General features: G+C 56.0%; 3 protein-coding genes across 21 annotated transcripts; 1 reads left to right on the plus strand and 2 right to left on the minus strand.

Moving 5' to 3' along the window:
• Window positions 1–972: 972 nt before the first annotated feature.
• Window positions 973–4,354, minus strand: P2RX2 (purinergic receptor P2X 2). 4 transcript variants are annotated; one of them, XM_049866681.1, is made up of 12 exons: window positions 4,176–4,354; window positions 3,820–3,955; window positions 3,628–3,699; window positions 3,467–3,542; window positions 3,300–3,396; window positions 3,060–3,140; window positions 2,751–2,889; window positions 2,287–2,417; window positions 2,025–2,115; window positions 1,847–1,912; window positions 1,700–1,777; window positions 973–1,570 (listed from the first exon to the last, which is right to left on the minus strand). In XM_049866681.1, the coding sequence occupies exons 1-12, from the start codon at window positions 4,349–4,351 to the stop codon at window positions 1,466–1,468; spliced, it is 1,248 nt and encodes a 415-aa protein (XP_049722638.1). In that variant the 5' UTR covers window positions 4,352–4,354; the 3' UTR covers window positions 973–1,465. The 4 variants fall into 4 exon arrangements, with proteins under 4 accessions (XP_049722638.1, XP_049722636.1, XP_049722637.1 ...); XM_049866679.1 differs by having other exon boundaries at window positions 973–1,777; XM_049866680.1 differs by having other exon boundaries at window positions 1,700–1,912.
• A 1,664-nt stretch (window positions 4,355–6,018) lies between these two features.
• On the plus strand, window positions 6,019–16,920 carry LRCOL1 (leucine rich colipase like 1). 6 transcript variants are annotated; one of them, XR_007514975.1, is made up of 6 exons: window positions 6,019–7,859; window positions 11,870–11,991; window positions 13,509–13,851; window positions 13,930–14,052; window positions 15,190–15,406; window positions 16,743–16,920. XR_007514975.1 is itself a non-coding variant. In XM_049866719.1 (6 exons), the coding sequence occupies exons 2-6, from the start codon at window positions 11,881–11,883 to the stop codon at window positions 15,196–15,198; spliced, it is 495 nt and encodes a 164-aa protein (XP_049722676.1). In that variant the 5' UTR covers window positions 6,019–7,859; window positions 11,870–11,880; the 3' UTR covers window positions 15,199–15,954. The 6 variants fall into 6 exon arrangements, 4 of the variants coding, with proteins under 4 accessions (XP_049722676.1, XP_049722673.1, XP_049722672.1 ...); XR_007514974.1 differs by lacking the exon at window positions 16,743–16,920 and adding an exon at window positions 15,484–15,954; XM_049866719.1 differs by lacking the exon at window positions 16,743–16,920 and having other exon boundaries at window positions 13,509–13,634; window positions 13,726–13,851; window positions 15,190–15,954.
• Window positions 16,921–17,394: 474 nt separating this feature from the next.
• Window positions 17,395–87,792, minus strand: FBRSL1 (fibrosin like 1). Of its 11 annotated transcripts, none has more exons than XM_049865762.1 (20): window positions 87,287–87,792; window positions 72,727–72,927; window positions 61,189–61,293; window positions 58,942–58,977; window positions 42,697–42,726; window positions 32,390–32,435; window positions 31,129–31,492; window positions 30,809–31,047; window positions 30,048–30,116; window positions 29,673–29,878; window positions 28,983–29,033; window positions 28,635–28,730; window positions 28,076–28,144; window positions 27,871–27,900; window positions 27,285–27,359; window positions 26,879–27,011; window positions 22,579–22,656; window positions 22,288–22,371; window positions 21,826–22,027; window positions 17,395–19,918 (listed from the first exon to the last, which is right to left on the minus strand). In XM_049865762.1, exons 1-20 carry the CDS (start codon window positions 87,584–87,586, stop codon window positions 19,033–19,035), a joined length of 3,300 nt encoding a protein of 1,099 aa, XP_049721719.1. In that variant the 5' UTR covers window positions 87,587–87,792; the 3' UTR covers window positions 17,395–19,032. The 11 variants fall into 11 exon arrangements, with proteins under 11 accessions (XP_049721719.1, XP_049721716.1, XP_049721717.1 ...); XM_049865759.1 differs by having other exon boundaries at window positions 17,396–19,918; window positions 27,285–27,356; window positions 28,977–29,033; XM_049865760.1 differs by having other exon boundaries at window positions 17,396–19,918; window positions 26,879–27,008; window positions 28,977–29,033.
• Window positions 87,793–140,008: the final 52,216 nt, after the last annotated feature.

Below are 140,008 nucleotides of genomic sequence, written 5' to 3' on the forward strand. Positions count from 1 at the left end.
GAGCCTGGCTTGGCTCTTGACTGCATCAAGGGCTTGACTGGAAAAGCCAGTTCCTCCAAAACTAAAGCTGGACATCTTGTGAGCCAAAGGCACTGGAGGTCACCCACTCTGGTGACCTGCGACACCGTATCCAAGGATGGAGGAGCCAGCTGGCTTGGCTCTGCTGGGGCAGAGTAAATAGCTGTCAGCTGAAGAGAAGTGTTTGGGCTCATCCTGAGCAGGAGCAGGACTAACCTCTGACCCCTTGGTTCCCAGTGACCACCAGAGAATGTCATGTGGGACGTGAACTCAGGAGGGTCCGCCTGGTCTGGACCCACTGCCTCATTTCAGTGGTCCTCGGGGGGTGGCTGCACTCAGCACAGCGCCCTGCTCAGCCAGGCTCGCTCAGTGCAGGGGAGGACCCAGAGCCAAATTCCATCCCCTGGGTAGGCCGGGACGGGCAGGCGCCAGCTTGAGAGGCTGGGATGTAACGACCCTTCCCGCAGCATCCGAGGGTGTTGTAACAAGATTACACTGGCCTGATCCAGTCAGCGCCAGCCCCCAAGCTCCAGCTCCTTCCTGAGCCTTCCTCCGCCCCTTACCCGTTGCCTCAGCCCCACTGGCCCCTACCAAGCTGTGGTTTGAATAGAGTTCTGAGTGTGGGCCATGGGACCCAGCTTTGTTTTCCACATCCCACCCTCATCCCTCCCTGTTCTCAGCAGTTCACTCCATTCTTCCTCCCCACGTTGGAGGACAGGCTATGGGTCTGGGGCGCCTCCTGCAGAAGCAACAGGGCTGGGATGACTAGGGGCAGCGCCACGTGGTCTCAGTGCCCCCAGCCTCGGCCCCTCACTGCCACTGGTCCCCCTGGTCAGATGGACACAGATGTGGTGATAAGCTGACTGTACACGTGCACCCAGGCTGACCCCCACCCACATGACGGTACTGGCACTTGTGCATTGTCCCCCCAAGATAACGAGGCTGATGGTCTGATCACAAGTTTAATGAACTTTGGGTGTGCTGTGACCTCCTGGCTACAAGGTTCATGAAGGGTCTAAGCAGACAGGCTGTGAAGCTATGAATGGAGCGGGGTGGGATCCTCCCCCTTGCGTAGGAGCAGGGGCAGCCCTCAGCTCAGCTCCAAGGGGCGGGGGTCCTGGGGCTGTGTGAGAGGGAGCAGGGTGGGTGCAGAGCTCTGCAGGGAGGGGTCAGTGGGGAGAGGATGGCAGGAACTTGCCTCTCCCCACTAGAGACCCGCCCAGGTGGAGGGCTGGAGCAAGGCCCTCCCACAGAGGGGCCTTAGGGTCCTGGTGTTGATGGGTGGGTAGCAGTCATGGTGCATGGCAAGGCCCAGCCGTTGGTGCTGGGGTCCCTGGCTGTGACGGGGGAGCGGGGCTCCATCTCTGGAGCCGAGACTTGAGGGGGCCAGCCTTCACAGGGCCCAGGTCTGTGGCGCAGCATGCTGGCAAGGTGGTGTGTCGTTGGCTCAGAGTTGAGCCAGACCTTTCTGGTCTGTGGGCACGGAGTCCTGCTGGGGAGGCTCGGAGGTGGAAAGGCCTTGTCCCACAGTCGGGTCAGGACCGTCCACCATCTGCTCAGGCCGGGCAGAGAGGCAGTATGGGCTGGCCGGTCCTGGGGGAGGGCATGGGGGAGGGGCCTGGCCCAGAACTAGGGCTAGGGTCACAGGCCAGCTCGCCTGGGCCTGCCTCGGAGCACACACCTTGTCAAACTTCTTGTGGCTGTAGACCTTGTTCTTGTTCATGAACGTGAGCAGGATCCAGTCACACAGGAAGGAGCCCTGGGCCGGCAGAGACCCATGCTCAGGGTCTGACCGACCCCCACCCACCCTGGCCCCAGGGGTCCTTACCACCCCAATCGACGTCAGCGCCGTGGCCACGTTGATGATGGTGGGGATCAGGCTGAACTTTCCTGCCTGGGAGAACCACCCATAAGAATCTAGCATCCGGCCCTGGCTGGCCTCCAGCTGGTCACTCAGGCTGTGTGCGTGTGTCAGTGAGTGTGGGGTGCAGCCAGGCCCTGCCTACCTGTCCGTGCACGATTACATCGATGCGGATCCCGTAGGCCTTGGTGAGCGTGCGGACAGTGGTGCCGTTCACCTTGTAGTACTTGGCAAACCTGATGGAAAGACCTGGAAACAGTCAGGAGGCCGTGGCGCCTGTGCCCGCCCTCCAGACCTGTGGGGAGTGCCGTGGGTAGGTGGGCTGCTGGGCGATCCTCCTGGGAGGGGCCACCTTTGAGCTGCCACAGCTGGGCAGCTGAGCCCATTTGCCTCACGGCTGAGGGCACCTGAAGTTGTAGCCTGAGGAGGCAGGGACATGCTTGGGGTCGAGCCGCCGGAAGGAGTACTTGGGGTTGCACTGGGATGCAGACAGGTCCAGGTCACAGTGCCAGTTGATGATGACCCCGATGACTCCGCCCTGCAGAGGAGGGAGCCAGGGTCTAGGTCTGGGGTGGACACTTGGCCCACAAGCCCTCCAAGGGCACAAAGTGGCTTGTGGGAGTGGGGGACAGCACAGGTCTAGACGCAAGGGAGCGTGAGGGGACGCTGGCTGCTGGCTGGGAGTGCCAGGTGTAAATAATTCAGCAGGTGCCACCCACGTCCAAGTGGTTCAGGCTGATTGTGTTTCTCTCCTCTGCCCCAGCGGGGCCAGACTGGCCAGGGCTGAAAGGGGCCTTTTCTGCTGTAACAGAGCCTGCCCTCCCCGGCCGAGCCACTGAAATGAGCCTGGGCGCCCTGCCCACCCACTTGCCTTGTGTGCCAGCTCTGTGAAGTTCTCCCCAGCCTGCTCTACGATGAAGCCCAACTTGAAGATGGGGCAGTAGAGGTTGGAAACCTCATCAAAGGTGCAGTGCCTTAGGTAGTCATCCTTCTTGCTGGCAATGTTGCTCCTGAGAAGTGGACCGGGAGGGGTGGGGGGTGGGCAGATGGCAGGAGCCACGTACAAGGTCAGACTGTGAGGGAGGTGCCCCAGCACCCATCCCCAAACATGCATTTCCAGTAAGCAGTGTCCCTCAGCAGCCCCCCAAACTGGCTGCTCCCCGGGAACCATGGCTCTTACTTGGAGAACTGGAACTTGGGGTAGTGGATACTGTTCTTGATGAGGACGGTGAAGTTAGGGGCCATCTTGCCCAGGAATTGGCTGCAGACACGGACAGCCTGTGTTCAGTCGCTCTCACCCAGTACAGGCCCCTCTGGTCACCGGCCCTGCCCGAGGCTGGTCTGGATGGCCAGGGGGCAGAGAGAGAAGCATCTCTGTCCCTACAGACAGCTGTGGCGTCAAGGATCGGGGGCTGCACACCTGACAGAGGCTCCATCCTCCACCGGGCACCAGCCAGAAACCTCACATGTCTTTGAGGATCCATAGTAATAGGGCACGCAGCGCCCGGTCCGCAGCCCTGCGGCAGACACCACAAGTGGTGACCACAGGACGCTCCCGCTGCCCCACCCCAGGTGACACCCACTGACCGTTCCCCAGCATGTCCAGCTCCCCGGCCACGCAGTCCTTGTCTGAGTTGCAGCTGGAGTTGCTGACCCTTATGCTCTGGGGGGAGAGGGGCTAGTTCGGCCTCCAATCCTACAGGCTCCCCTTCCCTCCCCTGGGCTGCCCCTCCAGGCCTCACCCTCACCTCAGGGCAGGTTCCCAGGGCCTGGGAGGGGGTGACCTCAATCCGTGTGATGATGCTGAACACGCTGCCCCCCTGGTCAGAGAGAGGGGACATCCGTGGAGCACAGCCCTGGTGCCTGCAGTGCCCACCCTCAGGTCGACCGGCTGGGTGAGGACAAAGGTGTCCCGGAGGCCTGGGGTGGGATGGCCGTACCTCGGGGGGCCTGACATACTCCTCCACGTCCCACACTTTGTGCTCCGAAGTGCTGATGCCCTTGACCTTGGTGATGATGGAGCTCTCTGGGCCCGACTCAGTGTCCTGGTAGCTCTTCTGCACAATGAACACGTACCTGTGGGAACGGGGCAGGGTGAGGCTCCAGGAACTCAGACCCACGACCCAGCCCACGGACTAGGGATTCAGACCCAGGAGTCCGGAGCCAGTCCCCGGGACCCCGTTTTCCACCCAGGTCAGCTGGGCTTGGCGCCCACGGCTGCGTCACCGCCCGTGGAGCCCCCGCTCGCCCGGGGTGGAGCCCCCGCTCGCCCGGGGAGCCGCCCCCGCGTCCGCACCACACGAAGTAGAGCAGGATGAGCAGCTGCACCGCGCGGTAGACGACGCCCAGGTGCCGGTTCTTCACCACGATCACCTTGGGCGTCTCGTAGTCCCAGAACGCCGACCAGCAGCCCCGGGCCAGGCGCCGCGCCGCGCCCGTGCGCGCAGGGGGCTCCGGCTCCGCGGAGGCCATGGCGGCCCCTGTGCGCCCCGCGCCCCGCGCTCCGCCCCGCGCCCTCGGCTGGCGCTGGCTCCGCCCCGAGCGCTCGGACCGCCCCGGCTCCGTCTGCGCCCCGGACCCGCCCGGCCACTCCCGACCCGGAGCGCGTGGCAGGTGTGCCCAGGTGTGCCGCCCTCCCTCACCAGCCCCCCAGCAGCCCAGGTCGCCGCCGGCCGAGGAACTGACATCCACTGGAATGGGAACTAGTTTTTAAAAACCGGCAAGAAGAAACGGAGGAGCAGCCCGGGGCCTCCTGGCATCTCCACGTGGATGCTAAGGGCACCACACACTTAAATCCGAAGTGGACCCTGGAGTCCCGCCCCGAATTTTCTCGTGTCAGTAAAGGCATCGCCAGCCACCCAGCGGTTCAGGACAGAAACCGTGAGTCCTTTCTTTGCCCAAAAGTGCGCTTGGTTTACTACGGATGCGGGTCCAAGCCGTCCAGTTCCCCATTCCTCCATCCACCTATCCCAGGCCCTGGTCACTGCTCCCGGAGTTGTTGCAACGGCTTCAAACTCCGGGCTTTTATCCATTCCCAATCTTTTTTTTTTTTTCCTCAGAAACCAAAGTTTAAAAATGTTTTTTATCCCCATTCCCACCCACATCATTTTGAAGCTCGTCCCAGAAGTCTTACTACTTCCCTGAAGCACTGAGGCACCATCGCGGGGTCTGCTGTGCAAAGCCCTGAATAGAGGGGTGCGGGTGAGGCTGCCAGCAGGGGCCCTGCCAGACCCGCATGATCCTCCCGTGACCCCCACTGTTAGTACTGGAGACCCCAGTGACCCTTCCTGACTCTCAGCATGGCTCCTGTGAGGACACCCAGGGGGCTCAGAGGTCCTGGTCTTTGGATTCTCCTGAGGAAGCAGCCCATGGTCAGGGAGGCCTCACCTCCACCCTGATCATCCCAGTGGGCCTGGAGGGCCACCCTGCCCGTGGGCCCCATGGAAGCCAGGAGCCAAGGGGTACTGCTGCTGGTGGGGAGGGTGCCCCCCGGGCCTGGCAGGGCCGTGGCCAGCCAGCTTGTTCACTGTGCTTGCAAGATCAGAAGATCTGGGACCTGCCACTGGTCCGACCACGCTGACCGCTGCCGCAAGGGGGGAGCCCAGGCTGCACATCCAGCGACGGTGACCTGTTAACAGCTCCGGGAGGAGCTTCAGCAAAGAGGCAACGAGCACCTGCAGTGGGAAGCAGTGGGGGCACTGAAACCTCCTGGGTCTACAAACATGACTTGTGTTTATCTCTGAAAGAGGGAATAACCAGTAAAAAAACAAAAAAGCGGTTGTCACTGCCATCTCATGGTGACTGCATGTGTGTCCGAGTAGAACTGTGCTCCACAGGGTTTTCAGGGGCTGAGTTTTTGGACGTAGGTCTCCAGGTCCTTCTTTTGAGGTACCTCTGAGTGGGCTCGAAACTCCAACCTTTTGGTGAGTAGCCAAGCACGTTAACTGATCACACCACCCCGGGATTCCAGTACTGATTGCCGAAATCCAAACAGTAGTCCCACAAACCAAGTGGCAGGTGTGTCACATGGCTCCACGAAGAATCCGCCATGGGAATCAGATCCAAGAGGCTGAATCACAGGGGTTTGACCAGAGAAAACAAAATACGTGAAGTAACAAATTCGAGGAAAGCTTTTCTGATTTAAAGAAAGACCCATGTCTTTGGACTGATACAATTTTATGTGTCCCAAGCAGGATAACTTAAAAGAAAAAGAAGACGACAAACACCTAAAGCCACCTGGGTGAACCATCTGAATTCCAGGGATAGAGAGAAACACCAACAGGGGCCATGTCCACACTGCAGGTGGCGCCCCTGAGGAGACGGTCGCTGAGGACGAGTCCTGGAAAGCCCAGCCTTGTGGAGACAGTGGCACCTGCCATAGTGCAAAGATGAATGGGTGACAGCACTAGACGGATGGGAGAGGAGAGAGCTCCCAGCAGAGGAAAGAGAAGGAGAGCAGAGCCTGGGGTGTGGGCAGCGGTGTGTGTGAGTTTTCTCTCAGGATATACGAAGTATCTCTCATTGTTTCTCGGAAGAAGAGGTGTGCCATGTGATCTCAGGTTTGTCAAGAGTGTAATGACTTGTTGTTTGAGACGCGTGCTCTTCCCTGGGTTGTTAGGAATATACCTCAGATGACAAAGGAGTTAAGGGGTTTCCTTTGGAAGATTGCTTTGAGTTGTGAGTCCAACTTCTTAGAAGATAGCACTCTAAAGCCTCTCAGATTCAGTGAAGAGCCCATTTTTGATCATTTTCAAGAGACCACAAAGTGCTTATAAAGTCTTAAGGCCTCCTGGGAGGAAAATGAACAAAGCAAATAGCAACTCTGAATGCAGACTCTCCGGGCCAGGAGGGATGAGGGGCTCCCCCACAGGACGTCTGTAGTGACAGCCACCCTGCCTTGCTCTGCTCAGCGACTCCAGCTGCCAGCACCCCAGGCTCTCCTCTTCCCTCTGCCAGGAACTCTCTCCCCTCCCGTCCATCCCCTGTTGGCCACTCCTCTTTCAGTGCAGCCGGTGCCCCTGTCTCCATAAAGCCAGTCTGGCCTCCTTGCTAACCTAGGTCTTGCTTCCCTGCAGCCTCCTAGTACCTCCTGTGGGTGTCTGTCACACTCCCCACAATTTGTTTATAGGTCCGTTTCCCCAACTAGATCAAAAATTCCTAATTGACAAGGGGGCACAATTAGAGAATAATTTTGGGGGGATTTGTCACGTCTTTGGCATCAGTATTTTACTCAGCAGATTGAGATACTGCGAAATCAAACCTGAAGTTGATGTCTGGGAGGAGATGCTTCCCAGAGAACGTGCAGCACACAGTAGCCATTGAAGAGATGTCTAGTGAATGAACAGCTGTGTGTGTGCAGATGAACGCAGACCGCCCAGATGAGACCAAGCGGAAGCTCCTCATTCGGAACTTGGTCTAGCAGAGGGCCAGCCCCATTACCATGTTTGGCAGAGACCCACGGGTGGGCAGGGGGCTGGGAAGGCTTCCAGTGAGTAAAGGGATGCTTCAGATGTGCCCTGCTAGAGACTGGAGGTGTGGGGACCATATTTGGCTTTCTCTGCAGGTCTTGCATTAGAAGCAGGGGCAAAAAAGAAGGCAACTGGCAGCTATGAGCCAGGTCCAGGCCACTGTGGATGGCTGCCAGGCCATGGGTCAGAGTCCTGTTGTCATACGTCATCTGGCTGAGGTCCATTTGTACATTCAGTTCTCATGGGGAGTGATCAAAGACTTTCTCATGGGGATGAACACAGAACAGGTAGAATAAAGGAAGCCGCCTTTAGAAGGAAGAGGCTCGGCTGGAGATGAACCTCACTGACGCTGTTTTGCCTTGGGCGACTTGTGGGCCTCAGGCCTGTTGAGTCTGTGCTTTGGGGGTTGGCGTCTTTTCTGAGAGCAGCAGCCTTAGGAGCCGCTCTCACGTCTATCCAGAGGAGCAGGTGGGACCTGGGACAAATAGATAGGACCACTGGAACATACACAGGTATTAACTGTTAGGGGGGCTCTTTGCAAAGGAAATCTGATCTCCTGCATCTGCTTGAGTTTTTGGTTTTTCTGGGTGTAAGTATGCAGGAGGCCCCCAGGGAGGGCTGGGGGACCAGCAGCCCTGGCTTGAACCTGAGCTCTGCCTTTCACCAGGGGCGCCCGATGCGGGGGGTAACATCACCTTATCTCATTGGTACCAGGAGGTTAAACCTCAGCTTCCTGTTTTGCTGTGAGGATTAAGAGAAATTGGGTGGGTATAGCCCAGCCTGAGGGGTGATGCTCAAAAAGAGGTAACCATGGTCTAGGGGGAGTCCTGTGCAAATGACGAACACGTTTGGCTGCTAACCAAAAGGTTGGAGGCTCGAGTCCACCCAGATGCACCTTGGAAGAAAGTTTTACTTTGAAAAAACTGGCCACTGAAAACCCCTGTGAGTAAAGTTCTTCTCTGACACACATGGGGTAGTCACGAGTCAGGGTCAACTCTCTGGCAACTGGGTTTTTGTTTGTTTGTTTGTTTTTAATCACACACACTGAAATAGGCTTTCAGGTGCATTTTTAAAGGTAAAATTAAAAAGAAGCAATGGCCGTGTACGCTGCCATGTGTAGCAGCCTCCAGCAGCATTTTCTTTCCTCCAAGCCTTTGTCGTTTCTTTGGCAGCAAATCAGAATAGCACCCTGAATCTGCACTGTCATGTTCCTTTTTGAAATTAACAACAATCGTGCACTTACAATGCCATTGTTCCTTATGACCAAACCAAAACCAAAGCCACTGCTGTCGAGTTGATTCCGATTCACAGCGACTTTATATGTTACCTATGAGCTTTGCTTTATTATAGGTGAGTTTCAGTCTATAAAACTATGTTGTTGCTGGGTGCTGTCAAGTTGATTCCGACCCATTGTGACCCTGTGCACAACAGAGCGAACCACTGCCCGGTCCTGCACCATCCTCTCAGTTGTTGCTTGTGCCCACTGTTGCAGCTGCTGTGTTAATTCATCGCATTGAGGGTCTTTCTCTTTTTTGCTGACCCTCTACTTTACCAAGCATGATATCCTTCTTCAGTGACTGATCCCTTCTCATAACATGTCCAAAGTATGTGAGATGAAGTCTCGCCATCCTTGCTTCTAAGGAGCATTCTGGTTGTACTTCTTCCAAGACAGGTTTGTTCGTTCTTCTGGTTGTCCATGTTATATTCAATATTCTTCCCCAACACCATAACTTAAAGGTGTCAATTCTTCTTTGGTCTTCCTTATTCACTGTCCAGCTTTCGAATGCGTATGAGGCGATTAAAAACACTATGGCTTGGGTCAGGCGCACCCTAGTCCTCAAGGTGGTATCTTTGCTTTTCAACACTTTAAAGAGGTCTTTTGCAGCAGATTTGCCCAATGTAGTGTGTCTTTTGATTTCTTGACTGCTGCTTCCATGGCTGTTGATTGTGGATTGAAATAAAATGAAATCCTTGACAACCTCAGTCTTTTCTCCATTCATCGTGATGTTGCTTATTGGCCCAGTTGTGAGGATTTTTGTTTTCTTCATGTTGAAGTGTAATCCATACTGAAGGCTGTGGTCTTTGATCTTCATCAGTAAGTGCTTCATGTCCTCTTGACTTTCAGCAAGCAAGGTTGTGTCATCTGCATAATGCAGGTTGTTAATGACTTTTCCTCCAATCCTGATGCCCCGTTCTTCATATAGTCCATCTTCTTGGATTACTTGCTTAGCATACAGATCGAATAGGCATGGTGAAAGGACACAAGCTTGACGCACACGTTTCCTGACTTTAAACCATGCATATCTCCTTGTTCTGTTTGAACGACTGCCTCTTGATCCATGTATAGATTCCTCATGAGCACGATTAAGTGTTCCGGAATTCCCGTTCTCCGAAATGTAATCCATAATTTGTTATGGTCCACAAGTTGAATGCCTTTGCATAGTCAATAAAACACAGGCGAACATCCAAGTGCAGCAGAGCTGTGAGCCCTGCGACTTGTCATTTTTGTTAAGAACACGGTATGTGACGTTAAGCTCCCTTGTCTTTGCTGAGGTGCTGTGTTGCTCTGTCACTAAGGGGAAGCAGCTCATACAGGCAGAAGGGCAGTGTATGGATTTTTGGGAGGGCACAAAATGAATCTTAGGTAATGACAAGTACAGAGACTGCTCTAGAGAAAACACCACTTCCTGGTGTGCAGACAGCAGCTGGGCTTGTGTGTGCCGCTGTGTGGAGTGTGACGGAGAAAGAAATGAGCCTGGCACCCCTCCATCCCTGTCAAGTCACCCAGCGGTCTGTCCCCAAGACCTGCCTCTCCCCGCCCCCTACACCTGCCAGACCCCAAGCCCCTTAGATTTGTGACTGTATGGCGCTCCCCTCCCACCCCCAACACCACCGTCAGGGCTGGTCAGACCCTCTCCTGGTCTGGGCAGTCTGACTGAGTCAGGTGGGGGGGCCTGGTGTGCCTTTGCTTTGGGCTCAGCTCAGAGGTGCCCCCATGTGCACTTTCTCCGCTATGTTCTCAGGGCCCTCGATGGTGGCCTTGCTCTACGATTGTCCGCCCCTCACCACAGCTAACTCCCTGAGCAGGGGAGGCCTCATGATGGGGGAAGGGCTGGGGAGGCCAAGGCTGCAGAGGTAGGCTGGCCACGGTTGGGGCTGTGCCATTTCAGGAAGCCCAGGGAGGTGGGCGTTTTCCTCTGTTGGTTGCTCTGAATGGCCTGGGAGGCTTAAAGAGCAGAATTCAACTCTGCTTGGCAACACAGTGACCCTGGTAATGAACAGAATTGGTGAGACTTCCCTGGAAATGTCTGAGAACCAAAGGTTCAGACAGGACGTGGAGTCGGGAGCCCCTGTCTCACAGGTGAGGAAACCAAGTCCCAGCAGGTGCAGAGATTTCCTCGGGCCACTCAGCAGACAGGTGCGCCCCAGCACTGAGCCCTGCCCTGACTGGAGGCAGGAAGGACCGGGGCAGAGGGTGGGCGCCACCACTGTGGGCCGCCAGAGGGCGCCAGAGGACGGCCAGCACGTGGGAAATGTCAACGTGGGCGTCGGCGGAGCAGGGGCCAGGGTGGAGGTGTGAGGGGCTGGCCTGCCGGTTCTTTCCACCTGGGGGGAGGCCGCGCTCGCGGACCCCAGCCCTCCCGTTCCCAAGGCGAAACTGTAGGGGATGCGACGCCAGGAGCGAGGCCGGGGGCAGGGCTTCCTTCTGGGGACGGAAATGTTTTAAAACCGACTGGGACGCCTGCACAAGTCTGCAAACACGCTAAGGCTGCTGGGCTGGGCCGTGAGGCGTGTGCACTGTCTCAGCACAGACATGGTCACACCAGAGAAAGACCCGGGCCTCGCAGTTGGCCCCATCGCTGAGATGGCCAGGTGTCACCTGAGTGTGGCTAGGGAGTGCCAGCTGAGAGCTGATGGCCACAGGCCACTCACCCTTCCACTGAGTAGGGGGACAGGAGAGGGCATCAGCCCTGCTGGGCCTGCTCCCCACATGGGAACACAGCGGGGGGGGGCCACTGGAGATGCCCCCACATCCCCTCCCCTGCATGGCTCCAAACGAGGGACCAGGAGAGATGGAGGGTGTTCGGGTGTGCTGGGCTGAGGCGGGATTGTGAGGGCAGTGGCTCCAAGAACATGTGCCTTCCTGGGAGGGGGCCCAGGAAGGTGAGCGGGAGCACAGGCTGCAGCCCGCCGGGGCTCCTCATCGCGCGGGCGGGTGCTGCCTAGACGGAGCCACTGGCTCAATGCAAAGCATTCAATGCCCTGGGGAGGAGCGGTGGGACTCCCAGTGGCCACAGGAGTCGGGTGACAGGCAGTAGTCAGGGAGGGCCTCTCGAAGGGGGACCCCGGGGAGGCTCCCAAGCTGGCGCACAGGCTGCCCGGAGCCCTGGGAGCATGTGTCCCACAGACTCACTTTGTGTGACTGGGAGGGACCTCCACATACTGGCTGAGGTCAGCTCTGGGGAGCAGCATGGAGGCAAGTGGTAGCTGCCCTGGGCTTGTGTGTCCGTCTCTCTGGCAGGAGCTGAGCAGATGGCCTGTCCTGGGGGGCCCCTCCCACCACTGATGCTGCTGCTGTTGCTGCCACCCCTGGTGCCACAGGCATCCCTGGGCCACTTAAAGAAACATTCCTACACACACAAGGTCAGTGCACGGCCAGGGCCTGTCTGTATACCTGGGCCCTCCTGGGCACACAGACTCCTCCTTCCCACAGCTGCCCATTCTTCCCTCTGGGTCCCCCAAAAGGTGCAATGTGTGCCACACCTCGGGTCCTCTGGGACAGCCAACACTCGGGGGCTGGGCCTGGGAGCGCCACCAGTGGCTCCTCTTCCCTGTAAGCCCATGAGTCCAGGTGTACCCCCAGCTTGCAGTGGGGACCCCCAAGGACAGGGGAGGCCATCACAACCTCAGAGGGACACAGGCCATTGGACCCAGTGCCCATCCATCTGTCACGGTTCAGGCATCCTTCCCAAGGGGCTGCCTCCTGGTTCCCTTCTCAGTGAAGGTCCCCCAGAAACCCAGGCGATGGCTGGAGCCCCCTGTGGTCGCTCCCCACAGCCAATGACTGGCAGAGCTTCTGGGTCTGACTCCCCAGATGCTGTCCAGTGAGTGAACCCCCTCCACTCTCCCTGGCTCATCTTCAGTTGTCCACATCCTCCCAGTCAATCAGATCTGAAACTTTCCCTGATGAACACTGGCCCCTTGTGGTCTCCAGGACCTTTGGGGCCTGTGGGGGTCCAAGCTATGTTCACACCAACACAGAGACATACTCCCTCACAAACTTGTCCATGTGATGGGTAACATCACAGACTGGCTGCAGGGAAGGAATGGGACCTGCTGGCACTTGTTAAGCCAGATGTTGAAAGATTTGCAAGAATGTAAAACATGGTGACTCTGCTCACTAATTTTTTTGTTTGTTTGGAAAGTATACCTATTTTTCATTAAGCTACATCATTTGGGTTAAGCTATAAGGAGTTTATTATTGCTACTTTCAAATTAATACAGAATAGTTGAATCTTTTCTCTAGTGTCAAATGCAGTGCAAGTCGATAGACGAACCCACATGAACAAAAGCCCTTGGGGGTCCTCACTAATTTTCTAAGATTGTAAAGGAGTTTTTGAGACCAAAAGTTTTGAGAACCTCTGTTTGAAGGGACAAAGGCCACGCTTCCCCGTGGCTTCTGTTCAGGAGGTAGCAGGCACTTGGTGCACAGTGCCAGGACATGGGACCTGGCCCGCTGCTGTTGACCCTGTGACCTCGGCAGGCCCCTCGGCAGGCCTCTCGGCCTCTGAGCCCATTTCTTTGTCTGTAAGATGCAGGGTGATGTGAGGCTACCCAGTGTCCGGTCCGTTGGTAGCTGAGTCTCCTCCCAGCCCTGTGCTCTGCTGCTCACGGGCTTCCCTCTCACTGTGCCTTAGTTTACTCTTCTGCCGGTGTGGCTCACAGCAGATGCTGGGATTGCCCACCCCTTCCCTTCCTCCCCTGGGTACCCCACCACTGAAGACATGGGTGTCCTTCTGGCAGGTTCACCAACACAGCACAGGGCTCTGGTCACATGATCCGGGCTTGAGGGACACAAATTGGGGAGCCCCTCCTGGCAGGGGCGCTGGGCCTGCGGACTGATAGCCTGGGCAGGCCTGGGAGCCTCTCTGCCTCCGCAGGGTATCAGCGAGCCCTGCCAGGAGCACCTGGAGTGCCAGAGCCGGTGCTGTGTCACCAACAGCCTGAGCCCGCAGAAGTTCTGCACCCCACAGACCATCTTCCTTCGCTGCCTGCCCTGGAGAAAGGTGCGTGTGGTCAGGGGGTGGCGGGACGAGGAGGAAGGAGGAGGTTGTCCCGGGGGCCCCGGAGGAAGGGCAGGGTTTTTGCCACCTGCAGCCCCTCGGGTACAGCTGCTTGGAGCACAAGGAGTGCCACAGCTCATGCTGTGCCATGACGGAGAACGCCATGCAGAAGGTCTGCACTTCCAGGACCATCTTCTTGCAATGTATACCTTGGCGCAAGGTGAGCCGTGCCCGGGCGAGGGGGACGCCAGCCCCGCGGGGGGAGGGCTGAGCAGCCAAGTCTGATGCGTCCCTGCAGCGAGACATGGACTTCTGCAGCCACCACGACGACTGCAACAGCAGGTGCTGCATCAGGCTGGTGGAGGGCGGCCACTACCGGTGCGTCCAGCAGAGTGGACTCATCAGACAGTGCCTTCCCTTGGTGGGTCCCGGGGGGCGTGTGGGTGAGGCTGTGCCCCGTCCCTCTCACTGACTTTGCTGTACCCTGCTGCCCAGCTTACAGTCAGGGGACCAATCCCTACAGAAATTAAGTAATTTGCCTGAGATAATGCCACTAGAAAATGAACGAGGGAGGTTTGAATACAGGTCTGCCACCTCCAGCCAGAACCTGCCATGGGCAGAGAGGGGTCAGCTTTAGGTCTCCAGTTCACAAAGGGGTGGAGCCTTGGTGGTTTGGAAAAGTAAACGGTGGATGGGCCACTGGACAGATGGGGTCCCTATCCTGTGCCCAAATCAGCCAGGGACCTGGCGCACTCCAGGAGGGGAGGATCCCAGCAAGGTGGCAGGGACCAGCAAGGGGGGTGCAGTTCCGGGGCCACAGGCATAGTCAGGGCACCGTTACTGGGACTGGTGAGCCATGAGGAGGACCCCTGTAGGAAGGGAGGGTGCTACCCCACCTCCTTTCTCCTGCCACCCTCTGAGCCCCTTCTGCCACCAGCCACTGGCTAGGTGTAACCAGAAATCCAAAAAGTAAGACAGCGTCGGTGATGTGGCCCACTGAGGCGAGCTCTAGGGGTCAGGGGTGGAGGGGGATTAAAGGGCACTGGACTGTGGGTGGGCTTCAGGGGTCCAGGGGCCACTTGAGAACACGTACAAACTGCGTGTGAGTGCTGAAGTCAATGTCTGATGCCGGGATCCACACCTCCATCTGATTATAAAGGGGAGGCCAGAAGGTTGAGAAGCATGGGTATTTCTGAGCACTAACTGTGCCTACCATCTCACAGAACCATCAGCACCCAGGAGGTGAAGCTGTCAGCTGAGATAATCTAGTTTCTGCTGGTGTCCTGACCCCGATAGGAGGCTGACATGTCATCAGGGCCAGTGAGAGAGAGATGTGTGATGGTCCCCTGACCCCATATTGTAGTCCCTCAGGTTGACCTGGAGCCTAGTTTGTGCAGTGGTTAAAAGCTATGACAAGCTATAGCCGCTAACCAAAAGGTTGGCAGTTCAAATCTACTAGCCGCTTCTTGGAAACTTTATGGGGCAGCTCTACTCTGTCCTGTACAGTCGCTATGAGTTGGAATTGACTCGATGGCAATTTTTTTTTTTTTTTTTTAAGGTTGACTAGAGAGTGCTGGTGCTACAAGGGTTGAGTGCTGGGCTGCTAACGGAAAGGTTGGTGGTTTAAACTCACCCAGCAGCTCAGGGAAGAAAGAACAGGTGATCTCTTTCCATAATGATTACAGAAAAGAAAATCCTATGGGGCAGCTCTACTCAGCCTCATACATGTGGTCACTATGAGTCAGAGTCGACTCGATGGCACCCAGCGATGACAGGTTGGTTGTAACCTCCACATCTGCTCCTCCTTTGTGGGTGCACATTCTCCCATAAACTGTCTATTTTTGGTGTGCAGCGAAGAGGCTGACCTGGACCGTAGAGATGTCAGTGCTGGATGTGGTCATGCCTGGGGCCAACTTGGGTGGAAGGTCTGCTCACGGTTCCTGCTGTCACTGGACTCTGAAATATATGGGAGTTGAACCCATCTGTGCTTGCTCTGAACTGTGGACTCCTCTAGGCCAATTAAGTAAACTGCCTGTGCTCTGTGACAAGGAAGGCAGGTATAGACAACCTAAGGACTAAACGTCAATAAAAGTCACTCCTGCTTCACCAGCGTGGATGGTCAAAGACAATTCTTTACGCTGTGAAGCCAGATTAAAGAGGTTGTTGGGGAGGGAAGGCCTTAAGGGAGGAAGACTCAGAGCCGAAGCCCCTCAGCCCTGTGAGCTCCCAGCAGCAAGAAGACGAGACTCCACCCTGAACATGCCCCAGGCCAGGGACAAGCCATGTGGGACTGACAGAGAGAGAGAGAGAAACTTCAGTCCAGACAGGGGAAAAAATAAAAGTAGTAAGGAAGAGCGAGAGGTGTTAGTTTCCTGGTGTACTGTATCTTAGGGACTGAGACCTCTCGGGCACGGCCAGTCCTGGAGGTGCCATCAGCCAGGACTTTATTGGTGTAATAACGTGGTGGTGAGGAGAGTGGGGCTTGTGGGCACGTACTATTTACGTCGAGGAAGATGAGACCTAGTAATGAGAACGGCAACCAGTTTGGGCAGCACTGCCCGGCCCGCACCCAGTTCTCACTGCAGTAGCACAGGGCTGAACACCTGCAGGGTGTGTGGCAAGCTGGGAGACCAGGCCACCCAGGCACACTGCCGGGCCCACCTTGGTGAGAGCCAGGCGGGGAGCATGGAGCCCAGCCCTGGGTCAGGACTGGGGGGGCAAGATCGCCCCCAGAGTGAGGAACGCTCTGTGTTAGAGCTGGAGGGACAGGGTTGAGGTGGAGCCTGGGCCAGCCTTTCAGATTCCTAACTGGGGTGGGAAGAGGCACACTACGTGCTTCAACAGACATTGGAGACAGAAAGAAGGGGCAGGGGGAGAGAGACAGAGAAAGAATGAAAAATACTCAGAAGTTTGTTCTTTGAAAACAGTAATGAGTCTGATGAGGGAGAGGAGCAACCAGTAAACAAATGTGAAAGGGGACAAAATCACAAAGGTTTTAAAAAATTATAGAAAAGACACATGCAACGTCTACACTAATGCATTCACAATCTTCAGAACAAAGATAATTGCCCAGGAAAATATATAAATTGCCCAAATTGTCTCTACAACTAGGTAGTAAAGCTGAAGAGACTGGCTACTTTTGAAGTTAAGAAGGTGTAAAGGTCAACAAGGACTCAGCCCAAGTTCCTGTCTCACGGAAGCGTCCGGTGAGATGGCTGGTGTGTGCTCTGTGCCACATCAAACAAGGAGCACGCAGAATCGGAGCAGTGCAGGCCAACCTCACAGCATAAATGTGATGTCCTCAAAAAGATGCCAGCAAAACAGCTCTCAAGTTGCATCTCCACGAGTCATGACTTCCCATCAGGGTTCAGAAGTGGAGTAAAACCTGATCAGGTGATGGCTGCTCCCAGGGCCCAGCAAACCTTACAAGGCCAGCCTGGGGCTGGGGTCATGGCCCCAGTCAGGGTCAGGTCCATCCTCCAGGGCTGAACAAACCTGGGCCAGGCTGGCCCACAGCCCTGTGTGTGAAGGAGGAGGGCGCAAACCTCTGCATGTCACCATGTCCCTGTGTTCACCACGGGGCACCCCAACTCTGCTAGGTGTAGGTGCACGGTGCTGGGAAGGCGGGGAGCAAAGCCCGCCTCAAGGGGATGCATCAGCAAACATGGTAAACGTGGCGAGCCCCATGCAGAAGGTTAAATGGGGCTCAAGAGGGCAGGTGGCTCTGGTGGGGGTTGATGTCAGCTGGGGTGCGGGGAGGCCGCCAGGACAAGTGACCCAAGTCAGAAGCCATCATGCCGAGGCCAGAAGGGGGACAGTGTTTCAGGAGAGGGACTATCAGGAGCAAAGGGCCTGGGGCAGAAGGGTAGGAACCTTCAAGAGAGAGGCCAGGACTAAAGCCCATGATGCCCTCTTCGGGGACAGGTTTCTAACAGGGAGGGACTCCCCCGACGCAGCTGGCAGGCCTCTTGAGGCACATCAGGGCTCCCTTCTCACACAAACGCCACACAAAACACGCAACCGCCGTTCATCCAAAACCAAAGTTGTATTTATCCTCAGTGACTGACATGGGGACAGAACGCTTAAGAGAACCGCGTCCACGGTGGGAAAGGGGCCTGAGGTCCCCAAGTGAACAGAGCCAACGGCTGCGGCTGGGAACTCCGTTGAGGCTCAGAAGCCCAGCACAGGCGCACGCCGTGGACACCAGGAGATAGAAAAGGGGCTTCACAGCCGGACGTGGTGCTCGTGGGCTCAGGAACACAAAACCGGAAACCAAAAGGGGACTGGGAGCAGGTGTGGGGGAGCAGCAGAGACACATCCGCAGACGCCTTCATGTCGGAGAGAAAATGTACAAACGTCTCTTTGTGACACACCTGTAGACTCCTGCACATCTACCATTCCACTGGTCTGCAATACTGATACCAAGAACACTGCCAGCGAGCACAGGGGTCCACAGAGCGTCCCTGGCCCCAGCCGCGCGGTGTGTAGCTGGGCCCGTCAGCTGGGTCCATCTCCACGAGGCGCTGCAGGTGCCGGGACATTCCTGCGGGTGGGCGGGTGCTCGGCGTGGAACCCGCTCCTCCAAGGTCACGGAGACCTGCCTCGGGGATTGCATAGTCGAGTCGCTGCAGTTCAACTTCAGAGTGTTGCCAACTGACAGCGGGTGGGTTTTTTGTGACCATGTTAAACAGATAACCAGAGAGATTTCTAGAAACTTCTTATAAAGTCCACTAGGTTAAGAATTTAATAACATCCTGTATTTATATTAACAGACTATTTACACTTGTTTTCTTAAAAAAAAAAAAGAAAGAAAGAAACTTCTTACACTTTTGCATAAAAGAATAAGGCAAAAGACAAACTTTTGTACATTATGGTTATTTCAATACGTATCTGTAGCTTCGTTTCCGAGTACCGGGAGGGCCAGGGCTGGCCTCACAGTGCGCTGGACTAAGGGCCCGTTTATTTCTCCATAAATAAGACAAAGGAACCCTGGGGATCTCGAGAGGGATCTGAGGCCGAAAAATTGCAAATTAAACTAAAAACAGAAAAGCAAACGCTTTTTTTTTTTTTTTGGTTGTTTCTTTAAAATGTCTAAAGAGCACAAAATTAAAAAAATTACAAATCCATTAAAAACGAGTCTTACCTTTGGGAAAAAACGTACAAACTCTAATTTTTTTTCCAACAATAGCCTATTCTCAGGCTCCGAAAACAAGAGCGCACCTCCGGGGGGGCTGCAGTTAACCCCGATCCCGCAGTAGCGGGAGAAGCGAGCGTCGCCCCGGGATTTGTGGAACTGTGCTTAAGTTCTAGAAATTTACACGTAAAAAAGTTTACAGCAGTGCATTTGTGAAAGGGTCCCTGGTGCACACCGGCCGCCCAGGGAGGGCGGCCGCCCCGGGGACTACCGCGCCTCCACCTCCTGCGGGTTGCGGGTCGGGGAGTAGTCGCGCGCCTCGCCGGGGCCGGGCCCGAGGGGCGTAGTCCTGCGCGGGGGCGGCGGCCCTGGGGCGGCGGGCGGCGTGGGGGGCGCGGCCACCAGGGGCGGCGGGGCGCCCAGAGCGGCGGAGGCGGCGGGCGGTGTCCGCGCCAGGAGCCCGTTGTGCAGCGCGGCGCCAGCGGGCGCGAGGCGCGGGTAGTGCAGGGCGCCCAGCGGCGGCGGCAGCAGCGCGGCGCCGTCCAGGGAGGGGCCGGCGGCCGGCAGGTGCGCGCCCAGGTGCGCGGGAAGGTGCGGCGCGGCTCGCGCGCGCTCCAGCTCGTCCCGGCGCGCGGCCCGCCGGCGCTCAGGGCTGTAGTCGTGCGGCTCGCGGTCGCGGTAGGCGCGCTCGGCCTGCTCGTGGGGCGCTGGCGCGGCGGAGCAGGCCCGGCGCGGCGGCTCCCACGCGAAGCCGGGGCGCTCGCGGCCGGCCGGGGGCCCCAGCGCGGGCGCGTCTGTTTCCTCGCGCCGCTCCTCCTTGACCTTCACGGGGCCCTGGGGCGGCGCGGCGGCCGCGGACTCAGGCTGGCTCTCGGGCTCGCGACCCAGCAGGCCCGCCAGGCGCAGGGTGTCCCCTAGGGCCGCCTTGCTGTAGGGAGATGGCGGGCGCGCGGCCGCCTTGGCGCTGTCCTCCTTGGCCGGCGAGCGGCTCTCCTTGACGCGAGGTTCAGCCGCCTCGCGTTCGGTGGGGACCCCGGGCCGCCCCGATTCGCCCTGGCTGCCGCCGCGGAGGAGCAGAAGGCCGCTGACGGGGTGGCCGAGCGGCGCAGCGGGTGAGGCCCGGCTCAGCAGGCGCATCTTGTCCAGGGCGTCCCTGGGGGCGGACAAGGCAGCGGTCACTGTGGGCAAGAGGCAGCCACAGGGTTTGCAGCCTCCCGGCCCTCCGGGTTTCCTCCCAAAGTCGGGTCTCAACTGGCAGGTCCCTCGGGGGATTGGTCTGTGTGTCGCTTAGCTCCCGTGGGATGGAGACCACCCAAGCCCGCACCCCACACCTGGCCCAAACCCACCTCTGCCCCTGGGGTGCTTGGACACCACGTATGGAGTAGAACCACTGGGCTCTGGACACCGAGATCGACACCTGCAGGAGACTCTGCACCCCCCTCCCCCCATAGTCCCCTTGGGCGTAACTCAGGGGTGCTAGGACTTTACAGCAAAGTGCCACTAACAAACAGGTGGCCATCGGGAGGCCTTTTTCTCCGAGGACGAGGTGCCCTGGACAGTAGACCTGCCCTACCAGACTGAACAGGCTTCCCATCCACTCTGTCCGGGAAGAACCCAAAGTCACCCAAGCACTTCTGTTTTGGGGTGCTGCCTGGCTGCTGCTTGTCACTGCCATCTCCCCAGCTCACAGCCTCAGAGGCCTGTCCTGACCCTGTTGCCAAACAATGCAGCCTCCACCCAGGGGCTAGTGAAGGGAGGGTGGGGTATGGGGGCAGTTGCTCCCCCCAGCTCAAGTCCATGGGGGCACCTGACGAGGCACAAACATTAAAGGTGCTTGACTGAGGCAGCTGGAAAGGGAGGGGAAAGTTTATGCTGATAGGTTGCTGCTATCCACGTCTGTTCATCTTGAAACTGGAGGGGTGGCGCAGTTTACAGACCGTTAAGGGTGCTCAAATGGGGGGGCTCAGCTTAGAGACTGCCCTTGGGTGCTTAAATTGAGGGTGCAACTTAGAGACTGCCCCTGGGTGCTGTTGCCCTCCCTGCTCCAGGACCACAGGCACCGCCTGCCCGTCTGAGGTTCCGGTCTGAAGTCTGCAATGAGTGGTTTTGGCTTATGGGGACTGCTACGCTGCCTCCTCCCCTCATCTTTATAAAGGCTGCAGTGGGAGAGGCTGGAATTGGGGGTCACGAAGACAAGGACCTGCTGAGGCGGCAGACCTCCCGCCAGGGCACTTGCGGGAGGGCAAGGAGGCTGCTTTGTGTTTGCAGTTGCCCAATTTCTCAAGTCGTGTTGCTGTTAGGTGCCGTCGAGTCGGTTCTGACTCATAGCAACCTCATGTACCAAAGAACGAAACACTGCTGGGTCCTGAGCCATCCTTACAATCGTTGTTATGCTTGAGCCCACTGTTGCAGCCACTGTGTCAATCCACCTCGTTGAGGGTCTTCCTCTTTTCCGCTGACCCTGTACTCTGCCAAGCATGATGTCCTTCTCCAGGCACTGATCTCTCCTGACAACATGTCCAAAGTATGTAAGACGCAGCCTCGCCATTCTTGCTTCTAAGGAGCATTCTGGTTGTATTTCTTCCAACACAGATTTGTCCATTCTTTGCCAACACCACAATTCAAAGGCAACAATTCTTCTTGGGCCTTCCTTACTCATTGTCCAGCTCTCGCACGCATATGATGTGATTGAAAATACCATGGCTTGGGTCAGATGCACCTTAGTCTCAGGCTGTATACAGACGCAAATAAGACTTCTCCTCTTTCAACTGGTGCTGGACAGCCCCAGAGAAGTGGGGTCCCTCTGCTCTCAAACGCCAGCCCACGGCCACACCCCCTGGGCCCACGACCCCGCTCCCCTCTTCCACCCTTGCCTTCCCTCGGATGGCCCCAGACATGCAGCCTGGGGAGCCCTGCGCATCTTTCTGTGACTGCTGGCCGTCCCCACCCCGGCCTGTGAGCAGCCTCCGGGCTCCTCCCACTGGGAGCCTCAGGGTGGTCCTTCCTCCCTGGTCTCCGGCCCTGCGCGTTGCCCCCATGTCCACTCCGCAGCCCACTCACCGCTCACGCTCCTCCCTGCCCTTGTCCGGCTCTCGGTCGTGGTTGGTCAGGGTGGAGACGCGCTCAGCGTCCACCGGCTTGGGCCACGAGGGCGGCGTGGGGAAGGAGGGCGGGGCCCGGTGCAGCCGGCTCCAGGCCTCTTGGGGGCTGTGCAAGCCGTGAAGTGAGGAGCCCTCCTTGTGGGCAAAGGCACCACCGGCTGCTGCAGTGGGGGCCAGGAGGGGGTGTGAGGCAGGCCACTCCACAGGACCGACCCAGCACAAACTGTGGAGGGCTGCGCCCAGGAGGCCCGGAGTGGGAGGTCCCGCCCATCTCAGGAGTCCTCTCCCAGGCGGAAGCTTAAAGTTCCAGGGGGTCCTGCGAGGGGAGGGCCTGTGCAGACAGGGCGCAGGTGTGGAGGGCTTGCACAAGGAGGGGGCGGGAAAGGGCGGGGCATGCGCCGGCGGAGGGAGGGGCCCTTACTCAGTGCGTGGCTGCCCAGGCCCCCAAAGGCATTGCTCCCCAGGCTGGCCAGGCCTCCGAAGGTGCTCGATCTGCTGAAAGGGTCTGTGGAGGTAGGGCAGGGCACGGGATCTGTATGGCCCCACGTGGCTCCGCTCCGCCCCACTCCCCACTGGCCCCACTGCAGAGGCTTTGAGCCTAGCAGGTGCTACCCAAGCACTTGCGGGGTGCCCTGGGACCTGGGGTCATCCCCGCCCCCAGTCTGCTGAGGGAGCTGGTCAGGGTGTCACAGGCCTTGGGCCGGGTACCTACCTGCCAGATGACTGGTGGGCAGGAAGCTGCTGTGATGAGCAGAGGGTCCGAATGGGCTGGCGGTGGGGTGAGCGGCACCTGGCAGAGGGAAGGGGTGGCAGATGGACCAGGGCCTCAGGCTCCACTGCAGCCACAGTCTTGGACCCGGGAGTCCCGCCGGCAGCTGACTGGGTCTGCAGTGTCGTTCATGGGGTGTGGGGCACCCCAGTTTCCCTCTGGGAGCCACTGCCTCCTATTCTCTTGTCCTCACTCTGACTTTGGGATGAAACACTTGACTAGGTTTGCCCACAGGAAGAGGTGGACTTAGACTGCTAAAAAGAGACTCCCCTCCCCCAGTCTGGGAGGATGACAATATGGGACCCCAAGGTGGAACAGGGAGGGAAGACAGGACCAAGACATGTGCAGAAACAGAGAACAGGCCCAGAGACACTGCGCTGTCATCGGGCTGGTCCTGATGCCAAGGACCTTGGAGCTGTCAGCTTTGAGGGCTGGAAATGATCCTGTTTACCTAAGACAGTGGGTTGGGTTTTCTGTCCCGATGGCACAACTGAGTCGTGAAAGCTGAAGACGGCACAGCCTCCCATCCACCCTGTGGGGCTCAGGCTGCACCGAGGTCCCCTCAGCATCTGCCCCATCACCCGTGGCTCCTCTGACACCCAGAGCCCCTCAGAGGCCCCCCTGCAGCCAAGCGCCAGACAGCAGCTGGGGGTGGGAATAAACCAGCCTTGTGAAGAGCCAGTAGGAGACACTGCTGTGGCTGTCAGGTCCCTGAGAGGGGCACACATCCTTCTTTGTTCCAGAGGCAAAAACAGGGGGTCCCCATCCTTCTGCCACTCCAACTCTCTCCAAGGCTTAATTTGGAGGAACTGCCAACAATGGCACCTCCAAATACCCTCCCAGCCCCCCACTGCAGATGGCTGGTCTCCCCTGAGCTCCCAGCTGCAACAGTCCCACTCCGTAGATGTAAATCCACACTTCCAAATAACCTGTAAATCAAAAACGCCAGATCGGAAAATAGTTTGACCCCAGTGCTACTGAAAATATAACGTATCAAAACACATGGACTGCAGTTAGGAAACAGGAATGTACAGGGTTAAACCCTACGGAGCAGTTCTACTCTGTCACCTTGAGTTGGAATCAACTGGACGGCAGTGGGATACACATTATGGGAAAACGCCAAAGACTTAATATTCTAAACCTGCAACTTGAGAAGGCAGAACAAGGCAAAGTGTACATAAAGTAGAAGGGAGAAAGCAAACACATAGGCGAGGGGATCACAAAGCTACGACTTTCTTTTTAGATGCTAAGAAAATAGATCTCTGACAAGACTGATCAGGGGAAAAGAAGGTAGAAGGTACAGCTAAGCAATCCTAAGAGTCAGCGGTAAGAGGAGATGGTGAACATGTTGACGTTAATAGATATTAAAATTTACATTGATCTCAACTAATTCCTAGAAAAGTTTGTTACAAAAACAGACTCAAAAACAGAAAACTTAAATAGTTCTATGCCCAATAAAGAAAAATACCCACGAGTATAAATCATCAAGCCAGGAAGCTTAATATGCGAGTTCTACCAAGTCTTTAAAGCAAAAATGACTTCAGTCTCAGAAAAATGCTTCCAGAGAACAGAAAAAGGGAAACTCAACACGTTTACGGGAGGCAGACACACCCTTGACAACAGAACTAGCCAGAGTCACAGCAGGAAGGGAAATACACGCCAGACCCACTCAGGAAACCAATCGCCAACAAAATGTTGGCCAGGTGATTCCAGGAAGACATAAAAATGCTTATCCATCGGGACCAGGTTGGGCTTCTCCCAGCAACGCAGTGGATTAAAGGATAAAAACAACAGGATGAACTTAACAGATGCAGAAAAAGCACGCCTTGGCACTCAGCACCCAGTCGTGACAGGAGGGGCTACTGGTGCTGGATGTACCCCATTTAGGCCCAGAAGCAGCCGTGATGCCTATGGTCACTGTTCCTACTCCACCTTGTACTGGAGGCCAGTAAGATAAGAGGAGGAAACAAAAGTTCTCTGGTTTGGATTAAAGAAACAACTATCGTCATTTGTAGAAGTGATTTTCTAAACAGGAAATGCAAAGGAATCTACAAATAATTTATGTTGATTAATAAGAACTTAACAAGATTGCTAGGTCCAGAGTCAATATATGACATACAAATCGATATTGAGAAGTCAATATGCAACAGCCCCTTAGAAAACGTAGTTTTCGAAATGCCAATCACAACATACGAAAAAACTACAAAACATCTTGGAATAATTCTAACAAGACCCATATAAATGCGAGAGATATACCATAGTTATGGACAGAGAGACATTACCATATAGATATGAATTCTCTTCAATTTAATGAACATTTTCAACCCAATTCCAATAAACTACTGCCCCCGCCCCCAACCAAGAGCTATTGGTAGAACTTGACAAGCAGATTTAAAATTTTCACAGAAGAGCAAGGCAAGGACCTAACCACCAGACGCAAAGATTGGCTGTGAGGCTGCTCGAAGGGGTTCCACACGGCCACGAGGTCACATGAGGTCACACGCGGGCACACATGTGTGAACACACAATCATGGGGTCAGTAATGTTCTGGACAGCTGGGTGTCCATGGAAGGAAAAGGCACTAGGATGGGGGCAGGGGTGGGGGACACAAAGAGGGTTGAAGGCCCAGAGCTGACACCCTAGACTGAGTGGACACCCTGGTGCTTGTGGTGCCAGCCCAGGTCAGGGGGGTCCCGTGGTGAAGCAAGGAGGCCCTGCCCCCACAGGCCACAACCAGACATATGTACTGTGTGACATGGGTGCCATGTGAACAGACTGGGGGTGGGTGCTTGCCTGGACAGGGCAGTCAGGGAGAGCGCACCAGGGAGAGGGACCATGGAACAGAGCTCTTGAGAAGCCTGCGGCAGGCTCGGGTGGCCGTCACACTAGGGCTGCTACAAAGTGGCCCCAGCCGGCGTCTGGGAGCCTGGATTCCTGCAGAGCCTCATCGCCCCCCGATGAGGTATCTGCCTATGCCTAGACTGTGTGCAAACAATGTGGGCTGTGCTGACCCCCTGCTTCCTCAGGGAGGAAGGTGCCAGGCGGAGATGCCTACTGACCAGCCCCAAAAACCCTGGGTGCAAGTCTCTAACGAGCCTCCCTGGGGGACAACACGTCACACATGCACACTCATCGCTGAGGGAATGGACTGCCCCATGTGATGCCATGAGGAAAGGACCCTGGAAGCTTGTCCTGGTGTCTCCCAACTCCACCCCACATGCCTCTTCCCTGTTTGTGCTCTCTGCCCTTGTGTCATAACGAATCACGGCCTTGCGTACAACCACATACCGTGTCCCGCAGGCCTCCTGGTGGACCTGGGGGTGTTGGGGACCCGGCGCAGAAGCGAGCTCAAGGGGAGCAGACAAGTGTGGCTGTGGTGGACAAGGGGGGCCGAACAGTTTCCTGCCCTTCTGAGAAAAGCCAAACACCCCTCCTGGGAGGGAGGCTGGGCTGGGAGACAGGAAGGGAGTCCTGCCTGGGGGATGGGCATGATGTCACAACAAGAAGTCCAGAGAAGGGTCAGGCTGGCATGTGAGGAGCTGGCATGTGAGGGGTGACAGGTATGACACGTGCATTTGGGGCAAGGACCCTGGGTGTGACAGACGTGTAAGGGGCTGGCAGTCGGGGAGAGGACCCCGGGTGTGACAGACGTGTAGGGGCAGGCAGTTGGGGAGAGGACCCTGGGCGTGACAGATGTGTAGGGGTAGGCAGTCAGGGTGTGGACCCTGGGTGTGACAGACATGTGAGGGGCAGGCAGTCAAGGAGAGGACCCCGGGTATGACAGACGTGTGAGGGGCCGGCAGTCACAGTGAGGACCCTGGGTGTGACAGGTGTGCTGGGGCCGGCAGTTGGGGAGAGGACCCCAGGTGTGACAGGTGTGCGGGGGGCCAGCAGTTACGGTGAGGACCCTGGGTGTGACAGGGCAGGCAGTCAAGTGGAGGACCTCAGCCAGGCGTGTGGGTGAGTGGGGGATCCCCAAGGCTGTGTGGAGCCTCACGGGCTCCACGCCACTGCCCCTGCCCCTTCTGGGGCTCAGACTGGCTCTGGGAAAAGGCTGGGGCGGGGGAGAACTGGAGGCTGAACTGCCTCAGCTTCACCCGGAGTTACCCTACAGAAAGCAAAAGGGACGCTGCTGTGTCCACAGCATTCTCCCACCCCAGGCACAGACGAGGGCTGGGGCTGTACCGAGGTCAGAGGGTGGGAAGCATGCTTTGCCAGATAGCACACCCTCCACAGGCCTCACCGGTGCTGGAGAAGAAGGGCCGTGTCAGGTCCTGCGGGGAGTGAAGACCAGCAAACACGCCTGGGGCCGGGGGCCGGCTAAACAGGTCCAGCTTGGTGCCCACCTCCGGCTTGTGGGGGTCCAGCTGCATCTGCTGAGGGACAGGAGGTGTCCAAGTGGCAGCCTGGCCCAAGGGGCGGCGAGGTCTGAGATCTGAGCACGTGAGCACACACACACACGCATATGCACACACACGCTTGGGCTCGCCTGGCCTCCAGAGTCCACCTCATCTCGCTGGCTCCATCCCCACCCCCTTGCACTCCCCTCCCACCTGGTCCTTGGATGCTGGGAGCCACCAGGCACTGAGCCTGTGTTGCAGGGACACCCATGCCTGGCCTGTGAACAATGACATGGTGATGTAGCCCACCTTTATCTTCTGTTGATGATGGTAGATCTGCCAGGCAATCTGCACGTGCACCGCACACCACTTCCCTGGTTTCTGCTGGGACAGAAGGGGGACAAGCTCAGGGAGGGCACAGCACCACCTCCCGCCCCCACCCCTGCCCGACATGCCCCAAGCTCCTCCCCCACCCAGGAGTGATCCCTTCCTCCCAGGGGAGGCACACGGACACACAAATACAGACATGCTCACATGCATAGACACACACTCGCATAATTTCATAGGTACACAACACGCACACACAGGTGTAAACAGACATGCACATACAGACATGCTCACACATGCACAGACATGCATGCAGACACGTTCACACAGGCACACTAACACAAACTAACACATGTACACACAGAATGCTTACACACTCATGTAGACATGATCACACACGCAGATACGTTCAGATATACTAACAGATATGCTAACACAGACATGCACAGACATGTTCATGCATGCATACTCAGACACGCTCACACATACACACAGACGTTCTCACACATCATGCAGACACGCTCACACATGCACACAGACACGCTCACACAAACACACGTATACTCACCCTGACCACTGTCCTGTAATGCTCTGACACCTGTGGTGGATACGGAGAAGAGATGTCATCTCCACCCCTGCAGGTGGCCTAGCCCTGGGAGGATGGGAGGCGACAGAACCTAGGGCTCCCGAGGCCCTTCTCCTGTGACTCCCCTAGGTGGGGGTGGCCTTTGCGGTCCGTCTGGGGAAGGGGTGGGGGAAGGGCCAGCACCTACCACGGGGGCCTTCTGAAGGAGAGCATGGACAGCACTGGCCCGGCCTGTCACTTCAATGGGGCTGGATGCCTGAGGAGAGAGGGGGGCGTGAAACCCCTGCAGGGTTGGGGGCACAGACCACCCTGCCTGTGATCCCCAGGGAGCCTGGCCCCTCACTGGGACCCCCCCGCACCTGGTTGCTGGACATTCTTTGAGGTGGGTAGGGCCTGGCTGTGGCGGGCAGGCCCAACTTTCCATGGGGTGAGGGACCCAGGTGCCCCACTCTGGGCTGCCCAGCAGACCTCACCTTGGCCCCGCCCCCAAAGAGCTCCTGCCTAAGAGGAGGGTAGCAGAACTGGGAGGGTTAGATGCTGAGCCAGGCTGGAAGGGAGGGCGGGGAGACCCCGCGGGGGCAGGGCTGCCGTGCACCTGCTTGCTCCCTACTGGGCCCACGTGTCCCCCCCGCCACAGGTACCTGTGCAGGTGGGCACCCAGACCCCACCTCACCACCCTGGACCCCGGACACACGCAGTTCCCCTAAGAGCCACCCCAGCTGTGCCCACCCGCCTGCCTGAAGTACCTTGGGCTGGAAAGCGCCCTGCAGGGACCCAAAGGGGCCGGGGTGCGGCAGCAGGGCGGGCATGCCTGGGACAGCCGGAGGGTAGGATGGGAAGAACTGCAGAGAGGCACATGGTTAGGGGCAGGAACAATCCCACAGACCCGGGCCCACCAGGTCCCCACCTCCAGAGGAAGGCAGCACTGACTCGCCCAACCGCCCCTGGAGAACAACCTCAGCCAGGTGGTAGGGGGCAGGAGAGGCCTGCCCACCCAGTGCCAGGCCCAGCAACCCTGATGCCCAGTGCCCCCCCAGCCTCAGGCCAGAGTGTGGGGGTTCTCAGGGGATGCCCTGAGGGACACTCACGCTCACACTGGAATGTCGGAAGTAGGGGCTATCCAGCTTGGGGGCGTACTTGTCAAACTGAGAGAAAAAAGAAATGGGGGTGAGGCCTCCACTGCACTGCAACGCCCTCCGCTGGGCCCAGCACCCCCACCCCCCAGTGCCCCATGCCAGCTGGGGCTTGTGCAGCTGGCAGCCAGCCATTCCCTGGACCTAGCCCTGAGCTCAGACCCACAGGCCAAGTTCAGGGACCAGGACGAGGTCCCTTCCACTAGTGTCCCTGCAGGGTCAGGACCCACAGCCTGAGCGGCAGAGCAGCCCACGATCAGAGGGGTTTGCCCAGGCCATGGCAGGCACGGGGCCTGGGCCGGCCACTGCACGAAGGAAGAGGCCATACAGCCAACACATGGGTGGCTGCCGGTGACAACCGGTGGGAGCTTGGCTCACAGGACATGGCCTTGGAAACCAGGAAGCCCGGTGGGGGAGATCCTGTGTCCCTGTGGGCCCCTCGGGCTGTGTGGGCTCACATGGCCCTAGCACCCGTCCCGTGGGCGCATGTGGACTGCACGACCCTGAGGGAGACGGGGGAGCGGGGTGGCCCCGCTGCGCTGCCCAGCAGAGGCGTGCGGCCGGGATGGGAGCGGGCCGCCCGTGGTGTGTGCGTGCGTGCAAGTGCGCCGTGCCCGCGCCCCCCGCCCCCCGCCCCCCGCCCCTACGCACCGGCGGGGGTGCGGCGGGCGGCATCGGGGGCAGCCCCGGCGGGAAGGGGGCGAATGAGTGTTGGTGCTGGTGTGTGTGCTGGTGTGTGTGTTGGTGCTGGTGGAACTCCGCCCGCAGCGGCGCCCCCGGACCCAAGGAGGCCCCGGGCCGCGCCGAGCTCTGGACCAGAAAGCGCGTGTTCAGCTCTTGCCTGAGTAGCTCGTGATCTACGAGAGAAGAAGAGAGAGAGACAGAGAGGCACGTCGGCCACGGGCTCCCGGGGGGCGAGGCGGGTAGTCACCTGGCACTCCCGGTCTTGGCAGGCCCCACCACGGCGGCCGCTCGCCAGGTGCACACTCAGGGGTGGAGGGAAGAGGGGGGCCTGTGACCAAGTACCAATCAGAATCCCCGAGGGAGGCTGGCAGTACATGATTGGTGGGCTGAGGGAGACCAACAGGCTGGCATCTGGAGGTGAGAGAGAAGACCGTCAGCCGCTGTCGGGCACCGTGGCCATGGACACCAGCCACAGGGCCACCTGAGGCACCAGTTGGACCTGGGCGCGGAGAAGCCAGGCAGGGTGTCCACCTCAGACCACATGGAATCCCTGCACGCCCAACCCAGCCGGCCTTGGCCCCGTTGACACTCGGAGCATGGGGGCAGAGAGCAGGCTCTCGGAAGCCTTGTTGCCATGGGATGCTGCTGAGCCTACCTGCTGGACGAGTGTAGGGCACAGGACAGGCAGGACAAGGCAGGGCGTGCACGTCTGTATACATATGTGCATACCTGTGTGCATGCACGTGTCTGTGTTCCTATGTAAGTACATGCGTGTACGTGCATGTGTGCCTTGTCTGAGTGTGAATGCATACGTAAGCATCTGTGCCTGTGTGCACATGGGCGCATGTATGTGTCTGTGTGCAGGTTTCTGTGTGCATGTGTATGGCGAGGACCTGTAGCTGGGCAGGGAGCCTTCTCAGCCCAGCCCATGACTGCGAGCCCCTGGGAAGGGTTGGCCTGGTGAGGCCACAGAGGGTGGGCAGAGGGGCAGCTGCAGAGCCCTGTCCCACCCTGCCCTTCGCATACTGGGGGGAAGCTCAGTGACTGGGGGGCCCTGGAGCCCTGACGCAGTGGAGTTGTGAGTGGATGGTGCAGGGACCTACCGGCTGGGTGCCCTGGGAGGACCAGGTTGTTGGTGGGGAGCGCCGGGGGAGGGGGCAGTGTCGGGGGAGCGGCGAACATTGCTGCCGCAGGGTGCTGGTGCTGGGCCTGGGACCGCAGTGCCAAGTGCGAGGTAGACAGGTTAGAGCCGGGCAGGGCCAGTGCGGGACCTGGCCCGTGAGGCGACAGGGTCACGTTCTTCGGGAGGCCAAGGCTGGGGCCGCTGCCCGCACTGCTGCTCCTGCGGGGGGGTGGGGCGGGTCACTGCAGGGCTGGCACCCCCCTCCGGCCAGCCCCCTGCCCACTGCAAGGCCGGCCCTACCTGAGGGTGTGCAGGTTGCCGTGCGTGGCCTGGCTGGGGCCCGGGTAGGTGCCCAGGGAGAGGGGCACGTGTGTGGGGAGCAGGGCCCGGGTCTGGGGGGGCGTGTGCGGCAGCAGAGGCTGCGGGGTCAGGCGGGGCAGGGCGGGGGCTTCCTTCTTCACCAAGGGGCTGGCCCGTGTGCCTGGCGGGGGCCCCGAGGGGGGCACGGTGGCGGCAGTGGCAGTGGTAGCCGCAGGGGCGGCCGCGGGGCTGGGCACAGAAGGCAGAAAGGGCGTCTCGGTGCTCAGCTCACGGCTCCGCTCCAGCCCTGAGACCCTGGGCACAGTCACGGCTGTGACCTCCAACTTTTCCCCCAGCGAGGGGCCTGCGGTAGGGAGACAGAGACCGGTGGTGTGAGCGGGTGGCCTGCCATCCTCACAGCCCAGAGCCACCTGCAGTTCAGCTCAGGGCACGGTGGGGTCACCTGCTCCAGGACAGAAAGTGGGGGCTCCCCTCGCCCTGCCTGCTGCTCAGAGAGCTGGGATTCAGACCCTCTGCCCAGAATCCAAATGTTCTCATCTTTTAATGTCCCCATTTGCGATGGTGTATCATGTTATCACCCCCCATTTCTGATGGGGGCCCTCTTACCACTGCCATTTCTCATGGGGTCCTGTTATCACACCCATTTCCGATGGGAGGCTGGCAGAGAGAGGTCTCAGCCAGGACTGGAGCCTGGTCCATCCTGACCCTACAGTGAGCCCTGGCCTTGCCCACCTGACTGCCAGGAGCACCTGAAAGGTGGCTCGTGTGCTAGGAGCTGAGTCTGAACGGACAGTGATTATCCCAGTTCTCCTCTAACCGCAGCATGCTGGGGCTGCAGGGTTGGGTGCCCGTGCAGGGGCACTCCAGCTTTAGCCTGGGGAGGGGCGAGGGGGAACCTACATTTCTCACAACTCCCAGGGGGTACAGACACTGCTGGGACTTGGGGAACCTGCTCAGGGCCGTCCACAGGGTAAGGCTGAAGCTGCATTCCAGCTGCTCGCCCTTGTTCAGTGCCTCCCGCCCTCTCTGCTCTGCGCGCCCCTAGGTGCCCGGAACCAACCCCAAGTCCTTGGTGGAGAACTGCAGGAGGGGTGGGCACATACGCACTCACGCAGCAGGCTTGCCTGCCAGCCCTGCCCTGCCCCATCCTGGCCACCCAGAGCGTGTCCTCATCGCCATGACAACGGGGAGCTACCCACCCTTCATCAAGACCGGGGCCCAGGCCCAGGGAGACACGTACCCCTGTCGGCTGCTGGGGCGAAGAGCTTCTCTGAGCCCACCGACGCCTGCAAGAAAGAGAAGAGGGTGAGATGCCAGGAGGGTAGTGAGGTGGGGTCTGCTCCCTGTGGGCACTGTAGACACAAAAGGGGCAAGAGCAGCTACCGCTAACAAGGACCTTCATGGCCACCAAGCTCTACCGTGGACGTGAAGACAGACATGAATTAAGACATAGACGCAACCCGCTCAAGAAGACGTGCTGATGTGGAGAAGCCTCTTCTCCCCATACTAGGACTTAAATGCCATACGGTATACAAGCCCTGGGTAGAGGGGGATCGAGGACCACAGCCGCCAGGGTCCTCAGTCGCAGCTGGTCGTCAGGGCGTGCATGTCTGCACCTGGACCTTGCACCCAATAAACAGGAAGGAACTACTGACACGAGGAGCATGTGTGTGTGAAGTTCTAGAACATTCTGTGGAATCAAGAAGTGGTCAGTGATTGTGGTGGAGAGCAAAGACTGACTACAGAAGCAGGAGGGAACCCTCCAGGGGAGAGGCATGTTCTGCATCTTGACGGAGGTGGTGGGCACGTAGTTATTTACATTTGTCAAAGCGGGTCAAACCATACCTACACCTGAAACAAACCACACCTACACCTGAAACAAACCACACCTATTGCCGTGGAGTAGACTCCGACTCATAGCGACTTAGGACAGAGCAGAACTGCCCCACAGGGTTTGCAAGGAGTGGCTGGTGGATTTGAACTGCTGACCTTTTGGTTAGCAACCTGAGCTCTTAGCTACTGCACCACCAGGGCTTAGACCGCGTAACGGGAGCACTTTACTGCGTGGACCTCAGAGCACAAGAAAATCTACTGGAAAAACGTGGTACTGAGGCCAGAACAGACTGACAGAGTGAGAAAACAGAAAGGAGAACCCACAACAGCTCTAAGCACAGGCCACAGCATTTCAGGTCTGTGGGGAGGACAGGTGGTTCCAGCCAAGAGGCAAAGCAGAGACCTCTCTTCCTTCCTCGCAGCCGCAGACATAAATGAGAACAAGGCCATAAATGTGCCAGGCGAGCAACGGGGTTGGGGTGGGGGGGTCCTGCTGGGAGGGGAAGCTCTTTCCAAGCCCATCACAAAAGCCTGCCAGCTAAGGAAAAGACAGGAAATGTGGCTCTGTAAACCATCACCTTCTACTTCACGGAACCCACAGGACCTGGGACAGGGTCAGCTCCAGCCAGGTGAGTGTGGCCCCAGGAGGCTTACAAACCAGCCTGGAAAGGAGGTGCCCTCTTGAGGGGCCACAGCAATTCCCACAAAACCGGACCCAAACTGGCCACAAACACAGAACAGACACCAGCCCAAGGGAAGGCATAAACAAGGCTTCCCCCCTCTGCCAGTGGCAGAGTTTAGGGCACCCGACGGGTGCCAGGGGTGGACCAGACAGTCATCTCAGGACCCACAGGCCAGAGTGCAGAGACTCAGAGACCTACCCTCAGGTGAGGGCTGACAGGTGCCTGCAGACACCTCCCCCCCTCCACAGATGATGCTCACAGTCCTCCGCTGGGGCTGGGACCTCCAGGATGGGCTGCTGCAGGGCATGGCCACGTGTGCCCACCCGCTCCTGCCAGGACCTGGAGCCGGTTCTTCTTTCTGGTTTGAAACCCCGCTGAGAATTCGTATTTCTAACAAGGTCTCAGGCAATGCTAAGGGACGAATTCTGAAAATCACTAGTAGAGCAAGATTCTCAAAACGTGTCATACACAAGAACCACCTGGGAGCCTTGTTAAAATGTAGATTCTGATTCAGTATATCTGGGCAGAAATGCAATGTACTTGTTCCAAGCTCTGGTTCCCGTGCGACTGTCACACATGGTGGGTATTTGGTAGGGGTTTGTTTGGTGGGGTATCTCTGCTGTTCACCCCAAGTCTGCTGAAGAGCAGGGCCGACTGGGGGGTACAGGGGAAATGGGAGTAGCTGCACGCATCTCAAGGGGGGGGAGCTCTTTGCACACAGCAGTCAAGAGTACCTTTTGAGCCAACCAGAACCAGACACTCCCCACTGCCCTAACAGCCCCAATTTCTTCTCGACCCCTCTGACCCCACCCCCAGCTTCTCACCCTCGGCTTGCCTGTCCATCGCCCCCCTCCGCAAGCTAGGTCTTAGGAGGCCACCTGGGGCCGCACCCCAGCACCACACCCCCTCCTCCCCAGCAACTCCCCTAGCACCGCGCCCCATGACCACACCCTCTCCAACCACGCCCCCAGCACCACGCCCCCTCCTCCACAGCAACTCCCCTAGCGCCACGCCCCCTCTCCAACAACGCCCCACCCCAAGCCACGCGCCCCTCGGTCACTATGCCCCACGACCACTTCCTCTCCAGCACCGCGCACCGAGTTTGCTTTGCTTTCCTCCGCCGCGTCTGTCTCAAACCGCCCTCCTCCTGTCACGTCTCCTCCGTGATGCCCCACAGCTCCTGAACTCTGACCAGCTGACCTCCAAACAGCGAGGTCACAGCAGCAGGGTGGGGACGGGGCGACAGATACAAGGAGGGTCCAGCGGGACACGCCCGAAAGTCCCGTTGCTCTTTCCCTCACGGGGACACAGAGACCGCATCGGCTGACCTGTTCCCAGGGGGATGATGACTTGTAGCCTCGACCCGTCCCCTGGAGCCCCATGAGGGATCGAGGATCAAGAACTTCAGCTGAGACGCCCACCCCACGGCTCCAGGGAACCCAAACACGTGGGTTCTGATTCAGTTCCACGCCGGACGGGCGCACTGGGGCCTACAGCCACCAGGCGGAGCCCTAGAACCCGGGAAAAGTCCACCAGAGCCACGCAGGAACGCTTTCCAACCCCTCCCGGACCCCCTGGGCACCAGCTCTCCTGGACCCACCCGGTCCCCAAACCTACAGCTGACCTCGGGGAAGTGGAGGCTGGGAGCCCAGGGCTGGGCGGGTGCTCAGGTCCCTGGCGCGCACCTGGCAGTCTTCCAAAGCCCAGTGCCCCGAGCGGCCACGCCCCCGAAGGCTCCGCAGCCACCTGCAGTGGGGCTCCTGCCCGCGTCCCAGCACCCAGCTCCGGGGTACTGAGTGCAGCCCCCTCCCCTGCGCCGGCAGAAGAGGCGCGCCTGCTGGGGGAGCCAAGCCCGGGCGCACAGTTCCCTCCCAGGACTAGGCGTCCTCGGGGCTGGCTCGGGGCCCGGGGTGGCAGCCCAGTGCTGCGCTAATAACTTCCCGGGGATTATCTACAGGAACTGTAGGGACGTGACGGGGTGCGCGCAGCCACATTAGTCTCCATTCCGGGCACTGAGCCCGTGTGGGTGGAGGAAAGGGGCACTCGAGGCCGAGATCTGGGTGGAAGGTCCGGGTCTGCGGGCTCGGGCCCCGGCGAAGGAGGTGCGTCCGCAGGAAGGGTGTCAGGTGTGAGGGCGACCCCCGCTGTCAGGGAGGTCACGGTTGCGCTTTGTCTGCGAGGCCCCGACCTCTGGGCAGCCAGGGCGGAGACACGCGGCGAGGCCTCCGCCAGCCGCGCCCCGCCCCGCCCCAGACAAAGAACTCCGACTCGGGGCAGGTGAGCGGGCCCCTGGGACTGGGCGCCGAGCCGGGAGGGCGCACGCCCCCCGCTCCCCCTTGCCCCGCGCAGACAAAGGCGCGCCCACCCACGACGCCCGGCGCCACTACTGCCGCCAACCTCTCCAGCGCCGGAACCCTGGGAATCCTAGGCGCGCTCACCCGCCCGCCAGCCACGTGCGCCCCGGGAGCGCTCCGGGGGACGTCGCGGTCCCCGTGCACCCCAATCCTGGGATACGTGGCTGGCGGGGGTCCGAGCTCTTCTTCACCCCTTTCCCGAGGGACCTCGGTCCCCCAAGTCCCGGTGCCCTGATCGCGCCCGCAGAGCGCACTCACCGCACGCGCCCCGGACGATCGCCACTCGTAGTCCGGCCGGAGCCAGACGACATGGACGCGGGCGGCGGAGCGCTGGGCCCGGCCGCCCCAACCCGCTCCAGCCCGTCCCGGCGGCCGGACCCTCCCGGCGCGCGCCCTGTCTAGCCTGATCCCGGGCTCGCGGCGCGCGGGCCGCACATCTCCGGCGGCGCTGGCTCTGCAGGGCTCTCGGCGGGTTAGACCCCGGGGCACTTGGGCGCGCAGAGCCGGGCCAGGGCGGCGGGCAGCAGGCGCACTGCTGGCGGGCGCGCAAGCAGCGGTGGCTGAGACGGGCGGGGGCGGGGCGGGGCGGGACAGGGGCGGGGCACAAGCAGACCCGACTAATCCAGCCCGGAGGCACGGATCTGCCCTGCGGGCCGGGGTTGGGTTCGAGGATCTGCATGGACCAGGGTCAGCCGGGTCAGGGTAGAATCGCAAGGTCCCCAACCCACTCAGTCCTCACAACAACCGGTTATACAAGGCCTCCACCACTGAGCAGAGGAGGAAACTGAGTCATAGGACAGCAAGGTCGCTGGCTCGTTGTGGGAACTGGTACCAAAGGAACCGGGCTGGAACCCCACATCTGTCCGGGTCCAGGGCGGTGAGATGCACTGCAGGTCTCCCCTCCCTGCGCCCCACTGCCTGTGAAACGCATGCACAGCCGGGGACCACAGGGCTCTCAAACAACCCCTGGGCCCAGCCAGGGTCTGCTCCGGTGTGGAGAGGAAGAGCCTGCCAGTCACAGGGAGGAAGCAGAAACCGAATTCGGCCGGGAGAAGGCCCAGTGCCTCCCCAGTGGTGAGGGGCCCATAGGCAGAGCCCAGAGCCTCCTGGGTACATCCCTGACAGACAGCAGGGTAGAGGGGTCCTGAGGTACGGGGTGGGGAGGGGTGTGGCCTTGGACAAGAGTCCCCACTGTAGGCTGCACATCCATCACCAGGAGGCCAGCTCTGATGGCGCTCCTGGGACCCAACTGTTAGAGCCAGGCAGACAGGCCACAGCAGTGCAGCCACTCCAGGCCACTGAAGCTGGGTGGGCTAGCCCCAATATGCCCAGGATAGACACACTTGCATGCCTGCTCCTCTCCCAAAGGGGGTCATTGCACAGGAACACATGGCTCAGCACATACAGAGAAAAAGCTCCTAGGATTAAGAGGAAGTTAGGGCAGCATGGTCCATGGAGGACTTGGGGACCAGGGGCCAGGTTGGGGACCACTGTCAGCCTTTTTGTTCTGTTGAGTTATCACCTCCTTCACTAGTAACAGCATTATCTTAATAACACACCGAAGTCCTGCTGTGTCCTCTGTAAGAACAGTGACCTTGGGCAGCACCAGCTGTGAACCAAGCATCACGCAAGTGCCCTGTGACCATTACATCATCCAGTCTTGCGTCCGTCCTATTGCAGTAACAAACGGGGCCCGGATGGACCCTGCAGTGGTCACTTGTGTCCTCAAGGCCCATGGAGGGGCCTGCGGGGAGCTCAGATGGGTGGTGATCCCAGCAGGACACTTGTCCCTGTTCCCCACCACACATGAGCAGCCTCATGAGTCCAGGGTCTGTGCTGGCCCTGCTACAAGTGCCTGGCTCTGCTTTGCTCCTTGATCCTTGGAGCCCCCAGAAGGTGCTTTCTGTGGTTATCTCCTACAGGTGAGTGCTGGGCAGAAAGGCAGCACCAGCTCCAGGGCAGTGGGGCTGGGGAAGCAGGACTCAGGACTGAGAGGCAGCTGCTGGGCAAAGACACCGGGAACCCGAAGGAGCAGCTGGGGTTTTAATGCCCCGGGGGGGTGAGATCTGTTCTGAGGGCCTGGTCACCGGTGTGGCCTTGTCCCAAGGCCTCCTGGGCCCTCCCACCCAGATCCCAAGCCAGAGATGAGGTCCTCAGAAAGAAGGCTGGTCGTCCATCGTAAATGCTGCTTCCACGTCAGACCCCAGTTCCTCGGCCTCCCCTTAGCACTCAGGCCCTTCAGGCTAGATCCTGGTGGGCATAAAAAGACGCCCCTCTGAGCCCCACCACCCCTTTGGTTTGGGAGTGAAATTGGACTTGAAAAACCTGGGGCTGGCCTGTCTTTGTTCTTGTTTAGGAAGGGAAGTAGCTGCGATATAGAAGATTTAATGAGGTTAGAAACCTAACAGGAAACGGGGTGGGAATTGATCATCAGGAGAAACGCAGGCGGCCGCAGGGAGGGTATAATACAAGCAGCAGGCCGGGAAACCAAATACACGTAATCTGTTTAGGGACTTAATGGTGGCTTTCAGAGACGCACTTACCCAAAGCTTATGGTTCAACAACTGATATTATAACTGCGCCTGTCATTGTTAAGGCAGGAGGGGTGAGATGTCATCGCGGGGGTCCCTGGAGGGGCGTCGCAACCACCCACAGTGTCCCTGGGGCACGGGGAGCAGGTGACAGCCTCGCTGCCCCCTGGGGATGCCCCAGAGCTGAATCCCCCCACCCTGGGGCACCCCTGCCCTATGCAGTCCCTGTGTGTCACCAGGTCACATGACAGTCACGCATGCTGGGATGCCACGTGCATGGGGAGGCCTTGGGCGGTCCCCCACCACCCTGCTCTGCAGGCTAACGCCACACGGGGGTGCAGCCTTGCCACAGGATGGAGCCGGGACCCCTCACGTGCCTGGCTCTTGGGCTAGAAAAGCTGGCAAGCCAGAGTGGGAGGGAAGGCAGGGACATGGGGAGGAGGTGTGTGCAACAGCAGCTTCCCCAGCACGGCTGGAGAAATGCAAAAGCCGGATAGACCTACACACGCTCACTAACGAATGGACCACGCGGGCAACGGACCTTCCAGGTGACCTGTAGGCACTTCAGCTGCGCCTCATTATTGCACCAGAAAACGAAAATTCGCGATGCAATCAGCCACTGGGAAAACTGCAGACCTCGCAAAACCGTGGGATTTCATGAAACAGAAGAAAACTCGCTGGAAAGCCCTGGATTGGCGGGCTCTTACCCAGAGGGGCTGGGAGCCCAAGGGGGGAAGAACTGACAGGACCTGACCCAGGAGGCTTCCACACACCTCTGCCCACACAACAGGTAGCTGAGAGGAGAGGCACGTAGCGTAGTAGCAGAATGGGGACCCCAAGACACATGTCCACCCACAGCCTGGGACTGGGACCTGATTTGGAAACAGGGTCTTTGCAGATAACATTGGTTAAGGATCTCAACACGAGGTCATCCTGGACCAGGGTGGGCCCTAAACCCAATGCAGGTCCTCCTAAAAAGGCCACAAGAACAGTCAGGGAGCCGAAGATGTGGGGACGGAGACAGAGACACAGGGAGAATGCCCTGTGATGACGGAGCAGAGACGGAGTGACATGCACAGAGGCCCAGGAATGCCAAGGGTTGCCAGCCGGCACCAGAAGCCGGGAGAGAGGCCCAGGGCAGATTCCCCTCAGAGCCCCCAGGCGGAGCCAGCCCTGCAGACACAGACATCCTGGTTTTGGACTTGTGGCCTCCAGACGGTGAGAGTGTAAATGCTGGTGTTCTCTACCCAGGAACTAACGCACCTGTGTCCACCCTGCTTTGCTGGGAACAGCGTGACCCTCAGCAGAGACCATGCCGGCTGCACTCTGCCCTGCTGCTAGGAACCGTGCACAGCAGCTGCCACGGCCTAATCTGCTATATCTTACATTACAGCACGAAGTCGCCTCCTGGTGCCCTGCCGTGCTCCTAGCCCCAGTGCCCATGGCCCACCTGCCCGCAGGCCACCCATATCCACATCACAGGTCACAGAATGGTTCGGGGGGTCTGGAAAGTGGCTCAGTGCAGGGCTGGAAGGCAGCAGTGGGCGGCCCCCGTACTGGGCCCAAGCCCAGCGGCTGACTGCTCTGCTGTGCTGTGAGAAGCAAGCCTCCTTCCAGAATGTTTAGTTTCCAATGTCAAGATTCCATCCCAACCACAATTCAGAAAAGAATTAGGAGATGTATTTAGTATCAATTAAATCATGTTAATTTAAATACCTTCATTAAAATGTATTTACCAAAAGTACCATTTCTGTGGAATTCTGGCCTGTTGTAAATGGATCTGCCCTGTGCCCTGACATGGGTGACTAGTACAGAGCTCCCTTCTGGACATCTCGGGTGGTTCCAGCAAGGAGAAGGTCCTCTCCCTGGGACAAGCTAATTCCCAAGGGCTAAGGTGCCTTCAGTGTGGCTTCCTGAGTCAGAAACGGTGCGCCATCTGGGGCCCTCGGGACGGAGGCGCTGCCCTGCATTTCAGGAGGCGGTTTGTGTATGTGTGCACGTGTGCATGAGCGTGTGTGCACCTATGTGAATACATGAGTGTGAGTGAGGGTGTGTTTGTGTGTGCAAGCCTGTGTGTGCCTGATGGCCCTGAGGACTCTCTCTCCTGTGTGTGCATGAATGTGCATGTGTGAGCGTGTGCATGCATGCATAAGTATGCATGTGTAAGCATGCATGTGTGAGTGTGCAGTGTGTGCCTGACAGCCCTGAAGATCCTTTTGTGTGTCTGTAAGCGTGTGTGTGTGTGAGCATGCATGTGTGTGTGAGCATGTGTGTGTGTGCCTGGCAGCCAAGGGCCCTCTCATGTGGGCCTGGGTGCTTAGAGACTCGTGCACAGACGTGTGCCGGCCCAGTACTCTGCTTGCTGCAGGTGCATCACCACGGCTGACACAGGTCCTCATGCCCGTGGCCGCCCCCTCAGCATAAGGTCACCACCCCTGCCCCCCATGCAACTGCCCACATTCAGGCCTCTCAGATCCTGGGTCCAAGCTGGTGAGCAGAGGTCAGCTGGGCCCAACAATCTCTAGGCCAACAGCTGGAAAATGGCACCTCTGGGCAGCCCTAGGTCAACAGCTGGTCTCATCACCCATGTGTGCACCCCAGTGGGGGGCACCACCATGGGGGGCACCCCGTGCTAGGTGTAGCCCACACCCCATAAGGGGCAGCCCTGGCTGAGAGAACAGCAGGTCTATGGGGACTCTAGGTGCCAGGCATCCTACAAAGACTCCCAGGAAGGTGCTCTCGGGGGCAGGGCCCGCGTCACTTGTGTGCTGACCCCTCTGCGCCCCACCATGGTGGGGAGGGGGGTATGAAGCCAGGAGGCCTGGGACCGGTGGGTAAACAGTTGGAGCTGCGGAGCAGGGGTGAGGCCATGGTGTTGCTGACCCTGGGGCCATGTGGCCCGTGTTTCAGCACCAGGACACCCTCCAGAGCTGTCTGCCCTCGGAAGCCCCCCTGTGTCCTCTGCAGGGCCACGCTTCATGGGTGGGGAGTGGCCGGCAGCTGTGGCACTGCTCCAGAGCCCCCACCCACTCAGAGCAGCTCTGGGCTTCAGAGACATTCTCCTGGCAAATTGGTTTTAAATTAAAGGAGGTGTTGAAGCTTGTGCACTGTGGCTTCCCCAGGTGTACCTGATCTAATTTCATTAACGAGATCAGGACGGATGATGGCTCCTGTCCATTCTAAAGAAAGCCCTTCAGTCTGTCAGGGTGGGGGCTCTTTGAGGCTGAGGAAAGGGCTGCTCCACAGAGCCCTGCACAATTCCCCAGGGGAGGCCAGGTCCCCCACCCATGTCAAGGGGCTGCCAGCTTCTGCTGGGCCCCTGGGGCCCTGTGTACATAGCAGCTCAAGCTCCTTCTTGGAGGTGCCCTTGCTGTCCAGTATCTCCTGTGTCCAGACCTGGGATACGATGGGCACTCACGCACAGCTCTGTCAGGCCCCTATGCTCCCCTAGGCCTGTGCACACCCTCCCACCACTCAGGACCCAGCCCCTCCCGTCCTCGGTCTGTGCCTCACGCTGGGTTCCTCCCATGGGGTGTCCAGCATCCAGAGAGCACCGGGGACAGCACAGCAGGTGGTCCCAGCCAGGACAGGTCCCCGCCCACCACCACTCAGACCCGCCCACCTCCTTCAAAACTTCAACAGTGGACACAGGTGGGCTGTGCGCAGTGGGGCTTGTGCCACCACCCTCCCTCCCCATGTCCCCATGCCTACACCAGCTGGCACACAGCAGGTACTCCGTGAACACTGCTGGGTTAAGGCCAGCAGTTGCCAGCTCTCCCCTACCTGCACCCAAGAGGTCAAGCCAACCGGCCACAGGGGTGGGCTTTGCCAGGACAGGAAGGGCTCTGGGGAACGGAAGCCCTGGGGGGGCTCCGCTGAGGTAGGCTTAACGTCACATGTTCACACCCGGCTACGGTCAGGGCCAAGGGGCCAGCTGCCCACACCCCCGTCCCAGTGGACAGATTGAGTAGATCCTTCCCCTGGTCCCATGGCTGGGGGGCCGCACCCCACCCCCAGGGCCACCCCCGGCCCAGCATGGGGAGCCAAGGTCAGGAAGACCCCAGAGTACAGGTCCACCCCACGCTGCTGCAGGTTAGCAGGGCCAGGGCAGGGGTGGTGAGGAATCCCAGGGGAGGGGCGGCTTACCTTGTCATCAACGTCGCTCTCGCTGTCACACTGGGGGGCAGAGAGAGACAAAGTCAGTGCCCCCACACACCTGCTACGCCACCCACCCCACGGGTTTGTGGGGTACTCCAGCGTGGGGTCTTGATGTCAGGGGTCTGGACATGAGGTGGAAGGGTATCCTGGGGGCTCAGCAGGATGTAGCCTGGGCCAGCCCAGAGACTCTTCCCCACGGTCTGACCTTGGTCAAGGCCCCGAGTGGGTACAGGGGATGTTCAGAGGGCAACAAGAGAAGGGGTCCCTGCCTCTCAAACAGGCAGCTGTGACCTCAGGTGTGGGCACGATACCCCCATCTACCCAGGAGGGGGTCATGCAGCCTGCGGGGGACTTGCCTGACCCCAGCCCCACCATGGAGCAAACATGGGGTCCCAGAGTGAGACACGGACACCCCTCACCCGGGGTCTGCCCAGAGCCCTCCTCACCACCCCTGTGGTCAGCCAAGAGCCTCCCCCCGGGGTCATCCCAGAGCCTCCACTCCAAGGTCAGCCTAGAGCATCCCCATCCCCAGAGTAACGTGGAGCAGCCCCACCCCCACCCCAGGGCAGGAGAGGCTCCACAATGAGAGAAGGAGCCACCCCACCCTGCGGACTAGCCTGGGTCAGGGGCATGAGTGCACGACCCTGACCCAGAACCTGGGAAGACCAAGGGCAGGAGGACCAGGTGGGATGGCCGATCCCAGCTCAGGCTCCTTCTCCTGGGTCCAAAACTGAGCAGAGGCCCCTGGCCCAGCAAAGTGGAAAAGCCACGCTCAGAGAACGGGCCGGAAGGGCTGGGCCTGGGACACCCTGGAGCTATGGTGGGCACTCAGGGTAGGCCCGGAGAGAGGCGTCTGGGGTGGAAGCCCTGTAGACACGCTCGGGTCCAGCCTAGCTCTGTGTCTCAGTCGGGGGCCTGCTGGCTCAGCTGGCTAATGAAAGATGGTTACAATCGGGAAAACAAATCCCCCTTCTCCACTTTCAGTAAGCAGAGCTTTAAAAAGCACAGACTGCTCTAGAAATCAAGGCAATTTCCCCTAAAAGAATAAAAATAATCCCTCCCTAGCAATGGCAATTATGATACGTTCATGACAAATGACTTATACCGCTGAGAATAAATCTCCCCAGGACGCGGACAGGGCCATCGCCCACTCGGACGCATGCACTGCTGGTTTTACATGTTGAACTCCACTTGATTAATAGAAGTAATTAAATTATACAGCCTTCCTCTGTGCCCCCAAACTGCAGGCTCTAATGTTTTCAATGACAAAGTTCACGGAGATACGTGAAAACCGCAGCGGTAAAGCACCGCTTTCCGATTTTGTGACAGGTGTTGGTAGCCTGGGCCCACAGGGTGGTGGGGACGCCTAGACCAGGACTCCCAAGGGTCACACCCGACAGGGCCAGGCCTGAGAGCTCCATGCAGTGCCTTCCCCAAGCAGCAGGACTGGTGAGCAGACAGGGCCTTCATGCTGCACTCTGCTCAGACCCTTCCTGGGGGCCCCTGTTCTGGGTCTCTATGATCAGTGTGGGGTGGTGGCTGAAGCCCAGTGGTACCAGCAATGGCCCAGAAGGGCTGGTGATTCCACACTGGGAAGATTCAGGGACCTGAGTCTGACCACAGCAGCTTTCCATCAATACTTAACACCAGAGGTGGGCCCTGGAAGTCTCCATCAGAGGGCCGCCCACCCTCACAGCTTCATAGGAGGGCCTCCTCTGGAAAAGGGGCACTTTATGGGCCATCCCCCATGGTCACTGGGTGCAGAGAGAAACTACACGTGGTCTTCAGGGAGGGCGTCTGAGGGCAGAGCCCAGGCCCCTCTCGGTGACAGCGGGGTCAGCGAGGCCGCTGCAGATGGTGGTGGGTGCGGGGAGGACAGGGGTGATGGTGGGCTGTGGTGGAGGCACGGGTGGGGAAGGGGCCAGGAGGAGGGGAGCTTTCTATGGGGTCAGGAGGAGCATGCTGGGTGGGTATCAGGGCGGAGGCAGCAGGGGAGCAGCCTTCTGTGTTTGGGGTATAGAAGGAAGGTGATGGGGGAGAGAGGGAGGGGTAAGTTTAAAGAGCTGTGGGGCCAGAACATCCCACGACGTGCCAGGACATGTGGCATCTCATCTCTGCTGTGACCTTAGACGGGAAACTCAGGGTGATGGGAAGCCACGGCCAGGCTTGAAGAAGGGCAGTGGGGGTGAGACTTCATTTAGGATGAAGGGCCCAGGGTCAACTAGGGGTTGCCTCTGAGGGAACAGCTGGCACAGAAATAGCTGGACCCAGTGCTGGGGGACCCAATCGGCTCTTTCCACTTAATTAGCGCTGTAGAGCCCGTGAGCTGGAAATGGCAATTCCCATGAGGCTTTCAGGGCACTGTGGGGCCATGGTGTACGGTCCTCCTGCTCTCGGGTGCTCCTGAGCCCCTCCTGCCACCTCCCCCCGCCCAGCCTTGGAGAGACTCAGGACCCCAGGCCCGGCTGTGACCTCCCCATGTTCTCTGCAGGCATCCATCACCTGAGGAGGGCGATGGGTGGTGTAGGATTTACCCACATGTGGGTGCCATGAGGGGCTGACAGCAAGAGCACTGAGGAGGCACGGCCCTATAATTAACCATGCAGCGCAGCTCGGGCATGCAGGTGGGCATCGACGTACCTCGTCATTAAGTTCTGCAGATTAATGTCTAACTTCAATGGGGCCGGACTGAGTGTGACCATCAATCAGGGGAGAAGGGCGAACACCTCTGTCCTTCAGCTCTGCCTGAATGGATGGCGTTCAAGGGGACACCCTGGGCCCAGGGATGCACCAGCAGGTACGTGGCCTCTGTGTCCGCTGTGCTTGGCCAGGCCTCAGCCCAGTTGTCATGTGGATAACACCTCTCCTGTGCTAGGTCCTCCCGCTGGCCCTTCCTGGGACCCGGGGGTTGTGGCCCTGCGTGCACGATAGCACTGGGGGTCCTGGGAAACATCATGCCTGGGGGCTACCAGTGACACAGTGATGAGGACCACAGCAGACCCCCGGCTCAGCCCTTCCTCCTGCTCAGGTGCTCCCCAGAGTGGGGGTGCCAGCGCAAGTATCCCCACAGGCTCAGGGCTGCACAGCGGGAGGTTCGGGCAGCGCTGGGCCTAGGGCTCCTCATTGGAAGCCCAACCACTCCACCCTGCCCGGTTAGGATGGGAAAGCTGCGGGCCAAGTCCCATCTCAGGTTCCCGGAGCTTCCATTTCTTCTTCTGTGACACATACGGTGGGGCCCTGACCACCCTGAGGGGTACTGCCGTGGGCAGCTGGTGGACACCAGTGCCCCAGGCTCCAATCATGCCTTCCCTGACCCTCATCCCAATAGCAACGGCCTGAGCAGCAAGGACCCAGCTGGGCAGAGCCACAGACAGCTCAGTTTGGCCTAATTCTTTCAAAATTAGATACCAACGTTCAGACACCTGAGTTCTCATAAACACCCATTTCTACCCATTTCTACTGAGTGGGCAGGGGCTGGTGCTGTGTAGCAGCTCTCCCAGAAGAGGCGAGTCACAGCCCAGTTCCCACCAGCCCAAAGACCCCAGCCAGGCGCTGGGCACCTCATCTCATGCTGAGAAGTAGGATCCTGGAGTTCGGAAAGTACAGGTCTCAAGGTGACCTTAGGTAAGCCACCTGATCCCCCTGAGCCTCAGTCTCCTCATCTATAGAGAGGCAAGTAGCACCTCCACTTTAGGGCTGCTTTTAGGATCGTGTGAGTCAACATGTGTAGAGTGACTAGAATGGAACCTGGCTGCTGTAAGGCTCAATAAATGTTGGCTGTCATTGTCGTTGTTGTCATCTTCATCATTTCCAGCAAGGTCGTTAAAATCATCATCCCCACCACCATCACCACCGCTGCCATCACTGCCACCATCACCATCATCGCCACCATCAGCACCATCATCACTGCCACCATCACCACCATCATCACCATCGCCACCATCACCACCTCCATCACCACTGTCACTCTCACTGCCGCCACCGCCACCACCATCGCCATAACCATCAGCAACACCATCACCACCACTGTTGCCATCACTACTACCATTATTACCACCATCACCACCATCACCACCATCATCACCACCATCAGTATCAACATCACCACCACCACCATCACTATCACCTTTAGCACCATCATCTTCATACCTGTCATCACTACCATTACCTTTGTCTTCATCATCAACCATCTTAATCACCATCACCATCTTCAGCATCATCACCACCACCATCATCTACTCCAGCCCCCTCCCCTCACGTCACCAGCCTAGCCCTTGGAGGCATCTGAAACCCTATGCCTTGTGGGGATGGGGCATGAACCGCCTCACCCAACCAGCATCACCGGGCCTCTCCCCGCCCACCAGAACCCAGGCGGCTCTGCCTGGGCTGGGAGCTGCTCATCACCCTCCACAAACTGGGAACACCAGAAACCTGCCTTTTTCTCCTCTCAGTGTGAACATTAATTACGACTTCACAGTGGAGCTAAGCGGACGGCTGCCTGTCTCCCATCTCTCAAACAAAGGCATGAAAAATTCATGAGCAGAAGACCTTGCTGCCGATCCTCGGTGCTCCCATCAAACGTCTCACTCATCTCAGCTTCCCCCGACGGGTGGTGCTGCCCCGTCCAGCTGCCCCGTGCAGGTGGAGAGAGGCAGGCCAAATCAGTGATGAGGACAGAGGGGCTTGTGGCCTGGGATGCCCCTGAGGGAGCTGCTAAGACTGCCCAGCTCTGCTCTGCCTCCCCCAGCTCCCGAAGCCACGTGGCCAAGGGGTAGCTGCACTGAGGGTGAACTGGGTGGGTGCACCTGCCCCTGCTATGGGCACATCCATGGAGGCCTTGTGTGTGTACCTGTGGCGAGGGGAGGGCCTGGCCCTGCCTTCTCAGCCCCTAGACTGTGCTGCTGCCGAGGAGCCCCGAGGAGCTTGTTACTAAGGGCAATAAAGAAACCAAAACCACAGGCCAGACTTGGGGCCGCTGAGCAAGCTGCAAGGGGGCAAGGATGTGCACTCAAGGCCACTGACACCAGACTCACCCTGGTCAGGCACAGAGACCCCCCTGGAGATGGCCATGCACAGGATCCTGGTCATGGTCCCCAAGGGAGACTGACCACCCTATCTGCCTACCAAGACTGGGGTAAGGCCACGCCCTGAGGAACTCCCATGGCAGCCCAGAAGGGTGCATCACACTCGGTTAATTGTGCGCAATAACGGGTGGCGGGTCCTGAGAACACCATTCTTGTTTATTCAGCTGATTCACTTTTTATGAGTGTTTAGGCTTTAAAGCAAAACAAAGCACTAATTACCCAATTAACAAGCAATTAAGTTACTACAGCCTAAAAGCCCGAGCTGACTGCCTTTATGAGGCTGCAGCGAGAGGCCCATTGGGCAAGGAGCAGCTGGAGCTGCTGGGACGGGTGGGCTGGAACCCCCCATATGCTCCCAGTGCTGTGCCCTGCCCTCAGGGGCTCCAGTCTGGCCCTCGGGCTCGACTCTGACCCTTCCCCAGAGTGGACACCTCTTCTGCCAGTGCTGCCCCCAGCATCTCCATGGCCACTATCTGACCTGGGAACAGCCTTCGTGGGCCGTGAATGCAGCTGCCCACACCCGCGGGCCTCGAGTCAGCCAGCACCAGGTTTAAGAGGGGTCAGCCTCTGCAGAGGACCCTGTACAGGTGGGTGTCTGCAGAGGAGGGCTGCGCCCCAGTGAGGAGAAAAGCCACCCCCTTAACTCCTCCTCAAGACAAAGTAGAACAAAATTCTTACTCCTGATCAGGCTGGGCATGGGACCCTGCTGCCTACCCACCCTCAGGCCACACCCCTGCTCGGCGGTCTCAGGCCTCTGGCCTGCTCCTCTCACGTCCACAGCACTCCACCCAGGGGTCCTCCCGCCTGGAGATCCTCCCCCCTGGGAATCCTCCCCACTGTGGATCCTCCCGCCTGGGGACCCTCCCCCTGGGGATCTTCCCCTCTGGTGATCCTCCCTGTGGGGCCCCAAGTCCTCTGTAGGGGTGCCATCACCCTGCCACCATCCGACTTTACCCACACGTGTTCATTCAGTTATTCACTGCATGGACCGCTGAGTTTATCTAATTTGTTTATCATCAGTCTGGTTACATTAAAATCAAAATTCCCTGCAAACAAGGACCTCATTCTGCAGTACACACAGACCCCGAAACACTGCCAGGTACCTATCAGGCACATTAAGAATGTTGAGTGTGTGAGTGAGTGAGCAAGTGAGTAAATGAACAAATGTATGAGCGATGAATGAATGAGTGAGAATGAGTGAATCAGAGCAATTAAATGAATGAAACAATGAGTAAATGAATGAGAATGAGTGAACGAGTCATCTTATTAGTGAATACATGAATAAATAAGTAAACGGCCAGGTGAATGAGTAAGCGAACAAATGAGTGACTGAATGAGAGAACAAGTGAGGAAATGAATAAGTGAATGAATGAACAAGTGACTAAATGAGTAATGAATGAGTAAATGAGTGACTAAATGAGTGAATGACCAAGTGACAAAATGAGTGAGAATGAATGAGTGAAGGGGTGAGTGGGTGAAGGAGTCTACAAGCGAGAGAATGAGAGGCTTCGGCTGGCCACTAATGCCTGAATTGCTTTCTCATTGCTCTGTCCAGGTGGTGGTATGGACACAGGTGTCGGGTGTCTGTGGTTGTAAGGCGACGGCCAGGAGGCAGTCCCCCAGGATGGTCATTCAGCCTGGAAGCTAACTCTGGACAAACACCAGACATGAGATCTCCCGGCTGCACTGCCGGACCTTAGGGAGTAGCCAGGCCCATCGCCCCATCATCAGGAGCTCCTGTCTGCACAGGCAGGTCAGAGACGATGGCCCCGGTCCACACTGCCGGGGCCTCTTGCCCACACCCATCCATTTAGTGATGACCGCGAGAGGTATATGTCCCCTTTCCGAGACATGGGGCGGTGATATGAGTTCCTTACCTCAGGTGGACCTCTCCTCCCAGAGACCCCTTACTAAGGGCACTGTGTTCCTTTGCTTTAATTCTGTCAGCAGGTCGTGAGGCTCATGGATTTTGGCCCCAGAGAGGGTAGCGGAGCGTGGACATTAGCTGGGTGTCTTTCCCAAGCGGCCGGGCCGCCCCACCTGACCAGCCCCTGGAGGCAGCCTCCAAGCCAGCTGCTCCTCACCCCCGCCCACCATGCCGGCCTCACCGCGACTCCACAACCTGTGCATCTGTCCTCGCTGCCCTCCCTCCCGGGTGGCCCAGGAGCCTGCTCCGGGGGCCTCCCCACCACCCCGACCCCCATGTGCCGGTGGTTCTGTGCCATCTGACATGCACACACCTACTTGCTCATCTGCTCACGGCCGGTGGCAGCTGGCAGGCCTCACCTCAGGGCGCGGTGCTGCACAAGCATCACAGAGTGGACACGGAGTGCTGAGGCCGTCGGCCAGGGGCCCTGTGCCTCCTCCCACCCGGCCCCACAAGCCAGCCCCGACCTTTGCTGACTGAGGACCCCGTGGGCAAGGACGAACCAGACCGGGCCTGGCGTCTCCCTCTACGTGGCAGGCCGGCAGACAGCAGCCCCTCAGCATGAGTGCCCGCAGCCTCGAGGGCCGAATAGTAATGAGCTGTGTCAGGAAATGAGGGAAGGCGGCCACAGCCGCGCACTGACCTTTCCAGAGCGACCCTATTAATATATTCCTGTGTTGTCAGACTCAAAGCGCTAACTGGCTCATGAATTATTTATCAACACAGAAGTCTTAACCAGAAACGGTGTTAACATTAATTTCTAACCTTCTGTGCCACGGCGGCCCTGCCTGTCCGCATAATTGAATTCCAGCTTCCTACGGCATCTTGGTGGGGGGCCCAGATGCTGCTGCCAGGGTCTCGGGATGCACCCACTGTGTCCCCGGCCCCCATCTGTCCCTTCCCCCAGGGCTGGCTGTCTGGGGGATCCAAGCCCACTGTGGAAAGGTCATGCAGGCCCTACTCACCTGGTGCTGTCTTGGAACCCTCCCCCGTTAGCCCCTGACCATCTCGTGGGGTCTCCACAGGGCTGTCCAGAGCCAACCATAGGGGTGACATAGAGCTGGTCACTTGCATGGCCAGAGTCCTCGGCTCCCACTGCTGCTGAAGGGCAGGAGCCACCTCAAAACCAGGCGTCACAGCTCTGCGGGGCCCTGCAGCCAGCATGGGGGGTGGGGGCATGGGGCAGCCAGCATGGGGGCAGGGGTGCGGGACAGCCAGCATGGAGCAGGGGTGTGGGACAGCCAGCATGGGAGGGGGGCGGGGGTGTGGGGCAGCCAGCATGGGGGTGTGTGGGTGTAGGGAAGCCAGCATGGGTGGGTAGAGTATGGTGCAGCCATCACAGGGAGCGGGGGTCTGGGGTAGCCAGCATGGGAGGCAGGGGTCTGGGGCAGCCAGCATGGAGGGTGGGCGTCTGGGGCAGCCAGTATGGGGGGCAGAGGTGTGGGCAGCCAGCATGGGGGTGGGGGGGTGGAGCAGGCAGCATGGGGGGCGGGGGTGTGGGGTTCCCTGGGGTGCGGGAAGGTGCTCTGGTAGGAGATGGATCCCCAGCCCCTCTGCAGATGCCCACCCCTGGGTCCCGGGGCTGGAAGGCTCCAGAGCTGCAGGCCACTTTGATATCACCTTCCGACTGGAGTTCCCGTGTCCAGATGCCTCGGTCCCAGATGGAGCCCTGGCCACGCCCAGTGCCCACCCTGCCCCGGCAGCTTAACCCCTGGGAACCTGGCTTGGCCTCCTGTCAAGGGGAGCTACACCCAGCAAAGGGTCTGGAGCATACCCCGACCCTAGTCCCTCATGAGTGTGTGACACACCACCGCTCCACTCAGTCCCTCAGGCCATGTCTCTTCACCCCCAGGGGCCATCTGCGGCCTGCCCTTGAGGACCGTGTCTCTCAGTGGCCCTCACTCACCACGCCCTGCCTGGCCTGCGTACAGGCTCACCTTTGCACAGATTCCTCCTGCTCCACCTTGCCTTCTGGCCTCAGGGGCTCTGCCTGCTCTGCTCACTGTTGTACCTGGGGCACATGGAGCGCAGTCAGCCCGCTCAAGACCACAGCCTCCCTGGGGCTGCCCATGCCCACGGACCTGACCATGAAGGGCTGCTCCTGATCGCCCCAGCCCCCTGCCCCCTTCCACGGGTGTCCACCCAAGGGCACACTCATCCCCATCCCAGAGGCTGGGAACATGAACCACCTACTGGGGCAAGCGCACCAATCACAAAGGATGGACACCAGCTGAGGGCCCTGGGGACCCCCACGGGGACCCCCATGAGGACCCCAAGAGGGCTTCTGGGAGAAGGGCAGGGACACAGGGGGCTCAGGCAGTGGCTCTTCACCAAGCAAACCACAGGGAAGGGTTTCGACGTGCAGGCCATGGCTGCACGAGGGCCCAGGGCAAAGGGGGGCTGAATGAATGATGGGTGAGTGGATGGGTGGATGGATGGGTGGGTGGACAGACAGACATATGGACAGGTGGATGGACAGATGGATGGATGAATGTATGAACGGATGGATGGATGGAGGCAGGTTTATTGATGGGTGGAAAGATGGGTGGATGGATGGATGGGTGGATGGACAGATGTTATGGATTGAACTGTATCCCCCCAAAATGTGTGTCAACTTGGCTAGGCCATGATTCCCAGTACTGTGTGGTTGTCCTCCATTTTGTCATCTGATGTGATTATCCTATATGTTAAATTCTACCTGTATGATGTTAATGAGGCAGGATTAGAGGCAGTTATGTTAACGAGGCAGAACTCAATCTACAAGATTAGGTTATGCCTTGAGTCGACCTCTTCTGAGATATGAAAAAGAGAATGGAGCAGAGAGGAGAGGGACCTCACTACCACCAGGCAAGAAGAGCCAGGAGAGGAGCGTGTCCTTTGGACCCAGGGTCCCTGCGTTGAGAAGCTCTTAAACCAGGGGAAGACTGACGACAAGTACCCTCCCCCACATCTGACTGAAGGAGAAAGCCTTCCCCTGGAGCTGGCTTCCTGAATTCAGACTTCCAGCCCCTTAGATTGTGAGAGAATAAATTTCTGTCTGTTAAAGCCATCCACTTGTGGTATTTCTGTTACAACAGCACCAGATGACTAAGCCAACGGTCACTGGACAGACAGATGAATAGATGGGTGGATGGACAGAGAGATGGACGGATGGACAGATGAGTGAAGGGAGGGTGAGTGGATGGGTGGACGGACAGATGAATGGATGAACAGATGGACAATTCCTCTGAAAGGAGGCAGCACAGGCCTCTGCTGGTCACAGGGAGAACGCCGGGCTGGGCCCACGCCCTGCTGTCCCTGTGGTTTCTACCAGCAGCCACCTCCCTGGCAGCCGGCCTCAGTGGCCATCCTGCCCTCAGAGGTCAGGAGGAGAATGTGCTCCCGACTCCGGGGAGGGGGATGACGGGTTTTATTGCTTTTGTACAAATTATGGCTGCTTGGAGGTGGCCCGCAGAGCAGGGTAATGAGTGTTGTAAACCTCCTTCATGAAGAAGAGCTGTAGGGGTGCAGGTGCTGAGTGGGCGCTGAGAGGCCGAGAGCTCTATGGCTAAGTTGGGGGGGCACACCACCCCACTGCGCAGGCCCAAGAGCCTATTGCACTGCCATTTTGTGGGGGCTGCTGGAACACAGGGTGCAGGGGGCAGGTTTCAGGAAAGCACAGAAGGCACCCCTGGGCACCAGGAAGGGGTTTGAAGATCTCTCCAGCCAAAACTCACTGTTCCCCTCTCTCCTCTCCCCAGGACCCCACCTCTCCCCTCCTCCTTCCTCACCCACTTCCACCCCAGCCCTGGCAAGATCCAAAGTGAGGCCTAGTTGGGAGGTCGTATGGGAGCACACTTGTGCACACATACAGGTGTGGTTGTGGCTATTTCTACGTATGTACTTGTGTGTGCTGCATGTATACTCGTGTGTATAACACAGCAGTCAGGGGCACAGTCATGGAAACTACTTCTACATAACCAAACACCTCGAGGGACTGAGATACTGGGATTTTAGGCTGAGGACCACAGTCCTGGGGGACATCTAGGTCAGCTGGCATAACACAGTTCAGGAAGGTGATGTTCTACATCCTACTGTGGTGAGCAGTGTCCACTGTGAGCAGCCATCTAAGACACAAGTATTGTCTTGTTCCGTCCGGAGCAAAGAAGAGTGAAGAAAACCAAAGACTCAAGGAAGCAATTAGTCCAAAGGACTAATTGCCCAAATAAACCACAGGCTCCACTAGACTCAGATCAGAACTAGACGGTGCCCGACTACTACTACCAACAGTTCTGACCAGGAACACAGTAGAAGGTCCCTGTCAGACTGGTAGAAAGCGTAGAACAAAATCCAAATTTACAAAACAGATCAGAAAAACTGGTCTGATAGAGATCAGAGGAACCATCATGTCTACCTACGGTCCTAAATTACTCTTCTAAAGTGGAACTGAAGCCATCCCTGGAGATCACGTCTCAGACAAAAGACAGGCCTGTAAAATAAATAATAACACCTATGAAGAAGGTGCTCCTTAGAACAGTCAACTCTATGAGACCAAAAGGGCAACATTTGCCCAAAAGCAAAGATGAGAAGGCAGGAAGAGGCAGGGAAACTGAAGAAACGGAAACAGGGAATCCAGGGTGGAAATGGGGAGAGTGCTGACACACCGCGGGGACAGCAACCAACGTCATGGATCAATCTGTGTGTGAATTATTGAATGGGAAACTAATTTGGTATGCAAACTTTCACCTAAACCACAATAAACTGTTAAAAAAAAATGAAGTTCAGAGACTTTGGGGGTCGCAGGACACTGTCAGGGGTTGCAAAGAACAGTCATGATGCCACCACTGGCCAGCTACTGAAGAATGTCCACGTGCTTCCAGAACCTTCTCAGTGCCAATCTCTAGCCGGTGGGGGCACAGCTCCCTCCAAGACAGCCTGCCTGGCTCCCCGCAGTGCCTGCTGGGTTTCTGGCAGCACGGCCCACATAGTCAGCTCTCTTTATGCAGATGTTATGCTCCATGAAGTCCCTGAAACAAGGCTTCCACCTGGTTTGTTCTGGTTGGAACCCCTGCTGAGAATGTGCATGTCTAACAAGTTCCCAGGAGAAGCTAATGCTGCTGGTTAGGGACCAATCCTGAGAACCACTGGTACAGACAAACCCGCTGCCCTCCAGCTGATTCCGACTCATAGCGACCCTATAGGACTGCCCCATAGGGTTTCCATTTCCAAGGCCTTAACCCTTTAAGGAAGCAGATTGCCACATCTTTCTCCTTTGGGGCGGCTGGTGGGTTCGAACCGCTGACCTTTGGGTTAGCAGCTGAGCACTTTAACCACTGCGCCACCAGGGCTCCTCACTAGTACAGCAGTGGTTCTCAAAACTTATTATAGATAAGAATCACCTGGGGATCTTGTCAAACTGTAGATTCTGACATCAGTATAGCTGGGATGGAAATGCAAATTCCCAGCAGGGGCTTGAACCAGAAAGAGCCAGTTGGAAGCCCTGCTGTGAACATGGGCCGCTGCTTCAGGGGATGTACAGGGTTAGGCTCCTGCGAGCCTCTGGTCAAGTGTCCATCCACAATCAACACCTCACCCTGCTTTACGTGTTCCTGTTTAAAGCTGCCTTATATAATTTCGTCTGCTACCCCTATCCAGGTTCCCAGGGAAAGAATACAACTGGGAGACCCATCAGCAATTTAAAAGCAGTTCCAACCCCGCCCCCCACAAGGCATCCAAGCCAGTCAGCTAATGGCATCCTGTGGGGGCTGCCTACCCTGCAGGGACTCCTGGGGCACATCCACCACACGGCTCTGCCGCTGACCTCTGGGCTGGGGTGTGGTGATGCCTAACCCTAATCCCCGTACTTTTCTTGACAGCAGCGACGAGGGGCCAGGGCAGGATGTGAGGTAAGGGTCCTCATGGAGAATGGGATGGGGTGGGGGGAAGGGGGTGGCTGATCGTGTCCAGAGCTGGGCCTGAGTTCCACTCCTGCCCTGCCATGTGGCAGGGGCCCACAGGCAAGTCCTGTCAAGGCTATGTGCTGCCATTTCCTCTGGTGGAGAACAGGGGGGATGGTGCCAGCACCCCCTTGGGGGCAGAGGGGCAGAGGCACCAGTGAGCCTAGACCACGGCAGCATCGCCTGGCACGTCGCGGCCAGCAGGAGACGAGCTGTCACTACGGCTGTTATGTTCACAGTGTCATCACTGCTGTTCTGCCTCCCTGGCTTCAGTCTGCAGTCACCGCCACAGCTGCTGGGCACAGGGCCACCTTCCAGAACATTCCGCTCACTCTGGGTGGGTGGAGAGAGGGTGGGGCCGGGAGTTCCCGGCTGCCTGTGGGAGTGGCTGCGGCTGCCAGTGGGTGTTCACAGATTCTCTACTCTCAGCTTTCTTCGATAGTGGAAGCCCAACCCCCTGCTTCTGGGGGAGATAGATCATTCTATCCTTGGCTGCAAGCAACCAAATTAAGACGACGACTTTTTAACTAATTTTATGGCGCTAACGAACATCTGATGGCGTGTTAGGGAGGTCATGCCGGGCTTTCTGGATAAAAGCTGCTGAGAGTGAGCAGTAACTGGGAATTTGCTAGAAATAAATCTTGGCAAAGTTAAGCCACTTTTAAACGTGGTCAATAAAACCAGGTCGAGTGACAAATGCCTGTGTCACTGAGTGCTGGGATGCTATCAGAGGACAGGCAGGGCAGACAGGCCCCGGCACTTCTCCTTGCTGTGCCTGAGGCCCCAACTGCAGGCACAGGCAGGCGGGAAGAGGGGGCACTCAGGTACACGTGGACACTCACACAAGGTGCCCACGTAGCCACAGACACACACACACACACACACATGCCCACGAGGCCAGAGGTGCACACCTGCAGTACGTATTCACAGACACACACCAACACTCACAGAGGAACACGGAGACACACGGTCACAGGCTGCCCACAGCCACCGCACGTGTCAAGGCCCCTGTGTACGTGAGGACCTGTCTGCACACGTCAGGCCCCATCTGCACACCTCAGGCCCCGTCTGCACATGTCTGCACCCGTCAGGCCCAGTCTGCACGTCAGGGCCTCGAGGCCCGCCTGCACTCGGGTGGGAACCATGGCCCCCCTGCAGCCCAGCCCCTCCCTGCCACCATCTGTCGCTCGGCAGTTGGGGGGTGGTCAGGCTTTGAGCAGCTGGCGTGTTAATTACTGCTCTTTCTCAGCAAACATTTGCTGCACTTGTCCAGGGAGAGGACCTCACGTGATGGATCGGGATCTGGCAGCAGAAGGGCTGCCCCGGGGCCTGGTGAGGCAGCTCGGCGGGGAGGTCTCGCTGCCCCAGGGCCTCAGACACAGCAGGGGCCTATGTGGGTGTTCCGGGACTGGCACGGTCAGCAGAGGAGGCAGCCTTTCGCTGGGACCAACTTCCCAGGACTGGGCCACTCAGGCCACCCCAGTGCTGCTGACACCCCAAGACGCCATGTCACACCCACACAGTGTAGGACCCTATCTATGTAGACGCGGGCCCTGCTCTGGGGCCCAGACCTCCTGCCTGCGGAGCCCCTGACTCCTGCCCAGTCTCAGGTGTGGTGACGGCTCTGCCCACAGCGCTTGCCCCCACAGCAGCCGGCTGGGGACACCCCTGAGCCGCCGAGGGGCCGACCCTACATGTGCCCACAGTCTTGCCACACAGCCCCTGCCAGGCTCCACAGGGCATCATGGAAGGAGTTCAGACTGTCTGTCCTCCCCTCCCCTGTTTGTCTGCTTCCCGAAAGCCAGGCATGTGAGTCCACGCTGTGGCCCAGGGTGCTTGGGACAGAGGTGTGGCTGAGACATGGAGCAGCACGCTCGGCTGGTGACAGACCTCCCAGGACAGGGGCGTGGGGAAGGGGAGCCACACACAGGTGAGGGGATCAAGGTGACAGTCACTCCGTGGGGGCGGGGATATGCGTGGTCCCCCATCCCACAAAGAGGGGGGATATGCATGGTCCCCCACACCACGAGAGGCGGGGATGTGCGTGGTCCCCCACACCACAAGAGATGGGGATGTGCATGGTCCCCCATCCCACAAAGAGGGGGGACGTGTGTGGTCTCCCACACCATGAGAGGTGGTGACATGCGTGGTCCCCCACAACACGAGGGGCAGGGATGTGCGTGGTCCCCCCACTCCGTGACAGGTGAGGATGTGTGTGGTCTCCCATACCACGAGGGGCACCCTGACTATCCCTAGGTGACAGAGCACCAAGGTCTGCGTGGTGCAGGAATCTGTCAGGAAGGCAGCTAGAGAGCAGGAGAGAAGCCTTCCCTCAGAGACTCTCCCCCGGGGACACCCTCCCTCCCTTTGCAAGTGCGCTGTAGCCCCAACCAAGTCCAAGGGCCCCTGGGCAGCCAGAATGCAGAGGAGAGGCCAGTGCAAAGCCTGAGGCCTTGGAGAGAGGCGGCGGCAGGGCCAGTGGGAGTGAGGGGGGAGCTGAGCAAAGGGAGTGGACAAACCGCGTCCCCCCCCCCAACAAAGAAGCATGCAGTGGACACCAGGCCTGAGGCTGCCCTTCTGGTGCCTCCTCCATTGATCAGACCACAGCAGGCAGGCTGTCACCCGGCCACACACAGCCCTCACCCGACAAAACAAGTAATTAATGGGTTAATTACCCATCCCCATAAATGTTGCTGTGATTTAGGGAGCTCCCTGAGGCCTGGGATGTGCAGTGAATCCCAGACGAGGGTGGCGGAACCAATTCCCCCCAGTGGGCCAGGTGCTGTAAATCTGCAGAAATGGGTTTTATGGAGCACTGGGTTTATGATGTCATCACCGTCCTCTCGGTACTTAGAAAACGAAGAGAAGCCCAGCGGAGGGCGGAGCCAGCACAGGGTGCATCTGAGTGGCAGGCCCAGTTGGTCATCGTCCAGCCAAGGTCAGGATGGGGCCCCAGCCCTCCCCACACAGGTCTAGAATAGGAGACAGCCATGGTGCTCTGGGAGGGTGGGTTCCAGGGGAGCCTGGCCCATCACTGCCTTCCTGTGCAGAGCCCTCCTGATGCCCGGCCCACGCGGACCCCTTCTAGCCGCGTGGCTAGAATCACCTCAAGGTCTGCACCCCAAGGTCCAGCCTGAGGTGCAAGATTCAGGAAAGTTGGTGGCGGGGGGAGGGGGGCACTCCAGAGGGGCAGAGAGGGAGTGGGGCCCTCTCCAGGTGGTGGAGCTCTGGGCAGAGGAGGGACCCTCGGCCCCAAGGTGGAGCTGTATCCAGGAGGGGCACTTACCGAGTAGCCTCTTCCAGAGACCGCCTGCGCCGAGCTCTGCAGGAGGAGGGATGGACAGTCAGAACAGCCTAGGCCTGCTGTGTGTGCCCAGCACCGCTTCCTCTGGGGACCCTGCTCCCCTCTGAGGAACTGCCCCCCAGTCCTTGACCCTCATTTGGGCCATGTGACCCAACTCTGATGGCTGAGTGCCCCTCCCCATGGTCACAGCTGGTCCAGAGACAGGCTGGGGGCCCCAGCGGGAGCCAGCCCAGTGCCTGGCATCCAAGCTTTCTACGTGGCCTCAGCCCCTGGGCCCTGCTGTACTGGAGTCTTATCTGGGACCTGCCCTACTGACCAGTCTGTTCTCCCTTTTGGTACAGCCACTTGGGGTGGGCTTCCTTGCAACAGCTTTGGGGTTGGGTTTGGGAAACTTGGATCAGTGCAGTCACGTAGCCAGGTCACTGGCCGCTGCTGAGGGCCAGGCCCAGATGAAGCAAGATCCGGGGCCAGCAGGCTGTGTCTTCCCACGAAAGATATGGCCCACACCGGGGTTTTCTGAATGTGGGAAGGTCCCTCTGCAGCAGGTTGGCCTTGCCCTACACACCCACCCCACCTGCCTGCCTGGCCTGACAGGGCCCTTGTGCCCAGCTACCCAGAGCGGCTATGGCATCCCACTGAAAGGCCTGGGAAGACACCTGCTGGAGGGGCCAGGCCAGGAGGCCATGACACCCGGATACTAGGGAAAGCCCCTGGATGGGAGGCCTGGGCAGGCGGTTTCTGGGTGGGCGGTGGCTGGGCAGAAAGAGAATTATGGCTCCGATGCCACAAGACTTATCAAGATGACGGGTCTGACCCAACTGCACCTTGAAACTGTGGACTTTTATGAGATGCCAGGCCTACTATGGGGACAGTGTGATATCCCAGCTGGCCACCCTGGTTGGAGGCTGAAGCACAATTCCTGGGGCTGCCAGGAGACAGCAGGGGCTGAGGTCTGGGGGCCAAGGGGGAAATGGGAAGATTCTGCCCCACCTCCAAGGGATGAGGGCTGGCTGAGAAGGACGTACCTCAGGTCCCAGAGGGTGGCCAAGGGGCAGGGCAGGGAGGCAGCAGACTGTGGGGATTGGCACCAAGAACTAGGGGGCTGGCATGGCCCTCCACCTGCCTCTACTTGCCTTACCTCAGACTGCAGAATTGGGGCTCAACACCCCTTCAGGGACACTGCTTCTGGGGCCTCCACAGGTCCCCGTCCCAACTGAGAAGGGGCTACAGGGTCCTCTCCCTTCCCTGGGCTGACCATCCCCAGGGCCTATGTCAGCTCCCCACCCCCCATTCCCCAGCCAACTGCATGGGTAGTGTCCTGTGGCTGCCCGCAGTACCCCCCAGGAAGGTGGTGATGTGCCCAGAGGACCCTGCCGGCCTGCCCTATGACAGAGCTCCCAGAGACCCATCCCACCAGCTGCAGCAGCTGATGCTCTGCTCCAGGGACTTGGAGCTCAGCACCACTTTTCGGGGACCCTGACCCAGGTCACTGGGGACCCTTAGCTCCAGGGATCCTGGGGGCAGCTCAGGACGAGGAGAGAATGGATGGCCCCATGGGCAGTTCCCAGGCCTGGCGCACCAGGTGCCCACACGGCCCGCGTCGTCCACCGTGGTGGGGGGAGCTGTCAGCTGCACTGCTCTCCTGGGCCAGAGCGCTTTCCTCTGCTGTTTCTAATGAAGACCTTCAGGTGCTAAACCCATCTTGGGCAACTGAGGGAGGGGGCAAGGGTGGGCTCCTACACAGGCCCAGAGTCACACAGCACAGGTGGCTCAAGGCAGAAGCTGTACCAGGCCTGAGGCTGAGCAGATCCCCAGCACGGCCCCCCAGTCCCCATCCCCCAGCGAGGCCCCCTAGTCCCCGTCCCCCAGCATGGCCCCCCAGTCCGTCCCCTACACAGCCCCCCAGCATGGCCCCCCGTCCCTGTCCTCCAGCACAGATCCCCCGGCATGGCCTCCCAGTCCTGGTTCCCCAGCACAGACCCCCCCAGCATGGCCCCCCAGTCCGTCCCCCACACAGCCCCCCAGCATAGCCTGCCCAGCAGCACACAGCTCTAATTGCTGTTCTACACTTGACCCCTGCTAACAGGAAGGCCTAATTACTAAAACACTATGTCCTCGTGACACGCAGCTGCGACACTGTCTTGGATGGACTGGAGCCACCTCCCAGGTCCCCGGAAGCTCTGGGCTGGTCCCTCCTGCCCTGAGTCCCACGGTGGCCCAGGTACTCACGTCGCTGAGCAGGTCCCGAGAGCTGCTGCGCCTGGAGCTGGTAGCCTCAAGCATGCTGTCCTCATCACTGTTCCTGTCACCCCCTCTGGGGACCGTGACCTTCATCTGGGGAAGAGACAAGAACAGGCACACTGGTTTTACTCAGCCGACTGCTGGGGCACAGGCATGCTGGGAGGGGGCCAAGGAGGGGCCAATTGCTTTTCCTGCTCCTCACGCACCCCTGCATCTTGCCCTGAGGGGGAGTGTCACCACACCCCACACTCCAACCTGGGGGTCACCACACCCCACCCCACCCCACCAAGGGCTCACCACACCCCTGGCAGGCCTTCCACCAAACTGCCTAGAGGGTTGGTCCTGGGATGTGATTTGCTGCTGTGGGTAGTGCCCTGGGTGGGAACCTTGGGAACATCCCACCTTTCCCTAAGGGTGCTTTGGTTCCCCTCCAGGGCCTGGGCGGGGACAGCACCCAGGAGGTGGTGAGCAGAGGACGAAGCCCGCGCTTGTGTCCAGAGTAGAACCTAAAGACCCAGGAAAGCGAACAGCACAAAAGACCACTGACAGGCTACAGCCCTGCCTGGAGCCAGCCTTCAGGTGCAATTGGTGCAGAATGTTTCTCGGGAACACGGGCCATCAGGAGCACAAGGCCTCTCGGTCTCTTTCCAAACACACAGCCCGAGGCTGCCATGGCCTGGCCACCCACTTCCTCCAACACCAGGGGCAGCAGGCCTCCTCGAATGCCCAACCTGCTGGACATGCCCCCGGACGTGGTTCCACCTCACGAGAAGCCCAAGGCAGTAGAGGGGGGCAGGGGCATAGCTCCGGGTGACCACGGTGGTTACGCGGCCTCTCTGTGCCTCAGCCTGTCACCTACAAGCTGGCACTGCTGTGGCTGCTTCTCCCCTGATATACTAAGATGGACGAACGTGGGCACAGGCTGCTGGGTGCCAGGCCTTGGCCTCAGAGCTTCGAGAACACCAACTAGTTTACTGTCTACAAGAGCCCTGAGTGGATACACTTTTTGCACCTGGATACACTTCTGCACCCGGAGGCTGGGAATGGAACTGGGGGGCCCCTGGACCCAATGACTGCCCTTGTCACGCTAACTTCTCATCTGAATAGTTTCAAATTCACACAGGTATGTGCAAGCCACTCGCACCCCGGCCCTTCACCCCTAAACTGTGTAAGAACACACCACCATTGACCTCACAGACCTGCCCCAGCCAGGAACGGTCCTGGCCCGGAGCAGCCGCTCCTGAGGGAAACCCTGGCCCCACCTCTTTGGATAGATGTCCCTCAAGGGTGGGGACTTGGTGCTCAGGAGGTGGAGCCCTCTGGGGTGTCCATGGGTCCTGCAGCTATGTGGTGCTGGGGGGGTCCCACCTCTCCTGTAGCCCCTGTCCCGAGGGCTAACATCCCCACTCTCCCCTGCCTGGGCTGACACCCCCACCGTCTCCTGCCTGGCTCAGGGGTGCACCCTCACCTTCTTCAGGGCTTTGCTCAAATGCCGCCTCCCAGGGACACCTCCCCGACTTCCCCATGATAACTATACCTATCCCTCCTGGCATTCGATGCCCCCTTCACTTTCCTCCTGAACGCAGCACACAGCATGTCTTTTATTCCAGGCTGTTCCCCATTCGCGGCCTGCCCGGCCAGTCCACCACCTCCAGGACCGGGCACAGACTGGGGTGCTCAAAGGTGCTGAGTGGACTTTCACCTACTACCCAACCCGGCAGAGAAAGAACACGTGCTCCGTCTGTGTTCAGCCCAGGAAGAGCTGTCTGGGGACCAGGATCCGGTCTTCAGAGAAGGGGAGGCCATACCTGGGAACCCCGACGGAGTTGCAGAGGGCAAGATCAGCTCCAGAGAAGTGGAAACCTTCATGTAGGCCAGCATACCTGTGCAGAGCAGGGGCTGGCAGAGCACTGCAGGGGGCAACTCAGCATCCTCCCACCCCAACAAGGCCCCTTGTACAGCATCTGGGGCACCTGTCTACCTGTACTTGGCACTGTAGCATTTAGAATATAGAGAACAGGGTTACCTCTAAGCACCCACAGGCTTAGCCTAAGGTGTTTTCAAGCTGGAGCTCATTCTATGCTGACAGTTGCACCTACAGGTGAAGGGTGCTACTACCGCCCAGCTTCATCAGACACTGTGGGAAAGAAAGTCCTCAGAGTTGTCGGTGGGGAGTCACAGGTTCCAAAGTGAGGTCAACTGAATTGGCAACGAGACCCTGGTGTTAGCAAAGCCTCATCTCCCCTCTCCTGTGGGCTGGCTGACTTCTACGTTTGTTAGCTGGGGTCCTACTTCTTTCAGAGATCCTTCTTGATAACTCCAGCCATTCCCTATGCCATTCCCTACACCAGCCACGCTGGATGAAGGACCCCTTCAGGTTCCCCAGCTCCTGAGCACCTCTGTGAAAGTGAAGTGGGATTGCTTGTTTGCTTGTCTATTTCCTTGCATCAAACTGGGAGCTTCCAGTGGGTAGAGCTGTCTTTTATCCCCATCTTCCCGGTACCACTCAGCCCAGGCACAGGCAGGGTTTTCGGAGGAGCAAGTGTTTCAGGCTGGCACAGTGTCAGGGAAGAGCTGCTGCCCTGCTGAGTGCTGGCCACCCCTTAAGCCACTCTCCATTCTTCTTTCGGAATCTGGATGAATGAATGGGTAGGAGAAAGGATGGAAGAAAGAAGGCAAGGAGGAAAGGAGTGGGGTGGGTAGGTGGAAGAAAGGCAGGAAGAACAGATGGTGGGTGGATAGGAGGAGGGAAGGAGGGAGGGAGGGAGGGAGGGAGGGAGGGAGGGAGGGAGGGAGGGAGGGAGGGAGGGAGGGAGGGAGGGAGGAAGGAAGGAAGGAAGGAAGGAAGGAAGGAAGGAAGGAAGGAAGGAAGGAAGGAAGGAAGGAAGGAAGGAAGGAAGGAAGGAAGGAAGGAAGGAAGGAAGGAAGGAAGGAAGGGGGGACAGATGGTGGGTGGGTGGGTGGATGGAAGGTAGGAAGGGAGGAAAGAAGAGCTGGTGGGTAGATGGCTGGACAGGGACAGAGGAGCACAACAGATTGCATAGGGATGCTGGCTGAACTAAGGTCACAGCACTAGGAGTCGCACCGCCATGTGTGCATGTGAGCTTGGTAGGCCTCGGCCTGTGCCGTGTATGGTCCCCTGCTGGGGAGACAGCAGGAGCGGCAGCTTGGGCCCTGCTCTTAGAGCAGGTAGAGAGGACTCCAGGCGGTGTGTGATCCTAGAAAAGGGACCAGACCTGGGACTCTGGGCTCCGCTGTGGCCCCACCCACTTCTGGCCACTGGCAGTGCTCTCCCCAGGGCTCCAACGTCTCCTCCACAGAGGCCCTCCAGACCTTCCGACCTCAAGGGAATCCTCCCCCAAGTGCAACCCAGCTTGCACTCAAAACCACCCGACTGGTGACTGGTTTGTATTCCCAGTCAGGATTTGAGCTTCGCAGAGGCAGGGATTTCCATCTGACTTGTTCACTGCTGGGTCCTCGGGACTCAGCACAGGGGCTGATACACAGGAGAAACTCAAAAGTACAAGCCAGTCGACCCACGTGAGGGCTGAGAGGGAATGCAAGCTGTGCAGGGGTTAGCACCACCCACCACCCAGCCCGCCTTTGCCCGCCCACCAGGTTGCCCGCCCACCCGTAGTCACCTGGCCCTTGGGGGAGTCGGGGGAGGAGGGCACAGCGCCAGGCACAATGCAGGCATCCAGGGTGAGGTGATCATCTGTTTCCTTCTCCTCCCCCAAACAGTGCCCAGACAGCAGGTGCCCCAGGCCCACCCAGGCTGTCCCCGCCCCAAGACTCCTGATTCACAGTGGGGATGTGGAGGCTCAGAGGGTCCAGCACCCGGGATCCTGCCCACTGCTCCCTGCAGACCATGGGCTCCAGGTCAGAGCCTGAGCCCTGCAGTGACCCCAATGATGGTGGCCCATGTTTGGGACCCACAGCCAGGGTCTCGAGGTGGCAGGCCCAGTAGGTGGGGGAGGGTCCTGTCAGTCAGTATAAGTGACCACAGTGACAGCCAGCACTCATAGGGTACTCAGCAACTGTCCCAGCAACCCCACAGGTTGCACTGCGGCAAACACCCCACCCCACAGTGAGGAAGCCCAGGCTCTCATGCTACATGGGGTGCACCAGGAGGGCCCTGCCCACAGTGGGTGGTCCACGGCAGGCCACTTGGGGGCTACAGCCACCACGGAGATGCCACTGACAAGGCGTGGAGGTTAAGACCTCGATCACGTCCCTGCTCCACCAGGCAAACCCCAGGGTGTGGGAACCTCTCCTAATAGCAGCAGCCAGACATTTACCTCAAAATAAAGGGGATCTCCTTCCAAAAAGTCAGACACTGAAAACCCCATAGAGCACAGCTCTACTCTGACACGCATGGGGTCACCAAGAATTGGTGCTGACTCCGCAGCCACTGGTCAGTCGTGGTCACCTACAGGCCCAGGACGGTCCTGAGAGCTCCGCCTTACGTCAACTCACTTACCCTGACAACCCCTAGGGAGAAAGTCACCATCCGCGCTACAGACGGGGAAACGGAGGCACTGAGTGGTTGAGTAATGAACCCAGGGTCACACAGCTGGGGTGCAGAACCAGAAGAGGTCCCAGACAGTCGGCTCTCCACTAGCACACTGATTTTCAGAACTGACCCAGCCCCCTGCTACACACACACAGTAACACAACAGAACAGACATGGTGAGAAATGTGGGTATCCCAGCATGGAGGCACACCCACAGTCCGCTCTTCGTGGAGGCCCTAGGCCCAGCCCTCTGCCAGGCCCTGGAGCTACAAGCCCAGCAAGGAACGCAGATGAGTCAACAGCCACCACCATGCAGAGGGGCAAGCCCAGGGCGCAGTGCAGGGCTGGAGGAGGCGGGGAGGGCTGGCTGGAGGGATGGATGGTGATGGAGCTGAAACTCGAAAGGTATGTCAGCCAGGAGGGCAGGGCCAGGCAGGAGAGGAAGGAGGGAGATTCAGGACACAGAGGGCATGTCAAGGAGTGTGGACTTTACCCTGAGGGAAGAGGGAAACTTCCAGAGAGTTTTTATAGGGGAGGGGCATCTTCCTGGAACCTCACTGTCTGCCTGTGAATCCTGGCTCAGCCACCTACTCTGCTGATTATGGGCAATTTATTTAGGTTTTTTTTTTGCTTCAATTCTCTCATCTGAAAAAAGGGAATAACAATAATATGTACCTCATGGGGTTGTGGTGAGGTTAAACAAGTTGGTACATGTTAACCGCTAAAAAGTGTCAGGAACAACTATGACAGACTACCTTCTACTAGGCCGAGTGACATGAGGGTGGCCTGGCCTGAGGTCATGGAGGGGAAGACGGGAGGCTGTGGACATCAGATAACACATTCCATTGGAGGTAAAAAGGCTATTCAGGGGGTCTACTTCATCTTGTGCCAGTTTTGGTAAGTCATATTTTTCAAAGAATGTGTTCATTCCATCTAAGTCAATGAGTCTATCAAAATAAAATTGTTCCCGTACCATACTTTCAACGTTTGTAGAATCTATAGTGACATATCTTCTTTCATTCATAATGCTGGTGATGGGATTTCTCAATTTTGTCGATGTTTTCAAGAAAACAACTTTTGGTTTGCTTTCTTCTTCTTTTTTTTTTAGCTTCATAAGGTGAAACCTTTGGTCAGAGATTTTAGCCTTTTTTGTTGTTGTTGTTGTTAATAATATACGCATTTAACGCTAGAGCTTTGGTGCATCCTGCAAGCCTGATGTTGTATTACCAGTCGTTTGCTTTGGATTATTTTCTAATTTTCCCTGTGAAATCCAGGTTAGAGGGAGATTCAGGAGGCGGAAGCAAAGGATCTGCCTGGCTGTGGTTGGGGGTGGTGGCTGGAGGGCAGAGTGAAAGGTGACCTTCTGATTTCAGACTCATCATCTGAGGAGACACTGGGTTCATTCAATAAATGGGGGCACAGATTTGGAAGCCAGTGTGTTCTGCTCTGCTCAGGAAGAGCGGACAGGGCCTGCGGCGCCTGAGTGGCAACGTTACCGGTGTAGATGCACAGATCTGGGCTCAGAGGGGTTCTAGGCTGACACACGGCGCTTCGTGGCACAGCGGCGATGATTCAAGCCACGGGTGTGGATGAGCGTGGAGTATGAGAAAACGAGCAAGGGCAGAAACTGGAAAAGCAGCAAATCTGAGATGAGAACTTGCAAATGACACGCTGTGCTTCCACTCCACGTCCCTCACTTAATGGCTGCATGCTCCAGGCCTGCACTGTCCAGGACAGCAGCCACACCACACACGAAATGTGCCCAGTCTGAGTCGCGCTGTACTCTAACTGCAACAAACACTGCTTTTCAAAAAAAAATCTCATTGGTAATTTTTGTATCGATTACACGTTGAGATGATATTTTGGATATACTGAATTAAACTTATTACTAAAATTACTTTTATCTGTTTACTTTTTAAACGTGACTATAGAACATTTATATTTCTCTACGTTGCTCACGTGCAGAGGCAACGGTGGTCCAGTGGTAGAATTCTTGCCTTCCGTTCAGGAGACCTGGGTTCAATTCCTGCCCAATGCACCTCACACAGTGGAGCTGAGCACGTTTCAGTACTGGGCCTAGGTGATCTACTTACAAAGTCAGCCCATAAAAAACTCTATGGATCACAACGGTCCAATCCAAAACTGACCAATCATGGGGATGCGGCAGGACCGGGCAGCACTTTGTTCCATCGTGCGTGGGGTCACCGTGAATCAGGGGACAACTGAATGGCAGCCAACGATAACAACATATGGCTCACGTTATACCTCCAGTGAATAGAGCTGCTCCAAGCAACTCACTGGGTGTTAGTGTGTTAGCTGTTAACTGAAAGGCTGGAGGTTTGAGTCCGCCCAGAGGCACCTCGGAAGAAAGGTTTGGCAACCTACTTCTGAAAAATCAACCACTGAAAATCTGTGGTGCACAGTTCTTCTGACACGTGGGGGGTCACCATAAGTCAGAGCCGACTCGACGGCTACTGGCTTTCTGAGCCACTCACTGCTCAGGTGTTACCACTGGCAGGGCCGTTCCAGATCTGGTGCCTCAGAGCCTCATTTCAATGGGACCTTGGGCAGGCACATGCTCATTACAGTTTGAGGAGAGCCCTTCTGCCCTCTGGAGAAACACCGTCTTGCCAGCCCACCCAGCTCCAGCCCCGCAAGAGGCTTCTTGCCAAGTCCCAAGGGAGTCCAAGGACCGCTCCCAGGATCCCCCACGGCTTGGTGAGTCGTGTGATACGTCTTGCCGTCAATTCTCTGCCTGTGGACCTCTAAGTGCCAGTGAAGTGGCCAGAGAGACCTGGGCCAGGCCACACACTCCCTCATCAAATCCCTTCCAGCAGCCTTCACTCACTCAGGAAAGCTGACACCTGCCCCTGGCCGCCTGCGAGGCCCTCAGCACCCTGCCCCCACCCCAGACCGTGATCACCATACTCCACCTCCTGGGTCACCTCAGCATGGTCCTATCTCCTGGCCTCTGCACCCACTGTCCTGCTGGGTGCCCCCTGCACCACCCTGCCCATGTTCTTCTTTTCCTCACCTTCACCCCAGCACCACACCTGTACACCTCCTCTGAGGGTCACTGTCAAACTGGTCCAACCTAGACAGCAGCCCCTGGGGGAACCAACGTCTTGGCACTCCATCCCCCTTCTAAGCTGGATTGGGGCCCAAACAGGAACCCCAGGCTTGGGCAGCAGCCACCCAGCAAAGGGGGATGCCCTCACACCCAGGAGGGGTGAAGGGGTTTGTCTACTCCCCACCTCCTTCAGCCAGAATTTAACCATCAAGACCCAAGTATAACGCATAGAAACCGCGCGCCAGAGTGAATCGCGCACTCAGGACAGGCACTCTCCAGTTTAAGGTGCAGACGCGGACGCAGTTGTGGAAAATAACGGCACGGGACTCTTTATTTTCTTTAATCAGAAAAATAAACCCGTGTTTCCGGGCGGGCTGGCGGGTGACCCTGGGTGACCACCAGGCGCCTGTAAACCTGTCCGCCGTCCTCGCTGCTGGGTCTGCGTACAGAGGCTGGGGTCCTTGAAGAAGCAGGCACAGGTAGCCCGGGGGTCAGGGATGCCTGCCCAGGCCTGAGAACCAACATGGCACTGGGGCCATTGCCTCTGTCCTGTAAACAGGGTTGACTCGGGAGGTCGCCGCCATGAAATAAGGCGACATGGGCAGCACTGGGCCCAGCGGCCATCTCCCCGGGTCCTTTCCAGAACAGGTACCTTTGCAGAGCCACCACTGCGGCCCACCTCCCTGGGCCCCCTCAGCCCCTGCCTCGAGAAGCACTGGGTGTGGGGCTGCCCTGAGACAAGGCTGGGGCTGGTGGGGCCACATCCTGAGGGTGGGCGCTCCGGGGGGGGGGCCAGGGCTCAGGGACAGCCCTGGAGTGTGAGGCCCCCGAGAGGGCAACCCAGCAGCCAGACAAAGTTGCAGAGAAGATACTCAGAGGGGCTGCTTGGAGGTACTTGCTGGCCCAGAGCAAAAGGAAGGGCAAGCTCTGGCAGCCACCCTCCAGCAGGCCCCCACTGTCTGGCGTGGAGCCAGGCCCACACGCACACGCACACAGTATCGCACACACAGACCTGTCTACTAACACACATACACACATGTGCACACTCGCACACATGCACGTGTGTACCGGGTGGCGCACCCATGAAGGTGCAGTGGAGATTCAGAGACAACAGTGTTGGCATTTAGAGGCACAGGAAGAAGCTGGGGACCCTAGATCTGAGCCCTTGGTGGCTGTCCCCTCAGGGGCAGATCTATCAGAGGCAGCACATGGTGCAGGGTGCCATGACGCCAGAGGCCGGGGCACCGGTGGGGAGGCCTGGAGGCAGCACTTGAATCCCCCCAGGCTGTCCTGTCTTCCTGCATGGTGGCCCTTGGCTAGGCCCCGCCACTCTGAGTAAAGCTCTGTTCAACAGCAGACAGCCCGGCCCATCTGGAGAGATCTTGACGCAGTTCGGTCCAGGCCCAGGGCCCTTGCGTGGCCACACGTGGAGGCGTCTGGAGAGCCATCTGGAGAGGTTCCCGCCAGGCATCAGGCTCCGGGACTCACATACGGGGCCTGGCGGGCCACCCCTGGTGTGGACGATCGGGTCCGTCGTGACCTCAGGGGCCGGCAGGGATGGCCCAGGGCCAGAAGTGAGACCTGGGGCTGACGGGCCTGACCCAAGTCCAAAAGTGATCGTCGCGGCTGACACGGATGCCCCAGGAGTGGCCGGCGGACAGGCCGCCCCAGGAGCGATGGCCGGTCTGGTATTGGCAGTAACGGCTGGGGTTTGCGAGGCTGTCCTGGGCCCAGAAGTGACCGCAGAGGCTGGCAGGGCTGTCCTGGGCCCATGAGTGGCCGCTTCCGTTGGCAGGGCTGTCCCAGGCCCATGAGTGGCCGCTTGGCTGAGTGGGGCTGTTGCAGGCCCATGAGTGGCCGTTTAGGCAGGCGGGCTTGTCCTGGGCCCAGCAGGGAAGGTTTGGGTGGGCCCAGCTGCTTGGGGGCTTTGCCTACTTGCTGGGGCTGACCAAGAGCCAGCAGTGGCCTCCGGGGATGGCTAGGCTGGCCCAGGAGGGATCTGTGGGGCTGGCAGCGTTGACACGGGGCCAGAAGCGCCCGCCGGGGGCAGCAGCATGGGCCCAGGAGGGAGCTGGGGGGCCGGTGACATGGACACAGGGCGAGGAGTGAGCGTGGGGGCTGGCACCGTGGGCAGTGGGCCAACAGTGAGCGCAGAGGCAGGCCGCGCTGTCCTGAGGATGCCCTGTTGGGCTGGTGGCAGAGACACGGGGCCACCCAGGACCGCATGGGCCAGCAGCGATGCCGCAGGGCCAAGAGCGAGCGCAGAGGCCGGCAGAGATGGCACGGGGTCAGCAGTGGCCGGCAGCGGTGGCCAGGGGCCACGAGGGACTGCAGCGGCCGGCAACGGTGCCATGGGGCCAGGAGCGAGCGCAGCGGCCGGAAGTGGTGGCACGGAGCCAGGAGGGAACGCAGGTGTCGGCAGCGGGGCCGTGGGCCTGGGAGAACCCAGTGGGGCCGGCAGGGCTGGGCCAGGAGTGACCGCTGGGGCTGGCAGAGCTGACCTGGGGCTGGCAGCAGCCGCTGGGGCTGGCAGGGCCGACCCGGGCCCAGAAGTGACCGCCGGGGCTGGCAGGGCTGTCTGAGGCCCAGAAGTGGCCGCTGGGACCAGCTGCGCTGACCCGGGAGTGACCGCTGGGGCTGGCAAGGCTGCCCGGGGTCCGGGAGTGCCCGACGGGGCTGGCAGCGCTGACACGGGGCTGGGAGTGACCCTTGGGGCTGGCTGGGCTGGAGCTGCTGCTGGCGTTGGGCCGGGCCGTTCTGGTCCCAGGGGTTGGCTGGGAGCGGCCCCCCTTCTGGGGAGCACACCTGCATGGAAGAAAGAGCACGTGTCCACCTGGGCAGGTGTGCCCACACACCCTCCCATCCAGCCCAGGCCCCTGAGACATGCTGTTCCCTCATCAGCAGCCCAATTCTCAGCAGAGTTCAAAGCGAGCCTGACACACCGAGAAGAACCCCTCTCTGAAAAGAAGGCGCAAACCAGTGAATTCCAAAAGAGGAAAGCAGCTGCTGTTATAAGCCATCGCCTAGGACAGAAACCCTACACTCTGAGGGACCAGCCTATGCACCCAACTTCCCTGAAAACCTCTTCCCAGTCTCCCCTCTGCCCCCAACCAAGCTGGACTCTGGGTGACCTCCCACTGAGGGGGCCCCACAGGGAAAAGAGGTGCTCCCACTTCCAGCATCTATAGAGAAAAGACCCACCAAGTCTGTTGAACAGAGCCTGTTTTCTGGCTGATTCTGCTACCTGGGCAATCAACCACAAGTCATGTGATCCCAGAGACTACCAGGCTGAGCACCTAAAGGTGCCACTACGAGCTCTCTCTCCCCTCACACTGTGGAGACACGGTGTCTCAGACAGGGTTAGCTGACGGTGCCCGTGAGTGTAGCAGTAGAGCACTCAGCCATGTGACGGGTCCCCCATCTTTTCACAGACACACTGGACACCCCGTACTCGGCGGAGCCTGAGAGACGCAACAGGGAAACGGGGCCAGCCTATCATCCTGGCGTTGTAGCTGCCCCATGCCAAAGAGGCATCCCCCACTCAGACTAAGCACACACCACACTCCCCAGCCAAGGACACAGCACACAGAGCACCTGCCTGTCTAGTACTCGGTAGGGGAGGCCTGGCATTGGCTCCAGCCGGCCTGGGCCTGAGTCCTGGCTTGGTTTCTACACAGTCCTAGGCAAGTCGCTACCCCTCTGTGTACCAGCAGTCCCCATCCTAACTCTGCTCTGGCCCCAGTCCTGTGTGCCCCAGATCCTGAGCCCGACAATGATGGCGTACATTGCCAAGCAGACCCAGATGCCGACGGGTGGTGTCCAGGTGCTGGTGCTGGCCCAGAAGGCACCCTGGGGGATTGTACACAGACCCTGCTGCAGAGCCCAGGTAGGGGTGGTGTGTGCACCAGGGAGGAGGGTTCTGGGTTGAAAGACTAGGGCTCACCTGCTTAGTGGGCTGCAGTGGAACCTTCTTCTTGCCCCGGTCACATGTAGGTTCTAAGTCCTGCTCAGGGCTGCCTGCCTCCAAGGGCTGCCCGTTCTCACTGGGCTCTGCTGACGGACAGTTTTCTGACTCCCGGGGCTTCTTGTTGAGACGACGTTCCCATTTCTCCTTCCGCTCATGTGGCTTTAGGGCCATGTCCTTCTGCAGGGGTGAGAAAAATACAGCAGATTAGTGTGAGAGCCTCAGGTTGGCCAGGGATACATGGATCCTGCTTGTTATCCCACTAGTGACACCAACATGGGACTCCTGTTATCCCACTAGTGACACCATTTTGAGATATCTGTTATCTCTTTAGTGACACCATCGTGGAGCTGCACCATGCTTGCCTGGGTAGCTCTGGGCCCTCTGCTTTTTTGACAGCACCTACCTGGAGGGGTTGGCCCCATCTGAGTGGGCTTCTCAGCTGGGGGGGTTTCATACCTCTGGAGAATGGGCCTCATATCTTGGGAAAGCTACCTCTGAGTGGGGGAACAGATTAAAGCTAAAGGCAGATGGTTGGGTTAGAAATGACTGGTACAGGGGTGGATCCATGGAACATAAAAATGGTGGAGATGGAGATGAGAAATTTTCCTAAGGAGCCCCAACCAGGGATAAGTGTGTGGCCCCTAGTGCTCTTCCTGGGGGCCTACCATGGCATTCCTGCTGCCTCCCAGTGGACATATATGTCCCCAGGGCCTGGATTCGTCCCCCCCATGGTCCTGAGCCCAGCACAGGGCTTTGCACAAGCCTTAGCCTGAAGCAGAGCCAAAGTAGACTGAATGGTGCTAGCCATGGCAAGGACTAGCCCTCCCTAGAATTTCTGATCTGAAACCAGGGCTTGAGGCCAGTGCCTACAATAGATGAGCTCAGGCAGAGAGGAGTCAGTCTTGGCTGGCCCCACGACCACCCCCAGGTTGCAGAGCCACCTGCAGGCCCATCTGGCCAATTCTGGGCTGCCAAGCATTCTACTTGATACCCCAGTGTAGGGAAGCCCCACCTCAGCCAGGACCGCGGTTCCTCAGGGACCGAGGCCAGCACGCTGCCTTGCTCTGTGTGGGATTTCTCAGCAGGGGGAGGGAGCTGTCCCAGACTTCCCACCCCTCAATGGCCATTGCTTGGGAGCCTGCCTCTGCCCATCTGAGGGGTAGTGGGAGAAGGGAGAAGAGGGGGGTCAGGTGGGGCTGGGGACATATCCCCCCTGCCCCACGCACACACACACGCATCTAACGAGCAGGGCCCTAAGGGCAGGCCTTGTGCCTGTAGCAGAATGTTTGTCATGCCATCAATCCTCCTAAGAGCCAAAGTTGTAACCCCTCTGATTTGCCTGGAATTCATGTCTAAAGACCCCTGCCTCATGATTCTGTAGCTGAGATGAACAACTAGCTCATCTTGTGGATACAGCTGCCCCATGAGCCTCCAGGCCTGCCCTGAGCCCCATCCAGGATTCACTGAGAGACTCAAGCAGAGAAAGGATGACAACTGCTAGAGACGTGGTCAGATACATGGGCATCTGAACGAAAATGAAGACCTTTCCTGGGCTATCAGACCTGGGCTATCAGACCTGGGCTATCAGACCAGGAGAGACCCCACAGGCCACCGCAGTTCTGCTGCTTTACCTTCACCTCCAGGGGCCCAAAACCCCGTCTCATCTCTGCTCTGAACCCGTCGGAGCTTGTGGGGGACACACTCACCCTCCTCTGCCTGCAGGCTGGCCAGTCCCTTCCCTAGGTGCCAGATGACTGAGTCCCACCCATGTGCCGGGGGACCGTCCGAAACCCCCACGGCCTCTGGTCCCTGCCTGAGTATGGGCATTAGGCCAACTCCAGGCTTGGGGGTTAGCAATCCCCAGCCTCTTCATCCCATGAACAAGCAATGAGGACCACTGTGTGCCAGGCTGGGCTTGCCAGGCTCCAGGCGCTGGAACGGACATGATGCCATCAGTCAGTCCCACAAGAGGGAGCCAGCAGCCATGTCAACCCCAACCAGCAAGAGTGCTCAGACGAGGGGACACAGCTACAATGAGAACACACAGATGTCAAAGGGAAGGGACCACTTGGGCAGCGCCTGGGTGACCTGCAGGGTCTGGGCAGAGCCTTCCCACCGTCAAACCTGCCTCCCCAGGAGAGGGTGCTGCGCTACGCTGTACAGAGGTGGCGTGAAATGCACACAGTGCAGATGGCAGTTCTAAAGAGGCTTCACACTCACAGATACTCATGTGTGCACGTGCGCACACACAGACGTTCGCACACATTCAGACCCACACACGCTTATGCACGGTCTATTTTTTAAAGACATTTAATTAGTTTTTGGAAACAGATGGATAATATACAGTTGCTAACTTTATTTTCTCTTTCTTCACATTCCATTTTATTTTTTAACACCTGCTAGTATGGATTTTACAGCTTTGAAAATGGGTTAACTAGCCATATTAGTTCCAGATCACTGTTGGAATGAGGACTATCGTCCTACTGATGAATATACACGGAGGCAGAGAAAGGTTTCTTGAACATGGCCCAGAACACAGAAATCGTAACGGAAGAGATCAAGAAATTTTACTACATGAAAACCGAAAATTCCAATACTAAGTATAAATGTAGTACAGAGAAGTAACAAATTTGGAAAAAATGTCTGCAATGCAGATAACAGATGTACTATTTCTATCAGGAATACGTAAAGAGCTTCTACTACCACTAATAACAATGATTCAATATAAAAATAGTCACAAGATAAAAAGCTGGAAATTCATGGAACAGCCCAAATTAAAAATAAATGTGAAAATATGGTCAATATCCTTAGTTGTTAGGATAATGTAACATAAAGACAATTCTGGTTTTGCTCAAAAGCTACGCAATAATTTAAAAGATAATGTTAAGTGCTGTCAAAAATGCAGAGAAAACACGTTCTCGTTCACAGGCTGGTTCGCCATGATTCAGTTTACAAAGTCTTCGACTGGTTCCTAATCTGAGGTATTCTGTTCCTAAATCCATGTTCATTACCCTAATGTGGATTCCAATCCATTTAATTACATAAAAACGGACTCACTCCTAGGTCTTTCCTAAAATAATGAACCTTTACGAGGTTAAAGGGCAAGGAATCTGAGCCCATGGTCCCCAGTGTGGGATCTGGTCCATGAAGGAATGAATGAATGGTCTTAACGTCTCTATTTCCTCTTCACTGAAATAGAAACAACCCTCATCTTTCCAGACTCTTGACAAGACTCTTGTCTCAAGTGCTAGTTCTCTTTTTGTCTCTCAAAAGCGCTCTACCTTTTAAACTCTTTATACCTCCAGCCCTAGGTAGGTCATAGTTCCTTTTTTTTTTTTTTTAATATTTCATTGTGTTTTAGGTGAAAGTTTACACAGCAAACTAGGCTCCCTTTTTTTTTTTTTTAATAATTTTTATTGTGCTTTAAGTGAAAGTTTACAAGTCAAGTCAGTCTCTCACACAAAAACCCATATACACCTTGATACGCACTCCCAATTACTCTCCCCCTTATGAGACAACCTGCTCCCTCCCTCCACTCTCTCTTTTTGTGTCCATTTCGCCAGCTTCTAACCCCCTCCACTCTCTCATCTCCCCTCCAGGCATAGTCTCAAGTGTCCACCTGATACAAGCAGCTCACTCCTCACCAGCATCCCTCTCCAATCCATTGTCCAGTCCAATCCATGTCTGACTAGTTGGCTTTGGGAATGGTTCCTGTCCTGGGCCAACAGAAGGTCTGGGGGCCATGACCGCCGGGGTCCTTCTAGTCTCAGACCATTAAGTCTGGTCTTATGAGAATCTGGGGTCTGCATCCCACTGCTCTCCTGCTCCCTCAGGGGTTCTCTGTTGTGTTCCCTGTCAGGGCAGTCATCGGTTATAGCCGGGCACCATCTAGTTCTTCTGGTCTCAGGATGATGTAGTCGCTGGTTCATGTGGCCCTTTCTGTCTCTTGGGCTCGTAATCGCCTTGTGTCCTTGGCGTTCTTCATTCTCCTTTGATCCAGGTGGGTTGAGACCAATTGAAGCATCTTAGGTGGCTGCTTGCTAGCGCTTTAAGACCCCAGACACCACTCTCCAAAGTGGGATGCAGAATGTTTTCTTTATAGATTTTATTATGCTAATTGACTTGGATGTCCCCTGAAACCAAGGTCCCCAGACCCCTGCCCCTACTATGCTGGCCTTGGAAGCATTCAGTTTATTCAGGAATCTTCTTTGCTTTCAGTTTAGTCCAATTGTGCTGACCTCCCCTGTATTGTGTGCTGTCTTTCCTTTTACCTAAAGTAGTTCTTATCTACGATATAATTAGTGAATACCCCTCTCCGCTGAGCCAGAATCAACTAGACGGCAATGGGGTGGGGACCCTCCCTCCCGCCCCCCTCTCGTAACCACAAAAGAATGTTTTCTTCTCAGTTTAAACTTTTTCTCAAGTTCTTACAATAGTAGTCTTATACAATATTTGTCCTTTTGCAACTGACTAATTTCACTCAGCATAATGCCTTCCAGGTTCCTCCATCCCTTTAACATTTTTTATACAAATTGTTCCATGCCATAGGTTACGATTTTTACAATGCCTCAGCATTCTCATTTCAATTCTGTTTGTTCTGTTTTCACTGATCTAGCTTCCCCTCTCTTCCTTGCCTTCTCATCTTTGCTTTTGGGCAAATGTTCACCGTTTGGTTTCACATAGTTAATTTTTTCAGGAAGCACATTACTCACAAGCGATACTGTTTGTTTTATAAACCAATTTATTATTTGGCTGAAGGGTGACCTGCTAAAGTAGCTTCAATTCCAAGCTCAAAGGTTATCTCAGCGCAACAGTCTCAAGGGTTCCGCTAGTCTCTACAGGCCCAGTAGGTCAGGCTTTTTTATTTTTTTTTTTTTAGGGATTTGAGTTTTGTTCATGCTATCTGCGACCACCGTTTGTGTCCCTGGTCAGAGCAGTTGGTAGTGGTAGCCGGGCACCATCTAGTTGTTCTGGTCTCAGGTAAGAAGAGGCTGTGGCTCATGTGAGCTATTAATCCTGCAGACTAGTTTCTTCTTTGAGTCTTTAATTTCCTTCATTCTCTTTTGCTCCACACAAGTTAGAGACCAAGAGTTGTATCTCAGACGGCCACTTGCAAGCTTTTAAGACCCCAGATGTTACTCATCAAACTAGGATGTTGAAGATTATCTTTGTGAACTGTGTTATGCCAGTTGACTAAGTTGTCCCCCGAGACTATAGTCCCAAACCTTTTAACCCAGTAGACCATTTCCGTGAGTTGTTTGGGTATGTCTAGGAAGCCTCCCTCACTGTGCCCTCTGTGTGGTTTGTTATTTATGTGGTAAATATGTAGCACATACAAACGTGTGTACACCCGTGCCTACAGTCACACCTATACATGTACATCCATTTGCTGGCATATGCCTTCCCATACACCACTACTAATTTGCATCCGTATCTACCTATGTAACCACACACACAGTTTTGGGTTATTTTTACTGCTGTTGCAAAACTGTTGTGTCATTTACTGAAACTGCCCCTTTTTCTCGAGTACTTCTTAGTGTATTTACCTTGGTCAAGTTGTGCTAACAACTCCCACGTGTGGTCTTGCCTATCCCATCACCAAACAGGTTAATAACCGTATACTACCTAGAAAGTGATTCCCCACCTCTCTGCCTCCCATCTCTGGTAATCATCAAAGAACTTTGCTTTCTGTATCTATTCTTGCCTTTTTATAACAGTTGGACCATGTTTGTCTTTTTGTGACTGACTTATTTCACTCAGCATAATGTCCTCCAGGTTCATCCATGCTGTGTTTCGCGGACTCTTGATTACTCTTTATAGTTGCGTTGTATTCCACTGAGTATATTTACCATAGCTCGTTTATCCATTCATCCGCTGATGGACAGTTAGTTTGTTTCCACGTTTTTGCTATTGTGAATAATGCTACGATGAACACGGGTGCACACATGTCTACTTGTGTCCCTGCTCTTATACTCCTAGGATATGTGCCTAGGAGTGGGACTGCCAGGTCATAAGGTATTCATGCACACTCACACACGGACATCCACACTCACACACATGTACACTCACTCATGCAGTCACATGCACACATGCATTCACACACATGTACACTCACTCATGCGGTCACATGCACACATGCATTCACACACGTGTACACTCACTCATGCAGTCACATGCACACATGCATTCACACACATGTACACTCACACACAACTGGAGGGACAGAGCCAGGTCGGCCTACGGTCAATTCTCATCGAGCACCATCCACTGCCTTCCTTGGCCTTGCAACCGCCCTGTGTCCCTCACTCAGTCCCATCTGCATCCTGTTGACTCTGCTCTTAAAGCCATCCAGGACCTGCCACTCCGGGCACCACTCCAAATGCCATCCTGTGTGTCACAGCGACCATCCAGAGGTACACAGCAGCCTCAGGCTGGCCTCGCAGTTCTCACTCTGGCCATGGGGGTGCTGTGAACCCCGAATCAGACCAGAGGCCAGCCTTTGCTCCCTGAACTGCATTACAGTCCCTTCTCTTCCTCCCCACCCCCATTCTCACTGCCCTGCCTTCAGCTCCAGCCTTTGCCCTGGCAGCTCCCACCTGGAGTGCTCGTCAGACTCTGTATGGCTCCTGCACTCCCTCCTCAGGCCTCTGCTCAGAGGTCCCATTCGCAGCTGCTCAGCACACACCTGGGGAAGGGTGGCACACAGAGATGGACTTTCTAAGACTATCCGGGGTCCCAGGTCTGCTGGTCACAGGAACCACCACCAGCTCAGAGACCACGGTTTCCCTTCTGCATGGCTGGCTGTACGTGCTGCCGGGCCGCATTTGGCCCGAGATGAGCAGGCGGCAAGAAGGCTTGAGCAGGGCTGCCTGGGCCACCTGAGTGAATGAGTGCTGCTGTGCCCTGCTCGCTCACATGGGGAGGGGGGAGTGCTGGTGTCTCGGGAGCACTAGACGCGCTGCGCCACACTAGAGGACCCGGTGTGAGCATGTGTACATGCTGCGAGCACGTCCAGGGCTCTGTGAACAGAGGCCAGCCTCCCTCTCTCCACCCTCCAGCACCCACGGCCAGGGACTGTCCAGGCAGAAGAGTCACCTGGAAACGAGGCAGACGAGGCCCTGCCCTGCGACTCGATGGGGGACAGACCCAGCCCACAGGACGACATGTGGTGACAGGTGCTCGGGGCTTGGGAGGAAGTGTCCACCTCCAGGGGCTCAGGAAGGCCTTGTCAACACGATCACACTCGTGTGGATCGGGGGCTGGGGGCATGGGGCATGGGAATGAGAAGGGCAGTGAGCATACAGCATCCTGTTTTGGGCTCTGCGGCCTGGGGAGGGGACTCATGTGAGGTCATGGGCTATGGGGAATCTGGATTCAGCCTCCCAGAGCTGCTCCTCTCACGGTGCCTGACACGGGGATCCCAGGCTGCCCACCCATTTGCCCGTGCTCTGACTAGGACTTACAGTGGAAAGCCACTCCTTCGATAAGCAGGTTTTTTGTTAGCTGCTGGCCAGTGGACTCCAAATCATGGCAACCCCATGTATGCAGAATAGAACTGTGCTCCACGGGGTTTTCAAGGCTGTGGCCTTGTGGAAGCAGATTGCCAGGCCTGTCTTCCAAGGGCCTCTGGGTGGTAGTCGAGAGCTTAACCACTGTGCTACCCCAGGCCTCCCTGACAAGTAGGTGCTGGGGTCAGCGTCTGGGTGCCACGGAGCCTAACCGGCCTTTCCTCCTCTCAAGCCTCAGCTACTAAAAGGTGCAAGGCAGACTCTGGGGGCTTCCCTGGGGGACGCTCAGGCTCTGTTGGGGCTTCAAGCTTTGCCTTCCGGACATCCGGAATGTTCTTCACGGTTGCAGCTCCTCCGCACTCATGCCTTGGCTCCAATGTCACCTCTCAGACAGGTCCACCCGACCCCCAAGCTGAAGACCATTCTGCCCCTGCTGCCCCTCAGACCCACAGTACAGAGAACCCCCACACACCCTCTGGGCCTTCTGCTGACCCTGTTGGGGGCACTGCAGAGGCTGCAGTGGGAAGGGCACCCGCCCCACCTGAACCCCAGCCTGGAGTTCCCACGCCCCAGCTTGGCAGAGGCAGGTAAGAACTCAGGGATCCTGGGAGGGATGGGTGGAGGGGACGGCCAGCCTCTGGGGTCACGTCCAGCCACACCTGGGAGACCAGGAGAGGTGACCCCTGGAAGGTACCAGGTGGTGTGTGCCTGCTGGGAGAGCCAGGTACCCTGTTAGCCTGAGCCGCTCCTCCCATGGGGTAGAGGGTCTATGCCAAAGCCCCCTGCACTGCCTCACTCACAGGCCACCTCCTGACCCCTGAGCCTGGCACGCCCACACCTCCAGCCCCCACTCCACACCCTGCTTCGGCTCTTCTACCTGCCTCTGCCACCGATTCCTGCTTCCTTCCACACCATCTGTCCCCCACCTCCCACACAATGGCAGCACCTCGGGGCCTGTGCACAGCAGACCTCCGGGACGGCAGAGGCCCTCCAAGTGCGCTCCAGTCTAGCCACCTCCTGTTCCAGCGCGCTGGAGAAGACGAAATGCTTCCCTGCCACAGGCAGCCAAGCGGCAGGACAGACGGCACAGACTGTGCTAGAGGCTCGGTGGCAGAGACCTTGCAGAAGTGTCGGAAAGCGGGCTAGGGAGATCTCAGCATGGCCAGCGGGCTGTCCCAGGGACTCCCAGCTGCAGGAGGGCACCAGTGACGAGGGACTCGTACCCCAACACAAGCCCGAGAGCACTTCCTGACAGGACACTGAAGTCTGTGTCTGGTCAGGAAATGGCAGCGAAGGGCAGTGGGAAAGGCACTCCTGCCAGAGGAAGGGCCGGTGGCACTCACTGCGAGCTCTACCAGCTCACGTGGCCTGAGAGGTCCAGTAAAGCAAGGAGACACGGCGAGGACCCGGGGGTGGAGATGCCTGAAAGGCACTGTGGCTACCTGCAAATGCAACGACTTGGCAAACCACCAGCACCGACGAGCCGGTGCCAAGAGCTGCCCAGGTGCCAGCAACAAGCGGGCAACAGCTTACTTAGGTGAAGAGCAACACACGGTTACAGAGTGTGGGGAGTCACAGGGTAGAAGATAAGGATGCAGGACTCAGTGGGAGCCGTCTGGGAGGGCCAGAGGCAGGAGGGGCTAGTGTGGGGTCACAGGCTGTGGGGAATCAGAATTCAGCTTCCCCAGCGCTGTTCAGCCCTCTACGGCGGCAAAAGGGCTCCCCGTGGCAACACACAGGGGCCACAGCACTGGGCAGCGGGGACGGTCAGCTCAGAGCAGTCTGCTGCCCAGGAGCTGGGACAAAGGGGAAATGGAGTTAGATGGCCCCTAGACACGAGGGAAGGGAGTACATCTGTTTGGGGAAAGAAGCTTCCAGGCAGAGGGCAGAGCAAGCACCAAGGCTGGTGAGTCCCCAGCTGGAGTTCAAGGAGCGTATGAAGCTGGAGCTACAGGGGCAGGGTGAGTGGTGGGGGCACAGAGGGCAGAGACCCGGGAAGGACTGGGATTTTCCTGAAGGAGACGGGAAGGATCCAGAAGCTCGGGCCAAGAAGAGACGGGCCAGCGGGAAGAGACAGGCCAGGAGGCTAAGGGGCTGGGGAGCGCCTCTCTGGTCCCACTGCTGAGTGTAATCAGGGCCTGGGAGCTCAGGAACCTGGCACCCGCTGGCGGAGACCACAGCTGGGGCAGGAGGGTGGGGATGACTGTCCCAGCCCCCAGGGCCAGCAGACTACAGGCTCCCAGGGTGGTGGATGCAGGGCAGGGGAGCAGCTCAGGGCGAGCTTGGCCAGCACATGGCCAAAGGGAGCAAGGTGCAGGCCCGGATCCACGCACTGCAGCGGTGGACACTGGCCAGGGTGGGGCCCATCAGGCAGGCTCCAGACTGCCTGGGTGGCTGAACTGGGCATGGCCAGGTGTGTAGACAACTCTAGCGAGACAGAAACAGGGGAAGGAAGGGGCCACACAGCAGGCATGGGGTTTTACACATGACCCTGACAGGGACACACACAAACATACAAATGTACACACAGTACACACACTGGACCTGCCTACTGCTGAGGGAGAAGTGTATGGCCAAGTCCCTTTCTGGCTTTCTGCAAAGGGCACAACTCCAGCAATGGATTGGGGGTCTGCGGGGTGCCAGGGGCCTGACTATGAGGGGCTGTGGGCTGCTCTGGATCCTGACAGACACAGCTGTCACAAGGCTGCGAATGTTTGACAAAACACACACAACGGTGTCTAATGAGTGAATTCCACTATATGCAAGTTGCACTTTAGTAAAAAGAGTAAAAACAATCCCCCTAAAATGCCAAGTGCATTTTAAATGGATGTGGTCTATCCTATGTAAACTGTCCTCCAAGTGAAAAGACAATACCGGGCAAGGACTCCTCTTTATATGGCCTTTCTGGCCCTTGGTTTGTAGTTCTGCCAAGAGGATTTGCTAGGCCACAATCGTGCAAAAGGATTGGACAGTGTACTAGAGGAGGGAGGTGTGTAAAATTGTTGCAGGAATTGGACAGTTCACTATGCAAACAAGGTGACTGTGGTCTACCAAGGGGATTGGTACACTTGGCCATCTGCTAGGCTTATAAAGGTTAATCCCACAGACGTTAGAGGAGACTACCATCAAGAAGAGCTGGGAGCAGAGCATGTTCTTTGGACCCAGCGTCCCTGCACTGAGAACCTTCTAGATCCAGGAGACAGAGAGAGTGCTGTTAACACTGGAGACAGCACGAGACTGCGCAATGCCCTACGAGCAGCGAGAACCAGGAGGCTGGCTCAGAGCCCACAGAGCAAGGCAGCTGCAGTGGGCTCACTGACCCAGACAGTGACAGAGCTGAATGCCTTTGGGTAGGCTTGCTGGCAGAGTGGGGTGCCTCTGGGCACCTGACAGAGGAGCTAAGAGCTTTAACACTCACCCGAGCAGGGGTCGGCAGCAGAGGCCCAAGTGCAGCCTGCCAACCAGCACAGCCAAAAAGGAGCTGTGAGCTGTCTTAGCTGGGAGCCCTCCTAGATTTATGAACTGTCTCCTGAGTGGTTCCTATTACTTTCAAGTTGATCCTGATCCCAAGTTGCAGCCTGTTACTTCCCTGATAACCCCCTAATCATGAGCACAGCCTGTGAGTTCTGTGTGGCCACTGCAATGAACTATCGAACCCAAGGGAGAAGGAGGGAGTGTCACGGGGGAGGAGAGCTGCTGTCAGAACTGGTAAGATGGTTGGAGAGTACACGTACGTCTGATCTTCACTCATGGTAATCAGCTTTGGGCTGATGATGGTTCCTCCCCCACTCACGAAGTTAGAGAGGGTCTGACCCACTACTAGCTTACAACTGGCAGGAAGGTAAACCTGGCACCAGCTGGGCAGGAGCTGCCCACAGAGCCAACAACGGAGGGAGGGCAGCTGTGTCAGCCAGCAGTGCCCAGGACTGGGCTGGGGCAGCAGTGTGAGGCCTTGTGTGGGAGTGCTGTGGGGCAGAGGGCGGGCAGCCTCAGGCCACACCTGCAGGAGGTGTCATGTGCTTGGGTAGCTGGGTCCCTCCTGGCCCCACCACTGCTGGCACGGAGGTGTCAACCTCCTAGGTGCCAACACCCCACCTGAGTGGGGTCACAGACCTCTTGGAGGTTCTGTGAAGATGGCACCAGCTGGCACAGCACCTAGGACCTAGTGGCCATCTGCCTGCCCCCTGCCCTAGCAGGGTAGGTTCTCCAGCTCTGCAGAGGGCCCCCAGCCTCATCCTGAGCCCTGGAGGCAGAGAGTAGCAGCCTTGATGGAAACCTGGAACCTGGAAACCAGGCTGGCCATGCTTGCCCCCAAGCAGCACCCCTGAGCTCACCACTAGCTATCACAGCTCACGCTGCCCCCTGGAACCCAGGCCAGGTCACCATGGCCCCCACTGACTTGGGTGCTCCTGGCACCCAGCTCGGATCGCCTGGAGGCCCAAGGGGGGTGCGCGCCCAAACACCCTGACAATCTTCCTCAGGCCAACAGTGTAACCCCTAGTCCAGCGCCCACAGAGCGCCTGGTGACACTGCTGCTGGGAGCAAGAACCCAGAAGGGCCCCAGCCATGAGGGAGACCCTGGTGGGTGCAGCCCCAGGGGTGGGCCATAGGGGCATCCACTGGCTCATAGCCTCAGACAGCCAAGCGTGCAGCCTGTCCCCCTGCATGCTCATTGAGGAAAACCAAGGCCCACCTTCCCGCAGCCTGCTTCCCATAGGGCCGTGCTTGGTCCCTCCACCTGCAGAGCCCGGGACACGGCCTGCCCAGGCCCCACTGCTGATTTGTGTGTCCCAAAGAAGCACGGCACGTGTAAGTCTTAACTGCTGGCGGCTGCTTTTATAGTTTTTAAACCTCTGGGTAGGTAAAACAACAACAAAACAAAAGCCACTACGAAGTTTAACAAGACCTGACTGTGGCCACTCAGTGCCCGTGGGAGTCGTCAGGGAGTCGTCCAGGAAATCCCCTCTGGAGCCCCAAGGAGTGAGGTCAGCCCACATGCTCTGGGGCAAAAGAAGCATCTTCCAGGAGCAGAAGCCTCTGCTGGGCAAGGCCCTGGGTCTGTGGCCAGAGCAGCCAAGGTGGTAGGGGCCAGGCCAGAGGGTGGGACACTGAGGGGGTGTGTCTGCGGGGCCCAAATGCAGAGACTACGGGTGGACAGCAGAGGTGACCACTGCACATACAGTTTTTGTACGCATCATCCTGACAGAGAAAGTCAGACCTGAAATGTGGCTGTCCACCTGCCCTGAAGGCCTTGGCATTCCCACTGCTCAACAGCAAAGGCCAGGATGGCCACCTTGGCGTCCGCCCTCCTCACATGGGCACTCGAGGAGCGGGTGGAGTATTGGCACAAGCACTTACACGGGGCTGACAGAGCATAAACCAACACCAGTTGGTACCGTCAACATGATCATGAGGGACCTGAGCTTTGGGGGAAAACACCATACTCTGGTGACAAACGGCCGCTCAGCCGACCTTGCCGTTGTGACTTGGCCAGAAGCCCCAAGTTTTCCAAGGTGGGGCCCCTCGCTCAGAACTGGCCCTGGGGTGACGACGCGATGCTCACTCCGACTCGCTGGGCTGGTCTTACCCCAAAAACTCCCCAAACCCCAAGGCTGCATCTTCTGTTGGAGATACCACTGGTGCCACACCCCTGCCGTGGGAGGTGGGGTCGACAGAGATGCCCAGCCAGAGTAGCCATGCCAGACACGGACCCAAACAGGCTTGGCCCAAGCAGGTCACATTCGGCCACTGGTGACCTTGGGCACAAGACCTAGCTTCAGTTTCTCCTCTCACTTGCTCACTCACTTGTTCCACGGGTACTCCTGCGACACATTCTCCGTGCTCAGCCCTCTGGGGCACTGGGGCAGGACAAAGGTGGGTGACTCACAGGAAGATGGGAGAGGGGCTGCCAAGCCTGGGAGGCGAACAGGAAGGGGCTGAGGTGCTGGAGCAGAGGAGTGAGGAGGGACAGGAGGAAGGTGGGGAACATGGGCAGGCGGCAGGATGGCTACATGTCTGATGCTGGGACAAGTGGTAGGCCTAGTAAGGGCTCACTAATGCTATGGCACCAGCCTAGCAGAGGAACAAGCCTGGACTTCCCTCTCCATACAGAACCACTGCTAAGGTGCCACAGTTGGGACCCCTGCCGGGCTCCGACCCCCCAGGTATGCATGGCAAAGGACCCCACGGGGCTACAGAGTCAGCACAGGCCTCCCAGTGCCAGACCCAAAAGACGCAGCAACAGAGCCTGGATGTGAACGTGGTAAGCGCCCCTTTAAAGAGCTGCACTGCCTGCTCCCACAGCTTAGTGCTCCCCCAGCACCGGGAAAAGTGAGAGGCCAGAAGTGGAGCAGCGCCTGGACCCCAGACCCGCAGACACAGGTCCCCAAAAGGAAGCACTTTGGGGGCACAGCCCCGGGTGGAAGTCTTCCTTCCTGAAGGTGGCCAGGCTACCTGCCGGCCAGGTCTAGGGAGCCGACCCACCCACCCACTGCCAACTCTGACAGTGTTCCATTTCCTTCCCTGCTCACCTGGGTGCAGGCAAGAAGAGCAGTATTTACTCAGCAAATATTGTCGGGATAACTTAGGCAGAAAAGCAATATTTTCGCCAACCTCCTACCCACGCAGCAAAGAGCATCAAGAGAAGGATCCTCTCTCCCTCCAAATACAAACCTCAAGGGGAGGGGGCCTGGAGAATTCCAAAGTATCCATTTCACATTTCATCTTGCCTCCAGCAAAGTCCAGCACTGCCCACCTCCCCAGCCCATCTTGAGAAAAATACAGTGAAATTTTGGCAACAGAAACTCAACTGAAAAACGGACAACTGTGAAGCCACACAGCCCCGGTCTACAGAGTGTAATTTGGAGGCAGTTTTCCGCAGCTCAAGACACAGCCACCCCCGTAACCCACCCCCACGCTGCTGGGGCCTGCAGGTGCGGCTGGCGGCGAGGGTCGGGGCCTGGGAGCGACGGGATTCCCTCGGGGGTTCCCCCGCGCCAGCGCGCGACCCGGGGCCCCCGCCCACCTACCTCCAAGGCCTCCAGGGTGCTAAAGCTGGCGATGGCGAAGCCGTCGATCAGCTCCTCCTCCTGCGAGCTGGACTCGCGGCGGCGGCGGCGCGGAGGACGCGCGGCGCGGGGCGCAGGGGCGGCGGCGGCGGCGCCTCGGGACGGCGCGCAGTTGTGGCCCGCGTTCTCCTTGCCGGGGCTGGGCTCGGGCTCGTCGCCCGACGACGGGCTGCGCGGGCGGGCCGCGGGGGCCGCTTCCCGGCGCCTCACGCGGTCCCGCTGCGAGCGCGAGCGCCGGCTCTGGCGGACCTTGGCCTCCATGGCTGCGGGCACCGTCGGGCCCGGTGACCTTGACGGGCCGGGCTCTCGGCTACGCGGCCGCGAAGCCGCCGGGCTCCGTGTGCGCCGCGTGGGCTTGGCGACTCGGCGGCGGGCGACGGGCGCGCGGGGCCGGGCCGGGCATGCCCAGGGCGCGAGCGGGGACGCACGGAGCCCGGCTTCCCGCGGCCGCCGCGGCTCAGCCCCGGGCCCGGCTCGGCCTCGGCCCCCCGGCCCGGCGCATCCGGCGGGCGGGCAGGCGGGCCCGGGGCGCTCAGCGGCCCTCGGCCGCTCCCCCGGGGACGCGCCCCATGCGCGACGGGCGTGCGGATCGACCGGCGAGCGGCCGGGCTTCCTCGGCGGCGGGCTCGGGAGGCGGCGGCGGCGGCGGCGGAGGCAGCGGCGCCCAGAGCAGATAACAACTGACGTACTTCCGCTCGGCTGCGATTACCAGAGGAAGTGCGCCGAGGCCCCGCCCCTCCAGGCCCCGCCAGGCCCCGCCCCGGCCCTCCACGCTCCTCCCCGAGCCCGCCCCCGCCACAGGGCTCCGCCCACGCGCTGCGCTCAGCCAGGCCCGCCCCCGCTCCGCCCCGGCCAGCTAGGCCCCGCCCCCGTCTGTCAGGCCCCGCCCTGTCCGCGCGGCACAGCGCTACGTGAGGCCCCGTCCCAGCTACTTCCGCCAGGCCCCGCCCACGAACCACGGGCCCCGCCCAGCCTGCGCGGCACCGCGCTCTGCGAGCCCCGCCCCGCCCCCAGGCCCCGCCCCCCCGCGGCGCCCTCTGCGACGAGCCCCGCCCCGCCCTCCAGGCCCCGCCCTCCAGGCCCCGCCCCCCCGCGGCGCCCTCTGCGACGAGCCCCGGCTCGGTTCGGCTGCCCGGGAGGCGGCAGTTCTCGGCCCCGCTCGGTCGGCGGAGGGAGCTGGGAGACCTGCTCCCCGCGCCGCCCCGCGCACCTGTGCGGCACCTCCCGGCTCTGCGCCGCGAGGGCCCTGTGCGCGCGCCCGTCACCTCCCCCTCCGAAGCCTCTAGAGGGGCGCCCGTGAGCCGCCAGCCAGGTGCCCTGCAGAGCGGGGCCGCCCTCCAGCTGGCGTGGACTGGGCGCCCACCGAAGTGCGCAGGGCCAGGGAGGGCGTGAGCGTGCAGTCTCGCTGCCCTCGGGGGGCCCGGCCTGGGGAAGGGGGGGCCCGGCCTGGGGAAGGGGGGGCCCGGCCTGGGGAAGGGGGGGCCCGGCCTGGGGAAGGGGGGGCCCGGCCTGGGGAAGGGGAGGCCCGGCCTGGGGAGGGGGGCCTGCCCTCCCCGAATTCCTCAGTCAGTGCGTGTCTACTGAGCGCCCTCCGTGTCCGGGCACCGACACAGCCAGGGAGTCATTCCACACGACAGCGCGGCGGAAGCTGAGCAGCGAGCGCCGGGGCAAAGGGCAGACCTCCCGCAGTGGCCACCTGAGCTGAGCCCTCGGATGAGCAGTGGGCCAGGGCCGTGCAAAGGCCCTGAGGCCGGGAGCAGTGTGGCTGCGGAGGGGAGCAGTGTGTGCAGCAGCTCTGGGAGCTAGCCGGCTCAGGTGACCGGCCGGGGTGCCTCAGGCCCCTGACACCTGCAAAACACTCGTCGGAGGGGGGCCCACTGCCCAGCCCCCCAGGCAGGCCCAGAAAACCCCGTGTGTGCCTGCACGGAGGGGCTGTGGGCAGGGGGTGTCCTCCGGCTGCTGTGAGGGTGGCCCTGAAACTTCCGGCCACTGGAGGGTGGTGGGGTGCACTTCCAGCTCAGGCCCCAAGCTGCTCCGCCTCCTGCCCACCCAGGCCCCCTTCCCCCGCCCGTTGTAGGTTTTGTTGTGAAAACTGTTTTACCGCCCCCTTCCCCCCAGCACCCTCTGTTTGGATCTTTGGAAGCCAGAAAAACCGATCCTGAGCGGGTTCTCTGTGTGTTCGCCCCTGATTCTCCAGTGAGGATGAGGAGAGGCCCTGAAAATACGCAGAAACAACACGAATAATGTCCCGAATCTCACTGGGAGACGCCGTCCTGGACCCTTCTGTCCGGTCCTGTAGCCCACCTGCAGCTCACACTCCAGTGAGACCCCTGGGCCCCCAAGAGTCACTTGGAAAGGGCAGGGTTCCTAGTTCTTTAAATTATTTACAGTTTTAAATATGGATGTTTGTTTGCTTATCGGGTCTCGGAGGACGCTTGTGTCTGGTGACAGCCAGTCAGGTAGGCCCAGCCTCACTCCCTCAGGTCTTGCTCTGGGGTTCTGTAGCTGCCTTAGCTGGTCCCATGCTCCATCCCCTTCTATTCATTCCTAGGTGGCCTGGCCCTTCCCGGGGAGGGCGTGCCTTGGCCAGCCTCCCCTTGGAGCAAATATCTGAGCTGATGTGTGGGTTGAGGGAGATACCTGGGAAGGGGAGGCTGGGCTGAGGGTGGTCTCAAGGAAAGGTGCGTGCTGCTTCTGGGCCCTGCCCTTCCTGCACCGGCCAACACACATTTGAAAAGCGATTACATAACAATGCACCTGGGACTCCGGAGGCACTCCCCGAGTTTCAAGGGCCCTGGGGCTGGCGCCTCTGCTTCAGCTGGGGGTGTGTGGTGAACAGCTCTGCTTTTTGTGCATACAGCCTTGCCGTTTTGTACCTGGGGTGCATGAGGGTGCGAGGTGGGAAGTATGGTGGTGAACCCATGGAAAGCTGAGCAGCTGTGCTATTCGCCGCCATGGCTGCAGCTGCACACAGCTCTTGAGCACTTGAAATAGGACTAGTGCCACGGGAGAATGGAATCTTACATTTTATTTATTCACTTTAATCTAGAGTTAAAGAGCCACATTTGCCTGCTGTATCGGATGGGCCAGTTCAAAAACTAGACCGCCTGGGTCCCCATCTCAGCTCTGCCACTTACAGTGAGACTTTGGGCTACCGTCTCTGTGTCTCGGTTTTCCCACCTATAAGATTGGCACAGTGACGATCCTAATGCTTACTCATGGATGTTTTTAGGGTGAAACGAGTGACTGTATTGAAGTCAGTGGTTCTCAAGCTTTCACGGACATCAAAACCATGGTGGGAGGGGAGACGTGGGCCCACCCCTAGAGTTTCTGACTCACTGAGTCTGAGTTGGCCCAAGAACTTGCATTTCTAACAAGCTCCCACCTGGATGCTGGTCCCATATTGCAGCACTGCTTTGCTGCTGAAACAGTGCCCTGCCCAGGGTAAGGTTACAGGTGAGCGTCCGTGGTTACCCTTAACATGCAGCCACCCAGGGTCCTGCTCCCACCACTAGAGTCTCTGAGAACTCAATGCCCACCTACCCCAACCAGCATCCACAGGCCCTGGTTCTTTGTGCACATGGCCTTGGCCTCTCTCTCCTGGCCCCACAGGCCAAGGAGTTCCCAATAGCTCCTCCCAGTCCCCTGGGGCTCAGCACCCAGCCCCACCGGCTGGGGTGCCTCCTGCAGTTGTGTCACACCCTTTAGGATCCGTCCTCTGGGCCACCTGTGGGCCCAGGGTGGGGGATGGGATCTCTCTCCCATGTGCACAGGTCCTGCTGGCAGAGATGCCTCCTGCATGGCTCCCCCTACCACCACCCCAGCCTGCCCAGAAGTGCTGGTTCATCACCTTCCACCGTGTCACCTGCCACTGCCATGTCCTTGGCAGAGTGTGTCCCCCCAGCAGACTCTCAGTGGCATTAGGAGTAATCAGACGCTTCCAGAACTGCCATCAGTCTCATCTCTCTTAGCCGTTTGGCTTTGCTTTAGAGAGTCCTTCCCGGCTCTTCTGTAGGCACTGAGCAAAGCTAAGTGACATGAATTGTCTTCACAATTCCATTTGCTCCAGCAGATCCAAATCAGGCCCGGTAGTTCAGCCCAGCCACCTGCTTCTTTGGGGTCCAAACATGCTTTTTACTTTTAGGGTGACAACCAGAAAGCTTGCTCCACCTCTAACAGGCAAGCCCCAGTGCCTGTCTGTGAGCCAGCTGTTTGCTCCTCCAGTGGCACAGAGGGTCTTGACCTTCCCAACATCCAGGACAGCACCTCAGTCCACTTTGGATACTGTGGCTGTTTCTGCAGATACCGTCCTCGGGACAGCTCATCACGTGTCCCCCTCCCCAGCCAAGGGATGGGCAGGTGTATCAGTCAGCTCTTGCTGTGACCATGCTCCATAAAAAAAACCCAGACCCTCAGTGATTTACAGCCACAAATTCTGCATGTCTGTTTGTCCCCTGTCTGGATGAGGACTCCCCCACCTGGCATCTGGGGCCAAGGGGGCCAGCTGCCTTGGTGAGAGCAAGTTTCACCTGGCCATTGCTGGGGTGGCTGTGACCCCGTCTCAGCTGGATGGTCATGGAAGGGTGTCTGTGCCCCATGCCACACTGTACACTGGGTGTCCCACTTCAAGCCCACACAGGCTCAGGGGTACCTCTGTGTCAGTTGTAAAAGAAGATGCTCCACTGGACGAGACCCACACAAAGCTGCTACGTGATCAGGGCATCCCATGGTGGACCATCAGAACAAGGTGCCAGCCTCTGGGGAGGAAGTCACCTCCACTGGGCACACAGAGGGCCAAGACCCCAACTCAAACTTCTTTCAGCTACTTAAAAGGGCAGGTTGTTGATTGGCTCATGCACACACAGTTAGCCTGCTTCAGGCAATGCTTGATCAAGTAGCTCAAGATGAAACCACTAAGCTGGGTTTCCTTGGCATATGAGTTTCCTGTGGCCTCTGTAACAAATTAACACAAATTGGATGACTTGAGACAACAGGAATGTACTCTCTCACTGTTCTGGAGGGCAAGCTGTTGGCAGGGCCATGCTCCCTCCAAAGGCTCTGGGAGCGAATCCCTCCCTGTCTCTTCCAGGTTCTGGTAGTTGCTGGCGTTCCTCGGTGTATGGCTATTACTCTAAACTCTGCCTCCAACTTCACGCAGAGCCCTGGTGGCACAGTGGTTAAGAGCTCAGCTGCTAACCAAAAGGTTGGCAGTTCAAATCTACCAGCCACTCCTTGGAAACTCTATTGAGCAGGTCTACTCTGTCATATAGGTTTACTATGGGTCAGAATCGACTTGACAGCAACGGGTTTTTTCTGTCCATGTGAGAATATATACATAAGATTCGTATGCTAGGGTGCCCTGTGCACCCACAGCCACCCAGCAGCACCTGCTGCACCTGGACGGCTGTGTTCCTGTCCCAGGCCAGGCAGAGACAGCCCACCTGCCTCCAGGTGTTCAGCAGACAGAGAAACAATGGCTCCAGGCGGCAGCTGGGGGCCAAATTCCAACTCAGCCTGACCCTTGTGTCCCCCATCTCTGCCCTGACGTGGCCCAAGGACTCCACCAGGACTGAGGTGGGCTGTCGTCTGCGCTGAGTGTTGGGGCGTCTGGTTCTGAGGACGGCCATGCGGGGCAGTGTGTGGGCAGGAGCAGGGGTGGCAGATGGCAGCCGTCAGACTCAGTGAAGAGGGGCAGCTGAGGATCAGGCTTGTGTCTGGCACATGGACGGATGCTCAGCTGGATACAGGCCTGACAGGCAGCTCAGGGTCCTCTGGGCAGGGGCGCTGCTGGGGTGGGGGCAGGCGGATACAGGCCTGACAGGCAGCTCAGGGTCCACTGGGGAGGGCCGCTGCCGGGGTGGGGAGAGGTGGAGCAGCATCCTGTGAGGAGACACTGCGGTGACTTGCCCATCCGTGGAGAAAGCGCTGCTGGCTGCCCGGTTGGCTCTGCTGCCAGGCACTGGGGCCTCATGGAAGGAAACCCTGGGACTGGCTGAACCTCGGCTGGGTCATTAAAAACAAAACAAACAAACCAAAAAAACCAGTTGCCAAGGGCTTTCTATGGCTGACTTTTCAGAAGTAGACCACCAGGCCTTTGTTTCGAGGTGATTCTGGGTAGGCTTGAACCTTCAGCGTCTTGGTTAGCAGCGACCAAGGCTCCTTGGCTTGGTCATAGGGGCCAGGCAAGCCCAGCTCTGTCCTAAAAGCAACAAATAGTGGCTCCTTCTTCCCATGTTGGGTTCCAGCACCATGGACAGGGCTACCTGAGGCCTAGGTTGCTGTAGGGGTGGGGTGGATTAGCATCTAGAAAGTTCTCTAGAAAGCTCCCTGCTCCTGGAAACCCCCTGCTATCCATCTCTGCCTGGCCACATGTGGAAGTGATAATTAGTACAAACACCCCTAGAATCCCCACGCCCAGGATTGCTGTCATTCTAGGGCAAGTAGCTGGGAATTGGAGAGGGCTGTGAGTTGACCTCACTCCCCTCATGAGGCTGCGTTCCTATTCAGTCATCCACCCAGCCATTCATTCCTTCATTAAATAGTTTCTGCAAATACAAGCACCTATTTTTTTTTTTTTTTACTAGACCCAGGCACAGTTCTGGGAGCTGGGAGTCCTACCCTCATGGAGCATACCTTCTTATAGGGGAAAAAATACGAGAACTTTCCATTGTATTGTTTATTAGAAGGGAAAGGGCTCTGGAATGTGGGGGCCCGGTTTTCAGTTTGGAGGTTGCGGGCCTCATGGAGGGGTGGAGGTGCTGAGCAAGGGTCATGCGAGTGCCTGGAGTAAGGGGGCTCCAGGCGTGGGACAGCGTGTGCAAACGGCCTGGGCCAGGAGCAGCTAGCTGGGCCTGGACAGCAGTGAGGAGGCAGATGGGAATGGTGGGTGGGATCACAGGCAGATCCTCTGGGGCCTTGGAGCCGTTGCTGGGACTTGGCTTTTCCTCTCTGTGAGGCAGAGCCTCTACGGAGGGGTTTGAGAAGTGATATGACTTCCTTTCTAGAACGTTCCCTCCCACACTGTGCTGACAACAAGTGAGGGTGGGAGGCAGTGGAACGTGGTAGATCCTGTCTTGTCCCTCCATGCAGCCCCATAAGGCGGTGGGGTATCTGGGGAAGCCGAGGCCCCAGAGGCAGAGACTGCCATGGGAAAGGGCACATGTGAGGCTGGTCTTGTCTGGTGTCCTGGGACACCACCCATGCTCTTGCTTCCCGCTTGTGCTTCTGCGTGGGGGTGGGGGTTTGAGGACGGGGCCCCACCTCCCCCCTTTCCATCCCACCTTTCTTCAGTTGAGTCATTGGGGAGTGTAAGGACACATACTGGCTGGCTCTGAGACCCACTTGCCCCTTCCTTGGCAGCTCTGTATCACAGAGAATCTCTGTCCAGGCCCCCTCAGGGGTCTGGGCAGACTCGGTGCTGGTAGGAAACCAAGAGGAGAGAAGCCAGGGTATCCCTTCTCCCTGCTGGGGGTGGCCTCTCCAGCAGTGGTTGCCCCTGGTGGGGCTCCCCTCTGCTCCCCAGGGTTTGGCCACACCAGCCTCTCTCTTGCCCAGCCCTGGGCTGCTGAGGAGGGTCCTGGGATGTCTCAGCAGCTCCCACATGGCTCCTGATGCCCTCTCACCTCGTTGCCATCCCTGCAGTAAAGCCCTTAGGTTTGCAATGCCTGTGGAGGCTCCTGCCGCGACATGGGGTGACCATCAGTGTCCACCAGCCTCTGAGTGTGGCACTGGCCAGACCTTAGAGCCAGCCTGGGGACGAGGCCTCTCTGCACTGCTCTGGGTCCACAGGAGTTTCTGCTTGGAGTGAAAGCCCCACTTGGTGCTGCCCTTGACCTGCAGTAGGAAACTCTAAGCCCTGACCCAGAAGCAAGCCAGTGGCCTGGGCTTCACAGAGAGGCAGCAGTGGGAGGCATCCAGGATAGATGCTGTTCCAGGGGTCCAGCCTTCTCGGAGCTGGGAATCTTGTGGGAAGTCCCCAAGATGAAATGCATCAGTTTCAGGTAGTGATAGGGCAGCCCCATCATGGGAGCGTGGACAGTCCCAGGGCTCTCAACCCACAAAGCATGGCCGTGCCCATGACGGCCTTAGAGCCTCACAGCTGTGGTCATCCATGCAGTGGACTGATGCCAGCGACGAAGTGGAGCGCACTAAGGATACAGCAGTGGAACCTCAGAATCACTGTGCTGTGTGAGAGAGCCGTTTCTGCGACGTTCTGGAGCGATACTGAGCAGTGAGCTCATCTGTGGTGCCTGTGTGGGTGTGGCTGGCAGCATGAGTGTATCTGTTTGTCAATCTTGTCAGATTGTACACTTAAATTGGGTACATTTTAATGTACACTTCAGTAAAGCTGATTAAGAAGCGAGTGCACATTCTGGAGCTGGATGACCTGGGTTTGAGCCCAGCTTTGCCATTTACCGGCTATGTGACTTTCCTAAACTTTCTGTGCCTCAATTTCCTTATCTTAAAATAGGGAGAATCCCCAACTGGACCAATGAACAACATATGATAAATGGAAAAAAGACTGAAGTTGTCAAGGGTTTCATTTTACTTGGTCCGCCATCAACAGCCAAGGAAGCAGCAGTCAAAAAATCAAAAGACACGTTGCATTGGGCAAATCTGCTGCAAAAGACCTCTTTAAAGTGTTGAAAACAAAGATGTCACCTTGAAGACTAAGGTGCGCTGACCTAAGCCATGGTGTTTTCGATCGCATCATATGCATGCGAAAGCTGGGTGATGAATAAGGAAGACTGAAGAATTGACGCCTTTGAATTGTGGTGTTGGTGAAGAATATTGAATATACCATGGACTGCCAAAAGAATGAACAAATCTGTCTTGGAAGAAGTGCAACTAGAATGCTCTTTAGAAGCAAGGATGGCGAGACTATGTCTCACATGCTTCTGACATTTTATCAGAAGGGACCAGTCCCTAGAGAAGGACATCATGCTTGGTAAAGTAGAGGGTCAGCAGAAAAGAGGAAGACCCACAATGAGATGGATTGACACAGTGGCTGCAACGGTGGGCTCAAGCATAACAACGATGGTGAGGATGGTGTAGGACTGGGCAGTGTTTCCTTCTGTTGTACATAGGGTTGCTATGGATTGGAACTGACTCAACAGCACCTAACGACAACAATAATAGGACCACCACGCAGGATTTTTGTAAGAACAAAATGCGCTCAGGCATGAAAAACACTTGTGCATCAGTCATGCTAGGCTAGGTTAGCTGTGATAACAAACTCTGAAAGCATAGTGACAACAAAAGAGTTTTACCCCATGCCACTTGGCAGGGATGAAGGTGGTGCTCTGCTCCACAAGGCCATTCAGGGACCCAGGCTGGTGGAGGTCCCACCATCTGAAATGTTGCTGGTTGTCTCAGCAGGGTAAGAGAGAACGGGAAGGAAATGTCCTGACTCGTAATGCCTTGGCCCTGCAGTAACACATGTCACCGTTGCCCAGCAGGAAGAAGCAGCCACAGGGCTCCCCAAAGTACAAGAGGGGGCTGGGACATAAGGGGAGGCGTTGGTATCTGTGAGCAGTAGATGTATCTCCTATAACTTATAACAGCGCCTGGAAGGTAGAAGGGACTCAATGTCTATGCGCTATTATTATTGTGACTTAAAACTCTCTGGACTCATATACGGAAGACTTGTTTTCCAGTCCTTTGGCATGAATGGTTAAGCACTCAACTACTAGCTGAAAGGCTGGTGGTTTGAACCCACACAGAGGTTCCTTGGAAGACAGGCCTGACAATCTGCTTCCAAAAGGTCACAGCTTTGAAAACCCTGTGGAGCAGCTCTACCCTGCACACACGGGGTTGCCACGGGTCAGAATCAACTCAACAGCAACTAACAAGCAATTGCACAGGTCTTGAGTCTCAGGTTGATTCAGGTCAACGCTGTTTTGGGGCGCCCACTCTGCACCAGGCTCTCTGTGGCACCAGGGAGACACTGCGCATGCTTACAGCCCAGAGTCCCCATTTCAAAGATTCCAGCCTTGGTCAGAATTCACTGCAGGCTCATTTGTTCAGCAGGCAGAGGGGCAGAAGGCCAGGCACTGGAGCGCCTTCAGGCAGAGTATATGCTTGGCCTGCTGCATTACCCACCACTCTCTGCTCCCTTCCGCCAACTGCTTCTCATGTGAGTTTCCTGCTGTCCCCACAGGATGTGGGCCCTGGGTTCCTCATCTGCCTATCCAGGTTACTGTTTATGCCCAGTTTCAGATGTTTCCGGAGAGTTCCCCTAACAGTGACTTACTTTGACCTGAGCTGACCCTTAAGAGATTCGGGCTGAAGAGCTCAAGGCTGCAGGCTAAGTCGTGTCCCCCGGAGTTGGCCTTGCATGGCCCACCCTTTACTCACCATCAGAACCTCAGGGCTCTGTAAGGCGCTCCCAGGAATCAGTTAGGACCCTTTCCAGAAGTCCTCTCTAACTGGCTTAGGTAGAAGAAAAGGACTTTATTTGTTCATGTAGCTGAAAAGGGCAGACATAGCTTGACCTAGGGCCTCCGGTCATGCTAGCAGGACCCTGTCCCTACATCAGCTACGCTGTCCTTTATGTTGGCCCTGTTGTTGGACAGGCTCACTCCATGGGGTGGCAAGATGAATGAATAAATGAAATGAAACCAACGTCACACTCCACCAGCGTGGCAACCTCCGTGAGACAGTCCCAGTTCACCCCAGTTCAACCCGGGTTCACTCCAATTGAACCAAATTGGACCATGTACCCTCCTTGAACCACTGTGTCCAGGGCCATGAGGACAGTGACAATGGCAGCAGCCACTGAGTGCTCATTAAGTGTCAAAGTGCCGTCTTTCTATCTAGACTTCAGTCATCACAGCAATCTAGTGAGGCCGACCCCTTTTTATCCCACTTTATAAGTGAGAAATGAGGGTTGGGTAAGAGCAAGTATTCCCAGACTCAAGGCAGGCACAGTCCCCATCTGGGGCAAAAGAGAATTGGAGAGCCAGTGAGGGCTCCTAGCTCCCAAGATGGGGACTCCTAGAGCAAGCCCGACACCCTTGCTGCTGCTGACTCCATGTGTGGAGAGGAGAGTAGGAAGGCAGGGTGGCAGAAAACGCAGAGGTAGAAAAGCTTGCCCAAGACAGCTTAGCTTTTAGCTATGACCCAGGCTTGAGCCCAGGCAGGCTGTCTTCCCGCCTGGTGGCTGACTGGCCAGCCTTGGATCACATTCTCAGCTCTGAAGTGAGGTTTATCGTCAGACCTGTTCTAGTCATCTGGGTGGAGGGTAGGAAGAAGTGAGCTCCTAAAAGAAAACCAAGGTGCTGCTATGACATCCATCTCGTCTAGCTCAGTGACCTTGAGGGCTGGTTGCAGAAGGTCATGCAGCAGATTCCTTGAAGTCCCTGCATGATCTGGCCACCATGATGTGAGGAAGCTCAAGCAGTCGTGGAAGACCCGTACAGAGAGGGCCTGAGAGGAGCGGGTCCGTGTGGAGAGGGCCCGAGAGGACAGGGTCTGTGTGGAGAGATCACATGTGGAGAGGGCCTGCGTGTAGGATCCCAGGCCCCATCCCTCAGCCCCGGCTGAGCTCCCAGCCCACAGCTAGCTCGAACGTGTCAGCCATGCACGGCACTGTCTTAGAGATTTCTCCTCCTGACTCCTATCAGTCAGAAACCCTAGTGGCTAAGAGCTAAGGCTGCTAACCAAAAGGTCAGCAGTTTGAATCCACCAGGTACTCCTTGGAAACCCTATGGGGCAGTTCTACTTGGAAACCCTGGTGGTGTAGAGGTTAAGTGCTACAGCTGCTAACCAAAACATCAGCAGTTCGAATCCACCAGGTAGGTGCTCCTTGGAAACTCTATGGAGTAGTTCTCCTCTGTCCTATAGGGTCGCTATGAGTTGGAATTGACTCAATGGCAGTGGGTTTTGTTTTGTTTTATTTTTTGACTCCTATCAAGTTCCTTCAGCGAATACTGTGTGGGACAGAGGTGTGCTGTCTGCGAAGTGCCTTTTCTGAATTCCTGACCCACAGAATCTGAGAGCCAAATAAAAGACTGTTGCTGTTTTCAGCCACTGGGTTTTAGGGTGGTTTGTTACATTCCAAGTCTCCTCCACCCTAAGCCTCACTGCCACCCCATCCCTAGGTCAAGGGCTGAGGTGTCATCCTTTTAGGGCTCCTGTGAGAGGCTATACTCTTTTTTGATGAATTAACCAATGTTTTCTGCTTCCATGTCCCTGTATCCCTTGGTTCCCCCTTCCCATAGGCTCATCCCCACATGGCACAAGACCCTCTGCTGGCCAGTCCTGGGGGGCTGGCTCAAAGTCTGCCTAAGCTTGGGGTAGGGGAGGGAAGGGAAGGGGAGAGAAGGGAAATGAAAGGGGAGGGAAGAGGAGGGAAGGAAAAGAGAGCAGAGGAGGGGAAGGAAGGAACAGGGAAGGGCTGGGCACGGTGCTCAAATGGATGGGACAGCCCTCCCCATGGCGGCCCTCCCGCATTGTCCTAAGGAAAGCTGGGCTGTCCCCGGTCTCTCTTCTGCAGCCCCCTCTCATCCTCTGTGGAGCCCAGGGAACTGGAAGGAAGGAGTTGGCAGAGCTGAAACTCGTGGGTGGAAATAAGATCTCATTTTTGCCTGTTAAACACAACTGGGGAGAGAGTGCTGTGATGAAAGGGAATATCAATGAAAACAGGAAAGTACAACCTCGTCTTGAAAAATGATTAGTACCTCTCCCAGGAACACAGTTGCCTTACAGTGAGAAGGATTGAATTAAATAAATGGTTCTTATCCTAATTGTCCTCACCCATAGCCAGTTTTCAGATTTCATCCTAGTTGCCATATTCTTGTTTTTTCTAACAGTGCGCAACAATCCTTTATATCCATTATATTTATAATAAGCCTGTCTACGTGTACGTATGCAATTTTTTTTTTTTTTTTTTTTAAGACCACGTTGTTAAATGTTTACAGGATACCACTGCCAGTTGGTTTCTAAGGTTTGGGATCCAAGGGTGTTCGTGCCTTACTTCCTGAGCTGAGCCCTGGGAGAAGACTAGACCAGGTCAAAGGAAACCTCCAGGAACGACCCCACGGGCCCTGAGGCGGCTACGGAGGTTCCTGAGAGACTTGCCAGCTGGGGTGCGGATGACTCAGCAGCCCTCAGCACGGACAGATGGCAGACGGACCAACGACACCTCAGCTGGTGCGGGGGGTATAGATGAGGAGGTAGCTTGATCACATTGTTGTGTTTTTAGTTGCCATCCAGTGGTTTCCAATTCAAGGTGACCCCATCTGTGCAGGGTAGAGCTTGCTCCATAGGGTTTTCAAGGCCTGTCTTCCAAGGAGCCCCTGGGCAGGTTTGAACCACCAACGTTTTGGTAAGTAATTCAGCGCTTAACCGTTTGCATCACTCAGGGACTCCTTGCTTGCATTAGTAGGTCTGATTTTTAGATATACAAAAAAAAAATTTATTTTTAGATGATAGGTGATAGATGATAGACAGATAGATAGATGATAGATAATAGATACCTGAGAGATAGATGATAGACAGACAGATAGATACAGATGCCATGAAGTCGACTCTGACCCGTGGCTACCCCGTGTACGAGAGAACAAAGCATTGCCTGGTCCTGTGTCACCCTCACAAGCGTTGGCATCCACCTCGCTTAGGGTCTCCCTCATCCTTGCTGGCCCTCTACTTCACCAAACATGACGTCCTCCTCCGGAGATTGATCCCTCTTGACTTTTTAAAACCCACTGCCATCAAGTTGATTCCGACTCATAACGACCCTTTAGGACAGAGTAGAACTGCCCTTATGGTTTCCCAGGAGCCTCAGGTGGATTTGAACTGTCTACTTTGTGGTTAGCAGCTGTAGCTCTTAACCGCTGTGCCACCAGGGCTCCTCCCAAATCCCTTTGCTAGCGCTCTCCATCCACGCTGACTCTGGGCCCAGCCAGTGACTCCTGTTGGTCCGTGGGTCGTCAGCAGGTGGGGCACCAGCCTGAACACACGTGTGTGTATTTCCTCCTCGTTCCTGGGCTAGCCAGCTGGAGGAGAGGAAGAAGAGCTGAGTCCTCTCCACCCAGTCAAGGCAGCCTGGATCTGCGACAGCCACAGCCGGAGACCCCAGCATGTGAGCGAGCCCAGCCACAGTCAGCAGAGCCCCGGCGACAACCCCAGGAGGGAAAGTAAGCACTCACCGTCGTAGCCACTGAGGTTATGTGGTTGCCTGTTGCGCAGTGATACTGTGGCACTAGATATAAACACTGCGGCACCTGACATAAATAAGAACCCAGAAAAGATGCCCTGCGGGGCCCCTCGCCTCCCATGAACTTGCTGTAGCCCCAGAGAAAAGGGAGAACTTAAAGAGCCAGGACGAGGAGTCTGCATTAGAGGTTGCGTTCGGTTCTAGAGATGAGGAACGTCACCTGTCTTGCACACCTGAGCTTGCTGGCTGAGACCTGGGACCCACACTATAAGCCCTAGAGCTGGGCGGGCTCTGCACCTGCTGCCCCAGCCGCGGGAACCCCACCCCCCCCCCGTGTCTCCTCCTGGTGAGCTATGTGTCTGCCTGTCTCAGATTAAATGTCACTTCTTCAGGGAAGACCTCCTCCCCCGTGTCCCGAACTAGGTCAACTCCCCCTGCCACACCACTTCATGCTCCTGTGCTTCATTTGGAATGCCGCCAAGACTGTGATTAGGTCTGTGAGTGTCAGCACCTTGACAGAGTGCCTCGAACTCGGGCTGAGCCTGCGTCCTGCACAGAGCGCCGAACCCACGGCGTAGCACAGGCTGAAAAACAACAGTTGGGGTTTAGGCAACTCTGAACTCCGCCTCATGGTGACCCCCTGTGTGTCAGAGTAGAATTGTGCTCCGTGGGATTTCAATGGCTGAGTTTTCAGAAGCAGATTGCCGGGCCTTTCTTCTGAAGCATCTCTGAGTGGACTCGAACCACCAAGCTTTTGGTTAGCAGCCAAGCACTTAATCATTTTCGAAACCTTGGTGCTGTCCTGGGCAGGAGAAGCACGGCAACCCTTGGCTGGGGGTTGGGGGGCATCTTCTGTCTCCATGGTAGAAGTTCATGGGGAGCTCTCTTCAGAGGCTTGGGGGTGGTGCCATCCCTCTTGGGGCTCCCACCTGCTTGCCCCACAACCCCATCCCTGTTCTGGCACTGCCCTGACAACCTGCAAAGCCCTTAGACGCACTCGGGACAATTAAAGGGCTACTCAGATGCTCCCCGACCCCTTCCCATTGCCCAGCCACTAGCCTTTCATGGGCCCAGGCCAAGATCTAGGCCCAGACCCTCAGACCAGCCCCCTTGGGGCCTCACCTGCAGGCCAGGGCAGGAAAGGTGGGCAAGGGTGCCCTTGCTGGCAACCCCCTTGGCCGCAGGCTTGCTCCCTGGGCCTGCAGGTTAATTGGAGCAAAGCGCTGAGCCGCTGCCAGCTCAGAGACACAGCAGAGCTCCTTAGCGCCAATAAATCCTCCTGTTTGATGAGCAACAAGGCCCCAAAGGTGTCTGCCTGCTCAGCTCGGCCCCGCAAATTGCAGGTATAAATTTCCCTGCTCAGCTGGGGGACTCTGGAATTCAATTAAATCAGCCTTCCTTCTGCTGCCAGGTGGCCCAGAGAGGCCAGCTCCAGGCCAGTCAATTAGGAGCTGGCCGGGCGGAATTGCTCTGGGAGCTGGTGGATAGAGCATGGGGGAGCTGCTACTGGGCATGCTCCTGGAGGCCCCCAGCCTGGCCTCTGTCTGCTCCTCCTGCTCCTGCCTGATGCAGGGCCCTCAGGCCATCTCTCTAGGAACATAGCCAGTCCTTTCCCCAAGTATTTGCACCAGGCACAGTCCTGGCAATCTTGGATACATCAATGCACAAAACAAAGACCCTCATCCTCATGGGGCTTAGACTCCAGCCAGAAGACACCAACAATAAACCAGAAACACATGCCATAATGAAGTCTCATCGTAGTGCTGTGGTAAGGGGCTGTAGGCGGGCCAGCAATGGACGGGCTTCAATACTACACGGGGTGGTCAGGGAAGGTCTCCCCTGAGAAGGAGCTGGTGGAATAAGGAGGTCAGGGGTGAGCCCCAGGACTATCTGGGAGAAAAGTGTTCCAAGCTGAGGGAACAGCTAGTGCAAAGGCCTTGAGGAGGAAGTGGGCCTGCTGTGTTTGAGACATGGGGTGGGGGGGGCAGTGTGGCCAGACAGTGTGATGGGGAGAGCAGCTGCGGAGGAGATCAGAGGGGCCAGAGAGGGTGGGGCATCATGGCTGTTTTAAGGAAGTTGGCTTTTATTTGGGGCAAGGAGATCTATTGGGTTGAGTAATTCACGCCCATTTGGAAACATAGAAGGTGACCTTATTTAGAATAGGGTCTTCAAAGACATTAACAGTTAACACGAGGTCATACTGGAGCAGGGTGGGTCCTGATCCAGTGACTGTGCCCTTATGAAAGAGGAGAAGAGACACACACACACAGAGCAGACGGCCATGTGAAGACAGAGCAGAGGTGGTGTGATGCGGTCACTAGCCGAGCACCGCCTGGGACCACCAGGAGCTGGAAGAGACAAGGAAGGATTCTCCCCTAGAGCATTCTGAGAGAGGATGGCCCTGCCAACATCTCGATTTTGGCTTCTGGCCTTCAGGGCTGTGAGAGGATAAACACCTGTTGTTTTAAACCATTGGTTTGTGGCACTTCGTTAGGGCAGCCCTGGGAAACGAATGGGGGAATCAGTGGGGCGTCTGAGCTCAGTCTGATCTCAATCTGATCTGACTGAGGCTTTTACACAACAGCCTTGAGCTTCTGATTCCAGCCGTGACAGTAGCTTGTGTTAGATAAAACCGCCCTCTGAGAACAGCTGTATGTTTAAAAATGCAGCTGTTTAGAGGCATCAGAGGGCAGTTAGGATTCAAGGGGCTGTAATCCTGGGAGAAGGGAAACATGGGCTTTTCTCCTGCGGCATCAGTGGAGACAAGCATGGTGGACCTGCAAGGCCAAACAGAAATCATCGGCTAGAGCTTTCAATAGTCATGGTCTGGGGAGGACAAAATTGGAGTTCAGGGCTGCTGAGACAGCCAGGACTTGAGGGTCCAAGGTTCAGAGAACTGGGAGCCACCCAGAAGTGAGCCCAACAATCTGTGAGCTGCTTTTTCTTTCAAGACTTTTGTTGATTCCTGAGCTGGAGGGGCAAGACTCTGAGAAGTCAAACAGAAAAGAGAGCCGAGGGTCTAAAAAGAAAAGGAGCACATTTGGCAGCCTCATGATGTCGGGGGTGGGGGGGGTGGGGGAGCAGAGCTGGGATGAAGGACCTGATACAGGCTTTTTGTTGAGACCCTTGAAATGCTACACCCTATGAGTAAGGGGAATCCAATGCTAGACAAGCCCCTATAAAGACCCAGCCTCCAGTGACCTCAATCACAATAGGATCAAGGTGATCAGCCTCTATTCTAACTGCTGCCCAGAATAAAAATAAATCCCCTTTGGAGGAAGAGGACATCATGTAAAGCCACTGTAATTTTTTATTCACAATGCCAAGCATTCAATCAAAAATTACGGGGCATGCCAGAAGACAGGTCCGAAACAGCAGCAACTAAAAGAGAGAAAATGATAGAAACCAATCCACCAGTGATTCAGAGCTTAAAATAACAGAGTTCAGTATGTTCAAGATGACACATAACATGGAGAATTTCATCAGCAAACTGAAACTTAGAAGAAAAGAATCGATGAAAACCTTAAAACTGTGAAATATAATAACTGACATTAAGAACTCAATTGTTAGTTACTGTAGAGTTGCTTTGACTCATGGCGACCCCATGTAAAACAGAACAAACATCATCTGGTCCTGCACCATCGTCATGATTGTTGGTGTGCTCAAGTCCATTGTTGTGGCCACTGTGTATTTTGAGTGTCTTCCAACCTAGGAGGCTCATCTTCCAGCACTGTATTGGACAATATTCTGTTGTGATTCATAGGATTTTCACTGGCTAAATTTCAGAAGTAGGTATCTAGGCTTTTCTTCCTAGTCTGTCTTAGTCTGGAAGCTCTCCTGAAACCTGTCCACCACAGGTGATCCTACTGGCATTTGAAATACTCGTGGCACAGCTTCTAGCGTCACGGCAACATGCAGGCCACATAACAAACTTGATACGTGGGTTTAATAGTGCTTCTGAGGGCAGAAAACTTGTCCTCCAATTATTTGCTCCTTGAGAATTTATTCAAATATATTTATATTATCATATTTATTCAGCCTCCATCAAATGCCAGGCATGGGGTATAGAGAGGTGATGAAAATAAGCAAACAAATAAATATTTAAATAAGATGGCATGCCTTTCATGAAGAAAACAAACAGGATGCAATGACTGAGAATAATGGGGGCTTCTTGGATGGGTGGCCGCCATCAGATCTCTGGCCTTAGCATAACCCGTGACATGCAACCAGGGCTCAGTACATGTTGGATCAATAAGTAGATAGATGAAATGCAAACAGCCTTTCTTGAGAGCAATTTTATAACAGTTCAGATCTTTCAACCCAGTGGTTTCACTTTTAGAATTTACAATTTTTCATAAAGAATAATTGTAGCTGTGGAAAGAGATGTGGCTAATGTTTTTGTTAGTTGCCATCAACTTGACTCTGACTCATGATGACCCTATGTGTGCAGAGCAGAACTGTGCTCCATAGGGTTTTCCAGGCTGTGACCTTTTGGAAGCAGATTGCCAAGCCTCTCTTCTAAGGGGACTCTGGGTGGGGTTGAACTGCCAACCTTTCAGCTAGCGGTCAAATGCTTAACTGTTTGTGCCACCCAGGGTCTCCAATGTAGGTAATAAAACAATGGCTGTGTGTCCATTCTGGGATTTGTCTAGAAAAGGGAGAGGACTTGGGTTGAAGACAACTCTGGGATGGGCTTTGTGGCTGAATAGGGAGGGCCTGCTGAGCCTGAGTGAAGAAGGTGTAGGGAGCTGAGCTGTTCTGACGACAAAGTGGTCAGGGCTCTGGGGTAACAACACTTGGCTGGGGGCAAGGGTAGGCTCTTCTCCTCCTCCCTCCTCCCCAGAGGAGTAGGAGGTATATTTCAGAAAGCACTGGGCTCAGATGGATGGTTTTTGCTCAGTCTCATTCATGTGGCTGGAATTATCTGAAGCTTGATTAGATGGGTCGTAAGATACCACTTCTCCCTCACTACTGGTGGCATAGTGGTTAAGAGTTATGGCTGCTAACCAAAAAGGTCAGGAGTTCAAATCCAGCAGGTGCTCCTTGGAAACTCTGTGGGGCAGTTCTACTCTGTTGCTACAGGGTCGCTATGAGTTGGAATCGACTTGACGGCAACAGGTCAACGGGTTTCTCCTTCACGTGTCTGGTGCGTTAGCTGGAACAGCTAGATGAGCCAAGCACTCAAAAGCTTTGTCGTCAGACATTGTAAGCACCAGCTAACAAAGTACACATTCTTCCCATTATGTCTAATGAACTACTTCAAGGCTTAGTGGCTAAGAATGACCATGTGTTACTATCACTATGGCTCTGGGGGTTGGCTGGGCTCAGCTGGGTGGTTTTTGTGGGATTTGGCTGGGCTCAGCTGGGTGGTTCTTGTGGGATTTGTCTGGGTTCACCTGGGTGGTTCTTGTAGGAGTTGGCTGGGCTCAGGTGGGTGGTTCTTGTAGGAGTTGGCTGGGCTCAGCCGGGTGGTTCTTGCTTGGGGGTCTCTCATGCGGTGCAGTCAGAGGGCAGCTGGGGCTAAATGCCTGGGATGGCTTCTTCACTCACGTGTCTGCCATGTATGGGGACTGTCCAGGCACCTTTCTCTCCAAGGGCCTAGTCTGGGATTCCTCACTGTATGGTGGCCAGAGGTAGTAAAATGTCTCATATGGCAGCTGGCTTTCCCCAGCGTGTGCCTTCCAGGAAAACAAGGCAGGGACTACCAGGCTTCCAAAGTCATTGCAGCATCTCATTACCACCTGCTACTGGCTATACAAGGCCATCCCAGGGATGTTTGCATGGGTCCTGCTTGAACTGATGCATATTTCTATGAACACAGCCTTGGAGCTGCAATCATACTTGGATAACGAGCTCCTCTGTACTTGATCTTTCAAAGAGGATTTTGGAGGAGCCCAAACTAGGGGATCAAAGGAATGTGGTCATTTCAGGTAGGCTAAGAGGAGGTAAGAGAAGTGGGAGACATCTGGTGGGAGGTTGGCATGTGGCGACAGGTGGGCTACCCTCCCGGCCCTGAAGGCTGCCCACCTCCTAAGGACCCGAGCCTGGGTCTCTGCCTTCCCTGACCTTCTATCCTAGCCCCCATGGGAGATGGCAGACATGGATGTATCTGGGGGTGGGAGAGCAGGCTGGAAGGGGGTGGGGGCATAATTGCAGGAGGAAATTACATTGCAGCTCATTGATCTCATTAGCGCTCGAAGCAGCTGCCTTTCTGACATGGCAATATTATGGGCTGAGACGGGGTGAGGAGGGGAGGAGCCAGCTGCCGGGCTTCTACCACCCTACGTGAAGCTCCACTGAGGTCCCTGGGCATTTGCCTCCTCTCAGACCTTGGGGCTAATTCCACAAGGAAGCTAGTGCTATTTCTTCAGCAGGTCCTGGTAATTGCCATAATTACATTGTAATTATAGGATAATTGCCCATTAATAGCTGTTTTAGTGAGCCCCACTTTTTCATGCAGTGTAGAGGCAGATGGCTTGGGCACATGCAGTCAGGGCCAAGGGATTGTCAGTGGATTATTGGGCTAATCCTGGAGGAAGGTGGGGCCCCTGGGTGACGGAGGAAAAGGTTTTTGGGCTGTGCCTTAGCTGGGATGTGGTTTCTCAGAAGCATTTCTGCTGAAATGTTCTTGATGTCCAGCAGACAAAGGTACAGAGGGTGGGCCATGGTGGGTCTATTCTTAAATATTGAATTATTTGTATTGATAGCCTTGCTCTCAGTCTGCCTGCTATGCTACAGATGGTGATGAAGAATAAATGAAGAGGAGAAATGAAAGAAGTCCCAAAAGATTAAATTGAGCTAAGTGATAAAGTGATGAGCCAGAGAGAGGGAGGACGTGAGGGAAATGCTACCTCAGCTGGGTAGGGGGGAAGGTGTTGGAAGGGGAGAGACTAGAGGCTGACAGGGGAGACTCCAAGGAGTGTTCAGAGACTCTATAGGAGATATACAGGCAGAAGGGTGTAAAAATGGCATGGTGGGGGGACGTCTGACCTCCTCCAACTTCATAAGGGGGAAGGAGAATCAAGATCAACAGCCCAAGGCTGATTCCTGAGGAGGAGGTCAGACATGCCTCCTTCCTCTCCTCTTTTCACCAATTCTGACATCACCCCTCCCTCCCACAGCACTCTCTACTTCTCTGCTGGGTTCAGTAATTCATTGCAATGGCCACACAGAATTTACAGACAATATTCATGATTACGGGATTTATTAGGGAAGCAACAGGTTTGTCTTAGTCATCTAGTGCTGTTATAACAGCAATACCACAAGTGGATGGCTTTAACAAAGAGAAGTTTATTTTCTCACAGTTGGGTAGGCTACAAGTCCAAATTCAGGGCTTCTGCTCCGGGGGGAGGCTTTCTCTATCTTTTGGGTCTGGAGGAAGGTCTTTGTGATGCATCAGTCTTCCCTTGGTCTAGGATCATCTAGGCACAGGAACCCCAGGTCCAAAACACGTGCTCTGCTCCCAGCACTGCTTTCTTGGTGGTATGAGGTCTCCAACTCTCTGCTTACTTCCGTTTCCTTTTATCTCTTGAGAGATGAAAGGTGGTGCAGGCCACACCCCAGGGGAACTCCCTTTAGGTTGAACCAGGGATGTGACCTGGTAAGGGTGTTAAAATCCCACCTTAATCCTCTTTAACGTAAAGTTACAATCACAAAGTGGAGAACGACACAGAATACTGGGTATCATGGCTTCACCGAGCTAATACACACGTTTTTGGGGGAACATAATTCAGTCCGTGACAAGGTTACAATTCAGGTTCTGGAACACTCAGCGTACAGTTGTCCGTTAAGACAGCCTCTTCCCAGCTGTGCCCACGGGCACATCTCTCTCTGACCCCCCTGCTCGGGCAAGTGTTACAAAGCTCTTTTAGCTGTTGATAAGTGTCCAGAGGCACCCCACTCCATCAGTAAGCCTTGTGCCCAAAGGTGCTCAGCTTTCTCACTCTGCAGGCTGGGAAGCCCCACCACAGCATCTCACACTAGTCTTCTGATTTCTCCCAACTCATGCCACTGTCTCTGTGTTATATAGCTCCTCTCTCTCTCGCCTGAATCTAGGAGGCTCACGGTACAGGGATCCTGGGTCCAAAGGATGCACTCTGCTCCTCACTCTTCTTTCTTGACGGTGTTGAGATCCTTCCTTCCTGCCTCTGGAATGGCCCATTTTAAGCCTAGTGGGATGGCAAAACTGACCAGCCCTCTTGTTAGGGTTCCATACACCTTATTATTTACATTATCAGCAAGTGCAGTGTGACTGACTGTTTTTGAGTGGCCTTTCTCTTCATAGTCTTATAACCCCCACCCAAGTGATGGGGTGGGACTGTGCATATAGGGTTCTTGTGTCCCACCAAACAGATTGGTCAGTTTTTGCCATCCTGTTGGGCTTGAAATGAGCCATCCCAGAGATGGAAAAGAGAGGATTCAACCGCTACCAGGTCTGGAGAGTGCGTCCTCTGGACCAGGGATTCCTGCGCTGAGAAACTCCTGGACCCAGGAGACACAGAGCTGTAACACTGAAGACAGCGAGAAGTGGTGGTGGCAGAGAAAGGGGTACAGGGGGAACTGGCAGAAGAGACTGGCAGAAGACGGCACAGTGGGCTTCCCAGACCATGGATTGAGAAAGCTGAGTGTCTCTGGGCAGAGGCCAAGGGCCAGGGAGAGGTGTGCCTACAAGCACAGCTGGGAAGAGGCTGCCCTCATGGAACAACCGTATCCTGAGTGTTCCTGAGCCTGAATTGTAACCTGTTACCTCACCTAATAAACCCCATAATTGTGAGTATTGTCTATGAGTTCTGTGTGGTCATTGCAATGAATTTTTGAGCCCAGCAGAGAAGCAGAGAGTGTTGTGGGAGGGATGGTTGGCGTCAGAATTGATAAAGACAGCGAGAGATGAGGCAAATCTGACCTCCGCCTCCTAGGAATCGGCCTTGGGCTGTTGATCTTGACTCTCCGTCCCCCTTGTGAAGTTAGAGGAGGTCAGACACTGCACTCGTGCCGTTATTGCAGCAAGCTATCCAATCCCCTTGGTGGGCTACAATCATCTCATTTGCATAGTCCTACCTAGTCATTTGGTGAGAATTACAAAAAACGTGGCTAGCAGCCCCGTGTTAAGTAAGTTAAGTGATTCACTGCAGTGCGAGAGGGATTATCCTGTTTCCCACACAGTGTGCCCTTGGTGCCTCTTTAAAATGCTCCAGTAAAGGTACAAATTTCAGAGAACTTCAACTTCTGGCTAAAATGGAATAATAAGGGCTTGATTTATTCTTCCATCTGAAACAACAACAAACATTAAATACATGGTTTTCAGATATCGAGCATCGGGCTATAAAGGACATTGATCCTTGATGGACAGAAACAAGTGAGGTGAGCTTTATGTTTTCCTCAGCTCACTGCCTGGAGAGTTTCCAGGCAGCAGCCCAGGAGGGGAAGCCCAGTAGAGCCTTGGGGTGTGGAGACAGAGAGCTCGGGAAGAACAAGAGGGTTAGAGTTCACAGGACAGAGTAACAACGGGGAGAGGGGCATGCAGAGGAAGAATGGGAGATCGTCAGAGGGCCCTCACTGAGCACTCAGCACACACACACAAAAAAAACCACAGTAACTGACAAACAGAGACATATGAGGAACCAATGCTGAGAATAAAACCATACGAAAGGATTAGAGAGCAGTGTCTGATGCTCACATGGGGCTAGATATAGCGCCTATTCCCACAGCCCAGAATGGAAAACCACGTCATTTAAAGCATGGTAGGTAGTGTTTTTTAGGTAGTGGGGAATGATTAGTACAGGCAAGAGGCTATTCTGCTCCCATCTAATAAATTTTAAAAACAAGATCCAAAAAGATAGAACTGTTTCCAAGTAATTTAGCTGCATACCAGAACAATGTTAAAGAATATTTGTAAGAAAACAGAAATATTCAGCACTCAGTAAGGTAAAATTCCGTATGTCTGTTCAAAGACTACCAGGCATACAAAGAAGCAGGAAAATACAACCCATATGAGGAGAAAAATCAATCAATCAAATCTTACCCAGAATCAACACGGATGATAGAATTCTCAGACAATCACATTAAAGCAGTTATTATGACTGTATTCCACATATTCAAAGAGTTAAATGGAGACATGGAAGATATAAAAAAAATGCAAATCAAATTTCTAGAGATGAAAACTACAAAGGCAGGAATGAAAAATACACCAGGTGGGATTAACTGCAGACCACACATGGCAGAAGTCATGTTTAGTGAACTTGAAGACACAGCAAAAGAAACTACACAAAATCAAACACAGAGAAAAAAAGAATTAAACAATTAAAAGAGCATCAGTGAGCTGTGGGACAATTTTGAGTGGCCTAATAGATGTTTAACTAGAGCCCCTGAAGGAGGGGAAAGAGCAGAAGGACAGAAATATATTTGAAGAAATAATGGACTAAAATTTCTAAATACTCTTTTCTGAATTAGAATGTATCTTGAACTAGATCAAACGGAAAACAGCGTATAAAAATTCATGGGGATGCTTGCTAAAAACATGGGTGTTATTCTTGATCTCGCTTTGCTTCAACCCCAGCCTGTTCTGCTTTCAAAATATATCCCAAATCTACCCTTTTACCTACAACCAGAATGCTCTTCAGGAACAGGAATGGTGGGATTTCATCCTGCTGACTTTGGACACATCATTGGGAAAAACCAATTGCTAAAAATGACATCATGCTTCGTAAAGTTGAGGGTCAGCGAAAACAAGGGAAACCCTCCATGAGATGAATTGACTCAGTAGCTAAAACAATGGACTCTAGCATACCAAGGATCGTGAAGATGGCACAGGACCAGAAATGTTTCTCGGGTATGTGCAGTCACCTTGAGTCGGAGCCGAGTGGATGGCAACTAACAACAACAACCCTTTTACCACCACCTCTGTAGTCACTGCCTTTGTCCACAGCACCATTCTCTCTCCCCTGGACTCCTTTAAGCAGTCCCCATGCCTCCTCTCCACCACTCACCCCGACAGCCCATTTTCCACTGAGCAGCCAGGGTCAGCTTCCTAAATCGGAAATCAGGTCATCTCACTTTAAACCTTGCTGCTTCAGAAAGAGCTCTGCTCACAGTCGGGCTGCCATCCCTGAGCCAGCTGCTGGCCTGGTTGGGCCATGCCATGCCAAATGCCCCATGCCGGTTCTATGCCGGGTCAACCACGTGGCTTTGGAGGGACTCCCCAGGCAAATGCAGAGAACTGTGCTCCAAGGAGAGGGAAGTGTGCTTTGCTGGCAAAACCAGAGGGGCAATGCACCCCGACTTACAGGTGTGGGAAGGAGGCACGGTAGCTGGTCAGCAGCTGTAGGAAGTGAAAACACTGGCTTTCACGCTCAGCACTGCCACCAGCAAAGGCAGCGGTGTGTCCCACTGCACCCACGGGCGCCAGGCCTGCCGCTGATGCCAATCACGCTGTGTGGTGTGCACCGCAGGTGTGGGCACCCCAGGTGGTGGGCAGGTGCTGGGCTTCTTCTTTTTGGGCAGCATTTGGGAGTTTGGACGCATGCCCTCTCTGGGCCATGATACCCTTCTGCAGATGCCACGTGGATCGACCCACCTTTTCTGAGAGAAGCCGGGCTGTTTCTGGAGCCACTTAGGCCCTCTGCTCCTGATCGCAGTTTTCCAGGCTTGGGGTTGGCTGCTCCGCACTTATTTCCGAGGCGATGATGGCGGAAGCGGAGCGGGTGAGCAGGGTCTCGGCTCAGCTCTCCTACAGCAACTACAATCTTGGAGCCAATTTTCCAGGAAATCAGAGTTGTCGGCCAGGTGTGGGAGAGCTGTGACTTCCTGATGTTTGATCCCTGACTCGACCACACAGCATCTCGTTCTGCCGTTGTCACCTGCTTCTGTCTCCCAGATAAACAGTGCTCTTTGCACTATTATACACTTTAAAGGGCTGTGACCTTATTACCTGGTAAGGTCGTCTGCAGAGAAGCCCATTTCTAACACACCAGTGTCACGTGAGTGTCACGGGTACATGCGCTTCTTCAGTGAAAACACGGGCTGTCTTCTGCGGAACTCTGCTCTCCCTGCAGGTTTCTCTGCGGGGGCGACACCACCACCCGTGTTCCCTTAGCGGACAAATGCTTTGCTGTTGACTGGACTGCGCCCCAAGTCCAGTCCAGCGTCCCCTGGAATGCTGAGCTATCCAGAGGCTAGCGGGCTCTTCCTCCTTTGATTCTGTAGGACAGTGTTGTGGGGTTGGGAGAGAGACAGACACGAGCCGTATCTAGAAGCAGAATCTTTAATGTGGTCAAAAATGTGAAATTATTCACTATGGATGATCTGATAAGCAAGGCGAGCACCGTGCTTACCTTGCCTATTGGGTAATGAGGGGTACTGGTGAGAGACGGCCGCCAAACCCCCTACGCAGATGGGCGTGGAACCTCGGGGCACATGTGGCCTCCTCACCTGGGGCCGGGGCAGGGGGCCTGCTCACCGGGTCCTGTGGGCCTTTGAGCATGTTCTGGACCGGCCTCAGAGTGGTCAGTGGGCCTAGACACTGACCCTCACGTGCCTGTCCTTCCTGGGTTTGCCACCAGCTGCTCTGTGAGTGGCACCTGGAGCTGGTAGGCCTTAAAACTGTGCCTACTGGCCCTCAGTCACCTGAGGCTCCCCCAGCCCCTCCTTCACTCATCCCCCAGACCCTCCTGCCCTCACCTCCCAGCCTCAATCTCTCTCCCTCACTCCTCAGCCCCTCCCATTCACCGCAGCCCCTCCTGCGCTGAGGAGCCCCCAGGCCCTCTCGCTATCACCACCTCAGCCCCTCCCTTGATCACCACCCCCAACCCCTCCCACTATCACCACCTCAAGCCCCTCCCACTATCACCACCCCCAACCCCTCCCACTATCACCACCTCAGCCCCTCCCACTATCACCACCTCAGCCCCTCCCACAATCACCACCAGCCCCCAGACCTGCCGGTGGTGGTGATACACCAGCCGGTTGTGGGGTAGGGGTGCTGGTTGCCATGGCAACAAGTAATTAGGTGGATAAACAGGTGTCCTATCCAGGGAGAAAGGGAGGCCGGCTGACAGATGGTGGCCAGGAGCTGCCCGTCTGCGGCAGGCGTCCAAGGCCCACTTCTGGGCGTCTCCTTCCCTGGGGGCCAAGCCACACCCCCCCACCCCGCCCCACCCCGAGGGCACAGAGCACTGCCCGCCTCCTCCCCAGCGTCTGTCTGCCAGTCGTACCCCATAGTTGCCAGCTCTCAAGGATGCGACGTGGGGAGAGCAGCACCCAACCCCTGCCTCCTGGAGGGTCCCAGCCCCCACCCCTACTGCACAGCTGATCCCTAGGTCTCCTGCCTGCAACACGAGCCCCGCCCCTGTCCAAGGCCTCTGCAGGGCTGGGCGTTGCCTTTGAGGGGAGCAGCCGCACTTAGAAGGTGTGAACAACACTTGGCCAGCTCACGGGCTCTCAGGGTTCAGGCTGCCCCAGGGCCAGAATGAGGGAGCAGACAGCTGGATGGCTGAGTGTCCCCAGTCTCTGCTGCACCCACCAGTCATAGCCTGGCACAAAGCGCCAAACTTGCCACCCTTCTCCTCCTGGAAGAAGAAGGGCCATGCTCTGGGACGACGCCCCAGTGGCCCCCCACTAGAAAGGGGTCCTGGGGCCCCACGGAGAGTCAGTGCCATCCCCTCTGAGGGGGGGAGCTCCACTGGTCTGTAACCCTAACTTCTCTGTAGATTTCAGCATTTTCATCATGTCTTTTAGCTCCCTGGGGCTGCTGTGACAAAGCACTGCAAAGACAACAGAAATTTGTTCTCTCCCAGTTCTGGTGATTAGGAGTCTGGACTCAGGGTGTCCGCAGGGCACGTTCTCTCCCAAGGCTCCAGGGGCAGATCCTGCCTTGTCTCACCCCGCTTCTGGCAGCAACGGGTGTCCTTGGCTTGAGAACGCTGTCTCCCTTCTCCTCTTTCACTGGACGCCTCTCAGATTAGATTAGGGTGCACCCTGCTCCAGTGTGACCTCGTGTTAACCTAACAGATGACGTCTGCAAAGACCTTCTCCCCATACCAGGTCACAGGCATGGGGTCACTGCCAGTTGGGGGTCGCCACCTCCAGTGGACGCAGGAAGAGAAGGCTCAAGGCGCTGCTGGTGAAAGGCGGAACAAGAGCCCACCTGGGTTCTGAGACAGGTGTCACAGTCGGGACCCTCAGGCCACATCCAACCCACAGACATGTTCTATTTGGCCAGCAAGGTGTTTGTAAAAATGGGGTTCTTACCCCCAGCCCAGACCTCCAGGCTCTTTTGAGAGATCAGAAGACGTGGCAACGCTGACCCCACATCCCTGCCGGAGCGGCGTGGTTGCCAAAGTCCCCACCCCCTCTATGGCATCACAGCTGGCTCTTTACCTGCCTGGTACTGGAGGCACGTACCTGTGCAACCCCTTTCTAAACCTGCCTCAGCTTTGGCGCCTGCTTGAGAGGGTGCCAGGACTGGGGAGGCACAGCAGGTGTGGGTGTCTGCGGGGTGTGAACCCTGGGGCACCGCTGTGAACCTCAGCAGGGGACAGGGAATAGTAACAATAAGGGTAACCCTCAAATGGCACATATGCTGGGCTTTTCCTGCATTTCACAACCACTCTGTGAGGCAGGTACTATTATCCTCATTTTAAACCCGTTGCTGTTGGTCGATTTCGACTCAGCGATGCTATGGCACAGAGTAGAATTGCCCCATAAGGATTCCAAGGAGCGGCTGGTGGATTTGAACCACTGACCTTTTGGTTAGTAGCTGTAGCACTTAACCACTGCACTACCAGGGCTCATTTTACAGATAAGGAAATTGAGGCACTGAGAGGTTAAGTAATTCGTCTAAGATCACATAAGAGAAAAAGGGATGGAAACTACAACAGTGTAGATGGTGAAAGTGCAATGAGGATAGGAGCAGGTGTGCTCAGGTGTGTACAGATGTGCCTAGGTGTGCTTGGGTGTGTGCAGGTATGCTGGGTGGCAGATTCTAGGAAAAAAGGACTTTCAATGTGTCTTAGCCTAGGCTCCCCCTTCCCCAGCTCTGATGAAGGAGGTCTGCCAGTGCCCCACTGCTGCTTGCCCTGGATGCTGGAGGGGATCGTTCACAATCCATGGTCGTCCCACCCAGGGTCAGCTCAGGCCCAGCTGGAGCTCAGGGGGCAGCACTGGAAGGGTGGGGTGGGCTGGGCCAGGCCAGGTACTCCCCCATTGCCACCTGGTGGTCGCTGACCAAGACTGGCGTGCTGTGTCCAGGGCCAGCGCCAACCAGGCAGGCTGCACACTTGTGGCTCCTCCTGACTGGAGAATGTAGACTTCGGGGCTGAGGGTGCTGCCAGCGTGTGTCCTCCTTGCACGCTGCTCGTGGTGCCCCCCGGCCCCCTTGCCTTCTGGCTTTTCCCCTTCTGGTCATTGTGCAGGAGCTGCTGGGAAGCTTTCGGAGACTGAGGAATGGCAGAAGCCTCTGGAAAACAGTGCCCAGACCCTCTGCCGAAAACAAGCAGACACCCCCATGATCAGTGGGCCAGAATCGGGCCTCCAAGAGCCTGCATTCCCAGCTCCCTCCTCAGAGTGCCCGGTGGCAGTCTCACTTCCATTACACAGCTCCTCCCCTGAGTGGACAGCTGGACCTGGGGCTCCACAGCAGACTGGAGGGGCTCCTAGCTAGCCTACCGCAGGGCTGGAACAGAGCTGGAGCAGGGCTGGGACAGGTGTCAGCCACCCAGCCTCGATGGGCAATGGGGCTTGTGCTGGTGAACTCTGAGCAAGATCCCTGCTGTCCTGTCTGGCCCTTCCAGACAACCCGGCTGTGTCTGGCCAGGACACCTCTCCTGCCTGCTACAGTGCTGCCTCCACGAGGGGCCCCTGCCCTCTCCCGTTCCTTGGACAACCCCCACCTGCTAACACCGGACACAAGAAGACCTCGGGTGCCGGATCTCTGTGCCCCCTCCCTATCACTCACTCATTGATTCCATCCCTCCCTGGGGTATGGGGAGAGCAGGATAGGAAAGGTCTATAGCCTCCTGGAATGTCCATTCTGGGAGAGACAGCAATGGATGAGGAGACTGACGACAAGGTAACCTCAGGAAATGCTCAGTCCCTGCAGACTGGTCAAGAGTGATGGATGGTGGTGGTCCGGGAAGGCGTCTCTGAAGACGGCGCACTTGAGCTGAGCCCAGGTGAGGAGGAGGAAGAGGAACCAGGCACGAGAAGATGGGGAGGAGGTGGCATGGTGCTCCTGGCAAAGGGGATGGCACGTGCAAAGGTCCTGAGGCAGCCATGAGCTAGACTGTCGCGGGGCTAGATAGAGGCCGAGTGATCTGTGACACAGGAGAGGATGGCAGCTCGAGCAAAGGGGGCCTGGAGGGTCTGAGTGAGGAGCTAATTTTGTTCTGAGTGTGGTGGCAGGCTCCTGGGGAATTTAAAGCAGGAGGACTTGGCCGTTTTCAAAGATCTCAGAAATTTTATGACTTTGAGTTAGATGGGGAATGCCTCCCAGTTTTTGGAGGGTTTCTTTTCTGGGCATTTCCTCCAGACTATGGAATTCCTGTGGAGGGTTTACTCCTGTTTTTTCCTGGTATTCCGAGGCCGTCCCTGAGTTTAGCTCCGAGTTGTGTTTGCTGGTGGAAGGTGCTGTCTGTTCTCTGTTGGCTGCTCCCGGGTCCACGTCAGGGCAATGAGTCCTGGGAATATTTTGAATCAGAAGGTGTGGGAGGAACTCGAAGCTGACAGAGATGAATTTCCACTGTCCATCTGCATTTTTTCTTGCATAAATTCTCCTTCCTGTCTGTACAGACATGACCCAGCCCTGACTCGCCCCTTGGGCCTCAGGCAGAGCAGGATAAACACACAGATGCAGGAGCAGGCAATAATCCAGCCTCCCCATTCAGCCCCTTAGCGGTTGCTCCAGGCAACGGGCTCGTAGGGAGTGTGTCTGTAACCTTAAAGCTGATTACAAACCCTCCACTGCCCATCCCGCCTCGAAGGGGATTAAGTGGGTGGACGAGCAGGGTTTAGGGAGCAGGCAGGGCCCCAGGGCTCTGCAGGGCTCTCCTTTCCCGCAGCCATTAACTTACTTAGATTAGAGGCTGTGGCAAAACGTGAGCATGTGATGAGGACCCTGAAGGTTAGGCATCAGGGACCGAGGCTGCTGGGCTGTTGGGGGAATTGGGTCTTGGGGTATCCTACCCCACTCTCATCCCCCTTCTTCTGCTGGTAGGAAGGTTCAGCCAGGGAAGGAACCCCTGCCCAATTGGGGCTGGCTGGCCCCATCTCAGATCATGACACCTATCCTCAGCCGAAAGCACACTGCCTCTTTCTGTCACTCCCTGAAGCGGACCCCTCGGATGCTCCTTCCCTGATATCCAGAACCCACCCTGTCTCCCTGCTGTGTCAGGCCTCCCAGCCTGGCTCCTGCCCCGCCCCCCCCCCCCCCCACCGAGGTCTCGAAATGGCTCCCATGACCCCTCCCGGTGCCCACCTGTGTGGTCTTTCCCCTCAGGCTGGGTGGGCCCTCTTGACTCCAAGCGAACATAATTTGGCCAATGCGATGGGAGGTCCCCCCCCCGCCCCGAAACTAGGTTATAAAGCACCCTGCCCCCTTTCTTGTGCCTTCTCTTCTCTCGCCTGTCTCTCTCTCTCCGTCCTTCTCTCTCTCTCTTGCTCACCTACTCTGAGGTTGTTGTGAGCTGCCCACAAGAGGCCCACGTGGCAGTGGGCTGAGCCTCAGTCCAAGGGCCCACAAGGAACTAAACCCTTGGCAGTCTGGTGAGGGATCCTGGAAGCAGGTCCTGCCCCAGCTGGGCTTTCAGATAAGACCACCATCCCGGCTAACACCATGCCTCCCTCCAGCCAGAGGGTCACTTTTAAGCTCTGTCATGGATCCAGGCTGATGAATGACAATTGAGCCCCCTCTTCCCCAAGGGGGGAGCAGAGACCCTAGAGCCCACCAGCTGCCAGCAACCGACAGACCAGCCGCCACTGCCAATAGCCTCGCCTGGCCCCTTGAGTCCCAGGTAGCCACACACATGGAAGAGCTGCCAGGAGCTTTTGGCCTGCTTGTCGTTTCCGACGCTGTGATTGCGTTACATACGCAATGCACTGTACTTATAACATGTTATCAATAACAATCACGAGGCCTCGTAGGTATGGAAGGAGCCTGCCCCACTCCCCGCCGCTGAGGCTCTTCCGGGTGTTCACACACAATTTTCATATACCTCTAAAGATTAAAAAAAAAAAAAAAAATTTTTTTTTTTTTTCCTAAAGATTACCACTTTAACAGCTTTTGGTACAGACCCTGCCGGGCAGTTACATTTAACAGTGCATAAATCTAATTCCCTGTGCACTCAATTTTCTCGGGCTGCAGAATCAATGTGAGGCTGTCAGGATTTTATTCTAAAGTCTATGAATGTCCAGCCCCTTCTCTGCACCCCCTTCTCTCTCCCAACAATCCCCCCTTCAGGAACTCAATCCTGTAGAAAAAGATGCCTGCCTGATACAAAGTAACAGCCCTTTATCTCCTTACAACGAAATCTAAAACCTAATTAGGCGTGAAGGAGACGCAAAGCTGCTGACAATTAGGGCCCCCTACGAGGGGCTCCGTCTTGGACTCCCTGCCTGCGCTGAGGCCTGCGTGCCTGTCATCTCCAGTGGCGGCCTGGAGGTGGGGGCTTTGATCCTCCCTAAAGGCCAGATGCCCCCCCCCCAGGCAGGAACCCTGAATGCCAAGGCTCCAGTTGCAGAGTGGTGGGAGGAGGTGCTTTCTCGGGTGGGCAGGGAGTCAGCGAAGCCTGTGAGTCGCCCCCAGATATTTCCACAAGGATATGATCTCCTGGGAGGAGGTGCAGTGATCACAGCTCACAGGCACACAGTCACTGTTCTTAGCATTATAAACCAAAACGAAAAACCAAATTTGTTGCTGTCGAGTCCATTTTGACTCATAGTGACCTTAAAGGACAGAGTACAACTGCCCCCTCAGGTCTCCAAGGAGCAGCTGGTGGATTTGAACTGCCAACCTTTCGGTTAGCAGCCGAGCTCTTAGCCGCTGTGCCACCAGGGCTCTTCTAGGCGTCATACACACCACGACCTCCACTCCCAGGGGCCGCGTGTGTGGAGAGCTGTGCTCCACAGGGTTTTCAGTGGCTGATTTTTGGGAAGGAGATCACCAGGCCTTTCTTCTAAGGCACCTCTGGGTGGACTTGAACCCCCAACCTTTCAGTTAGAAGTTGAGCACTTAACAATATGTGCTACCCAGGGACTCCTATTATACACACAGTCATTATTTAATCCACACAATATCTCTATGACCTACATCTCTATCACTACCTCCATTTTACAGCTGGGGAAGGGAACACAGAGAGGTTAAGCAACTTGCCGAAGGCCACACAGCTAGTGAGTGAACGTCTACCTGCTCGACCTTGATGCTGCTGCAGAGAGCCTTCCCGTTCCTCCTCTAGTGGCTCAAGGGGTGTGGACACATGCCCTGCCCAGCTCTGCCCATTGGCTCGTGGCTCAGGCCTGGCCAATCAGCACTGCAATTCTGGATGCAGTGATTGGTTCAGGGAGAAGCACGTGACCTAAGCTGAGCCAGTCAAACGAGGCTTGGGACTGTCCTCTGTCCCCTGAGCTGTGCCTGCGTGGAAACTGGAAGTGCTTCCGTGGAGACTGAGACGTGAAGTCTACAGCTCTTTGGCGTGTTGATGGTGCCATTTCTGCTGGGCTGGTGTTTTGTGTTTCTCTGCAGTCTCTCAGCTTGTTATTTATTACTCTTGTTGTCTGATACTCCAGCCAGGCTGTTGTTGGTGTAAACTTATTTATTCGGAACAACTTCCTGCTATTATTATTATTATTTTTTTATTGAGGTGAAATTCACATAGCATAAAATTTGCCATTTTACAGTCAACTATTAGATGGCATTTAGTACATTTGAAACGTTGTACAACCATCATCTCTATGTACTTCCAAAATGCTTCATCACCGCAAAAGGAAACCTGTTCGCATTAAACAGTTACTCCCCCTTTGTCCCCGGTTCAAGCACTGTGGAAAACAATTGGGTGGCTCCTTAAAAAATTGAACACAGCAATAGCAATTTCGCTTCTTAGTTACATGCCCAGATGAATTGAAAACAGCTGTTCAAATAATATATGTACACACATGTTTGTAACAGCACCATTCTCAATAGTGAAAACACTGGGCTCTTTTTTTTCACAGTTCCTAAAAACTTGCATGACAAGCCCAGCAATGAGTGAAGAGGAGCATTTCATGACAGTCAGTATTCCTGGGATTTTGTTGAGGGTCTTCCTCAACAGATGGATGGACCCAGTGGCTGCGACCACAGGCTCAAACAGCCGTGATTGTGAGGATGGCAAAGGTCTGGGCGCCATTTTGTTCTGTTGTGCACAGGATCACTGTGAGCTGGTACAGCACCTGACGACAACACTCCTGGGGTAACAGGCGTTGATGTTGACACACAGGTGAAGCATCTTTGGGATAGGATCCTGCACATGGTTTGAAATTTAGGAAAACAAATGATAATCAGACAGATGAACACTGACCTGCAAGGTATAAGGAGCCCTAACCTGGCCCAGCATCCGGGTTCCAGTGGCTGGACTACAGGACGCCAACTGGCACTCTCACTGACTGCTATACCACCCAAAACCTGAGGCTGAAAAATCCCAACACAGGAATTTTCTAATTGGAAAAATGTTGCGGGAAAAGTCAGGAAATAAGATGTCAGATCCATTAGAAATAATTGCAATATTGATTTTTGGGGGAAAACTTGTCAATAAATCAACATCTGTTCTCTCAAAATGAGCTGTATCAATGAGGACGTCTTCCTTCACGGCGATAGAAAACACGTCGGAATGCAAGGACAGCAGTAAGGTGGTCCGGGAGAAACAGCTTCCAGGCACTGACGGCTCTCAGGGACTGGAAACGGTCATCAGGACTGGCTTTTCTGTCTCTGACTCTGCTTTTCTTTTCTTTGGGGGCTGCCTCAGTCTCCTGCTGGAGCACGTGGGTGCAGTAGTCCCAGCTGACACCTCCTGTTGTTCACGTCCAGCAGGCACCAAGCACCCACTTGCAGGCCACGGAAGCAAAAGCCCTGGAAGGAGCCTGAGTGGCCTGATCAGCTGTGCGCCCATCTTCAAAGCAGTTGCCTTTGACCGGGGAGTGGGATGCTCTGGTTGGCTGGGCCTGGGTCACAGCCGTCTCAGGACCTCTGAGCCCCACAGAGGTGTAGAGGGTGCAAAATGACGTGCCCAGGGAAACCAGGCACCACCAGCAGACATGGGTGGGTCCCGCCCACTGCACAGAGAAGATGCACCTGGAGTTCCAGAAGGAAAAGTTGCCACTTCTTGGAGGCCAGCGCTACCCATTCGGAGGTCGTGGTGTGTCTATTCCACCTGGTGATAAAGGTCATGTCTGGGAGCTGTTGAAATCAGAGCCAAAGATACAGGAGAAGACACAGGTGCAAACACGCAGGAGAAGAGGGGTCCATGAACTGGTTCACGTAAATTAGAAATGAAGTCTGTGGATCTCATGCTGACATGTTGAGAGACGTGAGGGTGAGCTCCGTTAGACGCCTCTATCAAGTCATACAGCTGTCAGTTGAGGTAAGGTGCTGCCAGAAACCACCAAAAAAAAAAAAAAAAAGTCAGCTTAATTAAAGAAAGGGGCATGATTTTACCAACGTTGACAGGGTGGACGGGTTGATTCACACAGGAGTGACTGGCAGAAAATTGAAGTTGCTTAAATGCTCACTGACAGCAGAGCAAACACCCAGGAATTGTAGCAAAGCTTCAGAAGAAAGAGCCAAGAACTTACCTATTACAATACACCTTATATGATGTACATTAAAACCAACTGCTCTCCAGTGGATTCCGACTCATGCTAACCCCATGTGTGCACGAGGTTTTCATGGTTGCGACTGTTTGGGAGCAGAGTCTCTAGACCTTTCTTCCAGAGACGCCGCTGAGTGGGTTTGAACGACCACGCTCTCGGTTAGTAGCCCAGAGCTTAACTGTGCTTGCCACCAGAGGATCTATGATATGATGTGTCTGTTATGTAAGCCAACAAAACCCAATCCCTTTGCCATCGAGTCGATTTCAACTCATAGCAACCCTATGGGGCAGAGTAGAACTGCCCCATAGGGTTTCTAAGGAGCGCCTCATGGATTTGAACTGCTGACCTTTTGGTTAGCAGCCTTGGCTCTTAACTACTATACCACCAGGGTTTCCATATTATATGAAGTAATATACATGTATGATGGCACCACCCATACATTACTTTAGATAACGTACTGTTATGGATTGAATTGTGTCTCTCGAAAATGTCAGCTTGGCTAGACCACGATTCCCAGTATTGTGTCATTGTCCGCCATTTTGTCATCTGATGTGATTTTCCTATGTGTTATAAATCCTACCTCGGTTTTTTTTTTACGATGTTAATGAGGTGGGATTAGAGGCATTTATGTTAATGAGGCAGGACTCAATTTACAGGATTAGGTTGTATCTTGAGTCAATCTCTTATTAGATAAAAGAGAGAAATGAGCAGAGAGGAGAGGGACCTCATACTACCAAGAAAGAAGAACCAGGAGCAGAGCGTGTCCTTTGGGACCCCTGTGCTGAAAAGATCCTAGATCAGGGTAAGACTGATGACACGGACCTTCCCCCAGAGCCGACAGAGAAAGAAAGCTTTCCCAGGGAGCTGGCGCTCTGAATTCAGACTTCTAGCCCCCTAGACAGTGAGAGAACAAATTTTTGTTTGTTAAAGCCATCCACGTCCAGTATTTCTGTTACAGCAGCACCAGGTGACTGAGATGGATGCATGGAAACAACTGCCCCCTGAAGGTAGTGTTGACAAAGATTTGTAAACATGTTAAAGATTTCTAAATGCCCTCAACACTGGTACTATTTTCTGGGACAGAACCTGTGCAACTGTGAAAACACTGTCGGTGTTTGAAGCCGTTTGTAGATGGAACGTAGGAACACACACAGGAGAGAGGTCGTCCTTGAGCCTTAGCCCGTCTCTGTGTCCAGTGTCCGGATTCCTGGAGATGTTACAGAAAACGTCCCAGTCATGGGGCGTTGTGGCCAATGGGTCTTCAGCACAGAGGGAGCTGGTGGGTCCCGCACTTTGCTGACATGGGCTTCAAAATCGGGATTTACCATCTGTTTGAAGTTTCCTTGTCACGGCTAAGTGGTACAAGAATTCTTTCTCAAAAACATCCACGTGCAGCTGCCAGCTCTTGTCTTCAAAATTAGAAGAAATCCTTCCATGCTTCCCATCTTGGAGAAACAACAAGTAATTCAAAATCAGCTGGAATACAGTGGCGCAGTCATGCCCCGTGACAACCCCTAAGATTTCAGAATGAAGATCCCCTTCCCATCAGAGGAGGAAGAAAAATCCATAAAATAAAACAATAACACATCACAGCTTGAGGAAAAGAAGGTGCCCCGTGCTGTTGGGGAGCACGGTGTAAAATTAACTGTCACCAACACCCGGGTGATGTATCACAGCTTTAAATGTGTGTAGTCAGAGAACAATTACAGCAAAAGATGAGACAGCCTGGAACGGCCATAGAAATGGAACACTCCCGGGATGAAGCAAGGGCCAGCGTAACAGGAACTTTAAGGCACACGTGCTCCCAGAATGCGGATTCTGCAGGAGTGTTCAAAGCTCAGCACTAGTTGGGGTCACATCAGCCTAGCCTGTCACGACTGTGTGTCCTTAGCACGAACTTCCGGCCACGTGCCCACGAGGCCTTTCCCACCTGCCCCAGCAAACGCATTTGCTCATCTTGTCCATGGTGATGCTGAAGGCACACGCATCCAGAGCCTTCCCTCACGCCTTTGTTATTCTTCCAGGCATCCCACATTCACTAAGCCCCTGCTACCTCTTCTAGGCGTGGCAGCAAAAGCAGGGAAGATCCCCGTCCTTAATTCCAAATGAGAATCGAGCATAAACAGATAAGTAAACATATAATACGTTAGGTGTGTCAGTGGTTTGACAAAAAGACTCAGCAGGGCGGGGGCAGGAGCAGGGGTGAGAGTGGGGTGGGCTGTTGGAGGAACCCCTTGAGGAAGGTGAGCAGAGACCTGAGGAGGTGGATGTGGAGCCCAGCACACAAAGGAGTCTTACAGGGCACTTGATACCCACATGTTTCAAGGCTTTTCCACCCTGGCTGGTGGGAGCACAAGACCCACACCCCTGTCTGCTCCATCTGCTCCTTTCTGGCCGTTCCTCCCCAGGGCTGAGGTACTCCCCACACTGATCCGTTCTAGGTGCAGACTTGACTAGACTACCTTGGTCTCTGGAACTCTCTGCAGCTCTCTCCTCTCTGGTACTCGGCCTTGCAAATCCCAGCTGCCTTGGCCTCCCCAAGTTCCCCACTGTCTCCCCAACTCAGGAGGCCCCCAGGCCCCGCTTGGGTCCCCTCTCTGGAGCAGCCTGGGGGCACTCTCCAGGCGGAACTCTGGCAGCTGCTGCACGCTCCTCAAGTGGCCCATCATGGCCAGCAGCAGAACTCCCCTCCTCGGCTCAGCCCTGGCTCTTTCCCTACTGTCTGCCCAGCGCCAATCCCAGAGCTACTTTTTCTTCTGCTGGCCCCCGAGTCCACCCCAGAGCCTGTGTCAGGCCCTGGGCTCCATCTATCCACTCACTTTTACCCATGTTTTGACGTCCTTAAAAAACAAAACAAAACCCATTGCCATTGAGTTGATTTCGACTCAGTGATCATATATGACAGAGCAGAACTGCCCCATAGGGTTTCCAAAGAGTGGCGGGTGGGTTTGAACTGCTGACCTTTAGGTTAGTAGCCCAGCTCTTAACCACTGTGCCACCAGGGTTCCTTGATGACCATACGTGTGTTGAAATCTCTACTCAGTTTCTGCCACCGCCACCCATGCCCCACCTTCATTCCTGCCATTCTAGGGTCCTTTTTAGATTCTTACACTTTTATTTTATTGATGTTTTGGGGGAATAGGGTGTAAATATGGTTGCTTGGCCAAACTCCTTGACCCAGAGCCCTTAGGTAATTTCCAAATATTATTGCAGCCTGTGTATTTTTCTCTTTTTTGCCTAATATTGAGGTTCAAGATGCCATCCCACCAACTGCATTTCACCAAGAAGGAGTGACTTGGGAAGGTGGATTTTTCAGTCTTGCTCTGACAGGTGAGAGGTATGTAGTTAGAACTGCACTGATGGAGGACAGTTTGCAACTCCCCCCTATAAATGCAACGTGTTGTCAACATGCCACAGAAAGTGTACAGTCGAGCAGTCTTTGACACACAATTTTCATATCCCCAACAAGTGACCATGAAGTTGAAGATAATTGAACTAATGCTTGCAGAAGCCAGGAGTTGAACTAAGCGTTTCTGAAATTACCCAACTGTGTTTATTTCAAGAGTCGAAGCTCGCTTTTGATCTGTCTCAGAGACCTAAACATATTTGTGGGGAACTGCATCCTGAGAACAGTTGGTGGTGGTGGAGGTGTTGGGTGGGGAGTTCCTTGTCACCGTAGTTGCTACAGCAGGAATCCAGCATGAGTCAACTCTCAAGCCAGCCCGGCAGTGGGATTGTGTGGAGATGGGAGAAGAAGCCCAGGGGCAGGGTGCAGACCAGACAGCCCTGGTCACCACAGGAGATCTGCAGGGTGTGGCCACTGTCCAGTTCTTTGCCCAAGCCCACTGGGACTTAGAGGTTGTACATCACCATAGAACTCAGGGATCTCGGTGGCTGGGGCAGGCATCCCGTCCGAACTTCCCAGGCCCCTAAGTGATAGCATTGAGCCTGGGCTCTCAATGTTGCAAAGGTCCCCAAATCCTGAATCCCAGAATCCTGACCATCTGAGTCTGGACATGTTTGTGTATACTGTGTCATGTTACTGATGTATATATAGTATTTGGATAGTGTGTGAGTGAAAGCATGAAAGCAATTCAGTGAGCTGACAGAGGTCAAACTATTGAGGCTGGCATATGCCTTGATGATGATGATGGTGATGATGGTGGTGGTGATGATGACGATGATGATGGTAGTGGTGGTGATGATGATGGTGGTGATGATGATAATGGTGGTGATGTTGATGGTGGTGATGATGGTGGTGATGGTGGTGATGATGATGATGGTGGTGATGGTGATGATGGTGGTGATGATGGTGGTGATGATGGTGGTGATGGTGGTGATGATGGTGATGATGATGCTGATGATGATGGTGATGATGGTGGTGATGATGGTGGTGATGGTGGTGATGATGATGATGGTGGTGATGGTGATGATGGTGGTGATGATGGTGGTGATGATAATGGTAGTGGTGGTGATGATAATGGTAGTGATGATGATGGCAATAGTGATGATGGTGGTGATGGTGGTGATGATGGTGATGATGGTGGTGATGGTGGTGATGATGGTGATGATGATGCTGATGATGATGGTGATGATGGTGGTGATGATGGTGGTGATGGTGGTGATGATGGTGGTGATGATGGTGATGATGGTGGTGATGATGGTGATGATGGTGGTGATGATGGTGGTGGTGATGGTGATGATGGTGGTGATGGTGGTGATGATGGTGGTGATGGTGGTGATGATGGTGGTGGTGATGGTGATGATGGTGGTGATGGTGGTGATGATGGTGGTGATGGTGGTGATGATGGTGGTCATGGTGGTGATGATGGTGGTGATGGTGGTGGTGATGGTGGTGATGATGGTGATGATGGTGGTGATGGTGGTGATGATGGTGATGATGATGCTGATGATGATGGTGATGATGGTGGTGATGATGGTGGTGATGGTGGTGATGATGGTGGTGATGATAATGGTAGTGATGATGATGGCAATAGTGATGATGGTGGTGATGGTGGTGATGATGGTGATGATGATGCTGATGATGATGGTGATGGTGGTGATGATGGTGGTGATGGTGGTGATGATGGTGGTGATGATGATAATGGTAGTGATGATGATGGCAATAGTGATGATGGTGGTGATGGTGGTGATGATGGTGATGATGATGCTGATGATGATGGTGATGATGGTGGTGATGATGGTGGTGATGGTGGTGATGATGGTGGTGATGATAATGGTAGTGATGATGATGGCAATAGTGATGATGGTGGTGATGGTGGTGATGATGGTGATGATGATGCTGATGATGATGGTGATGGTGGTGATGATGGTGGTGATGATGATAATGGTAGTGATGATGATGGCAATAGTGATGATGGTGGTGATGGTGGTGATGATGGTGATGATGATGATGATGATGGTGGTGATGGTGGTGATGATGCTGATGATGATGGTGATGATGGTGGTGATGATGGTGATGATGGTGATGATGATGCTGATGATGATGGTGATGGTGGTGATGATGGTGGTGATGATGATAATGGTAGTGATGATGATGGCAATAGTGATGATGGTGGTGATGGTGGTGATGATGGTGGTGATGATGGTGGTGGTGATGATAATGGTAGTGATGATGATGGCAATAGTGATGATGGTGGTGATGGTGGTGATGATGGTGGTGATGATGGTGGTGATGATGGTGATGATGGTGGTGATGATGATAATGGTAGTGATGATGATGGCAATAGTGATGATGGTGGTGATGGTGGTGATGATGGTGGTGATGATGATGATGATGGTGGTGATGGTGGTGATGATGATGATGGTGGTGATGGTGGTGATGATGATGATGGTGGTGATGGTGGTGGTGGTGAAGATGATGGCGATGACGATGGTGGTGATGGTGATGATGATGATGGTGATGGTGATGATGGTGATGGTGGTGAAGATGATGGTGATGGTGATGATGATGGTAGTGGGGGGAGGAAGACAGTGGTGGTGATGGAGATGGTTATGATGTAACTTCGGCACGGCAGTCCTTAGGTCGGGCAGGGAACTGGCAGGAAGCTCATGGCACACTCAAACAGGGTGGCAAAGGTGTGCTAAGACCGTCTGGAAACCCTCAGGGATGAAGCAACATATCAGGGCTAGCAATAGTGGAGAATCGTTATTACCTCTTGGCCTGAAGGGGCAGGGTAGAGGGGCAGCTACCATACTGTGGAGACAGCTGTAGGAGACAGCACCCCCACAGGAGCTGTCACCCCACAGAGGGTATGAAGACACTGTCATAGGCTGGCAGAGAGTAAGCCTGAGAGAGCGATATCATGACCCCCCCTCCTCTTATCCTCCAACCTCCTGCCCTGTGAAGTGGACATCATTACTTGTCCTATTTGTTGAGATGAACAAACAGGATTAGCAAGGTCAACACAATCCAAATGCTCAGGGTCACATGGCTAGAAAGTGTGGAGTCAAGCTGAACTCAGAATTCTGTCCCCAGAGCAAAGTCCCAGATCTGCGACAGCCCCTCCTTCCTGCCCCCACACCTCTGTGTTCCTGGGCAGCTTCTTTCAAGGAACAGAAAGTGACGTGTTCATCTGAGTCTGCTCCTCTGTGTGTGTAGAAGTGACCCCCCCACACAGGCTGGAGAGTCCGGGGTGGGAGCTGACCGGTGGCAGGATTTACAGCCACCAAGGCTGCTTCCTTAAATCTGGAGAGAGAGGTGCTACCGCACTTCCTTAAAAGCATCCCAACTTTCCTTTAATTATGACCTGACAGAAAGGCTTGGCTGAGGGACACTCCCCCCCAGGAAGTCTTGTATTTGCAGTACCCTAACTCCCCAGCCCGTCTCCCTGAAGATTGGCCAGTGAATCTCCCCACCTAGGGCTTAGCCGGAGCCGGGCACAGCCAGGGGTTGCTTAGAGACCCAGCTCCACTCGCCTGGCTGGGGCCTATCTCCCCCTCCGTAGAGAAAACCTGGCCCTGCAGGACCTCCTTGGGCAATGCAAGCACCCTGGGTGTCCAACCCCAAAAACAAGCAGTGGCAATGCTGCCCAGAGTGTCCTGGGCCTGGCTGTAGACCAAGTCTGGGGGGCGGGGAGAAGCATGGTGGAAGGCGGGTCCTGGGCCCCCGTCCTGGTGCACTCAGCCTCCCTGGAGGCCGGCTGTCCCATCAGTGGCCCTAGAGCTCACAGCCTTGGGTAACCCCCTCCCCTAAGCAAAGGAGGTGAGGGAGCGACACTTCGCCCATTCAGATGGCCTGGAAGCTTCCGAGTGTGCACATGTAAGGGGTTCTTTGCCGGAGAGGCCACGTGAAGAAACCACATGTAGAGACCTCATGAAGAGGGGAGGACCCGAGACTACACGAGAGAAATGAAACCCTCTCATGGCCCCAGGGGAACCATCCTGGGCTTGTGAGCCATCTGCATCAAAGCCCCTCACGTGAGTGAAAAGCCAGACAGCGTGCTGCAGAGATGAGCAGTCCCTGCTTAGCCCCCTGAATTCCCAACCTGCAGAATCTCGGAAAATAGCAAAATGGCTGCTGCTTTAAGTTGCTAGGTTTTGGGATGGTTTGTTACGCAGCTAGATAACCACCCATGTGGGCCTCGGCGTCCTCGTGCTTGATTGTCCTGCCTCCTTCCTGGGTTGTCTGAGGGGACCATTGCGCCACAAAGAGTCCCTTTCTGGGCTTAAAGTGCTGCATTTGTGTGCGGGGACAGAGCTGGCCTGTCAAGGACTGGGAGCCACAGCACCCCTCTCCTGCTTCCTATCACTGCCCCTCCTGGGGACGGCCCTCAAGGAGTCTCCCTCATCCGGGGCTCCCAGCGTGGGGTCAGCACTTGGATTTGGGGGTGCGCATTCGTAGGCCTCTGACACTTCAATAAGTAAAACCGGTTGCTGTCGGTGGACTCTGGCTCTTGGTGACCTTACGTGGGTCAGAGCAGAGCTGTGCTTCTTCGGGTTATCGCTGGCTGGTTTTGGGGAAGCAGATCACCAGGCCTTTCCTCCGAGGCACCTCCGGGTGGACTTGTGCCTCTAACCTTTCAGTAAGCAGCTGAGTATGTTGACGGTTTGCACCATTCAGGGACTCCTTTTGTAAACAGTTGTTAGTTATTTTATAATAACCCATTGCCATTGAGTTGATTCTGACTCACAGAACAGAGGAGAACTCCCCCGTAGGGTTTCCAAGGTGCGGCTGGTAGATTCAAGCTGCTGACCTTTTGGTTAGCTGCCAAGCTCTTAACCACTGAGCCACCAGGGCTCCTATTTTATAATATGTAATGCTTTTATTCCTGATTTTAAAAGTGGCCGACAAACTCCTTGGAGATGGGGCTCTGGGAACAGTGACAAAGTGAGGGGCTTCCTGAGACCCCCACAATGTAGTCTTCCCTCATGGGGTCACATGTGAGGGGCCCTGGGCATTGCTGGGATCAGGCGTCCCTGCACCCACCCACAGGGCACTCATGACCCTGAACACAGAGCCCCAGGGGCCCAATGCAGCATCCAAGGTTCTGCCGCCTGAGTCCCAGAAGGAGGCTGTCAGGGGACCTAAACAGGCCATGTGCCAAGCTGCCTCACTGGTCTCCATCTGGACTGCTGTCCCGTGAGCCCCACCTCAAGCTCTTCTAGTGGAGCAGGGGTGACATCTGATGCCCACTGTCACAGACCTCACTGTGTGCTGTGCCACCACTTCCCACCAGCAGAGCCCCCCCCATCAGCCTCTCCAAACCCTGCAAGCCCAGTGGTTGCCATGGTGACGGAGTGACCCCATAATAGTCCCTGCCTCCTTCAATCAGTGAGGCTGAGAGGCTTCCTGGGGATAATGGGCAGCTTAGAGGGAGGGAGGAGAGGTGCTCGAGCTGAGAGCAGTGATGGGGTGGTGCCTGGAGCATGGGGACGGGGACAGAACCCTGCCTGCCCACCCCGAGAGGAGCTGCCCCCCACCGAGGTGGCCCAGGGGGCCTCCCCTCCTCACCCTGGGGGCTGGAGGGTGACGTGCTCTCAGATGCTTAACCACCGTCTCCCTGGGGAAAGTCCTGCTCCACAAACCTGTGCTTGTTATAAATGTCACTCCTATGAAATGTGCGCAGCACACTGTTTACAAAAGAGATACACAGCACCCTGGACTGCAAACTCCACGTGGCCAACTGACTCACGTAGCCGGCGTGCTTTGGTTTTTCTTTGTGGGGGGTTACTGGTTTTTTAAATGCTCAATTCTCAAAATTTAAATGCTCAATTCTCAAAATCACACACATATATAAACACGCACAACTGGAAAAGTGTCGCCGATGTCACTGAAATGAACACGCTGAAGTATGTTTTGCTGTGTACATTAACAACAAAATAAATTAAAAATTATATTACATAAAATATATATTAATTTTATTGTGGTGAAATATATATTACAAAAAGGTGGCCATATTAACCATTTTTAAGTGTACAGTGAATTACATTGACCATGCTGTGTTACCATCGCCACTATGGACAAATATTGCCTGATTCCATTTATACTAAATATCTGTTGTTGTTGTTGTTGTGAGCTGCCGTTGGGTCCGCCCTGTCTCTTGGTGATCCCATGTGCGATGGAACGAAACACTGCCCGGTCCTGTGCCACCTCTGTGATCAGTCGCAGATTGGACCTTTGTGAGCCGTAGGGTTTAGATTGGATCTTTGTGAGCCGTAGGGTTTAGATTGGACCTTTGTGAGTCGTAGGGTTTTCACCGGCTGATTTTGGGAAGCTGATCGCCAGGTCTTTCTTCCTAGTCTGTTTTAGTCTAGAAGCTCCCTGCAACCTGTTCACTATCATAGCAACACGCAAGCCTCCACTGACAGACGGTGGCGGCTGCTCATGAGGTGATTGGCTGAGAATCGAACCCGGGTCTCCTGGAGGCAAGGCGAGAATTCTACCACTGATCCACCACTGCCCCCCGTGAAATGTCTAGGGACTAACGCATAGAGACCAGCGTTTACTGGCGGTCACGGGGCCTGGGGACGGTTCTGGGGACGGGGGTTATTGCCGAAGGGGCTCTGAGATCCCGTTTGGGGCGATGCTTTCACTGACTTTTGTTGAACTCATATCCATAGCCAACCCGTGGCCACAACCAATGAAAGAGCGTGGTGCGGTACTGATGCGGCCATATTCCGCTTTACGACGAGGAGACATAAGCCAGAGCTCGCTGGTCTGTAGACGATGCACGTGGCTTCTCTGCTAAATGAGGTCAGCATTCCAGGACACCGGAAGGAGTTTTCCTCTGTAATTTTCGTGTGTCTTCCACAATGTAACAGGCACGGACACACACAGGTTTAAGTTTAACATGGTTGCCATCACTTCAAGTCTAGATGATGACTAGACAATGGAGCCCTGGGCTGACGCACACTTGACTTCCGATACCCCTGCGGGGCCCACCCCATGTTGCCTCTCATGTCCCTAAAGGTGGCTTCGGGATCCCGATGTGTGGCACACAGCAGGTGCTCTGGGGAACTGGTTCCCTCGATCCCTCCCATCTGCTCATCACCCCCAGTGAGGGAGTGGACATTGAGGAGGCTACCAGGGCCACGTAGAGGCCAGTGGGGACACTTTAATCTCTCTTTCCTTCTCTCCATCTCTCTCTGTCTCTCTCCTTCCTCCTCCATCTCTCTGTCTCACCGCCCCCCCCCCACCGCCCTGTGTCTCCCTGTCTCTCTCTGGGAGTGGTTGGCTGGCCTTCAGCTCCCCCCGCCCACCCTGTTGTTCCCTGTGCACGTGCCCCATGATTGGTGGGGGGTTCAGCCGAGACTGGCCTGCTCAGAGTTCGCCTCCTCCTAGCTGAGGTCCAGGGCCTGGGCAGTGGGAGGGAATATTGCCAACCGCCTGTCAAACATCAGAACATTTTGAGGTGAATCCGAGGTCAATGAGAGCTGGAGGAGCCGGAGGTCCGTAATCAAGGCCATAGTGCTGGGAGACGGACAGGTAGAGGGAGTGGGCCGGGCACACAGGCCACCGAACTGGGTCACTGTGGCGGGGGGAGCTGCCTAGGATAGGCCAGTGTTGCCATGGGAACACGGACCCCCGATGGGCTCCAGGAAAATGGGGGGGCGTGAGCAGCAGGAGGGTGGGGGGCCACCTTCCTAGGTGGACTGTGCCCAGGTATGAGTGGGAGTCCCTGACTTTATCTCCAGCGTTCCTCCGTGCTCCCCCTGCTCCAGCCATGGGGTCACTGCAGGTCCTCAGAGGAACAAGCCCATCTGCCCTCAGGGCTGTGTGCCACAGACCCTTAGTTTGGGTCTCTCCTCCCCAGATGACCACATGGCTCACTCTCTTGCGTTTAAGCTTTGCTCATACATCATCGTCTCACTGAGACCCCCCCAGCATGGCCCACCCTCCTCCATCCCCCCAGTACTTAGCCTCTTCTGCTTCACTGCCCATCGCTGCTGAACTTGTCACCCAAACAGCATCACTTCTCTCTCAGTGTTGGGGTTGACGGGCTCATCCTGGAGGTTCATGCTGGGGACCCTCACATGCTTCCAGTTACCTGGCAGCTGGGCCTTGGTAAGAAGGCTTCCTGTGGCCAGAACACATACACACGGGCTCCCCTCGTTGCTCAGGCTTCCTCACAACATGGTGGCTGGGCTGGCTGTTGGTTGGGATCTTACCAGGGCCCTGGCTGGAACACACAGCTGTGGCCTCTCCCTGTGGCATGGGCTTCCTCACAACATGGTGACTGGGTCTGAGTGCGTGTTTCTCAAGAGAACCAGGCAAAGGCTCTGCCACCTTTAATGGCCGAGCCTTGGAGGGCACATGCCATAACTTCCACCACAGTCACAGGCCCACCCAGGGTCAGGGTAAGGGACTCGGACCCAGGCTCTCCATGAGAGGAGCGCCAATGTCCCACAGTCAGAAAAGCAGGCAGGGAAGGAAATTTGGTTGTGCACGTCTTGAAAGTACACTCCACCTACATCTACCACTCACGGCCTTTGCATCTGCATTTGCCAAGGACTGTCTCCCACCAGGAGGAGTGCCCTCGAAGGGCGGGGTCTTGTCTGTCTCTTCAGCTGCCTCCACAGTGACCAGCACCAGGTCTGGCATGGGGAAGGGGGTCGTTTGAGCAAATGGATTCATGGAACAATTGCTTTTGACAGGCTGGAGTATTGTAAGGGGCTTCATGAGACTCACATGTCCCCATCCTTCTCTGTCCTCAAAGTGGCTGAGGTACCCGGCTTTGGTGGCCCGGGTGCTGGAGGCAGCTCCTACGGGACTTCTGCCCCCTCAACTTTCCCCTAGGGTCTCGGGTTTACCAAGCAGTTGCCCACATATATGGCCTTCAGGCTCCAGGGGACTGTGGACACACTCTCCCCACAGGGAGGGTGCAGTGCTGTCCCCAGTCACTCAGGCCTCAGCCCCCTCCCTGGGGTTTGAGATGAGAAGCAGCTGCTGGCCTCTGCCTGGCAAGGGGAATAATAACTCTGTACATGTGAGCCCTGTTACGCTCAGGAAACAAGTGTAATGCTGCCTCCAGAGTGGCTTCTTAACATGGGGGCAGGCCCCCAGCTCTTCCCAGCTGCTGCGGTGGAGGCACACTTTTGGTTAAGTGAATAATTCATCATGGGTGTCATCTGACACACGTCCCAGCCGGCAGCCAGCCCCTGCACGCACAGCTCCTTCATCCCGTGTGGCCATAAGCCTCCCCGCCATGACTGCTCTCCCGAGGGAGAGCACCTCACGGGGAGCACAGGACCTCCTCCCACGCCATGGAGGTGGGGGAGGGACACTGATGGGGATCCCTGAGGCCCTGCCTTGGAGGAGGGGAACAGAGAGGGCATGGAGGCTGCACTCTGCCTGGTTCATCGCCAGAAACAGGGAGTAAGGTCGTTCCACAGCATTTATTAAGCACCTACTATGTACCAGAGGGAAACCCTGGTGGCGTAGTGGTTAAGAGCTATAGTGGCTAACCAAAAGGTCTGCAGTTCGGATCCACCAGGCGCTCCTTGAGAACCGTATGGGGCAGCTGGACTCTGTCCTGCAGGGTTGCTATGAGTCAGAATCAACTTGATGGCAATGGGTTTGGTTTTTGGTTTATGTACCAGGGACCCCCTGTGAGTACCTGGGTGGTGCAGATGGTTAAAGCGCTCAGCTGCTAACTGAAAGCTTGGTGGCTTGAGTCCACCCAGAGGCACCTTGGAAGAAAGGCCTGGCAGTCTACTTCTGGAAGGTCAGCCTTGAGAACCCCGTGGAGCACAGTTCTACTCTGACACATATGAGTCTCTGTGAGTCAAGGTTGACTTGATGGCTACCATGTACAGAATGTTCTAGGTGCCGGATCAGATGGACGAGGTCTCTGCTCCTACACTGCAGTGGGGAGGCCGATGATGAACAAGGAGCAAACAGGTGACTAAGTGGTACTCACAGCAGAGTGGTCTGGAGCCTGAATGAAGGAGATTGGGCAAAGGGGGCAGCATGTGCAAAGGCCCTGCGGCACGTCTGAGCCCAGAAGGCCAGGGTGGCTGGGGCCTCGGGCAGCATGGGGATGGTCACAGGAGAAGGTGGTGCCTGACCACAGGGCCTCGCGGGCCAGTGAGAAGCCTGGGTTTTATCTGAGGGCCACGAGCAGGGGTTGGAGGTCTAAGCAGTGGGCCGGTGTGCAAACAACACAGGAGGGGACTCATCCTTGCTTGCACTGCCCATCTTGGGGTGTCTTGGCTTCTACACCAGCTGAACCCCCTTCTTTAGGAGCAGAATTGATGGGTAGAGGGTGCGAGGGCTCTGGCCTCACCTCACTGACTTCTGGGGATGCGTGAGTCGCCTGAGGCTGGGGGCCGGGTGGGCTCACAGTACCTTCCTCTCTGGTGACTGAGCCACCCCTTGTCATAGACACATATGGCCCCGGGGGGACATAACAGGAGGCAGCCAGCTCCGCTCAGGGCTCCAGGGTGCAGCAGGGACGGCAGCATCAGCACCAGTGGTGTCACCAGGGAGGTACAGAGGGTGCAGAATGTACACCGTCAGAGGGGGTGATACCAAAATGACTGCCCATAAAAGTATCCCTGCAGTTAGTTATAACAACACAACTCTGTGCTAATTTACGTTTTGACCCTTCTAATGCAGTCCCCACCACTCGCAGGTCAGGTTGTTGGACTGTGGGGGCTTGTGTGTTGCTGTGATGCTGGAAGCTATGCTACTGGTATTTCAAATGCCAGCAAGGTCACCCATGGTGGACAGATTCCAGCAGAGCTTCCAGACTAAGGCTGGGAAGAAGGACCTAATGCTCTTCTTCTAAAAAACTGGCCAGTGGAAACTTTAGGAATCGCAGTAGAACACTGCCTGATATGGTGCCAGAAGATGAGACCCTCACCTTGGAAGGCACTCAAAAGACGACTGAGGAAGAGCTGCCACCTCAAAGTAGAGTTGACCCTAATGACGTGGACGGAGTCAAGCTTTCAGGACCTTCGTTTGCTCATATGGCACAACTCAAAATGAGAAGAAATGGCTGCAAACATCTACTAAAAATTGGAATGTGTAATGTACAAAGTATGAATCTAGGAAAATTGGAAGTCATCAAAAGTGAAATGGAATGCATAAAGATTGACACCTTAGATATTAGTAAGCTGAAATAGGCTGGTATTGGCCATTTTGAATCAATCATATGGTCTGCTCTGTCTGGAAAGACAAGTTAAAGAGGAATGGCATCACGTTCATCGTCATAAAGAACATTTCAAGATCCATCCTGAAGTACAACGCTGCCAGTGTCAGGATAATATCCATATGTCCACAAGGAAGACCAGTTAATATGACTATTATTCAAATTTATACACCAACCACTAATGCCAAGATGACGAAATTGAAGACTTTTACCAACTTCTGCAGTCTGAAATTGACCAAACAAGATGTATTGATAATTACTGGTGATTGGAATGAGAAAGCTGGAAACAGGAAGAATCAGTAGTTGGAAAATACGGCCTTGGTGATAGAAAAGACCCTGGAGATATCATGATAGAATTTTGCAAGACCAATGTCTTCTTTGTAGCAAATACCTTTTTTCAACGACATTAACGGTAACCATACATGTGGACCTTGCTGGATGAAACGCACAGGGATCAAGTCGACCACACCTGTGGAAAGGGATGATGGAGCACTCACTAGCATCAGTCAGAATAAGGCCAGGGGCCGACTGCAGAGCAGACCATCAGTTGCTCACATGCAAGTTTAAGCTGAAGGTGAAGAAAATTAAAACAAGTCCGCGAGAGTCAAAGTACGATCTTGAGTATATCCCACCTGAATTTAGAGACCATATCAAGAACAGATTTGACGAATTGAACACTAATGACAAAAAACCAAATGAGTTGCGGGATGGCATCAAGGACATCATACATGAAAAACGCAAAACGTCATTTAAAATACAGGAAACAAAGAAAAGATCAAAATGGTGTAAGAAGAGACTCTGAAGTTTGCTCTTGAACATAGAAGAAGAAGGAAGAAATGGCGAAGAAAGAGAGCTGAACAGAAGATTTCAAAGAGCAGCTTGAGAAGGCAAAATAAAGTATCGTTATGAAAAGTGCAAAGACCCGGAGTTAGAAAATGAAAAGTGAAGAACACGCTCAGCATTTCTCAAGGTTAAAGAACTGAAGAAAAATTCAAGCCTGGGGTTGCAATATTGAAGAGTTCTATGAGGAAAACACTGAATGATGTAGGAAGCATCAAAAGAAGATAGAAGGAATACACAGAGTCACCATACCAAAATGAACCGGTCCATGTGCGGCCATTTTAGGAGGTAAAACATGATCAACAACTAATGGTACTGAAGGAAGAAGTCCAAGCTGCACTGAAGGCCACTGGTGAAAAACAAAGCTCGGGGAATGTACGGAACGCAAAGCCGAGACGCTTCAACACACGGATGCGATGCAGGGAGTGCTCACTCGTCTATGCCAAGAAATTTGGAAGACAGTTACCTGGCCAACCAACTGAAGAGATTCATATACGCGCCCATTCCAAAGAAAGGTGATACAACAGAATGCAGAAAATATTGGACAACATCATTAATACCACACACACACAAAAAAAAAACCCACAGGCAAGTAAAATTTTGCTGAAGATAATTTAAAAAACGGTTGCAGCAGTACATTGACAGGGAACTGCCAGAAATTCAAGCGAAATTCAGAAGAGGACATAGAACGAGGGATATCATCGCTGATGTCAGATGGATCTTGGTTGAAAGCAGAGAATACCAGAAACATGTTCAGCTGTACTTTATTTAATGCAAAGATATTTGACAGTGTGAATTATAACAAATTATGGATAACATGGTGAAGAATGGGAATTCCCACAACACTTAATTGTGCTCATGAGGAACCTGTACATAGATCAAGAGGCAGAAAAAGGGGATACTACATGGTTTAAAACCAATAAATGTACGTGTCAGGGTTATATCCTTTCATCATACTTATTCAATCTGTAGGCTAAGGAAATAACCTGAGAAGCTGGACTATATGAAGAAGAACGGGGCATCAGGATTGGAGGAAGACTCATTAACAACCTGCGTTATGCAGATAACACAATCTTGCTTGCTGAATGCTAAGAGACTTGAAGCACTTACTAATGAGGATCAAAGACCACAGCCTTCAGTAAGGATTATACCACAACATAAAACAAAAATCTTCACAACTGGACCAATAAGCAATATCATGATAAACAGAGAAAATATCGAGTTTGTCAAGGATTTCCTTTT

The sequence above is a fragment of the Elephas maximus genome, chromosome 22 (genome assembly GCF_024166365.1).
Source record: "Elephas maximus indicus isolate mEleMax1 chromosome 22, mEleMax1 primary haplotype, whole genome shotgun sequence".
Lineage (NCBI taxonomy): Eukaryota > Metazoa > Chordata > Mammalia > Proboscidea > Elephantidae > Elephas > Elephas maximus.

Coding starts and splice junctions, on each gene's coding strand:
- P2RX2 (XM_049866678.1), bottom strand. CDS start 4,351: ATGGCCTCCGCGGAGCCGGAGCCCCCTGCGCGCACGGGCGCGGCGCGG. Junction 2,890..3,059: donor CCCAAGTTCCAGTTCTCCAA/GTAAGAGCCATG, acceptor TCCACTTCTCAG/GAGCAACATTGCCAGCAAGA. Junction 1,913..2,024: donor ATGTAATCGTGCACGGACAG/GTAGGCAGGGCC, acceptor TGGTTCTCCCAG/GCAGGAAAGTTCAGCCTGAT.
- LRCOL1 (XM_049866716.1), top strand. CDS start 11,881: ATGGCCTGTCCTGGGGGGCCCCTCCCACCACTGATGCTGCTGCTGTTG. Junction 11,992..13,508: donor AACATTCCTACACACACAAG/GTCAGTGCACGG, acceptor CTGCCTCCGCAG/GGTATCAGCGAGCCCTGCCA. Junction 13,852..13,929: donor AATGTATACCTTGGCGCAAG/GTGAGCCGTGCC, acceptor GCGTCCCTGCAG/CGAGACATGGACTTCTGCAG.
- FBRSL1 (XM_049865758.1), bottom strand. CDS start 87,586: ATGGAGGCCAAGGTCCGCCAGAGCCGGCGCTCGCGCTCGCAGCGGGAC. Junction 32,436..42,696: donor AGAGCGACGTTGATGACAAG/GTAAGCCGCCCC, acceptor TCTTTCTTGCAG/GCGTCGGTGGGCTCAGAGAA. Junction 27,012..27,284: donor ATCATCAACAGAAGATAAAG/GTGGGCTACATC, acceptor CCTGTCCCTCAG/CAGATGCAGCTGGACCCCCA.